Here is a 144179-nt window from a genome sequence, read left to right as displayed (position 1 = left end):
TACAATGAGAGTGGTGTATAACTAACGGGTGGGGACCCGTGTTTATAATGAGAGTGGTGTATAGCTAAGAGGTTGGGACCCGTATTTATAATGAGGGTGGCGTATAACTAACGGGTGGGAACCCGAGACGATTTTTTTCATAAAGCAGCCGTAAAAGACTACGTAGTTATAAACAACAGTGGTATGATGTAGACACCAGGAGTGGAATCCAACTTAAGAAGGAATTGGATTAACTTTCTACGGTAGACGTTTTCTATTGATTGATTTTTTTTTTTTTTTTTTTGTAATTACCTTGTAGAACTGTGTGCTGATAAGTTAGCATGCATGGCGGAGATGGATTTCTGCAAAGGATGTTGATCCATAAACCACAACTCCATAATAGCGAATTCTTACAGTGTCGTTGCATTTCATTTGTATATATTTACATTTTCACTTCGCTCCGCCTCAATGAACATAGTAAACTCAGATCACTTCATTTCCCGTTGAAGATTTTGGGTCGCGTGCTTCTGTTCTGAGAGACGAATCCCTTTCTTGCCGGCGTGTGAATACATTCACTGAGTTTACAATGGCGATCGAGTTCTGTACCGCCTCAGACTTGAATGCACTTTCATTTTGTGAATTGTGTAACATTGTCATAAACGTATATAAACACAAGTGGAATAGCCGCTTGATGTGCTAATAAAAATGCCAGTATAATGCAGACAGTTTAGAAAACAGGATCTGACAGAACACTGACACTCTCGATTGCACCGAGCTCATGACCTACGTAGCGCAGTAGGTCTAACGTTAGCTGTATCTCGAATGCCATGCTTAATACCATTTCAGTGGTCACAGAAAATAAACCTAAATTTAAACACTATTTAACAACACAAAACAGACTGGTAGCAGAAGTATGCTATATCGAGAACAAGGACAGGACACACATTATTATCGTAATTTGACTCAATCTAAACATATGGAGGACACAAGTTTCCGGCCGTCGAATACCGCCAATTTTCAAATCAATGTTTCTTTACTTACTATTATCAGAATTTACATCCCAAAACGCCAGTGCGACAATGAAATCCAATATTTCAAGAACACCATGTACATCACCAGCTAACCTGCGACTAAAATCCACATTGTTACACTTTTTCTCGAGCTCTGAATATCCCGGCTAGACTGCATCACATCATTTTTTTAACGAGTCCCTGTGTCTCGAGTGACCAAATCACACACATACTATACTGTCAACACTGCACTTAATATGGCACTATATTTTGTGTTGCCTTGGCGACGAGAATAGTTGACTGTCTACTGTTCCACTACTGTGCACACATGTACGATAAGTATAACAATGTTACAAAGTGACGCACTTACGTCACACTGTTGCGACCGAATTTTGCAATCTGGTGGCGAAGTTTTAAATTTGGTTAACGTAAATATAAGGATTGATTGTCAATTTTGTTGCTTGCATGGACTGATGAAGGGAAGTGAACCTCGTGCAAATGGTACATGAACTGCTTCGCAGTTCACTTCATTTGCACGAGGTTCACTTCCCTTCTTCACTTCATTTGCACGAGGTTCACTTCCCTTCATCAGTCCATGCAAGCAACAAAATTGACAATCAATCCTTAAATAATATCATATCCTTTCCCGTGTGTGATCTTTTTGCTGAATTATTATATTTTAACCGCTTGGATTATATTATCTAATGTTACTCATTGATTGATTATCAATTTACCACTTATTCTCTTTATAATATTTTAATTAATTTCTAGATATCAGAGATGTAAATCTTATTTTATTTTATTCCGATATGTAGCATGTCGTTAATAATTGAATGTACCACAAATAGATTTGTTATGTTTACTTATATACAACCGACATCCCATCTCACTAGGAAAGCATAATAAACTTTAAAACAACCAATTAGCATGTTTTTGTAGCGTTATAGACCCAGCTCTGTCGGAGTTGTATCCCTTCATACATGCTGTTTATGTTTTATCATAGACCCCTATACATGACTGTTATAACTGTTTACAATAGTGCATTAAGAGCATCATACATTATAGGTACTCGCCAGAACCCAGTTTTATAAATAAAATTAATATAATTAACTTTTAAGCAGAAAATGCTACTTGAGTAAAAATATAAACGGCAATTTGAGTAATGGATAGTAACGTGATATCAATTTATATTTACACATGTAATTTGTTATCAATTTATATTTACAATTGTAACTTGGTATCAATTTATATTTACACACGTAATTTGTTATCAATTTATAGTTACACATGTAATTTGCTATCAATTTATATTTACAATTGTAACTTGGTATCACTCTGAAGAGGTATAGTCGTTTTCCGACTATCTTGACCTAGGCCACGTACAACGATAGTCTGGGCTGAAAATACAGGTTAAAAATGTGACCACAGCAGGGACGTATAATAAGATATCCCTGGACCACAGTGATTCCCACAGTACCAAAATAGATCGTCATGGTCCATTGGCGCGCTGTGTGTTGTGAACGGATAACATGTATATAGTCAATCAATACAATATGAAATAAAATTAAATTGACATGTCAAATATGAATTTTACGAATATTACTTAGTATCAATTAATTAATAATTAAGTGTCAATTCATATTTACAGATGTAACTTTACAATTCATATTTACACATTGTATTACTTATTATCAATTTATAGTTACAAATGTAACTTGGTATCTGTTCCTATTTGTGAATGTGCATCAATTCATTTTAACACATGTAACTTGAAATATTTTGTTGTACATAGATAACTTGATATTAGTTCCTATTTACATATGTAACTTGGTGTAAATGGATATTATTTTCACAATGGCTTCACGTGTGTGTCTTAATTCCAAATAATACTTTCAACATTTAAGTCATGCAATTAAGTTATGTTATTGTTATATAACAGATCCTTGTGGTTTTGGCCGGTGAAAGTATTTTATATTTTTATTATATTTTATATCAATGATCTTTCAAATAGACTTAGTCTTATTCTTGTAATTATACAATGGTTTTGATTTCTTAAACTATAATTGCTAACAGTGTTACGTGATGATAACGGAAAGATAAAGACCAGTAGCTATGTTCAAAATACAATTTAATGAAATATACAAAACTGAGCAAGCTACAGAGATTATTTACAGTTACAATTAAGTGGTGTAATATTTTGTCAAATCTTCCAAGTACATTTCCCAACCATCTCCTTTCTGGAATTATCCAACACCATTCTTGTAAACAACCACTTGTCAATTAACACTTGTAAACACAACATAATACAATAATATATCTTCCAAAAGGTTCTAAATATGTCTCGGCTCTTCTATTTACATAAAAGATCGTAAGAGTTATTTCCCTTGCGTAAACCACACACACACACACACACACACACACACACACATTCATACATACATACATACATACATACATACATGTACAATTTTAACAACTTATCTCTGTTTAATGTATAAAATTCTAAATTCTAAATTCTGTAATAATGATATGTGTTTTGAAGCTGGTTTGACTATGTTGTTCACATGTTTTGTCCATTTCCAGTTTTCATTTACGGTAACAGCTTTTGTAAAGATACAATATAGAATTTTAAGTTGATGTTGAACCGAGTGTCAGAACAATGAAAACGCATTACATATGTTTTAGTGGGATTCAAATTTGCATTCCATTTATCGGCCTTGTCTTCGATTACAGCTAAATCATGATTTATTACAAGCTCTTTTCGATTTCATTGTCAGAAGAAAATAACTCTTGCTTTCAAATAAGCAATGGAGGAATAACATAACATAACCTGTTATCTGAAGAAATAATGTTAACTTTTATACCATATGCATATAATTTTCAATAGACCCATGTGCCAAACTCTTATCAAAAGCTCTCGATATATCAAAAACGTCATACAGGTTTGATGTATATTGTCTAATGCTGAATATATGATAGATTTCAATTAACAGATAAAAGGCCGAAACCCTTAAACAAACCCAGATTGAAATCTGTATAGTAAGTTATTATCTATTAAATAATAATGGAGGTTATACACGAAATAAAAACAAGGAACGTAAGAGGAGATGTTCCACACTGGTAAAGCGTCTTCCGCATCCTCGACGACACGCGCCATGCAAAGGTAAAATCGGGAAAATGTCACATTCTTAAAATGAGAGCATGGTCGGTGAAAACGGAACCACTAGGCATCAAGAAATAGAATATTTCTGAATAAGGTTCCATTTTATATCGATCATAAAACATCCTTTTGGTCTTCATCAACTTTCATCCCTCGAAACCTTGTGTAGCTTTTTTTTTTGTTTTGTTTTTTTAGTTAATTTCTCGGTCATTAGTATCTATCTGTCACAGAAATTGTAATAAAGGAAACAAGCTCTTGAGAGTCGAAACACCTGTGACATGTTAACGCTGTATGAGCAGCAGTAATGTTACTATCCAAAATGGAAAATTACAAAACGGGCAATTGAAATCAAAATGCTTACTTGTAAGCTGTCCCTTGTGTTGTAAGTAAAGATCGAGTTTAGCAGCTCATGTTAAAAAGTCAGTACTGACTTTAAATGTTCTACAGGATAAATCCGATCGACTTGGTCAATAAATGCTTTGATATTGAAATCAGCACATCGTCAATATGCATATAGGTGAAACTGAACGAGTTTCCAAGGTCTCTATTGCCAGATTTCGATCAGATATTCAATCACACAATTCCATCTTGTGTTTTCAATGGCTATTGTAATGTCTAACGGACAAGGTCACCATATAGTTCACAACATTCTTGAAAATGACAATGTAGTCGTCATATCTTAAGTTTGTTAATGGGAGTGGTAGTGTGAAGGGCGGAATATCAAACGTTTTAATACTGGAAATGGTTTGAGGACAAGATGAAGAAGATTCATGTCGGAACTTTAAAGAAATACTCTCGTAGCTTACCATTTGCTATAATGCGAAATCCGCCCGTAACGATGTGTCTATCTATATGACTATAGATGTAATGATAAGAACAACGGGGACGTTTTATGAAACCACGTTGCACCATGTGAATACGTATATGTATTATACATAGAATAATAGTTAAATGTTCTACTATCTTTAAAATTGCTGAATTCTTTTGGTAAATTCCATTATTATGACAAAGCCATTGAAGATCCTTGCGTTTCATCATTTGATCCATATAACACTTAAACGTACTGAATTAAATATATTGTTACATGTTGAGGGACATATTTAGTTGTCTGCGTCGATTTATTATTCTGTATTTCGCTCCCTTCTTATGTCTAGAGACTGTCTCGTAACTTTTTTCATTGAGTCAATCCTACCTCTGTTGAGGATTGTATAGGTTAAGTCTTTAATATTCTTGTTTTTGACATTTCAGAGCAAAATACCATTTACAGCATTTTACAGGGAAATTAGTTTTGTTAAGTCTGCGCCCTAAAATAATCGACCAAATAACGAATTCGAACTGACCAGGATTTTCATCGGTACACACGCTCTGTAACCCCGGGACATGTTATTGCAAAACTGAAGGCACTAAACAATATATTTGGTTGATGTCAGGAGGAAGATAAGTTGATGTATACCGTTTGAAAATCAGAGTGGAATGATAGCCAAGTATAAAGGCAAAGGCGGTAATGTGGCTGAGAGACTCGTTTGGTAGTCACCAACGGAACAAACTAGCGGTATCTACAGGATGGCTGGGCCTTTACCTTTACCATGACATATTCCAGGGGTGCAGAAAGTGAACGTGTGAACGTCATCCCTGTAATATCGAGGATGGACAAATCCCAGGGGTGCAGAGAGCGAAAGTGTGAACGTCATTTCTGTAGTACCGAGAATGGACATAGTAAACGTAATTCATGTGGTATCTAGGATGATAATTGGTATTGTAAAAACAATAACAACATGTGTGAATTTGATTTCTATTGTGTGGGCTAAAACGCATCACTTTTCTTCGAAAACGCAACACCAATCGTCTGTAAAGATTCTTTATATACAAGTAGCAAAATACATAAATTCACATTCAAATACGATTTTGTCTTCAACTCATCATCGCGTTGATTTCCATAGTTCAATAGCTTCCCGCCTGAAAATAAATCATATGTAGGAATGAATTTCAAATAACAGTTACACGGGTTGATTTTTTTAAACAAATCTAACACTGATACGTCCTCATTAGATCATTTGCATACTATTTTAAAGAAATGCATTAATATAAACGAATGTTTTAGTTATCGCCAAAGCTGTACTCTCGAACATATTGTCACGTAGTTCTGCGTCATTCGGTTTGGATTCTGTGCATCCGTAAATATTTAAGAAAACATTTAGAATTGGTTGAATTGAAGACTTTTGTAAAAATGTGGTAAAACCTTAAAATTAAGAAAAGAGTAATATGCATGGAGAGGTTTATATATCTATCAAGGTATTGGTACACGTGCACTACCTTTTTAGACGTTGGGAATCTGCGGCCTGGACTGTTGAGCGAAATGCCGGGATTATTTAGTAAATAGGTCGCTCCAATTGACCCAGCGGTATCGTATGCTGCAGAGTTTCCGATTCCAATGTTAAAGGTTGACGCAGCATTAGTAGCGAAATGGGTCGGACTGATGATCGCTCCCAGTGTGTTTGGCGCTACTAATGCCGGTGCTGGATTGCCGAATATGGCTTGGTTACTAAACAGTCCTCTTGTGGCGTCGCTATGGAGAATGTTGGAAGCCCCAATCGCAGAATTAGACACCACCTTTGGAGCAGGAATGAGGCCTTTGAATGGAACCTAGATGCCTTACCCCTTGGCTTTGAAAAGTATTCCCTGCTATCATCGCTGGATGTCCTAACGAGATACTAGGCTGGATATTCAACCCGTGTGCCTTAGAGGCAGCGCTCCCAGCCACTGCACATGCTACCAGCAGTATCGTGTATGCAAACATAGTGATACTTCTCCAACACGTACAAAAGACACCTGTCAACAGAAATCGAGAGTTAGGTACAGTGAAAGTTAGATAAAGTGGAGAGTTAGAAACGGTGGAGAGTTAGATACAGTAAGAGTTAGATACAGTTGAGAGTTAGATATAGTAGAGAGTTAGATACAGTAGAGAGAGTTAGATACAGTAGAGAGTTAGATACAGTAGAGAGAGTTAGATACAGTAAGAGTTAGATACAGTTGAGAGTTAGATACAGTAGAGAGTTAGATACAGTAGAGAGAGTTAGATACAGTAGAGAGTTAGATACAGTAGAGAGAGTTAGATACAGTAGAGAGTTAGATACAGTAGAGAGAGTTAGATACAGTAGAGAGTTAGATACAGTAGAGTTAGATACAGTAGAGTTAGATACAGTAGAGTTAGATACAGTAGAGAGTTAGATACAGTAGAGAGTGAAATACAGCAGAGAGTTAGATACAGTAGAGAGTTAGATACAGTAAGAGTTAGATACAGTAGAGATATATACAGTAGATAGTTAGATACAGCAGAGAGAGTTAGATACAGTAGAGAGAGTTAGATACAGTAGAGAGTTAGATACAGTAGAGAGAGTTAGATACAGTAGAGAGTTAGATACAGTAGAGAGTTAGATACAGTAGAGAGTTAGATACAGTAGAGTTAGATACAGTAGAGATATATACAGTAGATAGTTAGATACAGCAGAGAGAGTTAGATACAGTAGAGAGAGTTAGATACAGCAGAGAGAGAGTTAGATACAGCAGAGAGAGAGTTAGATACAGTAGAGAGAGTTAGATACAGCAGAGAGAGTTAGATACAGCAGAGAGAGTTAGATACAGCAGAGAGAGTTAGATACAGTAGAGTTAGATACAGTAGATAGTTAGATACAGTAGATAGTTAGATACAGTAGAGAGAGTTAGAAACAATAACGTTAAACTCTGTCTTATCATGTTTGGTATGTAAATATTGTGATATTCTATCAGTTGTAAGACGCGTGCCCTAGTCAATTTTCGTTGATGAACGAGTTTATGTGCCGTTTTGTATATTTGAATCAACAGTTAAAATTTATCTTCAAATAAATTTGTGATTTCATAAGTCATGTTACCTTCCTATCAGATCATTTAATGATATATGTTATAGTACAACTACATAACTACAACCAACATCACAGTAATTGTGAAAATCAAACAACTATAAACACATGTATTCAAAACTTAGTAAAATGTGATGTTGACATCTAACTTTTTCATAAATGTATAATTTCATTCTGAAGAAAAATTAACACATGAATCAACGTTCATTTATCGTATCAATCTTGTAACACATTTTTTTTTTCATCCTATCAGACAGTATGTGTAATGATGCTAATATATTAATACAAATGACAGCACCGTTTTCCAGAAAATATTTCAAACGCATATTCATTAGCAATATCATTATCAAGTGGATGTTCAAATTAGTGTATGTATAATTAATTTAAAAGCATCTAAGTCTAAAAGTATCAGTTAAAGAAAAACAACCCCAATCACACTATATTCAAACGCACAAATACGTACACATTCTCACATACATTATCACATACATTATCAAAAATAGATAAGAATATTAATCTATTATATGATATCAATTAATAATAAGATGCAATATTAAGATATGAAAACAATTATGTACACGATCTAAATATTGCTATACTAAATAATTAACATTTTAAGATATAATACACTATTTTACGTACAGTTATTCCTAGACTGTTATTAACAAACGATAGCGAACTCCATAATTGTAAGTTTGTGAAGCGATATCCTACATGTTATATATTTCCAAATAGTCCAAATCGTTACCTGTTATCCGGCACAAGTCTGGTGATGGTGGTTGATGACAACTCGGTGTATAGAGGCCTGCTATTTATACGAACCTGACAGTTATTCTTGACTGATCTGCTGTCAAATTAGTTCCATTTTAAATAAGAATAAAACAAATGAGTCTAAGGAGAAAAGTGATCATCCGTGTGACAAAACAATGCATCAGAAAATAGTTCAATCAGGAAAACAATTAAAGAGATATTACACACCCACTTAATGACGTCATTGGTCAGGAACCGAATCTACTTAATTAAAATAAACTATGTCTTCAATGTGTAGGTCTGTATTTCCTTGAATAAACGTTTATCTTTCAAAATACCTTATAATCAATATATTTTCAAATCAATATGTAAGTGTGTATGAAAGTTAACTTTGTTTCTTTCCGTGTCATGTGATAACCTTATGTGGAAAATCTGAATAAAAATGTCAAAAGTGAAAAAAATAGATATTTTCAAAACCTTTTCTCCTGGAACTTCATCATACATGTATGTTGATCATAAATGCCAAATTATTCTAACGGCGTGTATTCTTTTGAAAACAAATACATTTAATAGAGCTAAATGGGCCATCCATTGTATATAAACAAGTCCCTGAATAAGGCTATGAATATTTATAAGCTTACTGCATCGGAAAACATAAAACTTTAAATTATTTTGCATTAGCATCGTATTTTTCTCTTTGTCAAAGCAGTAAAACAAACGTACAATCTGATGTCGTTAGGCTTTTAAGTTGTTGTAAACACTGATCTTTACCACTTTGTAGACATCAACATCGATCAAGATCAGTAGACAGTGAATTTTTTTATACATATATAATTTACAATCAACATGCACGTGAATTCCCGCAGCCCATTAAGATAACTTATCTGTTTCGATCTAGAAATATTGACGGTTTTTCGATGGTCGCCTGAAGTCATAAACTGTTTCCTCTGTTAAATATAAAGCAATTATTTTTTTCATAACTTATGGTGACAGGTTGACAAAATTGACAAAATCTACATAACTCATTAATTTTAGCGAGTGTAATGTTCCGATCCTGTTCTCTGATATATAATGGCTGTTTCCTGCTCACTCAGCCATTGTGATTGTCCTAAGCGCATTCGGTAGAAGGCGAGAGGTCCTGGGTTTGCCCCCTTGAGGACGTTACATATACATTTACACCTTGTCAAGCCATTTGCAATATGTGTTATACTCAGGGTATGATAATTCAAATTCCTGTTTAATCCTTCCAAACGAGTTATGTATAATTTTTATTATGGTTGTGTGTTCTTTCATTATGTCACTAGCCACGTGCATGCTATTTTGTTTTCGAGTTTGACGTACATGTACAATAATCACATAACTCAGAAGTATATGCTCAAAATCACATTTTTCAATTTTAACTGAACAAAATATATTTCTGTTTTTATATCATGATCCAAATATGGCTTTTGGTTTCAAAACATCGTACAAATTTTAGGACCATCCTCCAGCGTTTAACAATATAATGAAGATTAGATTTCTTCATGATTAGTCCGGCAAGTCAGAATGTTTCTCCCTAATCTCATGTTATCACTCTGGTACGTCCCGTTACGGAACAGAACATGCTTCCGAAACTTTTATAAAACATACTTGTTGTAAACAAGTAAACAATGAGATAAAACAAATAAGTCATCTACATATGTATCATTGGGATATTAATGTAGTAACATATACGCCCAATACATCGATTAGAAAAAAGTTCCTTACTAGTCAGAGATATCCAATGATATTGAAGCAAAACAAGTAAACTGATCTTCAATCTATTTCATTATTCGAAGCATGTGACGTAGTCGTTAACTTAATCATGCGACGTCGCAATTAATTTAATCGTGTGACTAAGCCATTAATTTTAGCATGCGACGTCATCATTATTTGAAGCATGTGACGTAGTCATTAATTTCAGCGTGTGACGTAGTCATTAATTGATGCACATGACGTCATCATTAATTTGAGCATGTGACGTAGTCATTAACTTAATTCATGCGACGTTGTCATTGATTTAAACGTGTGACGTAGTCATCAATTTAAGCATGTGACGTAGTTATTGATTTCAAAGTGTAACGTAGTCATACATTTAAGCATGTGACGTCATAATTAATTTTAGCGTGTAACATAGTCATTAATTTAAGCATTTAATGTAGCAATTTATTCAAATATGTGACATGTTCATTAATTGAAGCGTGTTACGTCGTCATTAATCTAATCATGTGACGTCCTCATCAATTTGAACATGTGATGTAGGCATTCATATTATCATGCTAGCATGCGTCGTCGTCATTAATCTAAGCACGTAACGTCGTATTCAATTGAAGTACGTGACGCCGTTATCAGTTTAAGCATGTGACGTAGTCATTTACTTAATCATGCGACGTCGTCATTGATTTAATCGTGTGACGAAGTCACCCATTCAAGCATTGACGTCATCATTAATTTTAGCCTGTGACGCAGACATTAACTTGAGCATGCGACAAAGTAATTAATTTGAGCGTGTGACGTTATTCATTAATTTAAGCGTGCGACAAAGTCATCAATTTTAGCGTGTGACGTTACTCATTAATTTAAGCGTGCGACAAAGTCATTAATTTTAGCATGTGACGTAGTCATTTATTTAAGAATGTGACCTAGGCATTAATTAAAGCATGCGATGGCGTCATTTATTGAAGTATGTGACGTTATCATCAATTTATTCATGTGACGCGGTCATTAATTTACGCATGTTAATTTCACACATGTCTGTATTTTATCGAAATTAAAGAAATAGAATTATGCACAAGATAAAAAATAAATTTTGACTTGTTAACAAAATTATTAGCTATAGATCATTCAAACGAAGGCAGACAACAAAACAACAGACAACAGGCGTTCTGGTTGATTAAACATCTCTTGTTTCATCAATGACGACGGTTTTATGATTTGTCTCATCTGGGTAGTTTTATATTCAAGTTCTTTATTGACTTTGAGTCTTCCGACTCATCAGTATCCTTTTCATGCATAATATACAAATTTTACATAACATTGACAACATAAAAAAAACACACAAAACATAAATTCGTGCCAGAGACAATATACTCGGAGAGCATAACTATGTTAAAGAAACTCTTTTGACATTTGCCGCTTTGGTATTTTATCCGTTAAATAATTATATCAATTTAAACATACAAAAAATGTATTTGGTTTTTTAAGATAGTTATTTTTCAAATATTTCTATTTCTTAATATCAGAATAACATGGACATTTTTAAAATGAAATTCATCCTCGACATCATTTAAATTACATACAGAACAAATTCTCAAGTGTCGCTGGATACTTTGATAACGACCTTTTTCTACATTTAAATCATGAGCTGGCAGTCGTAAATTCGCAAATAAGACAGATGATGTAAAGTCGTAAAAAACAACGAATATATCTAAATTCACATAGCAGATAGATATGATACCAACGAGATCACTATATCCGCCATATAATTAATGACGAAAATCGTGATAACGAATACACTGGGATGACATCTATACACCAAAAGTCTGAGAAGCAAGGATGTTACTTTTCAGTAATTGAAAATGCGCAAACTGAAAAATGAAATCTCAGAAGCACAGTCGCAGACAACAACTATCATGTGACGCACAGTCTTGTTGTACGCCGAGAAAATAGTGTCGTTTGCTGTATCAACCTACTACGTGCAAGTATGCAGGAAAGTGACAGCTTTATTAATATATTAACATATATAAAATACTTCCACTATGTCTATTATCATGTTAGGATATCGGACTGACCACCACTGTGCCAATGAAATGTTCGTTTTAAGAACGCCGATGTGGCGCAGTGGTATAAGCTGCGGGTATTTCTTACTAGAAGATTGGGTGCCGTATATAGACCAAATGTCTGTGCAGCAAGAATGCTGCTCTTCAGAAATTGAGAACGCGGTTGAACATATAGAATAACCGACAAAAATAAACAATTTAATACCAATATTTAATACACATAAGGATAATACATATAGCACTTATTTAATTCATTTTTTTACGAATTTATGTGTTGTAGTGCTATCCTTGAGGGCTTATGATACGAAGAATTATTTTCCATTACCTTATTTTGCAACGGGAGGTATCCTCCATCGATTAACTGTTATATTCCAGCGCCAGTTGACTGTTATGAGTTGGTAACGCCTACAAATGGTTAGGTCATAAAGTGGTTATGTCATTTAAGAAATAATTGTTATTTTTTGTTGTCCACTGGTGTATGAACGGCATTTTTTGACAGATATTTTAAATGACGCGCGTCAGCGTCATGTTGAAATATCTGTAAAAAAAAAAATGCCGTAACAGATAGTTCCAATTTGGCGGGGAAGGTAATCAAGTACACAAGTACACAAAATATAGTTCAACACAAATTCATTATTTTAATCATCATGAAAGAAAAATATTGAAATGTTGTCTTCAATTTTACAATTATTAACAAGTTTTAAAGTTGATAAAACATTATTTCATGTGTAATCAAATGCGATTTTTGTTCACACTTCTGCATTCTACGCGTATGTAAAGCGGTATGTATTCATACGCGGCAGGTTAATTTGACACAGGAAGTATTGTGAACGCTAATTTTGTTAGTACCTTCATATAGAGAACACACAGTGGAAATGTAAATATAGAGTGGCAAGTATTAATGACGTCACAAAAGTGCCATTACAAACCATGTTTATTTCATATGGATTGAATGTTTTTTAGCGCACCACGAGATATGATACATGTTGGACGCAGGTTTTATATCCATATCAGTACACAAAAACAAAATTTACATTATAACATACTTCCTGTGTCAAATGAACAGCATTTAAACTAAAGTTTAAAAGTTCTATCATCAAGTTTATCGTACTCACATAGAGCAATTTCAAACTTCATAAGGGATATGTAGGTAGTTCTTGCTATTCATAGCTGCAATGAAAATGAAAAAAAAAAATACATTTCCTTCATACATTTACATTAGGGTAATTTGGAAAAGAAAAAAGAAGAGTCATTTTTAAATTTATAACTTTTGATAGCTGTATACGAAAAGATGCAAAATAATTGGAACAGCCGGTGATCTTCAATCATTCACTGTGTCCTTCCGCAGTTTCGAGTCGTTTTTGTTTTGATTTTGCTTTTTATTCATAACAAAAAGAAATAAAATAACATCAAATACAATAATTCGTGTTGAATTAGTTTTACTTTATGTGATTAGATGGCAAAGAAAACAAAGCTTAGGGAAATGAAACGGGGACTATTGTTCTGACGTATTAATATTTGACTGATGTATTGTGCGGGAATTAAGCACCTGAAACCATGTTTTCATACTGTATTCATAATGCTTTCATGGTCAAATGTGTGCTGTTTTTAATTGGTATGTTCATATACGGAATCAACACTCAGAATGTAGTTATACTATCTATGACATAGTCGTACTGTATTAAAGAACGGGTCAGTTATGTTATAAATGTATCGTGGTATTATCAGTTTCTTTTCAATGTGATGTCTATCATTTCTTTCGTTCATTCATTAATAAAATATTTCAAGATTAAACTCACACAGATGATCAATATCTCAATGTCGATAAAACCAGCAACAGAAAAACAACCATGAAGACATGCCCTCTGACTGTCATTCCACCTAATTGAGTGTATATACTATAACCTGATCACACCAGGAGAATATAGATCGGCTGTTAGCCTGTACCGAGCATGTCTTTAATCACGACAGATAATATAAATCACATGGCAAAAAGCAACGTAAATAAAATACAAGCCACAGATATAATTTGCCATTTTTTATAACCTACTCACTTATGCTTCTATTTGAAATCCTATCGTTTAATTAAAGTAATCGTCGATCATTTTTTTTTAGATCGCATACATATAACATCTGTACCATTTTACATATATTATCTTTATGAACATACGAAATCGCGTACTTCTGACAAAGTTGTCTTTTTAGTTTTTAGCAAAACGACATTTGACGAAAAATTTGGTATTTTGTAAAATGTGGATATTTATTAAAATATTATTATCATATGACAGTTAGCACCGACTGACCATTGAAGTGACCAACATAAATCGCGGGTATTGTAAGCTCATCCTGATGTTCATGTTGATATATTTACCATTGTATGGCACTGCCACTATATAACCCTACCAATTCAGTTGCGAGTTCACCAGCTTATGAACTGCCAACTGCAATTTGAATTTGAAAATTTCAAAAAAAAAATCGCACGACAAATCAAAAATCGCAGATGGTAAATATAAGCATTGAACGGCTTTCAGTTGGCATTCATAGTCAATATGAATGCCAACTGAAAGCCGTTCAATGCTTAAATGGTACATGTTTAATTATATAGTAACACATCCATATCGTAGGGATACAATGATTAATTCCACAAATAATTAAGGAACTTTTCTGTGAAAATTTGTGTATGTAACAAATCATTTATTTGGGCGGACATGTTTGATCATCAGCCAAACACTGTCGTCCTTACATGCTCTAGCAGATAAAGTTTATTTCTTATATCTAGGTAACACCTTAGTCTAGACATTTTTATCTAGGGTACTATCAATATACGTCATTTTCTCTACTTCATAAATCTATGTAACATTTATCGAACCAGCGAAAAGGTCACAATTATCAACAGACATATTAAATATTCTGTAAAATTCATGACTGAAAAATAATAAGAAACACACAAACGATGTTCGCTCATGCTAGTTATCAGTTCTATTGTCACTTTCTTTATATCAGGGTAAATATGTGTGAACAAGTATGTGATCATGTTACTGCGTTATTAGTGTATTGGTCGATTTAAGATTGACTGCTGAAATATACATACTGAATTATTAACATATCAATGATTTCCTAGTCACACTAATCGGTGTCATTTATATTTGAACACATCTGTCTCTGACACCGCCTTTAATTGAACGTTATACATGTTTCACGTCAAAAAAGCTTTAAAATATTGCACATAAAGCCGTGTTTCGTAAAGATGACAATTTTTGTTGTTCTCTTTTATCAGTCTTCTTACATGTAGCAGTGTATTAATCGTGACACAAAAATAACTATTAGGAGCAGCTTAAATGAATACTAATTTAGCCGTTATAAATCACGTGTCCTTTTTGTAATGTTTGTTTCTAGGACGAAGTTTAGAACAGCCAGAAAGAGCAAGCAATTCGTTTCCATAAATTAGAAACAGCTTTTTATTTTAGAATATTTCAGCTTTCGCTAACAAGTGTCAAATGTCGCAGGAATTTGTCATATATGTGCCAAAATGAGAATAAAAACATACCACCGTTATATATATACAGACAGCAGATAGCATAGACAAAAGCAACGGTAATACACATTACATAGCTAAAACAGGAATGACTTAGTATATTTTTTTCATGTGTGTTTTTAATATTGATCAAGACGCCATGAATGCACGAATTGAACAATTGCCTTAACACATAGGTCATGTTGATGTACATCGAGGTTTAGGTTGATTTCAAATGTGCGATATCTCATGATTCTGCGCCAACGGCAGTATCTTAGGAACGACAGAACCAGTGGTTTAAACGTAGATATGATATCAAATTTCCATTGATCACAATATACATTGTTTGGTTCCCGCTACAAATACTTTCCCAGTTTGGGAAACACTCCCTCATGTTGATACATGTAAGGCAGGCTAGTTTTGTGTAGCTTGGAATTCAAGTTTACCTAGTTTATAATAAGACAACGTTCAAAACAAAGTCCGCTGTGAACACGTTTGGTAAAGCTGCTGATAGATCTGGGCCTTCAATAATGACCAAACGACGAAATAGCAAGTTTTAAGTTTTGAAATGTGAAATTTAAATCAATAATTGAAAGACTCAAGAAGTGTTTGTCTACACCACCAGTACTTGTATGTACAACCCAAAAACCTTTTGAGCTTCACATAGACGCATGTGGACAAGGTTTAGGAGCTGTTTTGTACCAACACCAGAGTGACAGTCTACGAGTAATCAGTTTTGCCAGCAGAGGACTCTCCAAGGCGGAGCGGAACTACCCTGCCCACAAGTTGGAGTTTCTGGCACTTAAATGGGCCGTTACTGAGAAATTTAACGATTACTTGTATGGACAGCGGTTTACAGTTTTCACGGATAATAATCCCTTGACATACATTTTGACGTCCGCTAAGTTAGATGCCACCGGACATAGATGGGTTTCTGCGTTAGCTGCATATGATTTTGACATACTGTATCGATCAGGAAAAGCCAACATGGACGCAGACGCACTATCAAGACTGCCAATTACCATGGATTCCATATATGCGGTAACCAAGTCCATCACCACACCACAGACTTATGTGGAAAGTCTGTGTTCACCTGCACAAGTTGTTGATGTTCTGAGGAACCCCGGTGTTAGTGAATTAGAGGATATGACTTCACAGGATTGGAGAAGAGCTCAGCGTCAGGATAATTTCCTACAACCATGGATGTAGTTGGTATCAATTATAGGCAGCCGAATCATCGGGATTTTCCAATGAACAGAGAGCATTCCCTTAGATTGCCGACAACTTGACACTACGTCGTGGAGTTCTCTTTAAGGAGGTAAATAGAGATGGAGTATGCCATTACCAGTTGGTTTTACCCTCAGCATATACCCAGAAAGCCTTGAAGGGACCTCATAACGACATTGGACACCCTGGTCGGGATAGAGTATTATCTCTAATTCGAGACAGATTCTACTGGCCTCACATGACAAGAGATGTAGAGGAGTGGATTGACAAGTGCCCACGTTGCATCAGAGCAAAATCTTCAAGGAATAAGCGTGCACTCCTAGTTGGAATCCATACTTCACACCCACTTGAATTAGTGTGCATAGATTTTCTTTCCTTGGAGCCATGCAAAGGAGGTGTTGATAATGTACTTGTGGTGACTGATCACTTCACCAAGTATGCACAAGCATTCCCAACTCGTGATCAAGCAGCAAAGACAACAGCCGCAACGTTATACAACAACTTCATTGTACATTACGGCATACCCAGGCGACTTCATTTCGATCAAGGACCAAACTTTGAGAGCGAAGTGATACGTGAACTGTGTGATTTACTTCGGATGGAGAAGTCTCACACTACGCCATACCATCCTATGGGAAATGAAATCACAGAACGGTTTAACCGTACACTTATTAGCATGCTTCGAACTTTGGAACCTGACGATAAGAAGGATTGGAAGGCTTATATTCCATCTCTTGTTCACGCCTACAATTGCACCCGTCATGAGTCCACCAAAGTTTTACCATTTTACCTGATGTTCGGAAGAGAGCCTCGTCTACCATTAGACATCGTATTCGGTTTGGGAGGGCTCATCATGCAAGAACAAACTCTCTCTGACTACACACAGAATCTTCGGGACCGGCTCACCTTTAGCTATGACTTAGCATCAAAGATGTTATCAAAAGCGAAGAGGCGCCAGAAGGCACATTATGACCTCAAGGTCCGAGGGACACCTGTAAAGGTTGGAGATAGAGTTCTGGTAAGGAGGTTGGCTTTTGATGGAAAACATAAGCTAGAAGATCTTTGGGAGGAAGATGATTATACTGTGATCAAGCAGCCTAACCCTAACATTCCTGTATTTGTAGTGGAGTTGGAGTCAGGAGAAGGGAGAACAAGAACCCTGCATAGGAACAACTTATTGCCTATTGGATATATTCCAAGAGAACCGATGCCCTTGGAGGGGACACCCGGGAATGAAGATGGCGAAGATCAGCCTATAAAGAAACCATAATCAACTCTTGCATATTCCAGTGACTCTGACGTTGATGATGGAGATGTTTTATTGGTGCCTTGTACAGCTGACAGCTTGGAGTCAGGTGATGAAGGAGGCGATAGAGCAGCACAGGAACCGGATGACGATCCTGACTCTCTTGTGTCTGCCACTGATCCGTCTGGTGACGACCAGTTCTCTACTGAGTAGTGGCATCTACTGATGGTAATAGTCAAGACACAGCTGTCATCCCGGCTGATAATGTCATGGACAATGCAGGAGCTTCTGCAGATAAGGAACAAATTTCGTCAGAACACCCGTTACCAGTACCCAGACGGTCATTGCGAAAAACACGACCACCTGAATGGCAAACCTCGGGAGACTTTGTGATGGGAAAAGTCAAGAGTACACATACGGATGTGGATTAATGGAGGACTAAATCTGGACTGCTTGAAAGTTTGGCCAAGCAAGGTGTGTTTTCTGGAATTCCCCCGGATGTTTCTGTCGCAGTAATCAAGACCATTTGTGACTTGTAGTGTATTGCATTCATCAAGACTATTTGTGATATATAGTGCATTATCTTACTCTAGTTCTTGGCTGAACTGTGTGATATTTTATCTATTTTTCAGGTTTTGCCTATCTCAGTTATTTTTCATTTCATAATATTTCTTGTATGTGATAAGATGAGCCATTACATTGTTACATTCCCTCAAATATGTATTTCGTATTGTGATTATGCTATAATAACAACTGTCGTCGCAATAGCTGTGATGTTCTGAATCTTAATAGCACTTAAGGCGACGAGGACGTCTTTTGTTAGCAGGGGGAGGATGTAATAGGGTCATTTTCATTGTCATTTTATACCGCATTGTTATACCGCGTTGCGCGAAATTGGCCGTCGCGTCGGTTACAGTGATCCACTCATTATCGCCCGTATACGTATATACATGTACATTGTATGTAATGTCCAGTAATACCTATGTGACGTCATCATTATATGTGTCCGTGTGTTGTCTTTTGTGGTCACTTTTGTTTGTACTTGGCGGGAGGTAAAAAGGTAGCCATTGTCTACGGACGGACCAAATATGTAGTCGCCGTCAAGACAGATTTTAGTATTTAGATTCATCATTGTCCTGGATATTCCAGATGATAGTTATTTGACCCTTGACCCATTGTTAGGGGACGTTAACTTTGTTAACGTTTGCTAGTACAATAATAACAACTGGAACTAAAGATGATGTGTTGACCCTCATTTTTACACTTATGAGTGGGATGTTGTAATGAAGAATAAATATGTGACACTGAATGTCTCTGTTTCATCGAATTTCAAGTTCAATAATTTGAAGTAAAGTTTTCATTTTGAGCAATATTAATACATGCTTACATTCGAGTCTATGTACAAATGTAATATGAGATTGACTTGTAGTCGTTGTAGGAGAAATATTTTAGGGTCGTGTAGAGAGACATGTGTTTAGTGAAAGCATAATTATTGTGTTGAGTTGACACTTAAATTTTTTCACTAGAATGATTTTAAATAGGGATTTATTTAATGATTAAACTGTCTCGTTTTGGTGTCTATGGTCGATATAGATGCCAGAGCTTTGCAAACAAACGTCATATTTTGCGCTAGCGATTTCTTCAATAATATTTTTCAGTCTGGCTTTTTTCCAGAATCTTGGTCAAAAGGTTGTATAGTTCCATTTTATTCAAAAAAGGTGATATCGATAATCCGAATAATTACAGAGGTTTGACAATAATAAGTTGTATGAGCAAATTATTTACATCTATTCTTAATAAGAGACTGATGAAATGGGATAAACAGTATAATGTAATAACGGAGGCTCAGTTTGGATTTAAACCTGGTTTTTCTACAGTTGATGCTATTTTTGTTCTGCAAACTTTAGTTAACAAAACATTGAAAAATAGAAAAAGATTATACTGCTGCTTTATAGATTATAAAAAAGCTTTTGATTTAATTGATAGAAGCCGTTTATGGTCAAAACTTATAAAACAGATAATTGATGGAAAGATGTTAAAAATAATACAATCTTTATATGATAATGTAAAGTCTTGCATCAAACATAATGGAGTATTGTCAGAATAGTATAAAAACACGATTGGTTTATTCCAAGGAAAAATTTTGTCACCGATTTTGTACAGTTTATATGTAAATGATTGTGAAATGTGTTTTATTAGAGAGAACTGCCAATCAGTTGAAATTGGTTTGATCAATCTATTTTTAATTATGTATGCGGATGATACCGTTCTGATAGCAGAGTCACCTCAGTCACCCCAAGAAATGTTAGATGCATTGTATTTATATAATAATGAATGGAAATTGACTCTTAATGTTGATAAAACTAAAATCATGATATTTAGGAACGGAGGTAGACTGCGGGACAATGAAAAATGGTTTTATAATAATGTAGATATAGAAGTAGTTAAAGAATTTAATTATCTTGGAATGTTGTTCAATAATAATGGAAAGTTCAAAAAAACTCAAAATCATGGTGCTAACCAAGGTAGGAAAGCTTACTTTGCCATAAATAGTAAGTTGAGAAGTCATTCATTTAATATTAAGACACAAATCTGTGTTTGATACATATATAAATAGTATATTAGGATATGCAAGTGAAATATGGTGGCATCATAAAGCACCAGACGTAGAAAAAGTACATACTATCTTCTGTAAAAGTTTACTTGGAGTTACTAAATCTACATATAATGATTTCTGTATTTGGAGTTGGGCAGATTCCCATTATATGTTATCACGAAACTAAAAAAAAATAAGTATTGGCTAAAACTGAAAAGTACTTCAAATTGTATATTAAAAGGATGTTTGGAACAGAGAATTGAGTCGAATGATGAATGGATAATTGACATTGAAAATTAACTTGATAAAGTAGGACTTTCTTATCTCTGGCATGACACTGCAATTGATTGTTATACTTATAGTGTTATAAAAAATAGAATTAAGGATGTGTATCAGCAAGAAATCATTAATAGAATTAATGATAAATCACGAGGAGCAGTATATAAGCATTTAGTCGATAATTTGTGTTTACAATTTTATCTAAGTAAGCCCATTGATAGTATTTATAAAAAGTGTCTAGCTAAATTAAGACTTTCGTCGCATAACCTAAATATAGAGTATGGCAGAAAACAAAATGTTCCTAGCGCTAACAGATTGTGCGCTTGTTGTAATTTAGAGGAAATTGAAAACGAGTATCATTTTTTATTACAATGTCCATTTTACTCTGATCAAAAATATATTAAAAATTGTTATTACAGAAAGCCAAGTGATTTTCAAATAAGTCAAATTATTAAGTGTGAATAATGTAAAAGAACTAAATAAAACTGGTAAATTTATCCATTTATCTTTTAGAAAAAGGGCAGAAAAAGTTAAAAGTTAAATATTATTTTGTTAATGTAATGAGATGCATAAGCTTACAATATCATGTTGAACACTCTCCGACCATGTCACTGTTTTATTGTATACCTATGCATTACCATGTTGTTATTTTCATTTATGGGCCGATAGGTCCTTGGAATAAATTGAACTTCATGCTAGACCTATTGTTATTACCGATTCATACAGATAGCTGTGATGTGCTATAGGACTCTTGGTTGATATAGAAGCGATGCTAGACCTATTGTTATTACCGATTCATATACATGTAGGTAGCTGTGCTGTGCTGTGCTATAGGACTCTTGGTTGATATAGAAGCGATGCTAGGCCTATTTGAATTGACCTAAATACTGATGTATTGTTATTACCTATTCAGGCTAGTAATGTGTTGTTTATTAAGACAAACTACAGATTTACACGAAAACGTGTATATACCCTGAACCGATTCCACTATCAAGATAATTTCAAATGTTACAGAAATGTGCAATTATAATATATAAATTATATCTTAGTTTACTTTATTGTTCCATTTATAATGCTGTTAAGGTACATATATCGCTGGTTGAAATCATCATTTGTCATAAAAAATAGACAACCATCAATTTCAAATGACATGAAAAATATACCTTGTCGAAAATGACTTATGTTCATTTGTCATTAATTGTCACTCAAATATCAATCTTCGTATGTATTATGACCGAGGGAAACGCAAGTCACTGACAAGTGACAGATGAGGTCATTAGTGATAAATGTATTTTCTCCATTATTATTATGATGTAGGTTAAATATCCACACATTCTAATTTTGCTATATAATCTTAACATTTAAACATTTTTTCAACGAATTTTCCTGGATTTGTTGATGGGCTGATTTTAGCAAAAGTTTGTATACTGAAAGAGTTTTTAAATTTGGAAATATTTGCATTATTTTCGTTGTCATTTATTTGAGAAATTAATTTTGTTTTAATCAATATGAATGTTTGTAACATCATTTTGATGATAATTTTGTTGGTTATTGAATGAAGACGGTGTCAGGGGAAAATTAGTGTTGTTGTTACTTTTAATATCTACCTACATAGGAGGTATTATGCATAAAAATACATTAAATACAACCAGGAATGAAAGACAGGGCAAGTGATTGAAAGAAGAATCAAATATAAAAAGTAATTGAAGCAGAATAAAGTTTGGCGGAAGACTTTTGACCCGAAAGTATACATGTTTACCTACATTGTATATATACATATACTGTTTATATATTTTGCTTAAGCTGATATATATTATCACTTACATGGCTTTAGTGTTACATTGTTGTTAAAATCATTCCAATGTTTATTTATATACTTATACTTTAAAGACATAATTTTGATGTCTTATCTCTGAATTATCGAAATCGCTATTTAGAATTAATCTTATTTATATATGGTAATAATTCAATATTCAAAACACCCAACAGACAATTACCTTAATATTCAACAATTTGTGGTATTAAACCGTGCACAATATGATAATTATTTTACATAGATGTTTACATTGTAGAAATATCCTTTTACGGCAAGCTGTAATTGCCATTTTTATACAGATTTTATTTATCCAAAGAAAAGAGTCGGAGGTTGTTTTCGTAAATACAATTTTCCCGGTATCAATTAATGTGTTGAATCTTGTTTCTCCATTAATTTAATGATATTATTTTGTGTTTAGGTATACATATATAGACAACGGTATATAATATAAACAATACATCATCAGTGTGGCGAAGGTAATCAGCATCCTACCGTTGACATTTAAAACAACATTCATAAATCATTCATATCATCACCTTCATGCACAAAGATGTATCGAGACAAAAAGAAAAAAACGCTGACATGAATATAAAACGGTAAACATAGCTCAATATCCACAAAGAGGGGGGAAATAGGAGTAATAAATACGATAGCATTTAATCTCCTGAGAAAAAAGATCAGGTGTTCCGAAAAGGCAGCCGGCATGTCAATCTATTAATGTAAGTTAAATCCATGTTAGGTTGCAAGGGTAATTACAACGAATCACCAGGCATATCAATGAGCACCAAGATGGGATTGAATATCCTATCAACTGAAAAATGCAAATATCTTACTTTATGGACCAAGGAATGATGTACCCCAATATGTTTTTTTAAATAGATTGAAACGTTAGTCCAAACTGTTTAAAGAGCAGTGTATTGAATTCACTATCACATGTTATTGCTTCACAGAGGCAGGCTGACGGTCATACAGTCGGAGAGGGAAACACAGAGACAAAGTGACGGTCAGACAGTTGACGAGGGAAACAAAGAGACAAAGTAACGGTCAGACAGTCGGAGAGGGAAATACAAAGACAGGCTGACGGTCATACAGTCGGAGAGGAAAACACAGAGACAGAGTGAAGGTCAGACAGTCGGAGAGAAAAACACAGAGACAGAGTGAAGGTCAGACAGTCAGAGAGAGAAACACAGAGACAGGCTGACGGTCAGACAGTTGGAGAGGGAAACACAAAGACAAAGTGACGGTCAGACAGTCGGAGAGAGAAACACAGAGACAGAGTGACGGTCAGACAGTCGGAGAGGGAAACACAGAGACAGAGTTTCTCATTTTGTCATGCGAATATAAAACAAAGTTAATTGAAATTGAATAAGATGTCAACTTACCAAAGATCAAGGACGCTAGTTAAATGAAAACGTAGAAAAATATATGGTACTGTAAGACAGATTGCAAAATAGAAAAAAAAGTGTTATCTAACCTAAGATTGCCTTCACACAACTACTAAAATACCCAGGTTAGCGATACAGGCCCTATGAGGCTCTTGTTGTAATATTGGTTAATGACAATTCAGTCAATATGTGTGATTACACAGATCGTCTATTTCCTAATGTGTAAACTTGCTGAATATGTAAAGTACTATTACTCTTAATTGATTTTGTTTCCCCCTTCTAAGCTCACGATTTGATTTTGCTGTTGTGTTGTGTTGTATGTGAATGCAGAGGATGTCAACCCTTTTGAAACACTTTGTTACCCAATGGTAGTCTTTGATGTGCTCTGACCTTGCTGTAAATGGTTATTGATTCTGAGGACCAATCTGAAACATATGACTGTGTTTAATCTTTGTTCCTATTTTGGACTTTAACTGTACAATATTCTGTTTGCCTTTTCTCCGGGCCAAAAAGGTAGACGTGGCCACCAATGCAGTCAATCTTCTTTTGTTTGTTTATTCTGTGTTTAACGTTCCAAATCACTACCATGGTGTGTTGTTCAGAACGAATAAGGCACACAGTCATTTGGATTTTTATAATTTCTTTCAACACTCCTACGTACCGTTTTATCATCCAAAACCAACCTAACTAGATTAAAGGGTGTAGACCATCACTCCTACGACAGAAGCATGTCGTATATACAACAGCGTAATTATCATCCGCATGGTAAACCACATGTCCTCAGATGACGGCAATACCTGTAGGAAACATGATAACTTTTTATCGTATCCATCAATACTGTTTAAACGGATGTTATTAGAGTTGTAGTAAATATAAGGTAATCCGGAAATAGTTAACATATATTGTATTGCGAAGTTTGTGGGAGGACAGAAAAAGTTTGTAGGTGTACGAGATGTTACATCTTATACATGGATGGTCATAAATACAAAAAGGTGATGATTGATATTAACGATGCATTGCAGTCACAAATCATGTTCCCGGCGAGTGATTAATACTTATGCATCTTATATATGTATATTTATATATCAATGCACTTTAAGGGGGTGGTACACAACAGCTGCTAAAGCACCGTCATACTATCTCGAGAGTTGGTTGTGATATAATGGTGCACTTTTGTGTTTAATGATCGTAACTTATGTTACGTTAGGTGGAAGAGGATGATAAGTGTACTAAAAGTAGCCTGGTTAAGTATATCAGCCTTTACATTGAAAAACGAGGATTCGTCTTAGTTACAATACAATGTTTATCAGCCAAGTCGTTTAAAACAGTTCATAGAAATTGAATCATTCAAAACACATTTCAATATTAATAAAGCAATCGGCTGTATCCACCAAAGCTCGTGATATTCACGTTTTTTACGCTTTTGCATCATGTGAACTTTACATCAACTCGATAGTCCTTAATTCTAAAATAAGATAATGTCAGGGAATTGCTAATATGAAAACCTAGACACACCTTCTCAAACGGATTTCGTACGTGCCGTTTTACCTTTTTGATGCATTATTACTTAGAACATAAAACATTTAAAGAAGATTCTTTGTAAATATCCACGAACGAGGATTCTCTCAGACATATATTTATTATATAATTAATTTGACTTCAGGAAATGTAATGCAATAAGAAGCAGGTGACGTCAAAAATGAGTTAAAACCATAACGTGTGTCTCTAATAGTCTTTTTGTGGGTGTTTTGACATATACATATAGGTAGCGGGAATCGCAAAGATATTGTAGAATGACAGTGTAACTACTAAGCCAAGCCTATGTATATATTCTCCTCAAATTTATATTTCGAGTAACTTTTGATATTTAAAATGCCAAAGTTGACCAAAAACAAGTGTGTCTTTCCGCATGTAACTGTTTTTCTCAATGAAGGTTTCACTGTGCCAATGTTTTGGGAACACAATAACGTTACCTTAATTCTACCATTAAAGCATGAATAAAGGTATGGTGTGTTACAATGTAACAAGATAAGTATGAGAAATGGCGAATACCACTGTACCAAAACAGCCCCTGCCAAAACAATACTTAGAGTATTATTCCTAAATGCTAATTGGGATATTTGATATGCTTCCTTGTTACAAGTGATGGTATACACCAGGCAGGCAGATAATTTATAATAATGTAGAAATTTAACACTGATATTATCATTGAGACCTACACGAGTTACGGTAAAACTTATATAATAGTCTTAATTGTAGAGCTTCATGGAGTTGGTTTATTAAATTGTTATATATTGTACGGGATATTTATTACAAACGAAACAAGATACACTAAGGTTACAAGGTGGGGGAGTACAGGCAAATAGTCGACAGGTACCAATCGTAACCTGTACTTCACGTTACCTAAATGAATGCTACTCTCTGGTTTGGGTAACGATATCTGACTTGATCAGGTGATGTTTACACCATTTCATCATTTGAGGACGTTGTTATAATGTTAATACTCTGGAGTGCTGCATTTAGAGTATCCTGATAACCCGAAGTGTCATAAAGGTCGAACAGCTGTTATCGGAAGCAAAACAGTGAACATTTTACCTTTTGACCAAGGTGACCACTCTAAGAAAGGTTGCAGTATTAAAGAAGGCAATATAAAGTTGTTTGGAAAGAGAAGGAATATCCCAAAATAAGTCGCATCTTCGGATAAGGCGAGTACGATTCTTACACCCAATGTTAAGTGTTCGTAATAATATTTTTCCCAGTAAACAAAAATGTTACGCTAGTAACTGTTATATACAAAGAGGCAGGTAGATTTGTAGGGAAGGGGGAGGGGGGCAACTGATGAAGAATTTGATGGTATTAGTGTCGTGGAGACAGATATGGTACACTTTCGCTGGTTCTTTTAAGGAAATAGGTTGATGGAGGTTACGAGAATGTTATTATGATAATATTTTATGAAAGAGAATTCGTTTCTCTCTGTAACATGAACTTTGATAATGTCCAATGCTAATTGACACATTTGACTGTTTTGTATGTATATATGCTCCCTCTTCTAGATCATATATTCTTTAAAAGACATCTATGTAAATGATGGAGCTTTGAACATCGCTGTCAATTTAAGCTAGTATTGGAAAAGCGGCCATTAAAACTAAGGTTTACAATGTATTAATACTAATAATAACTAATAATATTGCTGGACCACATCAAAATACTGGACCTAATTAAAATGCTTGACCCAATTAAATACTGGACCTAATTAAAATTCTTGACCCAATTAAATATTGGACCTAATTACAAAATACTAGACCATTTGTGATTCTACTGCGGGGCAATAGATTGGATTGGATTGTTAAGACAAACATGATTAGTAAGAAGCAAGATCACCAAAGTAGACAAACATTGATAATCTCCTTTATAATGTCAATAGTGCATAGTTTGAAAAACATATAAAATAGAAAAATAATACATAATATACTACCGAGTACACCTTTTCAAATAAATTAACATCGATTGTATAGCTATACAGCGTTTCATGAGAGCTGTTTGTCTTCTACTATATTGGTCTGTCTCACTGTCTGTCTGTCTGGCTGGCTGGCTGGCTGGCTGGCTCAATAAGGCTCCTCATACTCATAAACAAAAATGGCCGAACAAAACTTGATTGAAAAATAATGGAAATAATGGTAACAGCAAACAAAGGGGGGAGGGATATGACAAAGACAGTATCAAAGATATCTTTAGACTATAGATTGTTCAGTCAAGTCAATGAATGAAAGAACGGAGGCAAAATGTACGTATGTGTGAAATTTGATGTTTTCCTAATATTTTATTACGTTTGTAGAATTTAAACCGGAAAAAACCAATGCATATCACTGGTAAAACAATATCTTATTAATAATAAATTATTATCGTTTTGCAAAATCGGGAGGATATTGTTGGTTTCATGTTGGACTGACATGTTTATATAACCAAGAACAGTTAACGAGGATAGCATGTGAGCATGTCTGTGGCTACCGCTATCGAACTCGAGTCAGACCCTTACAGATTTACACAACCTTAATAAAACATAGAGACAACATGCACAGTAACGATGCTTATTTTTGATTCTTAAGATTGTTTACGTTTGGTCGTGCAAACAAAATATCAGTGCAACATGCAAAGGTGCTCTATAAATAGACCTGAATCTCTCTCTACCATATGGCATTTAACGAGAATGCATGGGCTGTTAAAGGCATGGATGTTGAGGACGAGGAATCGTCTAGCTGTAGGATAAGTTGGACTGATGGGTTGCCGCTATCTTCCTTACTAAAACCTTTCAATTCTTAGTGTTGCAGTGTGAAAAGCAAATTTATTGTTGCTATGAGGACTTGTTATACTTTGGTAAAATGATATCCGTATACACATCGCTATACATGACATTCATTGCTTACTGTAAAAGTCAAGTGCTTTTAGTTTACTGGATTTTTAAAGTTTAGTAAATGTCATGAAAGGAACATAAAATAGTAAATAATACAGAATGTTGAAGGAACGAACGAAAGTTAAAATGCAAAAATCCAGTCATGGTTATTTTAGGAATGGTTCTCGTCTGTACTTTAGTTGATCCACCTGTTGTCGCACTGCACACATGCACGCATCGTTATGTAATTCAGTGTTATAATCATTTTCTCTCCACATTTCGTCGATTTGAGTTTTAGGTAAAAATAACAACAAATCAATATACAGATTCCTTAAAGTAGTCAACAACAACGATGCTCAGAAACAGCTCTGCAAAATCAATCAGAGCGGTTCAGTAGTGATGTAAACTAACGGTTCAGTAGTGATGTGAACAAACGGTTCAGTAGTAATGCAAATTCACTGTTCAGTAGTAATGTTAACAAACAGTTCAGCAGGGATGTAAAAAAATGGTTCAATAGTGATGTAAACTAAAGGTTCAGTAGTGATGTAAACTAAAGGTTCAGTAGTGATGTAAACTAACGGTTAAGTAGTGATGTAAACAAACGGTTCAGTAGTGATGTAAACTAACGGTTCGGTAGTAATGTAAACTAACGGTTCAGTAGTGATGTAAACAAACGGTTCAGTAGTGATGTAAACTAACGGTTCAGTAGTGATGTAAACTAACGGTTCAGTAGTGATGTAAACTAACGGTTCAGTAGTAATGTAAACTAACGGTTCAGTAGTGACGTAGACTAACGGTTCAGTAGTGATGTTAACTAACGGTTCAATAGTGATGTAAACTAACGGTTCAGTAGTGATGTAAACTAACGGTTCAGTAGTGATGTAAACTAACGGATCAGTAGTGATGTAAACTAACAGTTCAGTAGTGATGTAAACTAACGGTTAAGTAGTGATGTAAACTAACGGTTCAGTAGGGATGTAAACTAACGATTAAGTAGTGATGTAAACTAACGGTTCAATAGTGATGTAAACTAACGGTTCAGTAGTGATGTAAACTAAAGGTTCAGTAGAAATGTAAACTAACGGTTCAGTAGTGATGTAAACTAACGGTTCAGTAGTGATGTAGACTAACGGTTCAGTAGTGATGTAAACTAACGGTTCAGTAGTGATGTAAACAAACAGTTCAGTAGTGATGTAAACAAACAGTTCAGTAGTGATGTAAACTAACGGTTCAGTAGTGATGTAAACTAACAGTTCAGTAGTAATGTAAACTAACGGTTCAGTAGTAATGTAAACTAACGGTTCAGTAGTGATGTAAACTAAAGGTTCAGTAGAAATGTAAACTAACGGTTCAGTAGTAATGTAAACTAACGGTTCAGTAGTGATGTAAACTAACGGTTCAGTAGTGATGTAAACTAAAGGTTCAGTAGTGATGTAAACAAACAGTTCAGTAGTGATGTAAGCAAACGGTTCAGTAGTGAGGTAAACTAACGGTTCAGTAGTGATGTAAACTAACGGTTCAGTAGTAATGTAAACTAACGGTTCAGTAGTGATGTAAACTAACAGTTCAGTAGTAATGTAAACTAACGGTTCAGTAGTGATGTAAACTAACGGTTCAATAGTGATGTGAACTAACGGCTCGGTAGTGATGTATACAAACGGTTCAGTAGTGATGTAAACTAACGGTTCAGTAGTGATGTAAACTAACGGTTCAGTAGTAATGTAAACTAACGGTTCAGTAGTGATGTAAACTAACGGTTCAATAGTGATGTGAACTAACGGTTCGGTAGAAATGTAAACTAACGGTTCAGTAGTGATGTAAACTAACGGTTAAGTAGTGATGTAAACTAACGGTTCAATAGTGATGTGAACTAACGGTTCGGTAGTAATGTAAACTAACGGTTTAGTAGTGATGTAAACTAACAGTTCAGTTGTGATGTAAACTAACAGTTCAGTTGTGATGTAAACTAACGGTTCAGTAGTGATGTAAACTAACGGTTAAGTAGTGATGTAAACTAACGGTTCAATAGTGATGTAAACTAACGGTTTAGTAGTGACATAAACTAACGGTTCAGTAGTGATGTAAACTAACAGTTCAGTTGTGATGCAAACTAACAGTTCAGTTGTGATGTAAACTAACGGTTCAGTAGTGATGTAAACTAACGGTTAAGTAGTGATGTAAACTAACGGTTCAGTAGTGATGTAAACTAACGGTTCAGTAATGATGTAAACTTACGGTTCAGTAGTGATGTAAACTAACGGATCAGTAGTGATGTAAACTGACGGTTCAGTAGTGATGTAAACTAACGGTTCAGTAGTGATGTAAACTAACAGTTCAGTTGTGATGCAAACTAACAGTTCAGTTGTGATGTAAACTAACGGTTCAGTAGTGATGTAAACTAACGGTTAAGTAGTGATGTAAACTAACGGTTCAGTAGTGATGTAAACTAACGGTTCAGTAATGATGTAAACTAACGGTTCAGTAGTGATGTAAACTAACGATTCAGTAGTGATGTAAACTAACGGTTCAGTAGTAATGTAAACTAACGGTTCAGTAGTGATGTAAACTAACGGTTCAGTAGTGATGTAAACTAAAGGTTCAGTAGTGATGTAAACAAACAGTTCAGTAGTGATGTAAACTAACGGTTCAGTAGTGATGTAAACTAACGGTTCAGTAGTGATGTAAACTAACGGTTCAGTAGTAATGTAAACTAACGGTTCAGTAGTGATGTAAACTAACAGTTCAGTAGTAATGTAAACTAACGGTTCAGTAGTGATGTAAACTAACGGTTCAATAGTGATGTGAACTAACGGCTCGGTGGTGATGTAAACAAACGGTTCAGTAGTGATGTAAACTAACGGTTCAGTAGTGATGTAAACTAACGGTTCAGTAGTAATGTAAACTAACGGTTCAGTAGTGATGTAAACTAACGGTTCAATAGTGATGTGAACTAACGGTTCGGTAGTAATGTAAACTAACGGTTCAGTAGTGATGTAAACTAACGGTTAAGTAGTGATGTAAACTAACGGTTCAATAGTGATGTGAACTAACGGTTCGGTAGTAATGTAAACTAACGGTTTAGTAGTGATGTAAACTAACAGTTCAGTTGTGATGTAAACTAACAGTTCAGTTGTGATGTAAACTAACGGTTCAGTAGTGATGTAAACTAACGGTTAAGTAGTGATGTAAACTAACGGTTCAATAGTGATGTAAACTAACGGTTTAGTAGTGACATAAACTAACGGTTCAGTAGTGATGTAAACTAACAGTTCAGTTGTGATGCAAACTAACAGTTCAGTTGTGATGTAAACTAACGGTTCAGTAGTGATGTAAACTAACGGTTAAGTAGTGATGTAAACTAACGGTTCAGTAGTGATGTAAACTAACGGTTCAGTAATGATGTAAACTAACGGTTCAGTAGTAATGTAAACTAACAATTCAGTTGTGATGTAAACTAACGGATCAGTAGTGATGTAAACTGACGGTTCAGTAGTGATGTAAACTAACGGTTCAGTAGTGATGTAAACTAACAGTTCAGTTGTGATGCAAACTAACAGTTCAGTTGTGATGTAAACTAACGGTTCAGTAGTGACGTAAACTAACGGTTCAGTAGTGATGTAAACTAACAGTTCAGTAGTGGTGTAAACTAACGGTTCAGTAGTGACGTAAACTAACGGTTCAGTAGTGATGTAAACTAACGGTTCAGTAGTGATGTAAACTAACGGTTCAGTAGTGATGTAAACTAATGGTTCAATAGTGACATAGACTAGCGGTTCAGTAGTGATGTAAACTAACGGTTCAGTAGTAATGTAAACTAACGGTTCAGTAGTGATGTAAACTAACGGTTCAGTAATGATGTAAACTAACGGTTCAGTAGTGATGTAAACTAACGGTTCAGTAGTGATGTAAACTAACGGTTCAGTAGTATTGTAAACTAATGGTTCAATAGTGACATAGACTAGCGGTTCAGTAGTGATGTAAACTAACGGTTCAGTAGTGATGTAAACTAACGGTTCAGTAGTGATGTAAACTAACAATTCAGTAGTGATGTAAACTAACGATTCAGTAGTGATGTAAACTAAAGGTTCAGTAGTGATGTAAACTAAAGGTTCAGTAGTGATGTAAACTAACGGTTCAGTAGTAATGTAAACTAACGGTTCAGTAGTGATGTAAACTAACGGTTCAATAGTGATGTAAACTAACGGTTCAGTAGTAATGTAAACTAACGGTTCAGTAGTGACGTAGACTAACGGTTCAGTAGTGATGTAAACTAACGGTTCAATAGTGATGTAAACTAACGGTTCAGTAGTGATGTAAACTAACGGTTCAGTAGTGATGTAAACTAACGGTTCAGTAGTAATGTAAACTAACGGTTCAGTAGTAATGTAAACTAACGGTTCAATAGTGATGTGAACTAACGGTTCAGTAGTGATGTAAACTAACGGTTCAGTAGTGATGTAGACTAACAGTTCAGTAGTGATGTAAACTAACGGTTCAGTAGTGATGTAAACTAAAGGTTCAGTAGAAATGTAAACTAACGATTCAGTAGTGATGTAGACTAGCGGTTCAGTAGTGATGTAAACTAACGGTTCAGTAGTGATGTAAGCTAACGGTTCAGTAGTGATGTAAACTAACAGTTCAGTAGTGATGTAAACTAACGGTTCAGTAGTGATGTAAACTAACGGTTCAGTAGTGATGTAAACAAACGGTTCAGTAGTGATGTAAACTAACGGTTCAGTAGTGATGTAAACTAACGGTTCAGTAGTGATGTAAACTAACGGTTCAGTAGTGATGTAAACAAACGGTTCAGTAGTGATGTAAACAAACGGTTCAGTAGTGATGTAAACTAACGGTTCAGTAGTGATGTAAACTAACGGTTCAGTAGTGATGTAAACTAAAGGTTCAGTAGTGATGTAAACTAACGGTTCAGTAGTGATGTAAACTAATGGTTCAGTAGTGATGTAAACTAAAGGTTCAGTAGTGATGTAAACTAAAGGTTCAGTAGTGATGTAAACTAACGGTTCAGTAGTGATGTAAACAAACGGTTCAGTAGTGATGTAAACTAACGGTTCAGTAGTAATGTAAACTAACGGTTCGGTAGTGATGTAAACTAACGGTTCAGTTGTGATGTAAACTAAAGGTTCAGTAGTGATGTAAACTAACGGTTCGGTAGTGATGTAAACTAACGGTTCAGTTGTGATGTAAACTAAAGGTTCAGTAGTAATGTAAACTAACGGTTCAGTAGTAATGTAAACTAACGGTTCGGTAGTGATGTAAGCAAACGGTTAAGTAGTGATGTAAACAAACGGTTCAGTAGTGATGTAAGCAAACGGTTAAGTAGTGAGGTATACTAACGATTCAGTAGTGATGTAAACAAACCTCTAATGTACCACTGAAACACTTGTTTACGATTGTTCTGTGGTCACATTCGTTAACATATTGATTATATGAAACTCAATCAGACCATATTGCATGTAAAATTCATCGAAAGTCATGGTTTTATATGGGTCCAGCTGGAAAACTGGACTTCTTAGTAATACTGTGCATATAAATACATATGTAGGCCTAGATTTTGACACAAGCTGTCTAAAACAATGATTGTTTGCGTACTTTGTGTGACGTACCTTTAGTACCGTACCTTTTGCACCGTACCTTATGTACCATAACTTCTATATCGTACCTTGAGTAACTACCTTGTGTATCATACCTTGAGTACCGTACCTTGAGTACCGTACCTTGAGTACCGTACCTTGTGTACCATGCCTTGTGTACCGTACCTTGTGTACCATGCCTTGTGTACCGTACCTTGTGTACCGTACCTTGTGTACCGTACTTTGTGTACCGTACCTTGTGTACCGTACCTTGTGTACCGTACCTTGTGTACCGTACCTCATACACCTTGTGTATCATACCTTTTGTATCATACCTTGTGTATCATACTTTTGTACCGTACCTTGAGTTTCGTACCTTGTGTACCGTACCTCGTACACATTGTGTATCATACCTTTTGTATCATACCTTGTGTATCATACTTTTGTATCATGCATTGTGTATCATACCTTGTGTACCGTACCTTGTGTACCATGCCTTGTGTACCGTACCTTGTGTACCGTATCTCGTACACCTTGTGTACCGTACCTTGTGTTCCGTGTCATTTTGTACCTTTGTATAACTTGTGTATCTACCTTTTGTACCTTACCTGGTGAACTTTACCTTGTGTCCCTAATCCTGTGCACCGAACCTTATGTGTATCTTGTGAACCTTACCTTGAGTACCGTACCTTGTGTACCTTTTGAACCTTACCTTGTGTACCGTACCTTGTGTACCGTACCTTGTGTACCGTACCTCGTACACCTTGTGTATCATACATTTTGTATCATACCTTTTGTATCATACCTTGTGTTCCGTGTCTTTTGTACCTTTGTATAACTTGTGTATCTACCTTTTGTATCATACCTTGTGTATCATATCTTTTGTATCATACCTTGTGTATCATACCTTTTGTACCGTACATTGAGTACCGTACCTTGTGTACCGTACCTTGTGTACCGTACCTTGTGTACCGTATCTCGTACACCTTGTGTATCATATCTTTTGTATCATACCTTGTGTATCATACCTTTTGTACCGTACATTGAGTACCGTACCTTGTGTACCGTACCTCATGTACCGTACCTTGTGTACCGTATCTCATACGCCTTGTGTATCATACCTTTTGTATCATACCTTGTGTTCCGTGTCTTTTGTACCTTTGTATAACTTGTGTATCTACCTTTTGTACCTTACCTGGTGAACTTTACCTTGTGTCCCTAATCCTGTGTACCGAACCTTATGTGTATCTTGCGAACTTTACTTTGAGTACCGTACCTTGTGTACCTTGTGAACCTTTCCTTGTGTACCGTACCTTGTGCTCCGTGTCTTTTGTACCTTTGTATACCTTGTGTACCTACCTTGTGTACCTTACTTTGTGTACCTTGTGTACCGAACCTTATGTGTACTTTGTGAACCTTACCTTGTATACCTTGTAAACCTTGTGAACCTTACCTTGTGTAGTGTACCTTGTTTACCGTGTGTATCGTGCTCTGTGTACCGTTGTATGTGTACCGTTCCATGTGTACCATACATTGTTTACCTTTTGTATCGTGCTTGTATAAGCATCTTGGGTACCTTGTTTAACTTTTGTATCAATCTTTTGAACCGTACCTTGTGTAACTTACCTTATATACCTTGTGTACCTTGTGTACCTTACCTTGTGTACCGTGTATAACAAACCTTGTGTACCTAATGTACCTTGCGAAGCTTATGCACAATGACTTGTGTATCGTACCTTTTGTACAGTATCTTGTGTACTGTTTATTGTGAACCTTGAGTAACATACCGTGTGTATCGTACCTTGTGTACATTGTGCTAAATGTACCTTCAGTACCTTCAGGTAGGAGTCTGTTATACTTTACGCTACTATGTATTACCGCATACTCTCACAACATCGTCAAGTTATCGAAAATTCGTACTGGTCAAGTCATTTTAAACTGTGATGTCAAATCATTTGCACAACTCTCAAAATATAAGAAGTGAATGAATTATTTGACTCATAAAATTGTATATAAGTATATATGTACATACTCTGCAAGATTTATAGTAGTGTATGTGTAGTCTTTCATCAAATCATTGATAAAAATTATCTCACAAGTTTGGAGGTGATAAATTGCCTAGCTCTGTCATAGGCCAAAAAAAAACACGAGGTTATCGACAATCAATCTATTGAATGCGGCTGCCTTTTCTTCACCACGAAGCATGCACATTTGAATCGCAAGTATAACAATTTGTTATCTTAGAATGATTTCATTTTTAATCAATAAAAACACAGGAAGCTTATCTTTTAAAATTCAAATGTAGCTATTTATTGCATCAATAACACTGCTTTGTTTTTTGTTACTACATTTTTTTTATAGTTTTGACATTAATAGAGCCTTGTTGTCAAAAAAACTATCATATTCCTTGTTAAGCTGTCAATGCAGTTTCGAGAGGTCTTATCCGTGCATGCGCGCTATCTGTCATCGGGCGTCTGATCTTAAGATAGCAATGTCTGTAACATGTACATACTGTTTCTTCTCGAACATAAATTTACTTCTAATAAAGAACTTTGACATGTGTGGTCTAGTTTTTGTTGTTATGTTGTCGTTTTAATCGTCTTTATCAGCATCTCACAGGACCTGTACTTTTTACGGTGTATTCTGATGTACGGAACAGATTAGTTTTCATTGGCAAATGAAATGGCTAGTAATACCATATACGTTATTTCCCTTTCAATATCAGCGAGACCTCTTATTTTATTTAATAAGACAGCCCAAATCCTCAAGTTTATAGCACGCTAACCAGACAACAGAATGATGAAAACTCACTTCCTATGTATGTACTGAGCGTGCCTCGTTGAGGTAGTAAGAAGGATATGTTGCAGTCTTGCGACACATACATCAGCCGTCGGCAGCAAAGCACATTTGCGTCCTTTGCGTTTCTTGGAAATAGTTGAGTTTCTTGGGAATGTTAAACATCCATCGTACGTGTTTTCGGGCAGTTTGTGTCCTCAAATTTTTGCAAAAGCCTTTAAGTTCCTTGGTGTTTCTATCGTACCGTGGAGTGGACGTACGGCCGGTTGTGAACATTATATGGAATTAATCGTACTTTATTTGTGGTCAGAATCGAATATACAAAAGTATTCTTGAATTTTATTAGACGATGTCCCTGGTATTGTCAATAATAAGTGATCTAGGGATCAAGCTATAGGGTTTGTTTTTTTTTTGTTTTTTTTTCTTGTTTTTTTTTTTTCATTCTGGGTCAAAGGAACGTGCCTAGCCCCTGTGATTGTGACCGAGGTTTACAGGAAAAAACAAATAATATCACAAGCAACATTCAAAAATTGTTTAACCAGTTTTGTTTGGTAGCTAATTCGGGTCTTATTTTATTTGGGCATTTCATGAATGATTGACACATTTTGATGTATGCAAATAGAAGACGCATACTCTTTAGAACCCCTGGTCGTAATTTCCTTGTTATCTTAATGTATCTCGATGTTAATGTTTTTTGTGTTGCTATATTCCCGCTGCCTTTCCTTTTCAAATAGTGGAAATTAAAACAAATTGAGTTTAAAAACAATTCATTTACGAAATACCATTTACCATTACCCTCATTTTTAAATAATGATAAAAAAATCACAAAGGGACTTAAATACCCTTGTTTCTTTATTCAAAATATAAGGAGAGCACTTATTGGAGATTACAGTGGGGTTTTCATATGAAAAAAGTTAACTTTCTCAATCAATATAATAGCTTTCCATCATTAGAAATGAAGAGCTTTTATATTGATTGAGGAAATTAACTATTTTAATGTAAAATAATGTTAATAGACTGATTTTAATGGTTTTTCATCAGATTGATTATAGACTGTAAATAAAATTGGTTTTTCATCAGATTTATTACAGACTGCGAGTTTAACGGTGTTTCATCAGATTGATTATAGACTGTGATTTGTTTCCATGGAGATCCATTTCCTTTGCACCTGAAGGGGAAAGCTCTGGTTTTCGCGAATAGTACCATTTGTTTTCTAAATTCTGAATTCGATAAATCATTCTACCGTTCATTCTTTCCCAGCGTCTGTCAGTCATTATTATGGCTGCAGCCACTGTATCCAAGAGAGCAATAAACGCGGGAATGTGTTCCGGATCTTACCGACCCGTGCCGACCCAGTGGTTACACAATGGCGTTTGTAAGAGAGGATTTACGCCCGATCGGCGCTTCTTATATTGGTCATTACACAAGTAATATTCTGGCATATACCGACCATGTGTTAACACTTTGGTAATGATCGAATCTCTATCATTAGTAGCCGAGGTGGATGAGCCGTCATACCTTCGTTTATTGTTTCGACACTATGCGGACTATTATTATATCGAGGTGGCAGCGGTTGGTTTATGAACCATTATTATAATTTTGGTGGCAGCGGTGGGAGCGATTTAGCTCGCGCGCCCGACTATGACTGGGTCATCAAGCTTTGTGTTGTGGGCGGTATTAGACAAGCGTTTCCTTGATCCAGAGTGGAAACTGATGAGATACTTCTCTAAGATGTAAGTGGTTGTATGGTTAAGGTGATATGAAGGTTGTAACTCTCGCCAAATAGCGCTTGACGAAACCAATTCGGAGGGAGACATGTGGTACATGTGGGTCACAACACACGTACATGATAAACAACTGTCATCGTTACACAAACTATCCAATGGCTATCTTTTTATTGTTACTGATATTGTAACCATTTGTGAACGGGTGGGATGTCTTTGGCAGTATACTTCATTTAGGTAGCACTATAAAGTCGATATCAGTTCTCTATACATTTTGAAAAAAAATTACCCCATGTATGTGCTTCTTGACTTTCGATATACCCTTTAATTGAACAATGGATTTGTGTTATGAGCATTTCACCGTCATTGTTTTTTGGGGTTTTTTTTAACAACAGTAACCCATGGAAATCATATTCCTCCAAATACTAAATAATAAAAAAAGAAAGTGAAAAGTTTAAGTGGTTAAGTTGATAATTAAATACGTTAAAAGAAACGCAGAATTTAGCGTAGATTTCTTGCTGTCAGTTAATTGTTAACAGATGCGCCTAATCCCTTTCTGAATTCTATTCCGCATACAACGATTAATATGTTTTAATCTCCAGGCAATTGCTTACCACGAGGCCGCGATATGATAGTACTTGAGAACAGTATTGATGTTATGAACATGTACGTGCACAATTGCAGATGTGTTAAAAAACGTACTTTAATACAGCCAACCACCATTCCTCCACAATTTAGACAATTAAGTGCCGTGCTGACCCTAACTTAGGTTATGTCATGTCCTTGTTTTGGATCTTTAAACCTGATTGCAAAATAACTGAAAATATATAAAATCCATTTAATATGGTTTTGTTTACGTCTTTTTTTTATAAAGAATTATTCTATCTTAATCATATCTGAAATTCCTTACGCTCTTTTCCTGACAATGCTCAAGTAGTATAACTAAAATTTTAACAAACACTGAAAATATCGTACATCGATGCTCTGCAGCATTTGGGGCATTAATCTTTTAAAGGCAACTAGAATTGTGCGCGCACAAGGTGCTTGATTATTTGATCAGGGCACATTGCATTCCAAATTATTTGACGTCATAGAAAATTTTACCTTCAAACATTCTGCAATAAAGATAACTATTCTCTTTTCGTCCACAATAAGATAATGTTAGTGTTATCAAAAGAGAGTAATGATGTTTAAATATATATATATATATTACAATATTACGATTTTTTTTGTTGTTTATGCCTACTATATTTGTGTAACTGTTCCATGTTCTATGTCTATATGTGTCGTATGTAATTTACCTGTGTCTTGATAAAGGGGCAGATTGCCTCGAAAATTCGACAAGTAACTTGTCTGTACTGTCGTTATTACTACTTGACATATATATATATATATTATCAGAATGGCCTCTGTAGCTTCTAAAATTTAAATGTTTGATATTGTATATACCAATGCGATGAATCAGAATAGATAAGGTTGGTAAACATCTTACTGGTTAGGATGGGGAGGACTAATGTCGATGGTTGTCATGTCTCCTCCGCTGACACACCACGAAATGTCTGTTCGTGGTCTTAGAATTTTTTTTTTTTTCAACTGTATACTAAATTTCAAAGGAGGTATTTATTCAATACTGGCACTGCTAAACTGCTGCTACCTGCACTTTTACGTGAAATTATACAGAAAAAGAAGATATTTTCAATGAATATTAGTTTATCGTGTGGTCTGTGTCTGAGAGAGGTACTTTACACTGTAACATTGTTAGAAGTAAGTAAGCCCGATTTTATTCCCGGAGAAGTGGTAGTGAATCAGACGTAGACTATTGGCACGGATTGTAAAAAATAACAATGGTATTTCTAGCAATGTGCTTCTTTAAAATGCATTGTATGCTCTGCTTTCAGGGGTTTTATGTGAACACTACAGACACATCTGGAAAGAAAATAAATAATTACCTGAACACATTGAAAAAAAAAATATATTCAACATGTGGAAAAGGAATCTGAACACGGCCCATTCTTGTTTTAGGATCACCGACCGAGAGGGGTGTCAATCAATGGACTTGCGACATATTTTCGTAATGGCTCTTGAGGTTGCTTAAAAAGGCATTCGGAAACGGTTTGGATTTTTTAGGTCTCACAGCAAACTAAAGCATTCATCTTTATATACAAAATAATTTAATTTCTACCTCTAGTTTATGATATTTTTTCCTAACCTTTGCCTTTTTAATAACGATGCAGTAAGCACACCAGTGAGTCTATAGCCAGAAATTAAGTGACAATTTAAAGGAATAAAGAAAACTAAAAAAAGGTCTAAATAAATGTTAAGATGTCGGAGTGAGGTGCAACAACCCAACTTGATTATTTTCATAAATTATATTGTATTATTTTACCAATCATATAATTCATGTCTATACTCTGATAATGGTATCACTGTTCATAGACTCGTGCATGAATTATTATACTGTATTTATCTGAATATTATTTAATTGTATGACACTACAGGAGTGAGAAGATTAAGAATGCTTTTACTACATTGCTGTCTTACTGGTAATACTGCTCTGCGATAGCACCTGTGTTCGAGCTAACGAACACATTATCACGTGTGTACATGTTTGAAGCAGCGAGAATCTTTGATGTTGTAAATCCCGAAACAATCTAGACGTAACGTGCGTCATAGATCGTACAGTCACGTGGTAAAGCTTACAAGTGATAGGAGTGTACTCAGAACTGGAATACAAAAGGTCGCGTAGGTCACTTCATCATTTAAGTGGTCAATTAACCATTGGGTAAATGTCACTGTGCACGTGCGTCTGTGTATATATGAACAATGCAAGCGAATGGTTTATGTCACAAAGAATAGCTGATAAAGACTGTATTTTCTATACTATTCTGTAAGCGTTAATGCCTTTTCCTTTTACTATACAAGTGTTCTGTTGTTGCTTTAAACACACACATGCATGTGCAAGGAATACGAATAGAACATTGCTTTGACAGTTATTACTTGCGTGTTAGATAATATAAATCACATTATTTCCAGAGAACCAATTAATTATTCGTGGAATATTAAATTTGTTAACGTATGGACGTAAGATATCAATCATTCTAGAAAGCGATGTTGATTTCCAAGCTTTTGCCTGTGTTATCATCATTCCGGGAAATTGAAGTGTATGATAGACTTAAATCAGCGTGTTCTGTCTTTTACTAAATTCGTATTGAAAGTGTTAATGACCCTTTGGTATTGTTACATGTAGATGGTAAATTTTGCTTGTGGATCTTTTTATTGTTGTTATTCTATAAACTCGACTTTTCAACTACAGTATTAGTTTCTCGAATGTGTTCCGATTCGAACTTCGGCATCGGCATCATTAAAAAGAGTTTTAACCGTCGATCCGTATGAATCAATCACTTGATCGTTTCATGACATAAGATTTCGATTCTAAAACAATCATTACTATTCTATTTAAATTTACGTCACTTAAGCTTGTATTGATGCATTTCCTGTGCTTATTAAGGTAGTAATTCTGATTGATCAGAGTTGCTTCCCTTCGTTTCACACTAGCGATATATTCACAGCCAATGGGACCGATAGGTATCAGTGACGTCATTGTATAGTTTTTGTTGACGTCAAAGTACTGTTATTTGTTATTACAGTGCACACGAGCTGTCATGCTGGTGTTTTAGTTACTTCGTTAGTTTTTGAGACGACCCCTCTACTGTCCCAGACAACACCTATTGTGAAGCCTCGCCATTAGTCTGAACTAACCAATTATCTCACAAGTGTACTAATTACTAATTGCCACATTATTTTCTTGTGCCATACCTGTGTACGACTGTGTCCATCTGGTAGAGATTTTCTCTTAAATCCTGAATGTGAATGCCAACTGCACTAACTGTCTGACAATAAGTAATACTCCATTATCCATGGTAAATGTTTTTGGCTTATCATTATCTGCTGTGTCCAAGAATCACATGCACAGGATGCGTGTAAGTAATCCGCATCGACGTACAACACTGTTGTGTAAAGAGTAAGCTGTTGTTTACTGCTTGAATGATCGATACGAGCTTTTTTAAATTGTCAACACAATAAATGATATGTTTGTATTGCTTTTTTTTTTGTCTTGAAAGACGTGTTGACATCAATCTCCATTTTCTAATTTTGTACCATAGTCTACAAGGTATTTGCATTAAATTATGACGATAACGTTTAATGATGATTCGCTGCCTTATAACTTGAAAAATGTTTAAATATTTAAGTGGGTTTTTTTGTTGGTCTGTTAATTAATTAGATTAATGATTTTCTTTTCTTTCAAAAAGCTTTTTCATTTATTATTGCTGATTGAATGTGGCTTTGTTATGAAATAATAAATGTCCAATGATGCACATTACTATTGATATAAATATCACCCATTACCAGTACAGTCCTATACCAGTATAGGGTACAGCTGTATTATAGAACAGTCCTATACCAGTATAGGAGACAGCTGTATTATAGGACAGTACCATCACCCATCACCAGTACAGTCCTATACCAGTATAGGGTACAGCTGTATTATAGGACAGTCCTATACCAGTATAGGAGACAGCTGTATCATAGGACAGTAACATCACCCATCACCAGTACAGTCCTATACCAGTATAGGAGACAGCTTTATTATAGGACAGTACCATCACCCATCACCAGTACAGTCCTATACCAGTATAGGGTACAGCTGTATTATAGAACAGTCCTATACCAGTATAGGGTACAGCTGTATTATAGGACATGTCAAAACGCCCATGTCGTTATGCATACTGCATAAATCCAAATATATCGTTAAATCTTCTGTAACAGGACTTTCACAACAATCCAAAAACACCGCTTCGTCAACATACAGATCGAACTCTCGCCAGTATGGGCGTGGCCAATGACCGACTTTGAAAGCTTCTCTCTGATTGGTCAATCCGCCACAGTATGACACGTAACTAGCGGAGGTCACAGAGTACTTAACAGCGTACTTGTAGCGATGTAAAACAATGTATCTAAATATATGCGATAGTAAACGTGTTAGAATGGGGATAGTACGTTGTTTTTCGTGGCTATACTGGCGATTAGAACATGAAATTTGGTTTAAACTCTCGACCTATCGGTCTCGAGTTCAAACCAAATTTCATGTTCTAATCGCCAGTATAGCCACTCAAAACAACATACTATCCCCTAAGTAACATCACCCATCACCAGTACAGTCCTTTACCAGTATAGGGTACAGCTGTATTATAGAACAGTCCTATACCAGTATAGGAGACAGCTGTATTATAGGACAGTAACATCACCCATCACCAGTACAGTCCTATACCAGTATAGGAGACAGCTGTATTATAGGACAGTCCTATACCAGTATAGGGTACAGCTGTATTATAGGACAGTCCTATACCAGTATAGGGTACAGCTGTATTATAGGACAGTCCTATACCAGTATAGGAGACAGCTGTATTATAGGACAGTAACATCACCCATCACCAGTACAGTCCTATACCAGTATAGGGTACAACTGTATTATAGGACAGTCCTATACCAGTATAGGAGACAGCTGTATTATAGAACAGTCCTATACCAGTATAGGAGACAGCTGTATTATAGGACAGTAACATCACCCATCACCAGGACAGTCCTATACCAGTATAGGGTACAGCTGTATTATAGGACAGTCCTATACCAGTATAGGGTACAGCTGTATTATAGAACAGTCCTATACCAGTATAGGAACAGCTGTATTATAGGACAGTATCGTCACCCATCACCAGTACAGTCCTATACCAGTATAGGAGACAGTTGTATTATAGAACAGTACCATCACCTATTACCAGTACAGTCCTATACCAGTATAGGGTACAGCTGTATTATAGGACAGTAACATCACCCATCACCAGTACAGTCCTATACCAGTATAGGGTACAGCTGTATTATAGGACAGTCCTATACCAGTATAGGAGACAGCTGTATTATAGGACAGTAACATCACCCATCACCAGTACAGTCCTATACCAGTATAGGGTACAGTTGTATTATAGAACAGTACCATCACCCATTACCAGTGCAGTCCTATGCCAGTATAGGGTACAGCTGTATTATAGGACAGTAACATCACCCATCACCAGTACAGTCCTATACCAGTATAGGGTACAACTGTATTATAGGACAGTAACATCACCCATCACCAGTACAGTCCTATACACGTATAGGGTACAGCTGTATTATAGGACAGTCCTATACTAGTATAGGAGACAGCTGTATTATAGAACAGTCCTATACCAGTATAGGGTACAGCTGTATTATAGGACAGTAACATCACCCATCACCAGTACAGTCCTATACCAGTATAGGAGACAGCTATATTATAGGACAGTAACATCACCCATCACCAGTACAGTCCTATACCAGTATAGGGTACAGCTGTATTATAGGATAATAACATCACCCATCACCAGTACAGTCCTATACCAGTATAGGAGACAACTGTATTATAGAACAGTCCTATACCAGTATAGGAGACAGCTGTATTATAGGACAGTACCATCACCCATTACCAGTACAGTCCTATACCAGTATAGGGTACAGCTGTATTATAGGACAGTCCTATACCAGTATAGGGTACAGCTGTATTATAGAACAGTCCTATACCAGTATAGGGTACAGCTGTATTATAGGACAGTATCGTCACCCATCACCAGTACAGTCCTATACCAGTATAGGGTACAGCTGTATTATAGAACAGTCCTATACCAGTATAGGGTACAGCTGTATTATAGGACATTCCTACACCAGTATAGGGTACAGCTGTATTATAGGACAGTCCTTTACCAGTATAGGGTACAGCTGTATTATAAAACAGTCCTATACCAGTATAGGGTACAGCTGTATTATAGGACAGTAACATCACCCATCACAAGTACAGTCCTATACCAGTATAGGGTACAGCTGTATTATAGGACAGTCCTATACCAGTATAGGAGACAGCTGTATTATAGGACAGTACCATCACCCATCACCAGTACAGTCCTATACCAGTATAGGAGACAGCTGTATTATATAACAGTCCTATACCAGTATAGGGTACAGCTGTATTATAGGACAGTAACATCACCCATAACCAGTACAGTCCTATACCAGTATAGGAGACAGCTGTATTATAGGACAGTACCATCACCCATTACCAGTACAGTCCTATACCAGTATAGGGTACAGCTGTATTATAGGACAGTCCTATACCAGTATAGGAGACAGCTGTATTATAGGACAGTACCATCACCCATCACCAGTACAGTCCTATACCAGTATAGAGTACAGCTGTATTATAGGACAGTAACATCACCCATCACCAGTACAGTCCTATACCAGTATAGGAGACAGCTGTATTATAGAACAGTCCTATACCAGTATAGGAGACAGCTGTATTATAGGACAGTAACATCACCCATCACCAGTACAATCCTATACCAGTATAGGAGACAGCTGTATTATAGAACAGTCCTATACCAGTATAGGGTACAGCTTTATTATAGAACAGTACCATCACCCATTACCAGTACAGTCCTATGCCAGTATAGGGTACAGCTGTATTATAGGACAGTAACATCACCCATCACCAGTACAGTCCTATACCAGTATAGGGTACAACTGTATTATAGGACAGTACCATCACCCATTACCAGTACAGTCCTATGCCAGTATAGGGTACAGCTGTATTATAGGACAGTAACATCACCCATCACCAGTACAGTCCTATACCAGTATAGGGTACAACTGTATTATAGGACAGTAACATCACCCATCACCAGTACAGTCCTATACCAGTATAGGGTACAGCTGTATTATAGGACAGTCCTATACCAGTATAGGGTACAGCTGTATTATAAAACAGTCTTATACCAGTATAGGAGACAGCTGTATTATAGGACAGTGCCATCACCCATCACCAGTACAGTCCTATACCAGTATAGGAGACAGCTGTATTATAGGACAGTAACATCACCCATCACCAGTACAGTCCTATACCAGTATAGGAGACAGCTGTATTATAGGACAGTCCTATACCAGTATAGGGTACAGCTGTATTATAGGACAGTAACATCACCCATCACCAGTACAGTCCTATACCAGTATAGAGTACAGCTGTATTATAGGACAGTAACATCACCCATCACCAGTACAGTCCTATACCAGTATAGGAGACAGCTGTATTATAGAACAGTCCTATACCAGTATAGGGTACAGCTGTATTATAGGACAGTACCATCACCCATCACCAGTACAGTCCTATACCAGTATAGGAGACAGCTGTATTATAGAACAGTCCTATACCAGTATAGGAGACAGCTGTATTATAGGACAGTACCATCACCCATCACCAGTACAGTCCTATACCAGTATAGGAGACAGCTGTATTATAGGACAGTCCTATACCAGTATAGGGTACAGCTCTATTAAAGAACAGTCCTATACCAGTATAGGGTACAGCTGTATTATAAAACAGTCCTATACCAGTATAGGAGACAGCTGTATTATAGGACAGTGCCATCACCCATCACCAGTACAGTCCTATACCAGTATAGGAGACAGCTGTATTATAGGACAGTATCATCACCCTTCAAATGCTACTTTTGAAATTAATGTTTGAAATTTTCGCAGCCTTAAAATAGCAGTTACTTTGATATTTGCATTGGACTGGGAAACCCTATCGTAATGATCTTCGCCTTTACAATGGACTAGAGAATCCCCCATTATTGTAAAATTCCCGCCTTATTCACCTGTAGCGTTACGTCATTCTATTATTAGAAGTAGTGTGTATAGATATCATTTTGGTGTATGAAGATAGTTTGCCTGATGCCCTATCCTTTTGCATGCATTTCAGATTTGAGAGGAACGACATAACAAATTGCAATAACAAAGAAAACAAATTCAAAAAATGACTTTATGTATTTAAACTGAAACATTAACATGAAAACCATTGCACAAACAATCGCTATTTAATTCCTCTTCTCACTCACTTTATTTGCATTTTCACACCTTTTTTACTTGGTTGATACATATTTTTCTATGTTTATATATACATGGACAAACCGTCGGAAGCTGAAAGACACTGTTTCAAACTCAGGTCCCACAGGGATTTAAATGGATAGAGATTTCTTCACATTTATTTCAAAAATTGAACTTTCAAATGAAGAAGTGTTAACGTTTTTTTTTTTTACTTTAATAAACATTTTAATATTGTCAAGAAATTCACATCATTTTAAGTCCCTGGGTGGGTTGCTCACACTTGTTAGCAGTTAAATATACACAATGTTCATATGAATAAAAAAAACATATTCATCTGTAAATATGTACTCACATCTTCCAATCAGGTTAGAATGTATAGTGTGACCAGCCGAAATTTGTAGTCATTGTCTATACGGTTAATCAAAAGGCAATACTAGGAACATTATGGAACCCGTTTTGGCATTAAGGAGAAGAACCTAGAATAGACCTGCCCCGAATACCATGTTATTTACAATGATACAAATGGGTACTATGTACATACAAAATACAAAACGTACGCTGTGTCATTGCCTGATATCTTAATCAGAGGTTTGTCATGTGAAATTTTGAATAGATTATTTGAACATTTCAGGCTTTTGTTAAACAATTTGTCATATGATATACCATGATCTCAGTCGCAACAACAATGTAGGTTTGTTCAAACAAAACAGCACGTTCGCTTTGACAGCAACTCTGGTTTGTTATATTGTATTTCAATACACATATTGTTTGATTTTATATAAAACATAACATGCATTTAATGACTCTGTTAACTGAGTAGATACAAATGTCGTCTTATTGATGTAGAACCTACAGCATCTTAACATATGACACAAGAGAAGACTAAACGTCGTACTTACTGTTAACATGACGCATACAAAACCTTATGAAATCAAATTAATATTGACCATGTAGACTGTTCCCGATGGATAAAAGAACACTACAAATCACATTTTTCTCAGATAAAAGAAAGCACCTTCACTTTCTTGATTCCCTTGTAAGTTTGGCAATAAGTGGTGCTCGTTTGAAATAAAGCAGACGCACTCCGCTTGAACCCTTAATTCTCGCCTGTTTTATGTTTGAGAAAATGCTGGTTTTTATTCGAACTAAAGTACCTTACATCCTTGTCAAATTTGATCGGTGTTAACTGTTTCCACAGAATAGTGTTCCATTTTGTATCGCAGCCAATGTTTTGTGCTACTCCAAAGACAGGCATGTGTAATCTGACTGTTCACGCCCAGAAGTTTAAACGTGTAAATAATTAAGTTCGATTAAATGTTATTTGTAGATGATGAAGACCACGAAATTTGAAATGGCGATAACCAGCTATATAGGACATTCATCGGTCAGTTTTGTTTTCAAATATTGAATTCACGTCTTCAAACAGGAAAAGACATCGATTGACATATTCCACTGAACAGCATTAACGTATCGGAATATAGTGAATGTTGCAGTCTGCTTATGACTGGTATTTTATTCAAGGAAATAAGATACCTATACATTGTTTCTTGTTTTATCTTAACAATAACTCTCACAATTCATCACACATCATTCACAAACGATATTAGCTGTGTAATGCCCATACACACCTATTTCAGGCATTCTACATGCACATCATAAGTTATAATGTACAGATGTATTTCCATTAAATTTGAACTCAGATAAACACATTCTTGGAAAGGTGAAGGAAACCAGAACAAATAATTTATGGTGTTAACATGTAATATGGATATAACTAATGATAACTTTTAACATAAATGAAAGAAGAAATGCATTCATATTCCTGACAGTATCCATGTTATTTAGTGAAGTTTATCCATAGCTAAACTGCTTCCTCCGGATCACTTCCGGTCGAAAATTAAAGCAAGGAAATGCTGAAATGTAATCCTATGGTGTAACTGCCTTATTTGGTCTGGAATCGCATATTGTAGAAGTTGCGAGTTCTATCTTTACAACCTACGTAAAAAACAGATGATGGCACAAAAATAGTACTATAACTCGGTATTTTGATAAGATTCGATGTATTTGCAGTAAAAATCGTAGGGAAAATATCTTTAACGTCAACGTTACTGCGATGCTTGAGACGTCATCAAATATCACTTATAGATCGACCAGCATGTTGCAAACTTTTTAACACACAAACTATCTTCCTACATTCATGAATTAATGAAAACACATCTATAATCATCATGATTAATGCATGTTATTAGACGTAATTAGAATTTGAACATTGTTTTTTACGAAATATGCACTATCGCGTATTACATTGATATTATTATGGCATCTCAATGTGTCTCTAAGATTCCTATATTATTATGGCATCTCAATGTGTCTCTAAGATTCCTATATTATTATGGCGTCTCAATGTGTCTCTAATACCAAGATTCCTATATTATTATGGCGTCTCAATGTGTCTCTAATACCAAGATTCCTATATTATTATGGCGTCTCAATGTGTCTCTAATACCAAGATTCCTATATTATTATGGCGTCTCAATGTGTCTCTACTACCAAGATTCCTATATTATTAAGGCGTCTCAATGTGTCTCTAATACCAAGATTCCTATATTATTATGGCGTCTTAATGTGTCTCTACTACCAAGATTCCTATATTATTATGGCGTCTTAATGTGTCTCTACTACCAAGATTCCTATATTATTATGGCGTCTTAATGTGTCTCTACTACCAAGATTCCTATATTATTATGGCGTCTCAATGTGTCTCTAATACCAAGATTCCTATATTATTATGGCGTCTTAATGTGTCTCTACTACCAAGATTCCTATATTATTATGGCGTCTCAATGTGTCTCTAATACCAAGATTCCTATATTATTATGGCGTCTTAATGTGTCTCTAATACCAAGATTCCTATATTATTATGGCGTCTCAATGTGTCTCTACTACCAAGATTCCTATATTATTATGGCGTCTCAATGTGTCTCTACTACCAAGATTCCTATATTATTATGGCGTCTCAATGTGTCTCTAATACCAAGATTCCTATATTATTATGGCGTCTCAATGTGTCTCTAATACCAAGATTCCTATATTATTATGGCGTCTCAATGTGTCTCTAATACCAAGATTCCTATATTATTATGGCGTCTCAATGTGTCTCTACTACCAAGATTCCTATATTATTAAGGCGTCTCAATGTGTCTCTAATACCAAGATTCCTATATTATTATGGCGTCTCAATGTGTCTCTACTACCAAGATTCCTATATTATTATGGCGTCTCAATGTGTCTCTAATACCAAGATTCCTATATTATTAAGGCGTCTTAATGTGTCTCTAATACCAAGATTCCTATATTATTATGGCGTCTCAATGTGTCTCTAATACTAAGATTCCTATATTATTAAGGCGTCTCAATGTGTCTCTAATACCAAGATTCCTATATTATTAAGGTGTCTCAATGTGTCTCTAATACCAAGATTCCTATATTATTAAGGCGTCTCAATGTGTCTCTAATACCAAGATTCCTATATTATTAAGGCGTCTCAATGTGTCTCTACTACCAAGATTCCTATATTTCTATGGCGTCTTAATGTGTCTCTACTACCAAGATTCCTATATTATTATGGCGTCTCAATGTGTCTCTAATACCAAGATTCCTATATTATTATGGCGTCTTAATGTGTCTCTAATACCAAGATTCCTATATTATTATGGCGTCTCAATGTGTCTCTAATACCAAGATTTCTATATTATTAAGGCGTCTCAATGTGTCTCTAATACCAAGATTCCTATATTATTATGGCGTCTCAATGTGTCTCTAATACCAAGATTCCTATATTATTAAGGCGTCTCAATGTGTCTCTACTACCAAGATTCCTATATTATTATGACGTCTCAATGTGTCTCTAATACCAAGATTCCTATATTATTAAGGCGTCTCAATGTGTCTCTACTACCAAGATTCCTATATTATTATGGCGTCTCAATGTGTCTCTAATACCAAGATTTCTATATTATTAAGGCGTCTCAATGTGTCTCTACTACCAAGATTCCTATATTATTAAGGCGTCTCAATGTGTCTCTACTACCAAGATTCCTATATTATTAAGGCGTCTCAATGTGTCTCTAATACCAAGATTCCTATATTATTATGGCGTCTCAATGTGTCTCTACTACCAAGATTCCTATATTTATTTCCTTGTGAACAAGTGTCAAATTAACACTATGAGCTACATACACATCAGTCATATATACATTAGCAACCTCCTTTTTACAAGATGAAAAATAATATCTGACAGTTACACCACTTAACATAATATATTGCCAATGCAAAAACATTTAATTTCCAGTGCATATGTATATCCTTTGCTTTTTATCCAGAAAGAAATTTACAATCAGCGGATAATATAGGATAAAGTAGAAAAAAGAAAAATGATTTGATAACTTCAGAAATAGGTATCTTATTTACCTTTGGAATGAAATAGGAAATGGGAAATTATCGGGTGCATGCTTCTGTAACGATTAAGACGGGTTGAAACAGAAACAGCCATTTCCCAAGGCTAATTACGAACATAAAGATACATCTAACGGATAGTTAAAATGAATATTAATGCTGATGAATAATATAGATAACACTAATCGGTACATGCAATGATTATAATTATGTTATTGATGACCTCGAATGACCTTTGTACAAGTATGTACTTGAACGCTCTATATATAACCAAATATTCACAGCATTCTCACATATAGCATAGGCCAGATACACATATTAAATCAAATGAGTCAAGGACAACAAGATATACACACATTAAATCCCATCATCAAAAATTCATCCTTGGAGCAAAGTGCTAAGTTATAGACGGAACATTTATATAGCAAAGCATAGTTAGTTTTCTGACAGAAAAAAAAAGGAATTTTAGACAATAAGCACTGAGAGCCTTATCGCTCACCTGGATATGTTTTGTGAGTATGGCAAAAGGCTGTCATTTATGTCGTATTACAAATACTTTTTTCCAGTTTGGGATCTTCCACTTATAACAATGCATTTCAGTCATCCGTCCTCTTTAGCTAACATTTAAATATCTTGTTTCAAGTAAGATTTTAAATACACAGTTAAATTGAACATCAGTCAACTTGTTTGTGTTTCCTTTATTTGGCCACACCCTCTACCTTGTGGGAATAGGGTTTTCTCAAGTTTAGCCATCTTCAGTTCATGTTGCCCAAGAACGCTGCAGACCAAATTTGAACACATTCTTCTATTCCCACAGAAGAATGATTTTGAAAAATCACATCCTTTTCACTATGGGCCCCGTCTTTCCAACTGCTGGTAATATGTTATACAAAACTGGTTCTACTGATCAATCGTTTATACAAAAATTACTTTTATCTAATGATGATTCAAACAAATTTTAGACAAAATTGTGTAATTTCTACAAAAGAAGAAGGATTTCAAATCATTTGATATCTTCCCACTTTTAGACACCGCCCCAGAGGCCCCTCGACTTGTTAGAACCACCGTTTCTACAAAATTCTTCTTTACCAAACGATGCTTCATGCCAAATTCAGGCAATATAATTTAATTTCTACAAAGAAGGATTTCAAATTATTTGCTTAACTGTTTCATACGAAATTTAGACAATATAATCTTTTTCCTTTAAAAGAAGATGGATTTTAAAGAATTTGCTCTACTTCCCATATTGGGTTCGAGGGGGGGGGAGGCAAACCTACCATTTTATATTCTATTACTATTTTATATTCTTTTCCCTATATTCCCTATATACGACAGAAGAACTATTTCAAAGAATTTATTTCTAATATTCCCTACTAGACCTTTCCCTACAGGGTCGTGGGGGCAGACCCGGCGGTATAAAAATTGGTGTCCCTTCACCCAAGGATGTTTCAGATCAAATATATACAAAAGCCCTTCATTCCAACAGAAAAATAATGACTTTATTTATTTTATTGGCCGAATTTGACCCTGCAGGCTCCTAAGGGCAAGACCCTCTTTTATATGAAATTCGTTTACCTTCACTAAAGGACGCTTCGGGCAAACTTTGGTAAAAATCCTTAATGAGAAGCAGAGCTTGTTTTGAAATTTTGACAGATCAAATAACAACTAAAGCAAACAGCAGATAATAAAATACACATGGATCTCTATAAGTGTTTATATCTTCACTTGTTTGATAGACTAGTTGCCGGGTTTCTATCAACAATACTGGATTCGGCGAACACATCAGGAGGAATGAGGTGTCCAGAAATCAAAACAAATATAATTACTGAACCAAACTATAGAAATACATGTATTTGTTTATGATGTTATGACAACTGTGAATATATAGAAATGAAATGCATAATTAATCAGTTCTACATTTGTTTTTTGGCGTTCAACATCCACGTCAACATTTTTTTTTTCATGTTTTGGTGAAATTTTGCTAGCTTGAAATAAAAAAAGTCATAAATTGCTTGTTTAAAATATTACTGAAAAGATTCAATATGACCCCATTTTTTTGGCTGTAAGAATCATCCTTAATTAACAGTTTTAAAGTATCACCAATTTATATCATTAGGAGTTAATTCACCGTTCTTGTCTAATATTATAATTGACTATTGTACACTCATCTGCAGGAGTTGCACTCCTGATCTGAACATCAAATCTCGCGTTTTGCCATCGTCCTATAAACTTTTGTTATTTGTACCACGTGACAATCGACACGTAATTTATTTGGTATATGTGACAAATTATGTCTTTTTCACTATTTTGCCACAATTAATCACTTCATTGTAATGTTTTACATGGGCAGCAGTTTATCACATGAATTACAATGACTGCTTTCTTTCTTATCGGTATTTAAGCCATTCCAACATTTCATAACGTAGCTACGTAAGGGGACACCATTTCCGTAATGAATACAGGATTTCTGTTTTCCAAGTCATACTCTTATACTATATTGTCTATGTAAATCTATTAAATGATGCCAATTTTCGCACCAAGCCATCGACACTTAGCTTTTACGTCCTCTTGAACTAAGTTGAAACACATAGCAATAAGAGAAAGTCCAAACACCAGGTACATAGCACACAGGACTAGTTTCTGTTCATTCGCCCACTGATCCATAGCCGTACCCGGAACTACATCACCGAAGCCAATGGTACTGAGAGTGATAAAAGAGAAGTACGTTCCGGTTATAACATCCCATCCCTCCCAGAATGAGAAGAGTAACGTTCCTAGTAATATGTACGCTGTCATTACTAGTATACACAATGACGTAGGTACATGGATGGTTTCCCCTGGTGATTTTGTCTCTCCTTGGACAACCATTTCCTCTTCGATGCCTTTTTCTGGATCTGGTAGACGACGTTTCGTCGGACTGAACAACACACAACACACACCACAGCAAACTTTAGCATATAGCATTCGGAACCCTGTGGCCATAAGGTCACCTATATTTGTAAGACACAGTAATGTCAGAGGTATTCCAAGCACAGCGTAACCAATGGTGACGATCCTACCATAATCGGTCTTAGGAGCCACGTGACCATAACCTGAAAAAGAAAAAAGAACTTATCAGCATTGTTATCACTCATGAAATACGTTTTCTGACTTCTTCATGAATGCCACTGTTACAAATAAATCATGGGTCGCTAATTCCGAGTAAACAAGCAACTGACATTCGTCTATAGATTATTACTCGCTAAAATCACTTCTCTGAGGTATCGACGACCAAGCTATAAATGTACGAGGTTAAAACGAAAATAATCATAATTGATAAAAATATATTAAAATAAAATATGTCAGATGAATTAATAATTTTGAACGACAAAGTACATTGAAAATGTCGAGAAATTACTCATATCCGGTGCTTATGGTTTTAATGGAAATAATTTGCATTGGTGGTCAATGTTGATAGTCTAAGTACATTTGAATGTTACCCAAATTTATGTCTTATAAATATGCTATTTGTATTAAACTTGAGCCGAATCTAAATCATTAACATTAGGTCCACATCCTGTTCTACTGAGTTTAATTTTGCCGACAAAGTAGTTTTTGTTTGTAATTTAAAGAATAATAAAATGTGCTGTTAGAACAAATCTCATTTGTGGGTATTCGCATTTTAGCAGCCATTTAGTCTGAATAATAATGTTTAGTGATGGTGGAAATACGTTTTATTTAGCTGTTTACAAGAAAAAGCTTCTAAATTGACTAGATTAATGCATGTTGTATGGCAAAGGTATTCTAACCCCTTTACCATATACATGTATAACATGTAAGTTCATTTAATGTTCAGTTTGACCACGTGGTTGCAGCATTTGAGTACATTTATATTGCTGTGGTTATTTCTTCAATGAAGATTAGACGACAACCGCTAAGTCTATTCGTAAAGTTCAGGTTTGAGAACCCCATGCAATGTTTTTCTTACAAACTCAGCGAGCATGACCTTTGTGATTTCTATGTCTCATTGAACAACAAAGGTACATATTATTGCATTGTGTAATATATCAAAAGAATCATCTTTTTATCTTAGGAAATAAAAATGCATATATTAAGTCAGCTTGATATTTTAAGTTCGTTATCAGCTGTAAAATACTGTGCTCAGGGTTTTCACATACAAAAACAAAACATTCATTTCTCATTAAAAGTTAAATTATACTTAACGAAATTTCAAATATATTTTTGTTTTTTATATTTCTTTTATTTTTTAAACATTTTGCATGATAAACATCAAACAGGTTACATTTCACAAGTACAATTATATAATTACTCGCTCACAAATTTTCTTCATTTTCTCATCTGAACAGTTTAACTGATCACACTAATATTTATGTTACATCCAACCCACCTTACATTCACACTCGCATACAACATGAAGACATATAGAATCGGACAAAAATCAAAGAAACAGCAGAACAAAAACATAACACATATAAAAGATCTATAATAAAGAAAGAGACAGAAAAGAGGGGGGGGGGTGATGGTGATGGAAAAGATAGGGAAGAGAGGGGGATATTAGGGTGAGAGGTGGTCAGACTTTCGGTTTATATATAAAAAAAATATTAAATTTAACGTTTTTGATCAGGCAAGTTCAACAAGTTTTAACCATTTTTTCCATTCATTATTTAAAACATTGATATCAAATATATTTTTGATATTTACCTGAAAAGGATCATCTATTTGAAACAATAATTCTGTTTGAAATTTGAATGTTAGTCATGAATTAGAAATATTTATCACAAAAAGAGTAGTAATAGTAAACTGTAAGATACTCTGACCATACAAGTTACTATCAACAAAAATACGGAGGTCATGGTTGACAAATCAATTCAGCATTGCTAAATAACACTCATCAATCTTACTTCTTGGGTGATGTAAAATTATAGAAGTCGATGATTTGCTGTATACCCAGTTATACTACCACAGTCGTTACCATAAACCCAAAATCTACAGCCTCACTCGTCTAGTCCTTCATCTGACAGTTGGCTCCAGACAAGAATTCTTTTGAACATGATCTGCTATGATAGGACCTAATTCAATCCAGGTCTAGGTAAAAGCAAACTACACCTTGTTTTATTCTCAGGAATAATTCGAAAAGCTCATTAATTCACAAAGGAAATTAGGCACATCTACACTAAAACACGTGTTCGTTAGAAACAAACGTGCATTACTCTATGCCATAAGCACGGGTGTATTGAGACAAGAAGGGGTGTGATGTATGTATATTACTGATAACCGGTAAACCAAGGTACTCACTGTCTAAACCACTGGGAATTAGACTGTACAGATAAATGATGCCGTCTTGATTGATTTATGTCTACATTACTGACTATTCTGTCAAACAAAAGCATAGATCGTGCTAATGATTGGTGACAAATGGAAACCGCCGAGTTTTGCGAAGGGCGGATATTTGTTCTAAATGCTTATTGGGAGGGATTTCATAAAGGGATACACTGTGGAAAACTTCATTTAGTTTATCTGACACTAATAAGTCGACCTATATCAGTGCATATTCATAAAGACCAATATAGAGGCATCAGGAATATACACGTGTAATTTATATTCAAAACAAAATGCGATCTAAACATATATACATTCGCGTTTGAATTGAAACCCGTAAAGCATATTGCAAACAGAATAAGACGAGATGTTTCGAGAGTAAACGCGTCTTCTGCTTACGTTTCTTGCACACGTCACTCACAAATCGAATTCGGGTCAAATCAGTTGCAGCTCGCCATAAGTTGGAGCTCGACATATCAGTTTTAGTTCGCCATATGTGATGGTGCTCGTCATATCAGTTAGAACTCGTTATATTACTTGGAGCTCGTCATATCAGAGCCCACCTTATTAGTTGAATTTCGTAGGTGAAGATCGTCCTTTCAGTCCGAGCTCTTGATATCAGCTTTTTTTATACATTAATTAATGTATACTCATAAGAAATCAACAAAAAGTCAATGTTCTAATAAGAAGTATCAGGATTCACAAGACTCTTGATAAGTAATTTATTATTTGGCCTATTATTTTGACGCCTTTTATAATGACGATCGCATTTTCTGTGAAAACAAGGAAACCTCACGAACATTAACATATAGTCGTATGGTGGTATAAGGTTTCCCCATATCCTATAATAGTTCGTCAAAGGCAAGCACATGACACTGTTTATCTGAATGTCTAGGGCTGGGCAAATGTGATATAACTTTCAATGTCCTTTAACACATTATGGGACTACACAATTAGTTCATTGGCTTTACCGCAAAGAACCCATTAGGGTACGTGTATAGGCTGTGATGTCGACTAATCTCGCAGCTTATGAACCCTGTGACATGTGTGCCTTCCCTTTATATTCCTCTATCATTAGGTGTGTTGGCGCGGTTACAAAGACAAAAAACAGGTGACAAAGGGTTGTAGGAGGTGCAAACTACCAATGATTGTATTTATGTGACATTAGATCTGGAAATCAAATGGATATCGTCTCATATGATATGTCATACGTGAGGTTCCCTTCAGTGTTTTGACGTCTTTGTTTCAGACTTTCTGGTCAGTCTACCGTCCGTATAGATATAATAAGAAATATAACAATCATAATTGTAGCAAAGTTTTAAAATCAGAATTCTTAATTTTTTGTTTTATTTATGTATTGTTTTAGATATGTTGGAAGATGTTGGATCTGGTGGACTAATCGTTAACAAACTCTTAAACTAATTGATGTTTTTCTTAGCCGCAAATGACGTTGTTGTATTCTCCTCTGCAGAAGATGATCAGAAAAAAGTTATTTCAGATAAGTGATCTTACTATGATTAAACATGTATTGACTAGTCGCTTTTGATGTGAAGATTTACCTGCATTCCTTATTGATAGATATCTAACGAAGCGCATGATTAATTAATTAATAGGTTAATTGTAGAATGGGACGTTATTCGTTTACAAGTTTTATACAGTTCTACATAGACATTTTTTCTGAAAATGGCTTCAGTATTTAATAGCGTGTTAGTGTCAGTGATAGCATTCGATAACACTATGTACCTTTCAACGAAGTACAATGTATACAATACATCTTCCAAGAAATCAGCATACAGAAACAATACTGTTTCCATCGAGACACTTAAAAATGGACCGAAATGAACTCAAGTCAACAAGTCAGGTACTTCAGTAACAGAGTGCTGTAAGATTAAAGAATATTCCGGGAATGTGATATATTAATATCGTTATATCAACACGCTCAAAGCACAGGTAGTATTTGTAACAATCGGTTCACCTCTTGACTTTTCATTCGCTTGAATTTAAATATTAGAATACAATGTGACGGTAAGTGATATATAAACGGAGAAGCAATTATATTCCGAGTATCTAAACATTTCACCATTTATTGAATATCAGTATTGTATATGTTCACGACCTTTGTACAAAAATAGTTCGTTATCCTTTTCTAATCACTAATTTCTTCCAAGTACATATCGAGTTTTACTGTCTCTGCGCTTGTTGTTAGAGCTGTTATAGCAGACCTGATAGAAATACCACGCATGCTGATGGACCTTGGTATTAGTAAGAACCCACGTGTCAGCGCGTGCACTACTGGTACGGAGCTATGACTACAAAGATTACACGCAATCAGGTGTGTGTATTGCGCGGTGTTGATGACATGGGTCGCCAATGGAATCGTGGTGTAAGTGTCGCTGTTGATGAGTATACGCACAAACCAATAAAGGCCGGTCACTTTTAAACTTAAACCTGTACCGGTCAGTCATTTGTAGATAAACCTGTACCGGTCAGTCTTTTGTAGATAAACCTGTATCCGTCAGTCATTTGTAGATAAACCTGTACCGGTCAGTATTTTGTAGATAAACCTGTACTGGTCAGTCTTTTGTAGATAAACCTGTACCGGTCAGTCATTTGTAGATAAACCTGTACCGGTCAATCTTTTGTAGATAAACCTGTACCGGTCAGTCATTTGCAGATAAACATGTACCGGTCAGTCATTTGTAGATAAACCTGTACCGGTCAGCAGTCTTTTGTAGATAAACCTGTACAGGTCATGTTACCTTGGTAAGTTGGTGATCATGTTACCCTGATAAATAGGGAATCATGTTACCCTGGTAAAAAGGGGATCATGCTACCCTGGTAAAAAGGGGATCATATGTTACTCTGGTAAAAAGGGGGTCATGTCACCCTGGTAAAAAGGGGGTCATTTTACAGTGATAAAATGGGATCATGTTGCCTTGGTAAATAGGGGATCATGTTAAGAAACATGTACTATTTCCAGCCCCTTTAGTATATCGGCCGCCCCTCTAACGTCTCGGATTCCCTGAACATATGTTGAGCAATGTTTGCCATTCGTCATGTAGAGTCAGGTCGGCACTTACACGATACATCTGTACTCCTACGTTGTCTTAGTAAACAACATTGTGTTTTGACAACATCACTACAATACATATATACATTTGATAGAAGGTCAACACCTTGCTTTCATTAGCGGTGATAGCGGCCTGCGTATGTTCGGCGAGGGATTGAAGTCAAAGGTATACCTTCTATCTATATCGTTATTCATTAATCATAAGAAGGTGAGGTTCCTCAGAATTAAAATGGCCATTTGTCCATACGTTTTTAGTTAATTCACATTATCACAATTTCCGTTCCATGCTAATTATATAGATTCTATGTGTTGTCCAAATACATATCATTTATCATATATAAGAAATGACCTGAAGGATTGTAAATAGTTAAATATAGTTTTCAGCAACAATACAGGATAAGGAATGATTCATACTTCATGTAAAATGTCTATTCTGGAATCTAGGTTGATTTGATGTAGCATGTATACTTAATTACTGTTGTGAGGTGTGGGGGTATCACCCAGCACCACAAATAGAATCTGTGCATCTTTTATTCCTTAAAGATGAGATAAAAATGAGTTATGTAGACATGGGTTTAACTATGTTTGGATTGTTCAAAAGGTACATAATAAAAAACAGTTTTTGAAAACATATGCAACGCCTGCATGATATATTTATTCAGGAATTACATAGTGCATTCGATAATTCTTCAAAATGTCAAATTTATAAATACCTTGCTGTTAGCTTTGAAATTCAATATTATTTATAAAAAGCTCTTTACTCAAAAATCAAACAAATATTAAGTTAATTTCGTATGCATGCACACTCTCTTTATATTGAGTCCGGACGCTATAATGATGTTCTGTAACAAAAATGATGTAGAAGATGAAATGCATTTTATTCTACTATGTCCAGCTTATGCAGAGTTAAGAGTTAAGTTAAAAAAAACAATATTATTATTGACATCCGAGTGTTTTTAAGCTTATAGAACTTTTTTCATGCAAAAATGTTAAAACTTTAAGTAAATTTGGTAAATTTTTGACGCAAGCAACAGATAAAAGAAAATGTCTTATGAATCTGTAGTTAGTGATTATATAAAATACGTTCATTTAATTTAATTGTATTTAGTAATAATGTAAGTAATTATCCTCCGACATCTTGATAAGCATGTTCAGTATAATTATTGTATTATATATTTCTATAACCTATATGCTGTATTGCATTTGGTGAATAAACAAACTTGAAACTGATACCAGGAATCGTACAAATACCAAAACAGCACCACAACGACCCCACCACTACTACTACCAGGGAAGTGAAGTCGAAGGCCCGGAAGTCATTCCCACTCAACCTCCCACAGTAAAACATCGGCTACCACCGATAACGGTAAACAAGTCTCTCAAACTGGATAATATTATGTTTGTCATTTGTCTATGTTGGCATCTATATCTCAACATGTTGCTCTTGTTTTCTTCGCCACTGCATCCCTAATCAATACTGGCAGTAGAGGAAGTCGTTTGTCTTCACATGTAACAGATGGAGAATGGAAGGTTTCTCACTGTTCTTTGTTGTTTGATGTCGAATTGATTAGGGTAAAGAATTTACATATTGACATTGACATGATGACGCACCATTATCAAACAGTTTTATTTATATAAATATATTTTCTTCAGCTATTGTCTAAATTCGTAATTATCGAGAACATTACAATAGACTCCAATACCAAGATACACCATCCTACACACGTGAGATGATCAAACAAGTATCCATAAATCTTATATCATTATGACTGTCCATTGTATTGACCTCATTGTTACGATCTTATATCATTATGACTGTCCATTGTATTGACCTCATTGTTACGATCTTATATCATTATGACTGTCCATTGTATTGACCTCATTGTTACGATCTTATATCATTTCGAATGTCCATTGTATTGACCTCATTGTTACGATCCTTAGATAGTTTATAACTACTGTTAGTTTATAACTACTGTTATTTAGTTTATAACTGTTAGTTTATAACTACGATAAGTTAGTTAACTTCTGTAAGTTAGCTAATAACTTTTGTTAGTTAGTTGGTAACCACTGTTAATTACTGATGTATCATAACTGACATTTAGGGAATCAACGAGCCTTGTGATAAATGCTACTATCAAACTATGAGACACCAGTATTCGTTAAAAGTTACAGAATATTTTGGTGCTTTGTGTTACTCTGTTATCACAGTATCTTGGATCATTGCTGAACTAAACACATTTAAGAGTCGTCCTACAAAGGTGTCCGACTTATTCTTATAAATGTACTTTCCATACGGGGCAACAATTTGTTGTTCTCAATTTTGAGGAGCTGCATTCTCATACTATATCACAAAACTTATTTGTATCTATATATGTGATTTAATTATAATAACAGTATAAGATAAACTGAACTTTTTTTATAAGCGTTTCGCCTTATCATAACTTTTTGGATATCACATATTTTTCTACCTTAAAGTTATGATGCGTTATCTGATAACATTATTAGAAAAGATACCGGGACAACCCCAAGTTTATATCAATGGTGATGCATTAATATTGTCTTCACTGCGTATTACATTGAAGATAACAGAGAGCAGGTTTCATTTGGTATCTTGCGGCAATCTGTTTAAGTTGCCTTTACATTGGAAAAGTATATTGAAAATGTAACATCATACCTAGTACACGTTATTTTAATAGTTCGATGTATCTTAACTGTTTCAATTTTGTTTATCAAAGTGCTGATGCGAGTGATGCCCTTGCCGTTTGTAGTTTTACCTTATCGACGGTTTTATATCAAACTCGGGGTGAATGTACCTGGCGCCTGCAACGGTCCATGGAGTTCTTTTGAAAGAGTACATAGCGAATTAGTAGGTCAAATACAGACTTACTAGAACGAAGAGCTCCTTGGGTATTAGGCATTTTAATTATGAAAGAATGTCCTTTTTAATTTATGTTCTCTATTTGAATTTAGTTTTAATTATGAAAAACAATCTTGGACCGATCCACAGCTTGCGTCATTTCAGATATACACGTTTTATCTGATAACTGAATATTGAGTAAGTAAAGTAAACAAGTACATTATATTACCTGACGATACCTGTTTAGTAAACAAGTATTACCTGACGATACCTGTTTAGTAAACAAGTATTACCTGACGATACCTGTTTAGTAAACACGTATTACCTGACGATACATGCTTAGTGCAGTGATCTATCCTCATGTTTTTTTAACCTGATTCCAGTGTAAGTAATAGTCTATACCGAAGCAGTTAAAAACCAATTTCGAAATACACTAGTATTTATTTATCAGATACCCGTAATTATTAATGTAAATGATACGAATTTCGAAGCCTTTGCCGTAACTATTCGTATACAAAAAAACTATCATGAAAAGATTTTGATAATCACCGCTTTTCAGATACAAATGTAGCATTCTATTCCGCAATAATAGGCGAGAGTTATGTGACATAAAGAATGTGCAAAACAAGATCGTAATTGTAACTTAAAATCGACAAAACAAAAAAAATTATGTATTTGCATTGACATCCTTGAAAAAGTACCTGGAGATTAATACCATTTAAGACATGTATCTCAGAGAAGTACTCGACTTCTATTTTATACATGACACTGGTCATCCAAACCTTAATCATATCACATCCTCAAAATAAGAACTAGACATATCAGAAAGAATCAAATATATCTGACTTCACATATCGCACAAGGAAATACTAATAAGATCAAAATGTCTGACATAAAACTGTACCATTGTCGTCATCAACCAGTATCTCTAACTTTTAAGATGTTTGTCGGAATCAACACAAAATAAACATGAAGAGGCACCATCTTACTATCTAAAAGAAATATTATTAAAAGATGATATTTTTTTGTTACTGGAAAATTCAAGTATTCTAGAGCTACGGGGGGCACCTCCCACAATAACGTCTGTTAAAATCCAGCAGAACAATACGGCCATTGATTACTGTGTCGGACCTACCTGTTTTATTACTATATTTATCTATGTAATGTATGTTACAAAAGTCCCCGGCTCATTTCTGTATTACGAATGGCTGTATGGAAAGATATTGCCAGCTGTGCAATACTTGAGAGACAGTCTGAAACCGTTATTCGAATATAACAGTACAAGTTATTCAATAAATTGATTGGCACCTGATAGAAAATGCATGGTGAAACAAATCTGATGTCCCCGTGCGTGTTAAAAGGGCCAACGTCTCTAGAAAAGAATTATGTCAGCTGGGACGTACTTCAATAAGACAGATGGTTTTATGAGGAAGAAGGAAAGCTTTAGATATAGGCAGTTTGTATTGAGGATGAGAGGTGTCAGATAAATTGTATGGAAGGAATAATTTGAATTAATAGATAGGATGGATGTGCATTTCGTTTTTTACACTTTATTTATAAGATATCAATGCGAATGATCCAGCAAGTTTTGAGTTGAGAGTGATGCAGTGTGATGAATACCGCGTTTTACGGTCGACATAATGATCTCATGCGATATGAAGTCTAACGTGTTTCGAGCCTGTTGGTATTCCTGATGTTTTCGTTATCATCACCCTTACTCTCATTTGAGATTGTGACGTTACCCGGATGTTACCTGTGACGTTACCCGGATGTTACCTAAGTTTGTATGGCGGATGAAGCAGAAGACGCTTACTGTGTCGGATCATCTGGTCTTACTACCCTAGTACTCGCCGGAATGTTATCTCCCCAAATTAATAGGTTTTGAATTATGGTTTTGTAAAATGTCAATATTCTGTGTGAAGCATATCGCTTATAAGTGAAGTATTTTATCCTGTCTATTAAGAGCTATATATTCTCATGGATATAATGATAATTTTGTATATTTACACTCCATCGAAATTCATCTAAAAGGACAGTCAATTCAAATGTTGGATACATGTGATTTACCAGAAAGGTATTTTAATATATTAATGTCTGAATTGAATGTAACCAAAGATTACTTGCTGTGATAAATTCTTTGATCTAGCAAACAATTCAAATGCTGGCACTAAACATGTGTTGTGTTGTTTTTTTTTTTGTTTTTTTTTTGTATTTTTATTTTTATCCTTAGTTAAACCTGAGATATACATTATAACCGTATGTGTGCTGAATCTGTTTATAAAGAAAGTGATTTTATATTTCATCCAACAGAATTTCATTGCGAACACATTGGCCTGCTTTCAACAGGATGGAATCCCTAATCTAAGTTATGGGCTGCGATATTAAATCATAAAAGCTCTGTACACAGAATCATGTAAGTTACACTTTTAAAACATTTTTTTTGTTTACCGAAACGTGGGATAAGATAACTATCTTACTGATTCCATGGACACATAAAATAGTGACCATACAGAATACCACTGCGTGTTTGTACAACGCGCATTACGACAGACCGCCTTAGAAGTGCCCTATGTAAAATATTCCTGGTTTTCAAAAGGAAAGCACAGATGGAAGATACACACTTTGGAAGGTTTATATATAGAAAGTTGTATTATTAATTCGGAAACATGTTATTATATCTTGTGTTTATTAATACGTATTCGTCGTCAGGCAGTTGTCTATTGTTATAGTTTACAATAGCAGATTATATGACAGTTATGTACATCGCTCTTGGTCGCCTGCCACAACTTTTGTTGAGGAAAATCGCCTTGTTTACAGCATTACATAAATATGTAACACCTGTATACTGATGTATAAATAACAGAGTCTGTGGAGAACCCTTCAGAGCAGTACGCCTTCACCGTCAGTCCCTAACCCTTCAGAGCAGCACGCTTTCACTATCATTCCTTAAAACAGGGCATCAAGTAAACTCAGATATCAAAATATAGCCGGTAACATTTTCTTTAAACGCTCACAATATTCAGATAATAGTAGTAATTTTGAAGCAGAGGTTCCCTTCCGGAATATGATCACCTATACCCTCTATAGTCTGTAGTAGGGTCATAGTTTGTCCTCGTTGATTTTACGTCGAATAAAGAGAGAAACAGAAATCTTCATAATCTCGATATCAAATCAGGGTGAAATATCTATCACGAATCAGTGTATGGAAAACGGGAAGTAGACAAATGGAATGTTTATCATAAGTAAGTTTAAGAGTTTGGTGTATGGAAAACGGGATGTAAGAAAAAGGAATATTTTAATCGTAAGTTAGTTAAGAGCCAGATTTAGTAATTCTTAAATAAAACGATATACTATTGATCATCTTTTGTGTATATTTCAATATGTATTAGTGATAACAAATAACCATTATAACATTTATAAATGTGTGTACAACAATAAATGCCGTCATCGGGATATTGTAAATCACTTTGATTTGCAAATACTTTATTTCGAGAGCTTACCTCTTCAGACAAATTCACGAATACATGATTTAACGAATATTGATCTAGAAAATACTTTAAATTCGCGAATGATGTTATATTAGTCATGGACATTTTTATCAGTAGCCTATAGCTTCTGGCCGCCACCCGAAAGTGCTATTTTCGAAAATAATCAGGAAGGATTTAAAATTGTCATTGATTCCCCTTGCGTATGAACACGCAAAATTTGAATGGTTTACAGTAGTTCTGAATGCGTTTTCATGTTGACTTAAAAAGTTGTATTAATAACATAAAGTTCAATATTTAGCATTAAAAACATCTCTGCTATGAAACTAAAACACACTCTTACATATATTAGACAGCACCCAAAAAAGGCAGGAAGATAAAAATATGTTTATTTTCCTTCAGTAAATGTCTCTCGGTCGCCCCATTGTCTCCAGTAAACGTGGTAACACTCTGAACCAACACCTCACGTCTCTTGTGATAAAAGTGCCTCTCGTAATATGCCGTTATGTCGCTGCTTTCTTCCGCATTAGTGCCACTTCACGGCGACGAATGGACATTTTGATGACGTCGTAGGTAGACTTTTTACATTGTTGTCTATAGATAATAATAGACACTTCAGTCTGTCACAATAAATGACATAATATACACAGCTGTTTAATTGATACATTAGCTCTCCATTGTCACTATACACACTCACAAGGGTAAATTAGTTATAACATCCTAGCATCACTAACGAAACCTAGGAGACGGAATTAAATCATGATAAATTGTACACTCATTTCCTTACAATTTTCTGTAAAATTATACAAACAGACTGAATATATGTTTTTATGTGCTATCTGCTCTTAAGTCTTTCGTTAATTTTTTTAAACGTTGTGACAAAATGAAATCTTCGAGTTTCCATTATAATCCGATTATTTATGTGACATAGGCCGACATTTTGACAGATATAATAATACATCCATTAAAGAGACCTTTTACGAACTGAGATTATGTCATTTGTCTGTCATTCTCTTAAAATTTGTCAAATCGTTTAACATTGTTGGCATTCGAATTAGAAAATGCGAATTATCAAATATTCGAGAAAAGCAGTTTTTTTTAATAATAAATAACTATAGTGTGTATCTAACACATTTTGCTAAATCATATAGCTTAATCACTGCAACATCTATATATACATTTTATATGGCGTCCATAACAAAAGTCCTGAATCACCCAATACAAAAACACGCCAGGGAAAGTCGTGATAAGTAGGGGTTTTTTTTGGGTTTTTTTTTTGCTTTTTTTTCAACAGTCAAAATCATCAATTATTAATAGTCCTTGCTATGCCGTTGATGTCGTGGACTACTGTGCGGTTTCGAACACATGTATGTGTACGGAATTAATTAAAGAAGCTTATTATACGTGTCCAAACTGTAGCTGCAATAGCTTGTTCAGATTTGCTAGGTTTGTATACCTTAATGCAACAAAAATGAATTTTCGTATCAAATTTATAAATATAAATTGTATACTACAATTGGTGTCCAGAACACCCACTGTGTTAACTAGCCATTATTTGTAACATTTGGAAATTTTTGTTCGATATTTGATGTACCTGCCACCTGTATAATGTTTTCCAATTTTCCACATTCATGTTGTACATATTAGAATTAATGATAGCAGTTTTTATCTTACAGCAAATGTGACGCCCCCATGAAAAGGTCGATTAGTGGGAGGATAAAAGAAACAATGCGAGCAGCATAATGGAACGCACGTGTTACCAAAAATCAGATATTTATATACATGTCTATCTATATACTGAGAATAGAATACGTTATGTTTGATGGCAACATTCGCATGTTGCTGTGAACACGTATCAAATTTATCGCCGGTTCTTATCTGATGACAATCAATCTATATATAAATGCCGGTGTCTTTTGTTTCCGGGAAGATCTAGCCTATTCCTGTAACAGCTCTCCGTTCATGACTTTAAATGAATTTGCACCGTTGGCAACCATAAACTAAATACCTTCACACCATAACAATGGTATATTTTGGACAATTTTTTTTCTTAATTTGGTTTTTCTATAAATCCTGATTTTTTGTTTCAAATTCTTTTGGAACGTTGTAGAAAAGAAGGCCCAACTTCAACTTACTAAAAACTTAATATTTGAAATAAGCCCATGATATTGCTGTAAAATGAACTGAGGTTCCGAATAACCATCACACTTATCTTATATCAAGTACATCACAGGGGTTTTCCTTTTATATTTGTATAAATAGCAATTGCCTCTTTAAGATCGCCTGAGCAACAACCCAAAATATTTGTAGATACATATACATATATTTAATGAGTATAATACATGTAATTATTGAGTGTAATAATAAAATTATTAAATGCGAAGTGTTATAAAAGTATATTATGCGTATAATAATATATGTATAAAATAAGTATAATATGACTGTATAATAATATATGTATTAAATAAGTATAATATACCTGTATACTAATATATGTATTAAATAAGTATAATATGCCTGTATAATAATATATGTATTAAATAATAATAATATGCCTGTTTCAATTCATCATTGGTATTGTGTTAAAAATCAGTGCTAACTATTTTATCCTCTGTATATAGATACGTCACATGACACAACAAAAACAGGATACGGTTAGAATGCATTCATTGCATGTTGTTGAATAATGTGAAAGTCTTAAGTGAACAACGCTTGGCATGAAAATAACAGGTTTACAAAACAGATAAATAATAACTAATGAAGGTTATACAGGTCACACACAAAAGTAAAATGCGAATCGTGTATTACTTTGCGACTCCAAAGACAAAGAAGGTGCCTCAATAAAAAGAACGTATATCTACATATATATATGATAATATTGACAACATGTCAAATGTTAAGTTCCTCAGGAATGCTGAAAATGCCAAGGTCAGAAGAACAGACATCGCCAATTACTAGACCATAGTGCATATATATGTGCTCGGGACCATATGCTTAGCGTAAAATTAGCTCAGAATCATGTGGTTGTGATTATTGTTAAAATATGTCCATTCCTCGCTGGAATATCCCTCTGTAAACTCTGTGGTTGATAGCTTGGTAGGAGAGACTAGGGAGCAGAATGATACGTATTTACAAATTAAACATTTGAATTAGATTGGTAATTGTGTTTGTACGGATATACGAACTAAATTAAAGTCGCTAAAATTGTTTGTTCTATAGAGATCAAACGACACTTAATTACTACAAAAAGAAAGAATGCAAAATGTAGATATGAGAAATGCTTAGAAATATCAAAAATTTACAAGCATCTTTGATCACCAACACAAACAGCACTGAACAGATAAAAAAAACCGATAATTTCCGGCAGACTTCAATATGCCCCATTTGTAAACAAGGCCAAAGTGATGTTCTTCCATATTCCTGAATCGTCCGTTTAACCGACATTTTATCGCGTCCTTGTATTCTCTTGATTAAGTTCCATTAAATACACATGGACGAGCAGTATTGTTCTATCAAACCTCTGTTCCACAGTGACATCCAAATACATGGACGGGCGGTATTGTTCTATCAAACCTTTATACTACAGTGGAGACCAAATACATGGACGGACAGTATTGTTCTATCAAACCTCTATACTACAGTGACGTCCAAATACATGGACGGACAGTATTGTTCTATCAAACCTCTATACTACAGTGACATCCAAATACATGGACGGGCAGCATTGTTCTATCAAATCACTGTTCTACAGTGACGTCCAAATACATGGACGGGCAGCATTGTTCTACCAAACCTCTGTTCTACGTACAGTGACGTCCAAATACATGGACGGACAGTATTGTTCTATTAAACCTCTGTTCTACAGTGGAGACCAAATACATGGACGGGCAGCATTGTTCTATCAAACCTCTGTTCTACAGTGACGTCCAAATACATGGACGGACAGTATTGTTCTATTAAACCTCTGTTCTACAGTGGAGACCAAATACATGGACGGACAGTATTGTTCTATCAAACCTCTGTTCTATAGTGACGTCCAAATACATGGACGGACAGTATTGTTCTATCAAACCTCTGTTCTACAGTGCTTTTTTTTATCTGTTCAGTACTGTTTGTGTCGGTGATCAAAGATGTTTGTAAATTTTGATATTTCTGAGTATTTCTCATATCTACATTTTGCATTCTTTCTTTCTTGTTCACCCTACCCATGCTCTTGTTGTAACAAACGGTGTTTCGTGTGATATTTAGTTTTCCATTGCCATATCATTGTGTACCTGTAAGTTAATCACCACGGTGTTTTCAAAATTCGGGTGTTTGGTACAGGTCTTGTTGACATATGGATCGACACAGAGTCATGAGTGTGTCGTTAATCGCCGTCCATGCCATATGCATAACAAAGCTCACAAACTAGACCTTTGTACATTTAATATCTTTTCTATAAATATATTTGCCCGTCGAAATTTCTGCTGATTATAATGGCATGGCACGTGCATGGACCAGAATTGGTACTTCCGTTATATATAAACTATACAAAATATAACTATACAAATCTATGTTTTTGGATCGCACATCCTTATGTGTTAAAAAGAATCGAAATACATTAATTCATCTTTGTTTTATTTGCAGATCGAGTTTTCGTTCTACATATCCCTCCTATCGTTATCCTTATAAAGGCAAGCAAATCGTTCTCAAAATAATAAAATCCGTTTCATAATTCGATAAATTGAGTACCAAAATTGATATTTTTATATTCTGATAAAAGTGTGCTCGATCTTTTTACGAACATTCTTATGGGACCTTATCCTACATTTCCTTCCCATTCTATATAAAATTCATGACCGAACTGATAATTACCTGTACCACGCCAGAGCCTCAGTAAAATGAAAACTACCAAAATTTGGAAATATCACCTTAATCTTAAATAATACATTACCTTTTCTCTGTACCTGTCCCAATTTCCAGCTATGTACATTATTCCAACCCTGCAGACCGTCATAGACTAGAGGAATATGACCCCTGTTACCCATTACATCTCGAGAGAGACCAACGTGTCATAGTTGGGGCTTCGTTTTGTGTCTTTTGGACACGAGGACAGCTAAAGTAAACCCACTGCCAGCGATGTAACATTTGGCTTATGCATGCTCCTTCCGCTTGTTTAATACTTTCTCCCTTCCCGAAAGCTTTCCCTTTCAATTTTTTTTTTCAATTTATTGAGAAAGGTAATTGCTTCAGGTGATCTACTTGGGATGAAACAAACCCTGTGTTGACGTTGGTGTTAAGGACTAGGTTGGTACTAGTCTATGTTTGTACTAGTCTATGTTTGTACTAGTCTAGGTTGGTACTAGTCTAGGTTGGTACTAGTCTATGTTTGTACTAGTCTATGTTTGTACTAGTCTAGGTTGGTACTAGTCTAGGTTGGTACTAGTCTATGTTGGTACTAGTCTAGGTTGGTACTAGTCTATGTTTGTACTAGTCTAGGTTTGTACTAGTCAGTATAGTGTGACAAGCTTGGTTGATTGGTGTTAAGGATTACTTGGTGGATTAGTACCGTATCCTCACACTTCAGCAAAGCTTCTGTAAATACTTAGTGCTAGTAAGATAAACAAACTCGTCCTAATTAATGTTCACCTGTATACATGTCTATATTGTGTACAATGTACACCAAATACTTATATCTGGTCCTGATTTTTCCTCGTGCTAGTCTTGGTTTTATTTCCGGTTACCTGCATCGGTCCTGATTGTACACCATGCCCATTTATAATACTGTGTATATGCATAACACCTCACCAGTGTTACCTTCTTTCAAAGGGGACCGATAAATTAATTAATCAAACGTGGCCACGCCTTCCCGTGTATGTCTGCCACAGCAGCTGTCTCTAACAACGTCTAGTCTCGGTTATATACCCATCAAGTCATATGTAAGGAATGTTTGATCCAGGCAATCGGATACGTCTAGTTATAACAGTATATCGACATAGCCAACGTGTACATTGAGAACGTATAGGCGGGGAATGGGGGATATAACATTGGGAACGTATAGGCGGGGAATGGGGGATATTACATTGGGAACGTATAGGCGGGGAATGGGGGATATAACATTGGGAACGTATAGGCGGGGAATGGGGGATATAACATTGGGAACGTATAGGCGGGGAATGGGGGATATAACATTGGGAACGTATAGGCGGGGAATGGGGGATATTACATTGGGAACGTATAGGCGGGGAATGGGGGATATAACATTGGGAACGTATAGGCGGGGAATGGGGGATATAACATTGGGAACGTATAGGCGGGGAATGGGGGATATAACATTGGGAACGTATAGGCGGGGAATGGGGGATATAACATTGGGAACGTATAGGCGGGGAATGGGGGATATTACATTGGGAACGTATAGGCGGGGAATGGGGGATATAACATTGGGAACGTATAGGCGGGGAATGGGGGATATAACATTGGGAACGTATAGGCGGGGAATGGGGGATATAACATTGGGAACGTATAGGCGGGGAATGGGGATATAACATTGGGAACGTATAGGCGGGGAATGGGGGATATAACATTGGGAACGTATAGGCGGGGAATGGGGGATATAACATTGGGAACGTATAGGCGGGGAATGGGGGATATAACATTGGGAACGTATAGGCGGGGAATGGGGGATATAACATTGGGAACGTATAGGCGGGGAATGGGGGATATAACATTGGGAACGTATAGGCGGGGAATGGGGGATATAACATTGGGAACGTATAGGCGGGGAATGGGGGATATTACATTGGGAACGTATAGGCGGGGAATGGGGGATATAACATTGGGAACGTATAGGCGGGGAATGGGGGATATAACATTGGGAACGTATAGGCGGGGAATGGGGGATATAACATTGGGAACGTATAGGCGGGGAATGGGGGATATAACATTGGGAACGTATAGGCGGGGAATGGGGGATATAACATTGGGAACGTATAGGCGGGGAATGGGGGATATAACATTGGGAACGTATAGGCGGGGAAAGGGGGATATAACATTGGGAACGTATAGACGGGGAAAGGGGGATATAACATTGGGAACGTATAGGCGGGGAATGGGGGATATAACATTGGGAACGTATAGGCGGGGAATGGGGATATAACATTGGGAACGTATAGGCGGGGAATGGGGGATATAACATTGGGAACGTATAGGCGGGGAATGGGGGATATACATTGGGAACGTATAGGCGGGGAATGGGGGATATAACATTGGGAACGTATAGGCGGGGAATGGGGGATATAACATTGGGAACGTATAGGCGGGGAATGGGGGATATAACATTGGGAACGTATAGGCGGGGAATGGGGGATATAACATTGGGAACGTATAGGCGGGGAATGGGGGATATAACATTGGGAACGTATAGGCGGGAATGGGGGATATAACATTGGGAACGTATAGGCGGGGAATGGGGGATATAACATTGGGAACGTATAGGCGGGGAATGGGGGATTAACATTGGGAACGTATAGGCGGGGAATGGGGGATATACATTGGGAACGTATAGGCGGGGAATGGGGGATATAACATTGGGAACGTATAGGCGGGGAATGGGGGATATAACATTGGGAACGTATAGGCGGGGAATGGGGGATATAACATTGGGAACGTATAGGCGGGGAATGGGGGATATAACATTGGGAACGTATAGGCGGGGAAAGGGGGATATAACATTGGGAACGTATAGGCGGGGAATGGGGGATATACATTGGGAACGTATAGGCGGGGAATGGGGGATATAACATTGGGAACGTATAGGCGGGGAATGGGGGATATAACATTGGGAACGTATAGGCGGGGAATGGGGGATATAACATTGGGAACGTATAGGCGGGGAATGGGGGATATAACATTGGGAACTGGAAAATGTCTACAAAGACATTACAATTTGTAAAGATGACCCTGGTAATCAGTACGATATTTCTATGTCATGGTCCCTTATTTATCATTTTTGTTTTCTTCTCGATTTTTCATTAAAATTTTACCACGGCTATAAATATATACCAATAACCCGGATATGTATATCTATACTTGTATATGGTTTGGAATATATGATAGGTTCAACAAGCTTAAAATTTGTTAGCTACAAAAAAAATTGTAGGTACATATATAAAGTCATATGTCATGTATTCTTTCTTATTTTTAAATATATATTTTATGATAAGTTACTGCCACTTTATATGGCATACTTCTCTTGATTTTTAGGTCACCTGAGACGAAGTCTCGGTCGACACATTACGATCGCCTTTTGTCCGGCGTCGATCGTCGTCCGTCATCCAACCGTCGTGCGTCGTAAACAATCTACATTTTCCACTTCTCCTGTAAAAGTGCTGAACCAAATTCGATGAAATATGGCAGGATGCTTTCATGGGTAAAACTCAGCCAAAATTGTGAATTCTATGGACCTCACCCCCCAGGGGCCTGAAGGGCAGGACCAAAAAAAAGGTCATATTGACTAAAATTTCAAAAATCTTCTTCTCAACTCCCAGAAATGGTATAATCAAATGCTCTGAACAGATAGAATGTTCATCTTTATATCATATATCCTTCCGTCTCGTGCCGTCCCAATGCAATGTAATTAGCTTATAGTTAGATATATATTTTTCATGAACCTGTCACTTTATATGCAACATGTGCTGCCCTATGTACTATAGGTGGTTCTGGTGTTGTCCAGCTTTAGGGGACATGTTTTAGCGCGAATTTATAATATTGCAGAATTGATGATATGGTTTTTAACGTTATTTCTATTATAAGTGACAACGTCCAGCTTACTACCTACCGCTTGTTATATTCTAACTTCATTTACTGCTTACTTCTTAGAGGAAATGTTGACAAAAAGCAATTAAGATTATCTGCTGCAAACATTACCTCTATCGTTATGTTAGAAACATTATATTGACAAAACGTCATACTTAGATTTGAGCTTGGTTTTAATTAATGACAATTAAAGCTAATGGTCTCTCAACTTACACCTTCATATATCGGTCAGCCTATTAGGTCCGACACGTGTCACGTGAAACCTACACGTGTGGGTGGATACATCGGTAATGAAACATGCAGATGGGTATTAGACGAACTGCAACCTGTATGGCAGACAGGGGGTCGTAAACTTAATTAGGACCTCAAGACCTAACGACGTTTAGCCCAACTGACGATGGCTAGTACGCATGGCAGACATACTAAGTGTCGTGTGTTACTGGGGCGAAACTTGGGTTTCGTAATTCCAATAGAATTATACTACATACCCGAAAGTCATTTTGAGGATTTCGTCAGACCTTTTTTTCTATTTTGTTTTAAGCATGTAAAATTCTTAATTCAAGTCGGACGTTTGTCGGTGCGTGAAGTGATCTAATTCCGTAGATATTCCGCCCGTCGATGGGCCCCTTTTCCTCATATCTATTGCTGTCAATACCTGGCATATTTCGGACCTGGTTATGATGGGTGGCATTTTCTACACGTGCGCAAACTCTAATGCGCCTTTAGGAAATGACGAGCGTGTATCTTTTGTGTGTACTCAAAGAAATGTTGGTCAACGCTTGACCCTTTCTTGACCAGCACGTGTTTTGTATTAGAAAATAACTCGGTTCGTTAGAGGTTTCTATGAAGACATCACCAGGCGACATTAATAAAACCAATGTCATATACGAGCCATATACAAGTACATACAGTAGCTACAGCAGCTGGGATACCTAATCACAATAGAGATATGTACTTTATTCATAGAAAGATGACCACATAAGGAAGTCAAACTGAAAGACACAGAACAAAGAAGGTAGGAAGGAAAAAAATGGAGAAGTGACGGTTGCAAGTCTTAAAATAGAGGCAATTTTTTTTCATTGAGTTACTATATTTATTTATCTATTTACTTAAAACCCTTAATCCGAAGATTTGTCCCCGATTTCACCATCCTGTATCGGGATAGTTATTCCCTACCTTTCTCCTGTATCGGGATAGTTATTTCCCCCGACCTTTCTCCTGTATCGAGATAGTTATTTCTCTCACCCTGGACTGGGATATCCGAAGTTTTACCGATGTGAGATTTTCTTATCTCACCCTAGGGAAAAGACAAGCTACACGTGCTCTTTAAACGTTCTCTTGTTCTCGATAGGGTGACATCACTATGACCTGACCCGGAACGTTTGAATGGTAAATATCAATATTATTCACAAAAGAAATTAAGAGTTAACTGAGTGTTTGGTGTTGTTTTTGACAAGCTAATCGGAACTATATTTTGTATGAAATCAACATCGTAAGGTGTAAAGCGTCTGCTGCAGCCTTATCACAAATTGCGCCGTCCACGTATTGTTGTTTACATACGTTCGGATTTGGTTCACAATTCGATTGGAAAACAGGGTAAGAGAAAAATAATCATTCGCCCCTTTTTGGGATGAAATAGGGAGATTTCAACCCTTGGAGGGAGATCCTTAAGTTCCCAAACACTCGGCAAGCCTCGTGTTTGAGAATTTAACAATCTCCCGCAACCCCAAAAGGGGTGAAAGATTCTATTATTCCCTACCTTTCTCGACCGAACCGACAGCTGTCTGCCTACTTACATATTAATCAGTTTACGTTAGAAGTCTGTCGTGGATATAAATATAACACGTCACATACATGTGGACCTTAATCAGCTCAACTCCGATCATTACAACCCCATCCTTCAGGTTCAAAAGCATGGTCATTTAAAGTCCTTTCATACAATAATACAAACGTATAGATCATCATATATCAGTAGATTCGTTGGAATCTAAAGTTTCCATCATTGATATTTAATTCTGTAAATGGTATTTTAAATTTGTATTGTTTCTTAATTTTTTTAACATGTAACCTATTCTCCAATTAACTGGTATGATGGGGGAAAGGACTAATATTATCCCTAACATGCATATTCGATATGTAAATTTAGTTGTTTTTTTTTCGTAGATATATTGTTAGTTATTACTGAATGTATGACACCCCATTTCATTTTCGTAGGGGGCTCGTTGAACCTTTAGAATATCACCCCTACCAAACTCCCATCCTTCAACCTACCATCCTATTCCGCCCCATTATTACCCCTACCACCCCTACCCCACCCCTATCATTACCCCCACCACCCTACCCCTCCCCTATCATTACCCCAACCACCCCTACCCCACCCATATCATTACCCCTACCACCCCTATCCCTACCCCACCCCTATCATTACCCCTACCACCCCTACTACCCCTACCCCACCCATATCATTACCCCACCACCCCTACCACGCCTACTCGCCCCTATCAAAACCCCTACCACCCCAACCCCACCCTTATCCTTACGCGCACAAGTACCGCCCTTTCCTAGTCCTCACTTAAATTATTGAAAAGTTAAAACATACTCATCACCCCATTATTAAAAGGTAACAGTACGTAAAATGCGTTTTTCTGTTGAACATCCGCTGTGGGGGAAAAACAGAAACTAAAAACTGTGTTTCCATCCTCAAGTTATTTAATCGTGTTATGTACAAATTTACGACAGACATGAGCTCTACTGAATTGCACACAATCAAATTCAACTTTGTTGATTTTGTAAAGATATAAACCCGAAGCGTATACAAGGTATCCGATGGATATCGTGTGCTCACTGTTTAACGTTTATGGCTTGATGTAAGTGTGGAAACGTTAAAATTACAGATGTTTAAGTCGTATTACTGCACGTGAAATACACGAGCGGAGATAGGGAGTTTACTGCTGACGTACATAGGGAGTTCTACAAAGTTTTTAACTCATTGTTAGCTTGATGATAGTGTTATAAGTCGGTACCAATGTCGTTTTCAGACACAAATAACAAATACATCCTGTCCATCAAACACCTGTGATTTAATGGGATACACATTATGCTTGAAAATCCTCTTCATCTGAATACTGACCCTCCCTATCATTTACAGTCAGCCCTTGAATACACAACTGCTAATGTGCACCAATTGGAGCAAATTCAAGATAATGACCCGCCCAGATTTCCGGTTGCTTTCAAAGATTATTCTACTATTCCTACTTAATTAAATGAAACTGAAAATTAAGAATATCGTCAGTTGTCCACAGCAAATTGTGGTTCAAAAATGAACGTGACTCAGTTTGAATAAAAGTACTTGACCAATTAGAGGGTATCCATACAAAAATATAAATAAAACTTTATAATAAAAGTATTGAAGACCGTTTCCTGACAAATTCAAAGAAAACGGTCAAGATGAATGGAAACTTATTTGTTAAAGCAACCAGGAAACAGGAAGTGATCAGTTCACTGTAACAGACAAAACCAGAGGCAGCCTATTACTCTCCGGGATTTTAACACTAACCTATATTCAGTGCCTGGCTTGTGTACTACAAGAAGTGCCGACTTACAACCTGTTGAATGCATTCTTTGTCATGTGAAAGAATGCAACACAGGAAAAGGTTAGCGTTCCATTTTTTTTTTTTTTTTTTAACAATTAGAGTGGGTACATAATGTATTATACTATGATTTTCAGACAAAGCTTTCTTTCTCGGATGTTTAACATATTGTTTGTCACACTCGTCTGTTTGGCAGTAAAATAAACGCTGATAATGATACTGCTGCATTAATTCGATAGAGACCAGCTTGTTTATAAAATCAATGTTGTTGGGTTTTTTGGGGTTTTTTGGGGTTTTTTTTATTATGGTTTTTTGTTATTTTTTTTTTATCACATACCTATCTTCAAAATTACACACAACGAAGAAATGACTTCGCACGCAGTGATATACTTTTGAAATCCAAAGAGGACACTATGTACACAATGTAAAACAGATTTCTGAGCTACTGTGTGCGACAAATTATTGAAATCATCATACGCATTAGTGCATACAAAATATGTTCAGGTCCGCTAAAACTCAAAATGGGTTTAATGAGTTCAACTTAGATATAATGTAGGAAACATTGTGTTTAAATGGTTGACATCACGTGTGTATGATGTCAAACGTTGGTTTAGAGTTGAAATTATAGCCTTCAGGGAAGATGCAATTTTTTCTCCGCAACATTCACTAAAAGTCTTAATTATATGATGCTACTTTCGTCGAAGTGAAAGAATTGCAGTAGCAGTGGAATTTAAAATGCTTGCAAAAGATCTGATTTTATCGCCAAAAAGATGGTTTACGTTGAGGGCTCTAGTTTATATGGTGCACCAATGCAATCAGTCAGTGATCTTGAAGAAGCTAGCTACATTTAGAACCACAAAAACTTTGAGTGACGAGGACCACCCTCCTGAGAATACTTAACTGAAAATTTCAAAATAAACATGCGCTTTAAAAATATTGAGAAATAAAACACGCGCGTTTTTTTAATACAAGAGTGCGAGTTGATTAAAAAGAGTAGATTGTGAATTCAAAACCGTAGATTTCGAAAAGGGTAAGAAATAGGTGTGTACAACCTTTAGATATAGTGGAATAGTTTGGCTCGCATTGTAGAAGGCTAGAATGTCTTCCAAGATGTGCGGATGGAAAGATGTGTGGGTTTTTTTGTTTGTGCGCATTCTCCATGAAGTAGAACATTAAGCGAAGGCCTGGGATGGTGCTCGTTTACAAAGTCATCAATTTTCGAAAAGAATGTAGCTGATATCGTATTTTTTCAAATGGTGCAATCATTTAGATTAATAGTACAAGCGTATTTCACAGCATTCTAGACGGTATCAAATAAGAAGCTCCTATTATGCAAAGGGTAATGCATAATAGATATATAATTCTGAAGTATTTAAGAAATGCAGATTTTTTTTTTTGCAAGCGGATAATAACTGTAATTCTCTCTTGTGTTGGTACCTTGACCTTGACCTTCCTGCTGGCAATCAGATTCGTGTCCTCAAAGCTTTCATTTGTCATCATTTTTCATGCTTTTGTTACATTAGAATATCTTTAAAAGACGTCTTGTCAGGGGAGAACAAATATATCTTGAATAAAATCGTACGCGCAATCTTTTTTTTCTGAAAACTGAATCACCTCCCAAAATACATTATTTTTACGTCATTTTTTGGACCCAGCTGAGGAAAATCATCCATTTGAGATCTAACGCACCTATCATACCTACAGCTCTCATTGATAATTTAGTTTCAATCTTAAAATTATTTTACGAATGTCGAGTTTAACCTATACAAACCGATTAGGTGTCTTATAAAAGGAGTGTGCATCCACTGATGACGTCAGACATTCTGTGGTGTAATAAGTACGTCGTCATCAAGCAGACCCCATGCGGCCATGACGGGGTACCGTAAAGATTTATCCATCATCGCTGCCCCATGAAATACACTGGCATAGCTCACTCGAGCTGTCGATACGGTGGAACACGACCATTGGGAATCCTGGGATGACAAATACGTAACCTATAACAGCATCAGTATGAGATTGATAGGAAAATTACGTGTGAATTCCCCCTGGAATATCAACATATGGTCTGATTTACGAAATCATGGCTACTGTTATGGATATACTTCTGCATTAGAACCAATGGCACGTGCGATTTTATGCACTCTCTGTTGGACTTAGATAAAGTATAAGCAATGTTGCTATGTGGTATCTTGTAGCAGGTACTACATTCATTACGATTGCCCTGGATTATAACTCTAAGATCAACTCTCTCAACACTAGTGTGTTCGTTCACCACTGTATATGGAGGTGCATACAGTGCTCTGACCCATTATATATTATATTATATTATATTATATTATGTTATATTATATTATATTATGTTATGTTATTTTATGTTATATTATATTATATTATATTATATTATATCATGTTATATTATATTATATTATATCATGTTATATTATATTATATTATATTATATCATGTTATATTATATTATATTATATCATGTTATATTATATTATATTATATTATATCATGTTATATTATATTATATTATATCATGTTATATTATATTATATTATATCATGTTATATTATATTATATTATATTATATTATGGAATTTTTCGATTGCATTAACCTATGCATTAAGATATTTTCGTGAATTGCCGTTTGATCGTTGACCATTTATTTTGATAACATCCGACAAAATGTGTTCAAAACCAAAGGTTTGCTAATTCGACGCAAGTTCTAAGATTACGTGAACGAAGAAAATGTGGCCTGGTTTTGACACTAAGTGTCATATGAAATAATGCTGAGTTGTAACAGTTCCACATATTTGGCACACAATTTATGTATGAACGAGATATGACAGCAATGTTCATTGACGACAGCGGTATAAGAAATGTTAGTTATCTAAAAGATGACTCTAAATATGATGACGTATCACACAGTTCTAAAACAATGTAAGATGGTATGTCGTAAATTATCGGTTACCTGCAAAAGTCGTGGATGCTGATACACTTGTCCCCTCCACTGACAAACGTTTCTGCGACCATGACAGGAAGCAGGCCTATCTATCATACTATTATTTATAATTACATGCAGACGTGTGTTGTGTATATAATTATTTTTCACTCGACAGAGCATATGCATATTTCTTGTTCAGTGCATACGTATTTTGTGATATTTTCGCAATGCTTTTCAACTTTTAACTACATTTATTTCACAGCAATTACGAAACAATTCATGTTATATCGATAACTTGCAGTGTCCCTGATAGGAGTGCGCGTGGAGGAAACCAGAGTACCCGTAGAAGAGCCAAGTGATCGGGCAGGTAACACCAATTATATTTCTCGTCCGACTCGGGAATCGAACACCGGCCGCCTAGATGAAAGTTGAGCATTACGCCACTCGACCACCGAGCTCTGGGTTAGCCGACCACCCCGGCCGCTTATGTGAAAGGCGAGCACTGAGTTAGCCGACCACCCGGCCACTTATCCGAAAGACGAGCACTGAGTTAGCCGACCACTCCGGCCACTTATCCGAAAGACGAGCACTGAGTTAGCCGACCATCCCGGCCACTTATCCGAAAGACGAGCACTGAGTTAGCCGACCATCCCGGCCGGTTATGTGAAAGACGAGCACTGAGTTAGCCGACCACTCCGGCCACTTATCTGAAAGGCGAGCACTGAGTTAGCCAACCACCCCGGCCACTTATCTGAAAGACGAGCACTGAGTTAGCCGACCACCCCTGCCACTTATCTGAAAGACGAGCACTGAGTTAGCCAACCACCCCGGCCACTTATCTGAAAGGCGAGCACTGAGTTAGCCAACCACCCCGGCCACTTATCTGAAAGACGAGCACTGAGTTAGCCGACCACCCCTGCCACTTATCTGAAAGACGAGCACTGAGTTAGCCGACCACCCCGGCCACTTAACTGAAAGGCGAGCACTGAGTTAGCCAACCACCCCGGCCACTTATCTGAAAGGCGAGCACTGAGTTAGCCAACCACCCCGGCCGGTTATCTGAAAGACGAGCACTGAGTTAGCCGACCACCCCGGCCACTTAACTGAAAGACGAGCACTGAGTTAGCCGACCACCCCGGCCACTTAACTGAAAGACGAGCACTGAGTTAGCCGACCACCCCGGCCACTTAACTGAAAGGCGAGCACTGAGTTAGCCAACCACCCCGGCCACTTATCTGAAAGGCGAGCACTGAGTTAGCCGACCACCCCGGCCACTTATCTGAAAGGCGAGCACTGAGTTAGCCGACCACCCCGGCCGGTTATGTGAAAAGCGAGCACTGAGTTAGCCGACCACCCCGGCCGGTTATGTGAAAGGCGAGCATTGAGTTAGCCGACCACCCATTGTTATGTTTATATATCTTTATCAAGTAGGTTTTACAAATTATATTTAAATGGATCCAGCATTAATATATGCTTCAATCTATTATAAAATAGCCATTTCTTAATCTGATATTACAGACAAAACACGTCCAACCGATCGGAGGTTTGAATAAATCTAATGGATCTAATACAACACTGATTTAACGTTGAGGCCTCAGTATCTAATGTATTGTACATACTGTTTGATATTATTTGATTATGGCTGTTGTCGTTCATTCTACATCAGAATGATATACTCTCTAGACACGACACGCCCACATTTGTGTACTTTTTGTATTCTATTTGGCAACGTTTGACATATTTTTTGTGAACATTGATGTAACTTCATAAAAGTCTGAATAATGTTTTTTGTGATATCAATATTACATCTCGATATCTATTATCCTATACGTAGTTTGCTCGTGTAAGAATGGGAAGTTACGTCGCAGACATGTTGTCTAGAACATTCCCAAAAACTGGAAGACCTTCAATTGTTTGTTTGTCAGGTGCGGTGAACCTGCGTCTCTCTGTGACACCTAGTGTGTACATATAACTATCCATTTTATCTTACAAGACACTGACAAATCTCAATGCCAGATTTTTTTATTTACTCTATTACCGTATATTATTTATCATTAAGAACATGGCTTTGTTAATCAGGTCTTTTCCCTCTGTTTGATAAATGTGCACTGTAAATCTGTGGAACAAATCTAGTTACTCATTCTCTGTATATTATACAAATATGTACGGTGTGTATTATCTATACATGAGCGTCTGGTTGTTTGTCCTGTGGTAAATTTATTCTCACATCCTAGCATTCCACACGACACTTCGATTTGTAGCATGGAGTGAAAGTTTTAATACAGTTTAGATTTATGTATATACAATGCAGTTTGGAATTATAATGAACAATTAGAAATCAGGAAACAAAACAAGGATATTAAATCGATATATACATTTTTTTTGTGACAACACTTTGATAGATTGCTCAAACAGAAATTTAGCAATTTGCAATGATATCAATGATATTTATAGATCAAATAAATGGTAGGATGAAAGCCCAAAAATATGAACAAAACATGACGGGGATAAATTAACTAGATCGTAGAGAAAATGTATGTACGATTGTGTGTACCCGTTAAGGTAGGCGTCCTCTAGAACTGCTTTAACGATGAAACCAGCCATGAAAGTCTTGGTAAAATCCGGGTAACATCATATTCTCTAACGGATAATTGGGTTAGTAAATAATTATCTTACCATGAAGCGCAGTAACGAGAATCGCAACTCATCATCACACCGCTCGAAAGAGTATCAAAGATATTTTAATGGTGGCCCTCTAAAATGTACATTGTCTTCATCAACTTTCACATATCCAATGGTAGGGATTACACAGACTTTACACCAGCGTATGTCAACTTTATATAGGAAATACAGGTAATCCAAAGTATGTTAGACATATGTACCCGATATGCGAGAACCATGCACTTCCGGCATAACACTGAAAAAACACAATAATAGTATTTGGGAAAGGTAGACATAAGAACGTCAAAACCAAATGGACACTTATGGATGAGAGGATCAATATCATGTAAACACGTAGGTATGATACTATCGGAAGATCTGAGAAACTCTCATGCGATACATAAACGAACCCCGTATTAACAGTGAATTTATACAAAAAAACAGTGTTACCAAGTGTCTTATATCGATCAGAAGTCTGGTCTATTTCGAACAAAAAGGACATACAAGAACTCCGTGTATTTCAACATCAAATCGCCAAGAGGATTCAGTGCCTCCCATCATAAACTCGGTCAGATATACCAGGTCAGACATACCAGGTCAGATATAGCAGAATCTTTACTAGGTCTGCGAAGGATAGAGTATGAAATTGAGAAACGAAAACTAAACTTTCAACTTTCAACTTTAAACTGTTCAATCGCCAATCTACCATCGTACACTATATCAAAAGATATATTCATACGTAGACTATACCACATTCGAAGAAACCATTCGAGTTCACACATCTACTACAAAAGTATGACATTTCTGACGGTTTAGATACATAAATAGACTGCAACATTCCCAAAAACCTTATGGAAACAAAAGATTTGAAAAGCAATATATCGTTCTGGAAATAGACTTCTCGCATTTAGAATGCACCAGGATAATGACTTTTTACGATTCCAGGAAGAACAGGACAGTTATCATCCATGGACAATGTGGACAAAGCCATTAAAAATCAGTATGAGAGATCCGCCATTAGATATATCAGCAAAGTCCTGTCAGCCATACCAAGTTGGACAGAAGGTCTGTGTCTTAAATGTTGATTCTTATACATTGACTTAATTTTACACATTGTGACTACTTGTGACATCACACATAATATCAGATGTGGATATATGAAATCAATTCTAGACAAATATGGCGAAGAGTTTTGTAAGCACTTAAACAATCTGTCTCTCCAGGACTCCTTGAGGTGCCTCTAAGATAAAAAGACTGTGTAGTCATCATCCATCAAATACACAAATGCATTTTTCCTAGAAAGTGCGAAATATGTTTTCAAGGCAGCCAAATTCTACTTTGAAAATAAGTAAATATCAGTGTTATATCTATATAATATTCATCTATCTGAATATTATATGTGTTACATGTAAATATGACGTGTTTATCGATATTAAATCGAGACAGAAAACTAATGTTTTACAAATTGACAATCTAATGGAATTAAAACAATATATATTGGAACTGGCGAGGTTAAGGAAAACAAAACACTTTTGAAATATAACACAATGTTGCAGCTGTATAATAGAATATCTATAACTCCGTAAGGTACTACAGACACACGTGGCTGTTAAATTGGAGTTCGTCTATTGTTTTTTATGAATTTTGACGTATTAAGACCGTTGGTGAGGAATCGAACGGGTGTCGTCTGCTATTTTCTGGCGTCTGCTATTTACGTTATGGGGTAAGGGAGCACGTGCTTTGCCAATCAGGCCTAGTGATTATCGGTTTACGCCATAGATCAAAAGCCATCGTTATATTTCTCACTATAAACACGTCTTGAATGTTTTAACAATGTCAACAAATAATAATTCATCTCTGGAAGCGGAAGCGTACCTGTGTTACTCAAGGTAACGACGACGCTTGGCAAAAACATGAATGGAATGTACGAGAAAGCAATGCAGCAGTTGGAACGTCAAGCTTTGCCGGTATTGTATTGTTGGTTAACAGCAAACCTATTTATGACTGATTATCTATCTATTTGTGGCAAATAACAAATATATTTATACTACTGAGAAATATTATTGTATAGTTGGTAAACTGAAACATTTAAATGACTGATAAATGTCGTATCACTGCGCCATTGAAACGTTCTTTTTAAGAACGCCGATGTGGCGCAGCGGTATAGGCTGCGGATATTTCTGGCTAGGCGATTGGGTGCCGTAGATCGTGAGTTCGAGGCCCGGTCAGGGCACGAGTCAAAAAGTTGTCTTCCTTCGTCATTTGTGTTTCTAAGCTATATATCTATTTATTAGCACAATGTATCATATACACTCTGTGTTGGTGATCCGAAGATAAATATTTGAATTTCCTGTCGTAGTTGTACTGAGAGAAATATATATATATAGATGTAAGATTGTGATAATCTACCAGATATGAAAAGAGTCAATAACCATATATATATATAGAGAGAGAGAGAAAATAATAGTAGTCCTTGTGGAAGAAAATATATGGAAAAATTACAAAAATGACTCCGACAACATCTAACGTTTTCGTCCCGTCTAGGGGACTCGTCGACAACATCTAACGTTTTCGTCCCGTCTAGGGGACTCTTCAGTCTGAAGAGTCCCCTAGACGGGACGAAAACGTTAGATGTTGTCGGAGTCATTTTTTTAATTTTTCCATATATATATATATATATATATATATAAATATGACTGAATATATTCTGGATAAAATGGTCCAATAACAGATACATGTATATATTTGACTCTGATAAATATCGTGAGTATAAATCAAATACTTTTGATTTACGGGATCTGGAATGTTACCCTTTAATCAAATTATGTTGTATGATGCTGCTTCGTGATTATTTTGTCACATCTAATATACATATTCTGTGACCATTAAATATTTTTTTACGGACTGAATGTCTAGTTTTCTAGATCGTACGAAAAAAAAATTATAATGCATGTTTTTTACAACCAGAAATATGTGGCACAGTGTTTGCATACATAATTATATAACTCCTTCCCAGACAAGACATTTATCTATATACATATAATATTTATGTAAACAGAAGTAAAGTCTATCTCACAGTCTACCGCAGTGCCCCTACTTATTCTTGGTTACATATCTCCAAACAAACGACCAACCTGAAGTGACGGAAAACAAGTGTTGTGAGGGTCTGGTTTGTATCATAATCTAGTGCTGTCCGAATCACTCCTACCAAAGCGCGCCAAACCACATTCCCTTGCTCATACAGTACACTAAACATTTGGCAAAAGCATCATGAATCTTCATGTTATCATTAATAGGCATGGTTCTCATCACGTCGATGATCAATCTCGACCTATATTTCACTTTTCTTAAGATTTCAATAAAGAATTGATGAATTGTTATTCGTGAGTAATAAGGATTCTACAACCAACAACAGGCTCCTGTTTTATTAAGTCGAGTTTCGGAGATAATCGGGCCACAGTATGATCGGTTTTACTCAGTATTATCTGCTTGGCTAAAATAAGCGAATGTTGGTCATATCTTTACCACACTGATCTAACCAGTCTGGCCAGACAAAACCTACAATACAAGGCAGAGATTATCTAGGAAGACATTACAATAATCAGATGTGCCTACTGAGACCACATGCTACTCAAGGTGTTAGGGAAACACAGACCTCGGAGGTCTAGAGGCAAAACGGCAATACCTGTGTGGCTAGAGAGATCTATTAAGATACCGGACTAACCGGGGTGTCTAGAGAAACAAGAGGCTAACTGGGTGTCTAAAGAGATAACAGAATAAACGGGGTGTCTAGAGAAACAACAGGCTAACTGGGTGTCTAACGAGATAACAGAATAAACGGGGTGTCTAGAGAAACAACAGGCTAACTGGGTGTCTAGAGAAACAACAGGCTAACTGGGTGTCTAACGAGATAACAGAATAAACGGGGTGTCTAGAGAAACAACAGGCTAACTGGGTGTCTAAAGACATAACAGAATAAACGGGATGTCTAGAGAAACAAGAGGCTAACTGGGTGTCTAGAAAAACAAGAGGCTAACTGGGTGTCTAACGAGATAACAGAATAAACGGGGTGTCTAGAGAAACAAGAGGCTAACTGGGTGTCTAAAGAGATAACAGAATAAACGGGGTGTCTAGAGAAACAAGAGGCTAACTGGGTGTCTAACGAGATAACAGAATAAACGGGGTGTCTAGAGAAACAAGAGGCTAACTGGGTGTCTAAAGAGATAACAGAATAAACGGGGTGTCTAGAGAAACAAGAGGCTAACTGGGTGTCTAAAGAGAATACAGAATAAACGGGGTGTCTAGAGAAACAAGAGGCTAACTGTGTGTCTAAAGAGATAACAGAATAAACGGGGTGTCTAGAGAAACAAGAGGCTAACTGGGTGTCTAGAGAAACAAGAGGCTAACTGGGTGTCTAAAGAGATAACAGAATAAACGGGGTGTCTAGAGAAACAAGAGGCTAACTGGGTGTCTAGAGAAACAAGAGGCTAACTGGGTGTCTAAAGAGATAACAGAATAAACGGGGTGTCTAGAGAAACAAGAGGCTAACTGGGTGTCTAAAGAGATAACAGAATAAACGGGGTGTCTAGAGAAACAAGAGGCTAACTGGGTGTCTAAAGAGATAACAGAATAAACGGGGTGTCTAGAGAAACAAGAGGCTAACTGGGTGTCTAGAGAAACAAGAGGCTAACGCTAATTGACTTACAAGGGTGTTCAGAAGGACAAGTCGCTAGCGAATTCTTCTATAAAGACAACTAGGTAGATAAATAGTGAGTCTAGAGAGACAACGAGATTAATCAGTAAGTCTAGAGACACAACGGGATAATCAGTAAGTCTAGAGACACAACGAGATAATCAGTAAGCCTAGAGACACAACGAGATAATCAGTAAGCCTAGAGACACAACGGGATAATCAGTAAGTCTAGAGAGACAACGAGATAATCAGTAAGCCTAGAGACACAACGAGATAATCAGTAAGTCTAGAGACACAACGAGATAATCAGTAAGTCTAGAGAGACACAACGAGATAATCAGTAAGTCTAGAGACACAACGAGATAATCATGTAAGTCTAGAGAGACAACGGGATAATCAGTAAGTCTAGAGACACAACGGGATAATCAGTAAGTCTAGAGAGACTACTGGATAATCAGTAAGTCTAGGGTACATCGTGACAATCAGTGAGTCTAGAGAAACATTTCATAATATTAAGCTGTTATTGTGATTGAATAATTCATAAACACCTGTCAAATAATCGTGGACATCTGTATTTACCGCATGGAAATGACTTGATATACATGGATATGGTATGAGAGACGCACTCAAGTATTTAGCATTTCGTTTAACGCTGAAGAACCAAAAAACGTGCTATTTTAAAATTGGATGCATATCATTGATAGAATCATTATTACTTGCTACATTTCTATTGATTTATATGTGTCAACATCGACATAATAAAGATAAACGATTTCTATATAGAATGTAAAGGTCGACCCATCACGACTTTATGCAGTAGATTATCTTATATAAATATAGTGTACATCCGCAAAAAAATGTAATTTCCCTTTCTTGATTCTGGCAATGTGTCCTTGTAAATAAATCATCCCAATTTTCAAAACGTTCAATATTCTTAACGGTACATTTTGGTATGTGCAACATTGTATTGTCTAAAACATACACGTGGCTATAACAGGTATTTTCACTGATACAAAGTTGATGAAATACAATCTTGGCATATTTATATATATATATCAAAAAACATAAACGATCATTAAATATAAAAGAGTGTCATTTCTAAATTTAGCTTATTAGTTTTCATATGATTGCAGTTAAATTAGACAGTGTGCTTTCATAAAGGAAGGACGTTTGGGATGTTTGAAGACAGTATATTGTAGAATTATGAAACCTAGCTGAGCCAGTTTTTTTGTTTCAACGACCTAAATTATACAATGTAGTATCATTAAACTAGGACATTTCCATACACATACTATATATATAGTATATATGTACCTACATTGTGGAATATTGATAAAAAGATTTGATATTGTATTTTGATAGACAGTTTGGAGTACAGTTCAGTATGATAGTGTATAATATACTACTAAAACTGATATTGTATTTTGATAGACAGTGTACAGTATGATAGTGTATAATATACTACTAAAACTGATATTGTATTTTGATAGACAGTGTACAGTTCAGTATGATAGTGTATGATATACAACTAAAACTGATATTGTATTTTGATAGACAGTGTACAGTATGATAGTGTATAATATACTACTAAACGAACACGTTGTAGGTGTGAGAGGACGTTACAATAAGTCCGTGTGCCAACTCGTCACTTACACAACAGTATGTCAAACAGAACCAGCTTGGTTAGTAATTCATCAACAACTTTTAACTTGACATAATTCCTATATGTATATGTTGGATAGGCTATGTTAAGGTATTGCCAGCGTCATTTATTCTAATGCATAAAAACATATGAAGCAATGTATCGTGTTGTCAGAAGGTGATCCATCATGTTTTACATATTAGATTACCAAAATGTTCCCATTGCCAAAATTGTAAATCATGATAAATATACAAAATATCATATACCTGTTACATCTTCTGGTGATTCATCAACAAAATTTGTAACTTGACAAATTGTTTACACATTAGTCAACATTACAAAAGATGCCATCAGTGACAAGATAAATCTCTACGGGATATACATGTAACAGCTGTATGATGCAGTTTAATTCATATCTGACTCTACTGTATGTCTCCCTTAATTTGTATTGTAAGGTGCTTCTTCTCACAGAACACTTTGCCTTTGCATATTTCAACCTCTGAGTGTCTATGTTCAGCTTTTGATTATAAAAGAGTTGGGTTTCAATCAGCGCCAGGAAGCGTCATTGGGCGATTTCAAGATTGCAGTCATAGAACGGTGAAATAAAGTCCCTTTCAAAACCTCCACATATTTCAATACATGTATAAAGACAGCTCAAATCATATCATATTTACCAAAATAGACAACGCCTATTTATCTTTTCAAAAACAAATACATATTCAATTTACCATTGAATATTTTTCAGGGTATAAGTCTAAATGTTGATAAATACACTGAATGACGGACGGTCTACATATTGAATTCTTGAAATTATTTTTAAAACATTTGCTTTTAATGTATCCTAACGAGAATCGTTATCACGTTTTAAAAGTCATGAGTTTCTGAATAATGAGGGCATAGTAAGTACTCATATACAACGATCAAGGTCATCGAGAAGGTTGGACAACATTCTCTCAAGATTTACTGATATATGATAAAGATGGTGTTGGTTATACATCAGGTATCTTTGTGTACAATGAACTCTCGGACTCCAAACGTCTGCTGAAGTAATCAAATACTCTCCTCTTGTTCATGGGTAATAAACGTTTTCTAATATCCCTTTTTGTGTTCTTTTCCCATCCCATTTCATACCTTGGATACATAATACTTGTACGTTTGACAAAACTCCTAGATACTATAGACAGTATGTACGTTAAAGTAGGGCCAAGATAGATCTTAAACGAACATTACCCAAGTCCATTAAGGCAAAAATGTAAATAATCTTGTAGTGTATAATAGAAATGTCAGTCTGAACTCTCTATACTATCTCGTATGGTATGACGGAGGGCTGTGTCAATCGTCACTGAACAAAGGAAATACAACAGTTATGTGCTTGGCCTGAAGTAAGCGAGGGGCGGAATATTTTCTCTGGAAAAAATAACGGTATGTACATGAAAAAAATTCTCGGCATCAACCCGTTTCGATATGTATGAATGCCCCTTAACAAAATTTTATAATGCCAACCATGTGTTGCCCTTTGTAGGGATGACATGTTTAGAATGTCATTAAAATTGGTTCTGTATTAGAGTTAGCTACGACACGATACACTGGTTCTGTATTAGAGTTAGCTACGTCACGGTACACTGGTTCTGTATTAGAGTTAGCTATGACACGGTACACTGGTTCTGTATTAGAGTTAGCTATGTCACGGTACACTGGTTCTGTATTAGAGTTAGCTATGTCACGGTACACTGGTTCTGTATTAGAGTTAGCTATGTCACGGTACACTGGTTCTGTATTAGAGTTAGCTATGACACGGTACACTGGTTCTGTATTAGAGTTAGCTATGTCACGGTACACTGGATCTGTATTAGAGTTAGCTATGACACGGTACACTGGTTCTGTATTAGAGTTAGCTATGTCACGGTACACTGGTTCTGTATTAGAGTTAGCTATGTCACGGTACGCTGGTTCTGTATTAGAGTTAGCTATGACACGGTACACTGGTTCCGTGTTAGAGTTAGCTATGACACGGTACACTGGTTACGTGTTAGAGTTAGCTATGTCACGGTACACTGGTTACGTGTTAGAGTTAGCTATGTCACGGTACACTTGTTCTGTATTAGAGTAAGCTATGTCACGGTACACTTGTTCTGTATTAGAGTTAGCTATGTCACGGTACACTTGTTCTGTATTAGAGTAAGCTATGTCACGGTACACTTGTTCTGTATTAGAGTAAGCTATGTCACGGTACAATGGTTCTGTATTATTAGAGTTAGCTATGACACGGTACATTGTTGTGTAGAGTTAGCTATGTCCCGGTACACTGGTTGTGTTAGAGTTTTCCTATGTTCACGTTACATTGTTATGTATTAGAGTAAGCTATTTCACGGTCCACTTGTTCTGTATTAGAGTTAGCTATGTCACGGTACACTGTTCTGTATTAGATTAAGCTATGCCACGGTTACACTGTTCGTATTAGAGAAGCTATGTCACGGTCAACTGTTCTGTATTGAGAAGTAAGCTATGTCACGGTACATTGTTCTGATTAGAGTAGCTATGCACGGTACATGGTTCTTTATTAGAGAAGCTATGTCACGGTACCACTTGTTCTGTATTAGACGTTAAGCTCTGTCCACGGTACACTGGTTCTGTGTTAGAGTTAGCTATGTCACGGTACACTGGTTACGTGTTAGAGTTAACTATGTCACGGTTCACTGGTTACGTGTTAGAGTTAGCTACGACACGGTACACTTGTTCTGTATTAGAGTTAGCTATGTCACGGTACACTGGTTCTGTATTAGAGTTAGCTATGTCACGGTACACTGGTTCTGTATTAGAGTTAGCTATGTCACGGTACACTGGTTCTGTTTTAGAGTTAGCTATGACACGGTACACTGGTTCTGTACTAGAGTTAGCTATGTCACGGTACACTGGTTACGTGTCAGAGTTAGCTATGACACGGTACACTGGTTCTGTATTAGAGTTAGCTATGTCACGGTGCACTGGTTCTGTATTAGAGTTAGCTATGACACGGTACACTGGTTCTGTACTAGAGTTAGCTATGTCACGGTACACTGGTTACGTGTCAGAGTTAGCTATGTCACGGTACACTGGTTCTCTGTTAGAGTTAAGGGCAAATATTATAAATAGGTTTCACGTAATGTGTCACTCCATACGTATCTTAGCCATATTGTCGAATCCCAGCTCTTCTTATTTCCCGTCCTAAGTTATTACTGTCGCTAATTTGACAAATGCACATATATATCATGAAAAGAAGTCAGATTAGAAACAATGGCACTAACTATGCTTATAACGACCAACAGAACCTGTTTATATTATCGACACACTAAAGGAAATCAAACCTTGTGACAGTGTAAGACTGACATTAAATATTATGTAGAGGTAATCTTTGTGAGCATGGCAATATTAAAGCAAAACGTCACCTCCGCAGATGTGACGTATGTGTCACATGATGAGCATAATTGTGTTACGAGGTTGATATGACATTTACTGATTTAACTGGCTGCCAAAGGAATTATGGAACAAGATTGTGTTACATATTAACCGATACTTAAACGTCTTTCAGATAGATAAACACGCTTTTTTTTTTTTTTTTTTTTTTGCGGTTTTCAAAGCAAAGAATTTGGGAAGCAAAAGAGCAAATATGGAGGTAAATGTCTAAGTAACACAAGAATGATAATTTACGAAAGGAAATATTTTCAATTGGTGTAAAATCCAATTAATCATATATGACATTATCTGACGTTTAACATTCATTACTATCCTACCAAATCTTAACAAAAGTTAGATTATTCAACCTATTACATATATATATATGTACACTTATATGTATATTGCTCGGTACAACTCAGTCCGCGCTTTCGAAAACGGGGTCCCATGGAATATATCCTAGATAAGTTGGCGAACGTTATTTAGGAAAATACATGCAAGTACCGCGTAATGTGGTTTCAATATTGTTGTTATGGTTTCATATTATTATTTTTTTTTAATTTGCATATTTGCAAAAACTAAAATAAATCAATAAATGAATATCCCTTTACCATTCCTGAGCTACACCGTGTGGTAAATGACGTCTTTAAAACATCTATGCATAAATACAAACAATTATTCTGCCAATTATGACACTAGTTTGCATCAAAGTGTTTTACACTGGAGTGGGTATTGTGTGCATTATTGATAAATTGTAGCTATAAAAACCGCTAAATTGATATATAGCAAGGATCTAAAAGAGTAAAATTGTTGCACATCTCTTCAAAGATGTCTAGACTTGAGATATCCTTTCACAACACATCTTCGCAATTATGGCAACAATTGCACATCAGACAATCACCTTATTCTGTAAATTTTAACGGGTTTACTACAATAATGTTTAGCAGAGGAAATGAATAGCTGGTTTGTAACAGGTAAGTTGGTATTCTTAAATCGACCAAAAGATCAACCTGGAAACCTGTCAGCTTGAAATGGTGAGTCAGATGGTGATGTAACAGGTACAGTCTGTAAGTGAACCATTTTATCGTAATAATGACACGCACTAACCGATTAGTATGATTAACGTGTTGATGTATCGGTATTTATCTCTGTTATATAGTTAAGGTGTTTGATAATGACGCACACAAAGTTGGTAATATGATATGGATTCTCGTATTGAAATGTAGGGCGTATTTGCATTACCAAATGTCTGGGTTTTGTAAACCAAATTTTCGACACACTCCAAACTAATGGTGTTCTTTCTGCTTGGTGATTTACGTCTCTTTTTATATGGAGAATTAACATCGTGTATTAGTTATAATCTATATATCTTGTACATAATGGGTGTGTTCGGAGGAATATTTCAACCATGGCATAATTTCTTGCAAGAAGATTTAATATTCTGAAATAATCCTTAACGACTCGTCCTAGTTTAGGCCGATGGATTTGTCAGACACAACCATATTGATTTGTAATGAAGAGATATACCGGTGTTGACTTATTTTCACGTACCCTTAATCATTTGTAGCATCAAGGGTTTCAAGACAATTATAGAACCTTAATGTCTGTTACAAACAAATCCAAAATGAAAATATAATATTTCCAATTTTGCTTTACATAATTTTGTGCACAAATAACAAGACCACAAATTGTTGAAAGTATGCTACAATGTAACCATTCATGCAGAATAGGAAAAGGGAAAATGCTTAAAAATAGAAAAATAGCATATGAATAGATATTATATATCTAATGATATGCCATCACTATAACTACACGTAATACTATATATGTGAAGGCGTGCAGCAGAAATACAAATATCAACTTCTATATATAAAATAGTGTGTACAAATCACTTCCGATAGCATATATGCTTCATTGGTTTAGCATGCAACAACACTTGTCCTCTAGATAGATAGTACAACATCTGTGTGATTAAAATTGTTGTCCTGTTAGTTAGACAGTACATCATCTGTTTTATAGACAGTACATCATCTGTTATATAGACAGTACATCATCTGTTAGATAGACAGTACATCATCTGTTAGATATACAGTACATCATCTGTTATATAGACAGTACATCATCTGTTTGATATACAGTACATCATCTGTTAGATAGAGAGTACATCATCTGTTAGATAGACAGTACATCATCTGTTAGATAGACAGTACATCATCTGTTATATAGACAGTACATCATCTGTTATATAGACAGTACATCATCTGTTAGATAGACAGTACATCATCTGTTAGTTAGACATTACATCATCTGTTAGATAGAGAGTACATCATCTGTTATATAGATAGTACATCATATGTTATATAGACAGTACATCATCTGTAATATAGATAGTACATCATCTGTTATATAGACAGTACATCATCTGTTATATAGATAGTACATCATCTGTTATATAGACAGTACATCATCTGTTAGATAGATAGTACATCATCTGTTATATAGACAGTACATCATCTGTTAGTTAGACAGTACATCATCTGTTTTATAGACAGTACATCATCTGTTAGATAGACAGTACATCATCTGTTATATAGACAGTACATCATCTGTTATATAGACAGTACATCATCTGTTATATAGACAGTACATCATCTGTTAGATAGACAGTACATCATCTGTTAGATAGACAGTACATCATCTGTTAGTTATACAGTACATCATCTGTTAGATAGACAGTACATCATCTGTTAGTTATACAGTACATCATCTGTTAGATATACAGTACATCATCTGTTAGATATACAGTACATCATCTGTTATATAGATAGTACATCATCTGTTAGATAGACAGTACATCATCTGTTAGATAGACAGTACATCATCTGTTAGATAGACAGTACATCATCTGTTATATAGATAGTACATCATCTGTTAGTTATACAGTACATCATCTGTTAGATAGACAGTACATCATCTGTTAGATAGACAGTACATTAGCTGTTATATAGACAGTACATCATCTGTTAGATAGACAGTACATCATCTGTTAGATAGACAGTACATCATCTGTTATATAGATAGTACATCATCTGTTAGTTATACAGTACATCATCTGTTAGATAGACAGTACATCATCTGTTAGATAGACAGTACATTAGCTGTTATATAGACAGTACATCATCTGTTAGATAGAGAGTACATCATCTGTTAGATAGACAGTACATCATCTGTTAGATAGACAGTACATCATCTGTTAGATAGACAGTACATCATCTGTTAGATAGACAGTACATCATCTGTTATATAGACAGTACATCATCTGTTAGATAGACAGTACATCATCTGTTAGATAGACAGTACATCATCTGTTAGATAGACAGTACATCATCTGTTAGATATACAGTACATCATCTGTTATATAGACAGTACATCATCTGTTATATAGATAGTACATCATCTGTTAGATAGACAGTACATCATCTGTTAGATAGACAGTACATCATCTGTTAGATAGACAATACATCATCTGTTATATAGACAGTACATCATCTGTTAGATAGATAGTACATCATCTGTTATATAGACAGTACATCATCTGTTAGATATACAGTACATCATCTGTTAGATATACAGTACATCATCTGTTAGATAGACAATACATCATCTGTTATATAGACAGTACATCATCTGTTATATAGACAGTACATCATCTGTTATATAGACAGTACATCATCTGTTATATAGACAGTACATCATCTGTTAGATAGACAGTACATCATCTGTTAGATATACAGTACATCATCTGTTATATAGACAGTACATCATCTGTTATATAGACAGTACATCATCTGTTAGATAGACAGTACATCATCTGTTAGATAGACAGTACATCATCTGTTATATAGATAGTACATCATCTGTTATATAGACAGTACATCATCTGTTAGATAGACAGTACATCATCTGTTAGATATACAGTACATCATCTGTTAGATATACAGTACATCATCTGTTATATAGACAGTACATCATCTGTTAGATAGACAGTACATCATCTGTTAGATAGACAGTACATCATCTGTTATATAGACAGTACATCATCTGTTATATAGATAGTACATCATCTGTTATATAGACAGTACATCATCTGTTATATAGACAGTACATCATCTGTTAGATAGACAGTACATCATCTGTTAGACAGTACATCATCTGTTAGATAGACAGTATATCATCTGTTATATAGACAGTACATCATCTGTTATATAGACAGTACATCATCTGTTAGATAGACAGTACATCATCTGTTATATAGATAGTACATCATCTGTTAGATAGACAGTACATCATCTGTAATATAGACAGTACATCATCTGTTAGATAGACAGTACATCATCTGTTAGACAGTACATCATCTGTTATATAGACAGTACATCATCTGTTATATAGACAGTACATCATCTGTTAGATAGACAGTACATCATCTGTTAGATAGACAGTATATCATCTGTTATATAGACAGTACATCATCTGTTATATAGACAGTACATCATCTGTTATATAGACAGTACATCATCTGTTAGACAGTACATCATCTGTTAGATAGACAGTACATCATCTGTTATATAGACAGTACATCATCTGTTAGATAGACAGTACATCATCTGTTAGATAGATAGTACATCATCTGTTATATAGACAGTACATCATCTGTTATATAGATAGTACATCATCTGTTATATAGACAGTACATCATCTGTTATATAGACAGTACATCATCTGTTAGATAGACAGTACATCATCTGTTAGACAGTACATCATCTGTTAGATAGACAGTATATCATCTGTTATATAGACAGTACATCATCTGTTATATAGACAGTACATCATCTGTTAGATAGACAGTACATCATCTGTTATATAGATAGTACATCATCTGTTAGATAGACAGTACATCATCTGTTATATAGACAGTACATCATCTGTTAGATAGACAGTACATCATCTGTTAGACAGTACATCATCTGTTATATAGACAGTACATCATCTGTTATATAGACAGTACATCATCTGTTAGATAGACAGTACATCATCTGTTAGATAGACAGTATATCATCTGTTATATAGACAGTACATCATCTGTTATATAGACAGTACATCATCTGTTATATAGACAGTACATCATCTGTTAGACAGTACATCATCTGTTAGATAGACAGTACATCATCTGTTATATAGACAGTACATCATCTGTTAGATAGACAGTACATCATCTGTTAGATAGATAGTACATCATCTGTTATATAGACAGTACATCATCTGTTATATAGATAGTACATCATCTGTTAGATAGATAGTACATCACCTGTTATATAGACAGTACATCATCTGTTATATAGATAGTACATCATCTGTTAGATAGACAGTACATCATATGTTATATAGATAGTACATCATCTGTTAGATAGACAGTACATCATCTGTTAGATAGACAGTACATCATATGTTATATAGACAGTACATCATCTGTTATATAGATAGTACATCATCTGTTATATAGACAGTACATCATCTGTTAGATATACAGTACATCATCTGTTATATAGACAGTACATCATCTGTTAGTTAGATAGTACATCATCTGTTAGATAGACAGTACATCATCTGTTATATAGACAGTACATCATATGTTAGATAGACAGTACATCATCTGTAATATAGATAGTACATCATCTTTTAGATATACAGTACATCATCTGTTATATAGACAGTACATCATCTGTTAGATATACAGTACATCATCTGTTATATAGACAGTACATCATCTGTTTGATATACAGTACATCATCTGTTAGATAGACAGTACATCATCTGTTAGATAGACAGTACATCATCTGTTATATAGATAGTACATCATCTGTTAGATAGACAGTACATCATCTGTTAGTTAGACAGTACATCATCTGTTAGATAGACAGTACATCATGTTTGATATACAGTACATCATCTGTTTGATATACAGTACATCATCTGTTATATAAATAGTACATCATCTGTTATATAGACAGTACATCATCTGTTAGATAGACAGTACATCATCTGTTAGATAAATAGTACAGCATCTGTTATATAGACAGTACATCATCTGTTATATAGATAGTACATCATCTATGTGATTTTAATCAATGTACCTCCCGAAAAAAACTGATATAGCAAATACTATTCTGATTCGATCAGCCACCATTACACAATAAAATTTAAACTGATTATCAGTCTGCTTTGTTTATTTCATGGACTGAAATCTAAAATATTGTATATTTCTGTGGTATTGTAAGATGTTTATGCCTCATTTTGCACGCGCATATTAAGATATATACTTACTTGCAGCGTTTGAAAATTATTGATTTCAGTCCATATACCGCTAGTCAAGGATGTATGAAGTGTGTCTGACGTTTTTACGCAATCATTTCTCTGCAGTTCGCATTCACTTCAGTACGTGTAAACAGTCATACTATCAGATGAAAACTAGTTTATTTCATAACTTACAAATATTTGCATATAATCTTCATTGCTTGGAATAAATATTTTTCGATCATGTTGAGTAGATCGCTCAGCGGCACGTATGTATTACATATTACATAATATTGAAACTATCTCTAGGTCAAATAGCTGCGTGAAATGTGCCAGACTGTCGGCACACACAGCTGCCCAAGGTGCACTTAAACATGGCATTCAGTGCGTATTGCATCATAAATCAAGCATACAGTCTTTCTTGAAGAAAAAAATCATATTTAAATCTCACGTGCTATTAAATAACATCTTTAATATAACAGATATAGTAAGTACTGAATAATGAACGTTACTGAATACAACTTCCGTCCTCCCATGATTCTTCAGTGGCATATTACAACTTCCGTCCTCCCATGATTCTTCAGTGGCATATTACAACTTCCGTCCTCTCGTGACTCTTTAATAACATATTACAACTTCCACCTCCCATAACTATTCAGTGCCAAATTACAACTTACGTCCTCCCATGACCCTTCAGTGAAGGGCGTTTGTAAAAACCTCATTCCTTAATTAATTCGGTAGATTTGGTATTTTGATAACTTTAAAAGAACATACACGTGAAATATTTGTACATACTACTATCAAAAACAATGTGCGAGGAAACAATTGAATACATGCAATGCTGATATACCTGGCGGTTCCGACGTCACCACCCTAGTTATCATAAGACTGTGAGGTAACCCGAATTTGATCTGGATTTGCATGGCTGGTGTCGCCGTGATCTAGATTTGCATGGCTGGTGTCGTCGATGAGGCAGAAGACGAGTTCCCTTCTTGAACTCCTGGTTTTATTATCATTGGAATGTTTTCAAATGTCACAATTAAAATCTTCTTTTTTTTCTATTTTTTCGTCATCTATTAACTATATCAGAGTTGATTACCTTATCTTTAACAAAAACGTTATGACGAGCTTGTTTTCCCCATGGTCTCCTGATTACTTGTCTTTTGCTCTAAAGCCAAATTCCTTTATCATCAGCAGTAGTGATCATAGAGACAATTTAAATTATACAAAGTTTATTCTTCGAGATCTACTTTGTGTAAAACAAAATCACTTGTCAGCCAGATAAAGAGTAAAACATCTACAGCACAGAAGTGCTTAACAGACTAAAGATCCGCCGTCTGACGTCTTAGATTTCAGCAGGCAATGAAAATTAATAGTTGTATTTGATTATCAGTCATTTATGTATCATGCTCTTGAAGTTTAGATTGCTTGAAGTGGCAAACTCTGTTTCTTGAGACATGAAAACACAGTAGATCATTCAGCAGATAAAACGTTAGACGCTGACGTCTAATCAGGGAACATTAAAACATGATAGCAAAACAATCCACTGTTTTAAAAGCATCATTAGCATTAAACATGATAGACATTGTGTCCTTATTAAGTTTCCTTTAAATGTCATTAAATTTTTTAATCGTGTTATTTTTAAAAGTGAATGCAAAGCCTCTTTCGCCGGTTGTAGAAGAAATGCATGAACTATATTCCGAACGCAATAAGCCACACATGTGTATGAGGCGTAAAATACATACATACATAGAGTAAAGCGGGCAAACGTTAGTTATACAGATATATCAAGTTATATATTGGATATTAAACCAACATGTATATGTCCAAACGTTGAAGGTTGTCACAAACTTTTCCCCAAAACTCCTTGCATTTCTTTCTACTCTTTTCAATTTGTATTTAATGATATGTGGCAAATTTTACAATAAGATATATAACTAATTTGTACCAAACCATACACAAAATTTTCATTTCTGCATTAAAGTTTCGTACATGCATCCACTGCTACCTAACGAGTGGTTCAGAAGACATGCCTGCCCTCTTTTGTAAAAGTCCTAGAACATTCTAACTTTATATGACAACGTATCATACGAAATACAATATAATGGCATAAAAAAACGTGTTAAAGTCCACCACATGGTATCTTAATTCACGGATTCTGTCAGCTAAAATGGCTTTTTTCCTTGGCTGTTCCATGTTCAATACACTGTATCTTATCCGCGTTTGTATGTGAAACATTTTAGCCATTATACAGTGATATGTTCATATCAGTGGCAAGGCTATAACCCTACTGATATTCGCATCAGATAAAAGATCTTGCAGTGACTGTATCTGATTATAGATCACTCAGGTTGCGCATCAAAGAGTAATTATACAGGATATAAGCGGCATTGAGAATCCCGACAATGATACAAGCGACATAGCTTGTGCTTCAGAGTAGTATGCCATACGCAATGTTCCAGTTTAGGACTTTCTGTGTGGGGGACAATACAGATTGCCAGTAAAAAATTCGGCTTTCCGATTACATCTTTATCAGAACCAGATGGGGGGATAAAGAACAATAAGATGCTAGGGAGCCTACATTATGCAACGAGAATTACTTCATCTTCTAAGTTGGCGATCACTAAAGAGGAAACGATTACTGGAGAAGTGTGATTGAAAGACTGTCTACATGCCGTCGAGATACCGACACATAAAACACGACATGTCTTTTATGCTACAAAATTGTTCAACGAGTCTTCACAATATACAATGTATAGTATAAGCGGTGCTTAAGGGCCTACTTAGATGTACGTAGCATGTATTTGCCCCATGGAACCTCATCTCTATTTCTATCCGATCTCCGTGTAGAATGAAAGTATTTGGGAATTTGTGTACAATTTGTAAAGAAAGGTATGTTTCTAGTGAAACTTTTGTCCTGGCACGAAAACAGAAGTATTGCGTGTTTGGAAGATGTCCTTTTATAAACATCGATTGTCACATACTGTAGATAGATGCCCTTCATCTTTTTTAAGCAAACATGTATTACTCTAAAAATTGCTTGTAAAATCCTTTCCTGCAAGAACGCAAAATAGAGGAATAGTTCAATGTACGAATGTAATCCCAGAATCCATTTGAGTATTTTAGCATGATATATGAACACATACATATTTTGAAGAAACGATATAGAATTATTTCACATTTTAAAATCTAATCGAATTGTCTGATGGCATGAAATTATTCGTTTGGAAATATACTTGTCGGTCTGTTTTTGTAGTGCCGAAAATACAGTAATTTTGAGAAATCCATAAATGTTTTAAAGTAAAAACTATGATATGTTTAAATTGCATTAAAAAAATATGAATTTACTATATTTCCATTTGCTATACATTGTCACTTTATAACGTTACCAAACAAAATAGAAAGTTATCAGACCATAATTCCCTATTAATCCCTTTGGTTTAGTGATATGTAGAATAATGTTCGTGACGTCATCACTAAATAAAGTCGTTTTGTATGACGTCACTATATTATGTGTATCAAAAATGTATCCTTTTTTAATGAAAAATATTAAAACAACAAAAAACAATTGAACAATGTAATTTGCAATAATTTACGTAACGTGTTCTATAAAAGGTGAATATACGCGTGATGGATTGTAAAGTTTTCATGAACTATATTTTTACATCGACAGCGCGAAATTTGACTTCAGTTTGCAATAACGCTGTCACAGGTTTAATATAATAAAAACTTACATTTAAAACGGAAAGATAAGAAACGCACGGTATTCAATTTGTTTGCATTCGTGTGAGAATTATAACAATAACTTTCCAAAGAAGGCAGTTAAATGTTGAAGTATTTGATCTTACTATCTGGTGTATCTTAGTGATAATACATCGGTATATTTATATCAAGGTCAACATAGTACATAATGATGTAAGTAAAACGTGGTGCAATTGACATCCGGAAGAGAACAAAACAGACTAATTATTGTTTTCTCGTTGTGGCTCAAACGATTAAATAAAACGCAGATTCGGGTTTTAGATACATTTCAATTTATCGTAATGATCCTAAATACAAACCTAGAGGCTGATCAGTCATACTTTGTTTCGGATTTTCAAATCGATGTTCCTGGTAGTTGCCAATTATCCCTATTCTGTACAGCGAAATAATATAATAGATGGGGAACATATAAATGAACAAAACCTGAACAATTTGTTTACTGAAAACTTTGTTTCTATTGAAATTTACAGGTTTGTGGGAATCTGATTAACAAAAAAAATCCAACGAGGTATAAATGATGACCAAATTAAATTCCTACCGCTAGGGATTTCAGTGAAAAGGTACCATAGCCGAAAATTAGTAAAGTGAATTACAACAACGAAACCTAGAACAAGTAGGAAACGGGAATAACAATGTCGAGTAAACTTAGCAGGAAGCATATATAAACAAATCTTTTGGCAGAATCTCAATTGGAGTAAAGAGGAACTAGACAATTGGTGCTACAGGAATTTCAATTAGGTAAGGAAGCAGACAATACCGATAACACAGTAGTATGTTCACGAGGGGCGCCTACCTGTTGGTTATAGATATTCGTGATAATACTGTTATATCTAAAAATTTATATTTGATGTATTTTGTTCAGAAGAAACCTTTGCGTTCGTTTTGTTCGCTATTCCTTACGTATATATAGACCTTTTGAGTACATTTGTAAATTAATTAATGATATACAAACGTCTAAAATTAATATCCATCCTGTTGAAAAATGCTTAAAACATTGGGGTATGTTTAAAGATATTTAAAAATACATTTGAAAAAAAATACGTAAAATTACTCAAAAAATACAGTTCATATCAAGTTACATTCGAGCTATGTAAAAGGATATTTAGAACCTGCAAAACACATGTACATGTGTCTGTAACATTTTGCAATCTTTGGTTAACCAACACTACGAAAAAGAAACGTTGTGCAAGTTTTGCAATTACGTGTATTATTATCATTTAGGTTTTGCCAATTGCCGCTAATCCTAGGTTCTCAGATATTATCCTACCTGGTCTCAAATACCTTTTTATTCTACACTTTTTGTATATTCTATCGTATTCTACAATAAATATGTCAATAAACCAATTCCTAGGCGAGATCTTACTTTAATGTTTTGAAATACCATTTAGAATGACCTTTTCTCTTGAAAACTATTTTCTGTAATGAATTATTTGAAATGTTTACATTTTGTTTAATGCCATTTGATGTGATTTCAAAATGAAATCGTTGATATGATGCATTACATTACAAATCAGATAAGGCCAGTTTGCAGCTACTGATCATAAAGGTTTTGTTTATTATATATTTACTTTCATAAATGTTATATGATTTTATATTCTAAAACTAACACAGTGCCAAACTTCACGAAGTGCTGTATATGTACCTCGGCCTACATGGGAATATGTGAGGTGTTAATGTTGGCATGGAAAAGGTATAAAGGAGATGTCGACAACACATTATAGAACCCTGACAGCTACTGGAGGACACGAAACGCCTCATCCGTTAGATAGACCTGACAAAGCCGTTGTAATGAAAGCATAAATAGTTATTGGAATCGGCTAACAACGCCCTTGAAAAATACAATAGAAAAACAAGCATTGCAACAACAGAATTAAAAGTGAAAATAAACCGATAAAGATCTGCGTTAGTGTACGGACAAGAAAAAGTAAAACAATGTCTGCGAAAGTGTACGGACAGGAAAAAATTAAACGATATCTCCGTAAGTGTACGGACAGGAAAAAAGAAAATATTCCTTTACGGCGACAATGCAACATTCTTCGTAAAAAAACACTTCGGATGTCATGCAGATTACTATGGCAATACTTATCATGTCGTACAGGTACATTTAAGAACAATACACATCCGGGTCAGCTTATGTTCGTGACCTTTATCGTAGAAACCTTATTTTGAGATATTTATACGTGTACTTTCAATGAAAATAGAGTAAATATGTTATATAATGGATAATTTTGGTAACCATAAAGCTAATACACGTTATGCAGGAAGTCTTTCACAATAGCAGTATCAACGATAAAACTGATGTAATCCTAATTTATATATTAATCAATTGTTTCTGTCCTGTTAGCATTCCGAAATGTCATACGAAGACAGCAGAAACACGTATATGTGTCATAAAGAGGTCACACAAAGACAGTTGACACACGTATAAGTGTCATAGAGAGGTCAAAGAAAGACAGTTGACACACGTATAGGTGTCAAATAGAGGTCACACAAAGACAGTTGACACACGTATAGGTGTCATATAGAGGTCACACAAAGACAGTTGACACACGTATAGGTGTCATATAGAGGTCATACAAAGACAGTATACACACGTATAGGTGTCATATAGAGGTCATACCAAGACAGTTGACACACGTATAGGTGTCATATAGAGGTCATACCAAGACAGTTGACACACGTATATGTGTCATTTAGAGGTCATGTAAAGACAGTTGACACACGTATAGGTGTCATATAGAGGTCATACAAAGACAGTAGACACGCGTATAGGTGTCATATAGAGGTCATACAAAGACAGTTGGCACACGTATAGGTGTCATATAGAGGTCATACCAAGACAGTAGACACACGTATATGTGTCATGTAGAGGTCATACAAAGACAGTTGACACACGTATAGGTGTCATATAGAGGTCATACCAAGACAATGACACACGTATAGGTGTCATTTAGAGGCATACGAATTATGAAGTGAAAGGTTTTTACCTAAAACCGGTAATAGACCACTTCAGATCATCGCATAACGCTAATAAGAGGTTACTTAGATGAATCAGGTAAACAAAGAAATATGCAAGTAAGGAGATATAATAAGGAGAGTATATGAATCTGAATTAACCACTAAGCATCATGTGGTCGTGACAAAATGGATACACGTGAGGTTTGAACACTAGGATATATCAAAGGAAATAGCTCCCCAAAATGACATGTATTCAGAAATAAAACAATGAGGATCGTAGATACACAAACATAAACATATCTATAAATATCATTTTATACTCTAATGATGAGTCATAGATAAATATGTTACCATTATCTATGTATTTGAGGAAACCTACGATTATCTATTACCAGATGTAATTTTCCATACATTTGTATATGACTTTCAGCACGAATATCGGCTACCTTCATCAGATCTGTACACTTATACAGCGGCTGAAAGTAGGTACACATATGCGCTATATTTCTTTATATTCTTTCCGATGATTATTCATGTTCCCTGTAAATTACCTAGGCGAATTAAAGCAACTTTCATTGCAAATAGTATTTCATCAAACATTTATCTATATATAAATATTTTAACAATCAGATACTATTTACGCTGTGTTGGTTATGTCCTAAGAAAAATAGCAAAAAATGACGGTTTAATTGTTTTTTCATGTATAATGTAACCTATACTTCTTTAACAAATACCAAAAAAGCATGTGCTGACGCAAAAATAGATTTCCTGGGGGTACTTTCACATACTTAAGTACGTCATTGAATCCCATCACTCTGAAGCTATTAGACGATGTGCTATATTTAGTTCTTCAGTGTGTGTTTTTGATTAAAGGAAAGAAAAAATAAACATAATTTGGGACTTGTAAACGTATGTTAACAGTAAATAGCTTTCTAAATTATAACCAAATTACTCTTAAAACGAGAACACAAGAATAACGTTTAATATGACGAGACACTTAAGCTAAGATATATATTATCACAGTAGCGACAGTGTATTAAAGTGTCTAATTTAAGTATGTTAATTTTATGCATTAAATCTGATGAAAATTTGAAAATATTTTACTACGAGCAAACATACTAGTCTCCAATAAGTAAATTGGCGATAATACACAAATCACCAGGAAGTTACAAAAAGCAATGTTGCGCTTGTATTTACATCGAAATATTTATATATGTATCCCTGTTTGCGAAAAAAATCAACAAATTAAGACATCTCTATAATCTTCATAAAACTTTTTTTTACGAATTCACATCTCGATATAAATTGCTTTAAGACTAATCACAGAATCAAATGTCTTTCAAATGAATCTTTTATCCACACGCAATAAAATTACTTTTTGTTACACACGAATACAATTGTTTCATATAAGCTGGTAGGACATAAAAGGGGAGGACATATTGTAATTAACATCATATAAGCTGAAAGGACATAAAAGGGGAGGACATATTGTCATTAACATTACATCTAGCCTTTCCTCTATACGCTTACATCTGCCCCTCGATTGCTGTCTAAACCTGACGTGTTCAGCACAGAAAAGTTCTAAAGAGGATTATGTTTTACACGTTTTGTTGGTGTTATAACGTTAACGAAGAAGGCGTTGATGGGAGTTTACAGCTACATCTGTATGTACCTCCGTATGTATTTGTTTTTCTCGTTGTTATTCTAACAAAAAAATCCTTTGTATCTCTAAGTCAAGTTATGATAGCAAACAAAGGGCTTATGGTATACCAACTTTCCTTAATGTCTGACACAGAGTTGACGTCTAGGAATAAAACAATGATGAGAAATATGACCGCGGTGTGGCATTGATTAAAAATGAGTTCAAGGGGAACACAGCAAAGGTAATACTGCAACAATGGGACAGATTACAGGATTTATAACTTTGTATAACAAAGAACTACATAGTTATGACAGTTTCTGCATATGACTGATGTAGGTTTATATATAACACACGTACATAACCTGATATAAATCCTTGTGTGTGTCCATACGTATAAAATGTCGGATTGTTTGTCGGTGTCAGCTCTATATCTAAATACTAACTGCATCTAAAAAAACATTATTGGGATTGTAAAATCACACAATGCATTATCCTATTACTTTGTTTTCATCAGATATTGCAATATTTCATATTTATGACTGCAAGTAGGTATAATATAGTATGGAAAAATATATTGGCGTAATACATATATTTTAATCTACTCACCAATAGTTGTCATCACAGTGATAGCGAACAGAAGAGAACTTGCAAAAGACCACTGCAATTCAGATTCGCTTTGTTCGTCTTTGTTGTTCCAACCATTCATTTCCGTGGCTTTATACACTTCCGATTGAAAATGCACAAGAAGTGTGTTCACCTCTGTGGTAAAATTATCCCGACTGCGCTTGTTCATTTCTAATTCAATTGCTAGTTGCATAATTTGGTTTATGGCGGTCTCCCTTTCCTTTTTCACGTGAATTCTTGTCTGTTGCTCAAATGGAGCTTCGAGAGCTTGGAAAATGAAGCCGCCGAGAATGGAATAAGCTACCACGAGAGAACACAATCCTATATGGGAAAATAGGAACGCTATAAACTGCTTACAACATGTTATTACTTTCCGACGTTTTTCTAGCATCCGACTTTCCCGCCTTGTCGCTAAATGACGAGGATTAGGTGGCAACGCAGGTTCATCGTCAAGAGGTTCATCCGAGGCCACTGGTTCATCACCTGGCTCAAACTTAATGTGCTTTTTAGGTAAATCATCGCTTAAATCAATGACATCATCAACAATATCTGTTTCCTGCAGCAAGGCCAGTTTACTAAGACTAATGTTAGTCTCATTTTCTATGATAACCTTGGTGTCAACTTTAACATCTGGTTCGTCGTTTTTATCCGATGTATCTGATTTTTTCTCCGGAGATTTTGTCTTGTCTTTCAAGTCTGCTTTATCCAATGACTTGATTGAACGCTTACTTGGACGTCTCTTAGATAACTCTGATTGCTTTCGGTGCTTTGAAAGTCGTCTTTTCATAGTTATAATGTCCATAAGAGAAAGCTTTTTTGGAGGTTTTTGTGTGGCCTCTTCTTTTTCGTCTCCTTTAGCATAATCTGCTTTTATGTTTGGGTCTTCCGTTGTATTTTTAAGTATACCAGACAGTCTAGGGGCACTATCAGGTGTGTCACAGTCCTTTTGAACCTCTGCTTGTAGCGTTTGAATTTCACTTAGAGGTGGTAGTCTTTTCCGCTTTAAAGCCGGAGTTGATTCGGGAGTTTTAAAAACTGAGTAATCATCGATTTCAGAAATATCAATTGCCATATCACTATCGGAACTAGAGTTTCGAGATGACTTTCGTTTAGTTTTATCTTGGACATCTTTTGATGTAGTATGTTTGTCATCTTTTTTACCTTGTTCATCTGCAAACCCCACATTCGGTTGGTACGTTTTCTTCATAATACCCTCAGCGGTGTCACGAAGACTCACTTTTACCGCTTTGCCTATTAACGGTTCCTCTTTTTTATCAAACTTCAAACTTTCCAGAGATGTTTGAACACTTCTAGATATAGGCGTGTTGCCTTTTTGTTTCTCATTGTCCCCCATTTCGGATTGAGTTCCCGTAGTGTACACTAAAGGTTTAGCAACATTTCCTTTGTTTATTTTTCCCCACAAATTGTTGGTATTATTTACACTCTTTGGTGATTCGGATGGTAGCGCAAGGCCTTTGGGAATGTCTGGAGTAGAAGCAATACCAGATTTTCTCTTAAATTCTTTTTGTAATTCTTGTTCTTCCTCTTTTGGTTTCTGTTCTTTTTCTGAGTCAGGTCTCCCTTTGTCATATTCTTTGTCTACGTATATTTCTCCTTGTTTTTCCATATCTTTGGATTCTTTTTCTCTCAATTCCTTAGCTTTGCTCCTTGGTAAACTCCGGCCACTAAATCGTCGAGGTGATTTATATGTGCCCCTTGAGAGCTTCTTACTTTCTTTCTGATCACAAACATTTCTACCTCTCTCACCTGACACAGTTTTACTGAAATCAGAGTCTGTGTCTTTCTTTTCATCGATATGAGCAGCACTGTCGCTTAGTTTTAATCCTCTTTTCTCCCTTTTTATCGTGTCCTGAGAACTAGTCAGCCATGCTGTTACATTATCACTGCCCTGTGAGGCTGGTAGAGATTTAATGTTTTGTTTGGAAATAGGTTTTGTTCTCTTTTCCTCTGCATTGTCTTTATCATTGTCAACTTTATCATTATTTATGATTTTAGGCGTTTTCACAGTTTCGACAATAACGTCTTCCTCATTTTTAGATTTTGCAAGAATCAAAGGCGCTGGAATCTTACCTTTTGGATTCAGTTCCGCTTCCGGTATAGGAACTGTCCCAGTATCACTTTTTGCATCACATTCCTCGGCGCTATTTTGTTTAAATAATCTAACTCCTGATGAACCGGAATGGAGAGGTAGAGTCTGACTAAGATTCATGAAATTCGAGAACGATTCTTTGCGATTCTTTTCAAGTTGTTTTGCATCAATGGGGTCAGAGCAAGGAGAGGTACTTGGATTAGTATCACGGTTACCGGTAGTACGGACAGAATAAGGGGATGACTCGTTTGATATAGACGAGTGTGGTGTAGATAATGCTTTCGGGCTTTTCACTTCATCATTCCTTTCATCGATAGATGCACTGTTGTTAACCATGTTTAATAACGGAACAGTACTGGGAACTGCCTGAGATGTATCAGAAGGATCGTTTTTGTTTTCAAGTTGTTTTTCATTTTTTACTTTTTCATCAGAATCTACTGCTGTATGATTCACTTTCTTCCGACGTCCCATATCTGCACTCACTGACCTTTTATACACTTTTTTATCTTCGTCCGTTTTCGAAAATGATATTGAACTCTCAATATTAGTGAGATCTGGTAGAGAGGATGAATGTGATTCCATGGACTCTGATTTCCCTAAACTTTCCAATGTAGGTTTTAAATTGAATTTATCCATGGGCGATAACTCACTAACCGGAGACTTACTCGTACTTTTTACTTTCTTTGCCTCTCCAACAGTCATACGTTTCAGCTTATTCCTCGGATCAGCTACAGAATCTGATTTGTCGGACAATCCAAATTCTCCAATTGTTTTTTTATCCGGCGGGGAGGCATTGTCCCCGCTTAATGTTGTCACTAAATTCCCGTCACTTTCTGCATTGTCTTGTAATCCACCTGTACTCTGGGATCGTTGTTTTTGGAGTTTTGGTTTACGAAAAAGATTTTTAAAACTCCGGCGTTCTGACGAACTTCTTGAACGCGTTGTCCTTGGCAACGTGTTAACGCCCTCATTTTTAGGCCTGTTTTCAACACCATTATCACTACTGTCTTCTAATCGCGTCGTTTGCTCCTTGGTAGACACGCTTTCGTTGTTTTCGCAATTGCTTGCGACAAAGACTTCGTCTGTGTCATTTCCTTTCCCAGGTTTAGATTCATTTTCCTTTCCAGCGTCTTTCTTTTTCTTTTCTTTCTTCTTTGAACCTTTCCTCCGTTTTGATTTGGTCGCTTGTTCAGTTTCATCATCGTCGTTCTTCATTCTGTTAGAGGGGACTACATTTAGGTTAGTCGGAATCAATCACTGTAAGTCAGTACTAGCTTGATAACATATAGTGTAGCACACCATTACTTACAGTCTCCAGGTAGGAAAGGTTCCTAATACTATTGGAAATGTGTCCATGAAGCACTTATAGGTTCCGTTTCCACAATTTCAGAAAATCCTTTTTTATCGTTGGCAAAAATACATCACATTTTAGAACCGTTATAAACAAATGTGTGACGTTGTTAATTGTTATTTATTGCCAATTTTATCCATAAATAACTTCAGAAAGTCTGTCCACAACACACATCTTCATATTTATGTATTCACAACTGTTGTACCAAAGCATGGTTTCCCATCGCGACTGTAGCGGAGAAGGTAGCCTCGTGCGATAGAATTGTGTCCTGATGTATTCTCCACGCACGCCATCTGTAAATATACACACTAACTCTCTCCTGCAGCAGACCGGCCGTGCAAGCATGTAGAGTTAGTTATATCGACTGTCGGTGCTAATTCCGCGCGCGTGTATTACCTAGTAGACTATGAACGCCTGCGTTTTATACCCCATTGTAGTATCCCTGTAACCAGCACTGATAGAAAGTGTCGTGGACAAAAATCGTTTTATATGTATCATCTGTACATATCCCCTATCTTTTGGTCGCAGAGTTATCAATTAATTAACCAAAGTTAATCAGTAACAACACATGCAGTAGCTTACAGTTGGCGATGGGTCTTAGTAATAGTATAATACTTTTGACGTGGGTCCCGTAACACCTTATAGATTATCATGTCTGATATGTTATCTGAGTTCTGATTGGTTTATTGTTATAAGCACGTGCTCCGCGTGATTGATATATCGTACCCTTTTCTGTTTCTTTAGTAATTAACACGCCATGTTCATTAAATGACCTGAAGGACCCATATCCTGACTGATTTTACACACAGCCTCAGACTGTTGAGTCACTATCCTCAAAATGAATGAAATTGTTAGAGGAACCATCTTAGGCTGAAAGAGACGCCACCTGTTAGCTTATTCAAAACCCGTATATGCAAGTATAATTTGATTGTATGTTGCATAAACCTTCTCCTGGTATATTTTATTATCTAAATGTGTGGATAAAACATTCCGTATCAGAACAGATTTGTTGAAATTCTATACGATTTCCGTTAGTTTTATAAAAACTTGAGCGCGCTGTCTTCATTAAAAATAAAAAGTTAAAAAAACCAAAACGAATCATTGCTTTTTTTCTCTCAAATCTTTACTTTTGATAGAATATTCAAGGCGTCCCAGTAACAGACACACGAGTAAACATTTTCGAGTCTGATGGTAAAGTCGAACTCATTTCGCAATACTATAACCACAAGCTATAACTGGCTTAGTGCTGGTGTTTTTATGGATGATGCAGTCGAATTTCCTTTAGGTATTTTAACAAGCTATGGTTGGTGATACCGTAATTAAAACATTGTTTAAATGGATAGAAAAATATAAATGAATTATACAAAACTTTGGGGAAAAAAGCATATCCGTACATACCTAACAGATCAGTTGAGTACATTGTAGGATTTTACTGTTATTGACATTTTAAGTTTAAGGTGATGATTGGGCAGCAGGAGTAAAAAAAATACGTTTTTGTTTGCTAGATTTATCGCCCCGTTAGTGACTAAGATATCCGTGTAGTAGCTGATAGCTGCCACATTGAACTACTCACGGCCTGTCGAATGCTAACCTGTGTTATTTTAACTGGCTAGCCCAAGGATATACCTGTGACAGCACTGCGCGGTCAAGGACAAACATGTGACAGCACTGCGCGGTCAAGGACAAACATGTGACAGCACTGCGCGGTCAAGGACAAACATGTGACAGTACTGCACGGTCAAGGACAAACATGTGGCAGTACTGCGCGGTCAAGGACAAACATGTGGCAGTACTGCACGGTCAAGGACAAACATGTGGCAGTACTGCACGGTCAAGGACAAACATGTGGCAGTACTGCGCGGTCAAGGACAAACATGTGACAGCACTGCGCGGTCAGGGACATACCATATCTGTTACATCGCAGTGTGGTCAAGGTAACCGAGCTTGAGTTCTGAGCAATGTGTGTATTTCACGTTTTTAAGTGTATCCGCGACTGTTTCATTCAAATGACTACCATTACGGACAACGATTTTGATGATTCATTCAAAGCTTTCAGAGTCCAATACGGGGGAGGTGAGAGTTTCCGTTCTGGTTCGAGAGGATCACTGCAATATATCGCTTCCGTTTGCAGCCCATTTTATCATCATCAAATTCTATCTCATACGACTCAAACCCCAGATAAATCGACCTTTCCATGAGGACACCCCTCTCACCAGGTTATGCCAATGTTGATCCCGGCAAATCCACAAAACATGTCCACGTTGGTCTCTTGAATGACAAAAGACAAAAATAATAAGATTTGTAAAAGTAGTCCGTGGTCAAAGGCCAGAGGTGTGTCAATCAGATTTGTTGGGGGTCACAAATGACCAATGGGAGGCCTAGGAAGGAAGTCGTTACACACTACGGTGTGAAAACAGACCAAAAACTTACTGGAACGAATTTTATTACGTGCCATATCAGTTGCGAAACAAACGTAGTTTTGGAACTAACCGATATACATGTATACTGTTTCCTTCGAACCAAAGTGTAGGTAGACATACGTATGTAGATATATAGAGGATATCTAACAGTGTTTTCAGTAATACCAAATATATTTCACGAGTGGGGCTAATATTTTGGGGCTATATCTAAATATTAGCCACACGAGTGAAACATATTTGGTATTACTGAAGACACTGTTAGATATTCTGTTTATTACATTTTTTATCAACGAAAAACCTACCCAGTATGCTAACTAGGCCTACAGCGATAATTTGTAAACAAACAATGTAGTTCCCCCTGTCCAGGTGCTGAGATATATGTCGGGCTTTCTGATTGGTCAATTATTTTGGTATTTTCTCATCATTAATTTGATTGGTCAAATCAGCAAAAGTGATATTTTTCACTAGTGAAAAATATCACTTTTATAGAATGAATAATTTTTGATATTTCACTGGTAAAAATGTAATAAATAGATCTTTCTCTGGATATGGTACACAAGGTAACTACATGTACGTAAGGATTGTTTTGTGTGGTGAATTGTCCTAACACAACCACGCGAGATTTAACATTGCTTTATAAACTCATGAAAACAATTCTAGTGTCCAATATTCCTTAGGTTCATAAATCCGTAAATCAGTTTCAGTATAGGTAATATATAAAGTAATCACAGTGCTGTTTCATTGCGCCTGTTGCGACATAGAACATTGGAACTGGACCAAAACAAAAGGTCGGGGATCAAATTTAATGTAGATGCGATCTACACGGCCTGACAGCAGTTATGACAGACATGGACAGATTGGTAAATACACAGGGGTCTATGCGCCGAGGATTTCTAAGGCTTACTGGTAAATGTCAGAAGCACAAAATTCCCAAACGATTATGAAAAATGTTCATAGCAAGTCTACACCAGCTTGGCCTTATGTCAGAATAAGGTTTATATTTCTATAACACAAAATAAGTAAGAATTCCATGATGATAAGTTCATCGTATAACGTTTTGGTGTAACCAAACCTCCTTTTATATCGGTGAGAAAAACTCCGTTACGAGTATATAGAATCTCTGCTGCCGTATTACTCATATTAAAACTTAACGATTTTATAAACTGTACATGTTATGAAACATGGACTGGAGGCAAAGGAAGGCGAAATAAAATCTCTCGGTTCTCATGACAAATTGTAAACGTTTATGAGAATCATACGTTGTACGGACCGCGGTGTATGGTTGTTTATCTACAAGGAACAGGCATAGCACGGTCCAGATTGTGTATACCAACTATATCCAAGACCAGGTGTTTATAGCATAATTTTCGTCAACCCATTGATGGTTATATCTCTGATAGTTCTGAATGATTCAATTCCTCTGTCTACGATGTATTATGACGTCACAATTCAATGCGCTAAAAATGTATCAAATCAGTTTTTCCTATAATCTTTATTGATTTTCTGTTTAAATTTAATTATACTGTTAAATATCCCTTTCAGCATTTGAAATATATTGGCTTTTCCTTCATGTTTCTCACCCCTGAGAGTGAACCATAGTATTACAGCTCTCTATGAGAACGCTTACACAATGTAGGTATTAAATATATGATTACCAATTATAAGTAATCCGTACCAGATTTAAACAAGGCGATCTAAAACCAAGTAAGCTCTTCTTTCTGACGGTCATAATAAATTAGGTTTGTGTATCTTTTATATCAGTAATTTCATTATTTCTTTGGTGTACTTTCATTGTTTTCTGCTTTGTTTTCATACACATTATTCCAATCTCATAGGTCCAACTCTTACTTGGGTCTTTGAAGAAAACAAAATAAACCGCGCCCGCCGGAAGTGTTTTTATTCTGAAAATCAATCAAGTGGCTAAAAGCATTTTAACAACCATCTGCCATTGTCAATTTTTATGTAGCTTACGTTAAATTATCATAAGATGTTTAGATAGAGACAAATGTTTTTAGTTCCGCTAATTCATAAAAAATGTTCTCACATAATAAGCAATTCATTTGTACGGAATTTGTTATACAAAAATAGTGTCTGAAATTCAAATCACACCAACATATGCAAATTGAAACAATTTTGTTTCTTTTGCGTTTTTATGAAATAATCATATTTAGCAAAAAAACTGCTTGGGTCTTGTAAACTGTGTTACAATTGCAAAGATTTTCCACTGTCAATGTTCCCGTGTTCGCAATTATCACGTACACGACTGTTATCGATACGCTTACCAGAGTCCTAAGCCGGCAACAGGTTGACAAGAGTTTGAGAGATACAGATTGATGACAACGTAACAGAGTATGATAAATTGCTGGAAAATTTTCATTAACAGTCATTGATTAAACCGGTATAAAATTCCCAATAAATCTGGGGTAGAATCACTATAAACTCTCAAATAAACATGATGAAATCGATACCCCTGTCTGAGCCCTCTTCATTTGTGTCATAATTTGTCAAAGCGCTTTCCCAGTTTCCTGAAAGTTATTGGCTTTTGGGCCTGTAGATCTCTAGGTGGTGACGTCATCCTTAGTGTGCCGAAATAATTTGTTTATACGTTAACGTACGTATGAACCTTATTAAAATCTAAAAATAGACAAACAAGAGAAACGTTTACAGCCGTAAATCGAGATTAAACTTGTCTCTGTGACATGGTATTAACACGGAGAGTTGATGACCGCCATGACTAGCATTTTTTTTCGTGAAGTACATTAAGCGAAATGTAAAGAATAATTCGCATTACCATTTTCTCCGGGTACTCCGGCTTTCCTCCACCTCCAAAACCTGGCACGTCCTGAAATGACCCTGGCTGTTAATAGGACGTTAAACAAAAACAAAAAAAACATACAAATTCCGAAAACGCTTATAGGTTTTGATGTCATACAAAACAATCACAAAAGGATGTATAATACGCCCGTCTCACCCTACCAATGATTTTTGTTTGGTATTCTTTGACTTGGGAATAATTTTCCAAAGTTGATGAGAAATATCTAAAAGATAAAACAAAAATCAGTTGCAGAAATTAAATCCATATTGTCAAAAACATGTCCAACATATCAAGAAGTAGAATAATTTTCCCCAAATTAAATCAAGATTTTCCTTGCAAGACTTCAAATGAACATCCATTCGAAAAAAAATATTATTTTCGAAATTGACCCCGCATCCATGCTAAAAAGTCAAGACGGACAGACACAGAAGCTATACCATAATAGGCACGTCGAAAATTCGGCAGGCGTAAATAATTATATGTCTATTATGTACCTGATATTAGTTGAATTAACGCTGTGAATATACTGTAATTCAGATCATTGAGTTATACAATTTGTTTAGCTATCTAATTCATACTGTAGTTTGTTATAATAAAAAATTCCTATGCTGTTTACTTTTGCCACAAATGTTGACATATTTTCTTGCGCTCGGTCTTTTATGCAATCCTTTCAAAAATACCTCTAATCGTTTGGATGTGTCATGATTATGCTGATATGTCTGGTAATAATAAGTCAACTGTGGATTAATAAGGACTCGACATGGCGGTACCATACGTATTACCACGAATGTCGTGGTGATAAGATTAGTATACTTTATTACTACTGCCGGTTGTGGACGAGAAAACCACAACACAGACATTAGTACTTCTCGGAGACATGGAATTTGATGCAGCACCCAATAACAAATTTTTCTGACACCTTTTGGCGACCATTGGTGCCAAGTGATGTAACGATAAAGATAACACTATATTGGATATCATTCTGACGTAAAACTTACATTGAGATACATCAGTCGAGACCTAACACACTGATCGAGGAAAACAATAATTAACATGTGAGTTCAAGTAAAACAATAATTAACATGTGTGTTCAAGGAAAACAATCATTACCCTGTATGTTCAAGGAAAATGATAATTATCAGGTGTGTGCAAGGAAAATAATGATTACTCTGTGTGCTCAAGGAAAATAATGATTACCGTGTGTTCAAGGAAAATAATGATTACTCTGTGTGTTCAAGGAAAATAATGATTACTCTGTGTGTTCAAGGAAAATAATGATTACTGTGTGTTCAAGGAAAATAATGATTACTCTGTGTGTTCAAGGAAAATAATGATTACTCTGTGTGTTCAAGGAAAATGATGATTACTCTGTGTGTTCAAGGAAAATAATGATTACTCTGTGTGTTCAAGGAAAATAATGATTACTCTGTGTTCAAGGAAAATAATGATTACTCTGTGTGTTCAAGGAAAATAATGATTACTCTGTGTTCAACGAAAATAATGATTACTCTGTGTGTTCAAGGAAAATAATGATTACTCTGTGTGTTCAAGGAAAATCATGATTACTCTGTGTGTTCAAGATAGATTTATCTCTATCCCAGACTGAGATTCTCAACCTCGAGTTGAATGAAATTTTGTTGCAGAATGTCAACCCTCGACTGACATAAATCGATCTCCAGCACGTGCATGTATGATTTATTAGTCGCATGCAGTGACGTTGTTATAATGGAATCCACGTTCCAGATACGTCTCCCTACATAATGAAAGTGACGATAACTCATTTCTATATATATGTCATTTTGCAAACATTAACAAGAATTAGAATTACATATCATAAAGTGAAAATATGCTAATGAAGATGAAGAATGACTTGTCATAGCCGTAGAATATTATTACATGCCAGATCATTGTGGACGCATGGTACATTACATTTCTACTAGCCCTGAACTGTTTGTAAATAAAAGATAAATACTCGAATAAATGTTGAACAATGCGTTGTTATGCAATATTGGTCGTTTAATTGTTTATTACATAGATATTTTGTATATGCATTTTTCATTGTTTCTTGCCTTTTGGCAGTGTTGTATTTGTGTAGGTAAGCTAGACACAGTTCCTATAGCTACTGATAATGAAGAAGCGTAGTTGTTGGCAATAGCGGATGATTTGATATGTGTATTAGTTAATTCGAATTGATGAATTGTAAATCAACAGCCTCATTTAAATGGTGCATGATTCTGCTGAAAGTGACAGCTAGTCCATGGAGTTTATTCAAAGTGGGTAAGCAGAGGAGGAAATCTTAGAATTAGAAGGAGCTTGGATAGGAAAAAGGGAAGGAAACATTCAAGGAGAAAGAAGGGTAATTTTAAGAATAGTATGTAGAAGATATTATATAGTTCTATAGTGTCTAGATAGGGATTGAACGTCATTTTAACTACATAAACGCATTTTGGCCATGAACTTATTCTAGGTGTGCGTAAACGCCCTGCGATTAATTTAAGCATTGCACCGCTTTCAGTTGGCAGTTAAGGACTGATAATGCCAACTGGACAAAGGCAAATTTAATGTAGCGTGACCATATGCCTTGTCCAGTTGGCATTATTACGCCATATCTGCCCAATGAAAGCAGTTCAGTGTTTATATTTACCACTTGCGATATTTATTGTTATTTGTTTTTAATCACAACTGCGGTTTGCTTCACTTGGTAAGTTATCAATGCGCCCGTTGGCAGTTTATGGGATTGTAATGGCAATCTACTTTTGGTAAGGTAATATAGTGACAATGTCACAGAGTGGTCAATATTCATTGATAACTACGTTCGCTACCCGTCACACTCACAGGGCACTATAACCATGCATTGCGTATTACAATGAATTATAAATCGCTACATATTATACAAACAATATCTTTAACAATATAATTATACAAACAGCTGCGTGAGTTCAAAATCCTTGTTACGCATGTTACGCGGGATAAGCGCGTTTCTACTTTCGGGCTTCGATATTACTGATGTAAAATGTTTTAACCGAAGTGTATTGCATATCATTAGCCAAATTGAAAAAAAATGCATCCCATACCTAAATGAAAAGATATGACCGCAATTCAAGGCAATGATTTCAATAGCTTTCAATATTACGTTTTCCTAAATCGTCTCTTTGTTTGAGGTACTGCTCCATTAATCAGGAGTGAACGTGTATTACTGTTTAAGGTAGAGGTTAGGCAAAGACACAATATTTTACTCAACAGATCAATTTAGGAATAAACATAAAACGAAATATTTTCTTTGATGAGACACATCGAGACAGAAAAACCGTTTAAAATATGTCAGGCTCTATAATATTCCCGTGAGTTCATCTGGTGCAAATTGACGTTTATTTTCTCCTTACTTAAAACGTGAATGCTCTCTTCCTCCTTACACTATACTACGCTTTAGTTATGGTGAGGTATTCCCGTCACCACTTATATCTGTTGAGGAAAAGTTAAACAACTCACTGTAATTTGTAATTTGAAAAATGAGATTTTTTAAAGTATAGAACATTATGAGAGTGAGTTTGATACCTGAGTTCTAAGGAGTTTACGGACGATAATTTAGTCATTTGTTTACATCTACAATACCATAGGATGTTCAGCATATTGAGTATGTTAAGTAGATGGGATAGGGCCATAAAAACCGACTCATAATGGTGCAAAGATTTTTGGGTTCACGCGCTCATTGTTAAGTGGAATTTAATCAAATGTGAAAACAAACATCTTGTGTGTTATATGCGCTTTCTAACTTTCGAACTAGGAACCTTATATAGGTATGCGATCCACCGTCACCGGAAGTTTGGAGTATCGTTTGAACGTTTGCACTTCCGCTTTGATGCCATGTACCAATGACTAAGAATGAATATTACAACCACTTTCGTCTTTTACTCTTTGTTGGCATTTTTAAAGCTAGGATTTAACATGGCTAAAAACATGTATGAATGCGTTTTGAGAATCATTCAGTGCAAATACAAATCAAATACCAGTTACTGCTTGGCTTAAAGTTTAATACGGCAGCAGGAGTCTATTTGAACACTAATAAATCACCTTAAATCTTTCTACCTGGCATTAACTTTTAATCCGAGACTGTAACAGTAGATTTAGTAGTCAGGAAACGGAGATTACTTCCTATACATAGTGTAATAGGCTGATGATACAGCGATACACGAGTAAATCCTGTTCGTTTTGTCTGTTTATGTTCACCGGAAGTTAAACAGTGCTTATATCGTTTGTTGTGTCTGTTTATGTTCACCGGAAGTTAAACAGTGCTTATATCGTTTGTTGTGTCTGTTTATATTCACCGGAAGTTAAACAGTGCTTATATCGTTTGTTGTGTCTGTTTATGTTCACCGGAAGTTAAACAGTGCTTATATCGTTTGTTGAGTCTGTTTATGTTCACCGGAAGTTAAACACTGTTTACATCGTTTGTTGTGTCTGTTTATGTTCACCGGAAGTTAAAAACTGTTTACATCGTTTGTTGTGTCTGTTTATATTCACCGGAAGTTAAACAGTGCTTATATCGTTTGTTGTGTCTGTTTATGTTCACCGGAAGTTAAACAGTGCTTATATCGTTTGTTGTGTCTGTTTATGTTCACCGGAAGTTAAACACTGTTTACATCGTTTCTCTTTGTACCCATACCAACGTAATTGACACTTTGATAAACTTTAGTCTGGCGCGTTGGAACACATTGTTGACAGTCAGGTGAGGGCGACACATTGTTGACAGTCAGGTGAGGGCGGCACATTGTTGACAGTTAGGTGAGGGCGGCACATTGTTGACAGTCAGGTGAGGACGGCACATTGTTGAAAGTTAGGTGAGGGGCGCACATTGTTGACAGTTAGGTGAGGACGGCACATTGTTGACAGTCAGGTGAAGGCGGCACATTGTTGACAGTTAGGTGAGGTCGGCACATTGTTGACAGTCAGGTGAGGGTGACACATTGTTGACAGTTAGGTGAGGGCGACACATTGTTGACAGTTAGGTGAGGACGGCACATTGTTGACAGTCAGGTGAGGGTGACACATTGTTGACAGTCAGGTGAGGGCGACACATTGTTGACAGTCAGGTGAGGGTGACACATTGTTGACAGTTAGGTGAGGGCGGCACATTGCTGACAGTCAGGTGCGGGCGGCACATTGTTGACAGTTAGGTGAGGGCGGCACATTGTTGACAGTTAGGTGAGGGCGGCACATTGCTGACAGTCAGGTGAGGGTGACACATTGTTGACAGTTAGGTGAGGGCGGCACATTGCTGACAGTCAGGTGAGGGCGGCACATTGTTGACAGTTAAGTGAGGACGGCACATTGTTGACAGTTATGTGAGGGCGACACATTGTTGACAGTTAGGTGAGGGCGGCACATTGTTGACAGTCAGGTGCGGGCGGCACATTGTTGACAGTTAGGTGAGGGTGACACATTGTTGACAGTCAGGTGAGAGTGACACATTATTGACAGTCAGGTGAGGGTGACACATTGTTAACAGTTAGGTGAGGGCGACACATTGTTGACAGTCAGGTGAGGGTGACACATTGTTGACAGTCAGGTGAGGTTGACACATTGTTGACAGGCAGGTGAGGGCGGCACATTGTTGACAGTCAGGTGAGGGCGACACATTATTGACAGTTAGGTGAAGGCGGCACATTGTTGACAGTTAGGTGAGGGCGGCACATTGCTGACAGTCAGGTGAGGGTGACACATTGTTGACAGTTAGGTGAGGGTGACACAGTGTTGACAGTCAGGTGAGGGCGGCACATTGTTGACAGTCAGGTGAGGGTGACACAGTGTTGACAGTTAGGTGATGGTGACACATTGTTGACAGTTAGGTGAGTTCGGCACATTTTTGACAGTTAGGTGAGGGTGACACATTGTTGACAGTCAGGTGAGGGTGACACAGTGTTGACAGTTAGGTGAGGGCGGCACATTGTTGACAGACAGGTGAGGGCGGCACATTGTTGACAGTCAGGTGAGGGCGGCACATTGTTGACAGTCAGGTGAGGGTGACACATTGTTGACAGTCAGGTGAGAGTGACACATTGTTGACAGTCAGGTGAGGGCGACACATTGTTGACAGTTAGGTGAGGGCGGCACATTGTTGACAGTTAGGTGAGGGCGGCGATTCGGCACACGCTTTTTTCTGATTTTTAAATATTATGAATATTATAAACTATGAAGCAAATGGAAACAATATGTGATTTGAAGTTACAAGTTTTTTTAATTTTCGACGAAAACAGAATAAAAGATGGTGATACTTTTGAGCTATATTCTGTTTACTTCCTATAGTCGATAGCCATTCCCGCCAAACTGGGATCAGCTGTTTTTCCCTCCCATCAAGTGTCGCGCTGTTCCGTCAGTGCGTATTATATCCAACGAATGACGATTACAGATTTTTTATAGAAGCGTAAATGAAAATGCTTTCAAAATGTAAATATAAGAAACACATTTCTTTTATATTGTTTATGTTAAAAAATACCTGCCGAACTATTTCAATAAATGTTTGTATTGATTGAGGGATTTAGTAAGCATGGTAGTGGACACTTTTAATGTTCGTAATTAGGGAAGCATTAAGTAACAGTACATTTATTCACGTGCAGAAGTATTGACGGAACGTATATCAAAATGGCATCAAAATGGCGTCATATTTTTTGCATGTGACCTAGAAAGTCCAACAAAGATTTAATGGCGGACCTCAACACAAAACATAAGTATATGTAGCGTACAGGCATAATTCATTTATGAATATGTTCTTAACTTAAGTCTAAGAAACACGGCCACCTCAGGTGTAGTCAAGTCACTTTTGTCCGTAATAACGATAGGTGTTAGAGGTTCAAACTTGTGCATAATGTGATAGGGAATACTTTTGTATATAAAAAAGCTCTTATTTCTTCTCCTTTTCTTATATTTGCTACAAAAGTGACATTTAGCATTCCTGGTATAAATCCTTTAATATCTCTGTACTATTGTATAACCACATCAAACGTTTCCGAGTAGTGAGTGCTTACACTTAATTAACACCAGCTCCTCAATGGTTCTGACAACATTAGAAGCACCACATTGAAGATTGACGTGTTTGGCATATTTCGCGTCCTTCGTGGTGTCTTATTGTTTTAATTGCTGAATGAAATTAGTGTGTAATCTTTAAGATCTCTTTAACAAATAAAACAACACGAGTTTATGTATTTCTTAATTAATGAGCTATAAGGAGATATTGGAGCAATTTGTCGAGCTGTGCATCTGCTGAATAGACTGCCTCAAGTTACCGGAAAGGAAAGTGTGTTTCTAATTTCCGGAAAATCTTAACAAGCCGGGAAAAAATTCTGGAATTACTAAATGTTACGTTTCTTCAAAATAACACCTCGAATGGAAAACAAAGCTCATAAAGTAAAAAATAGTTTTATAACACAAGCATTATAACATTATCTTGTTTGATAAATAGGTAAGTTTGGATTTATAAACAGGTTGTACTTCTTAATATATCACATATCAAAGCCAGATAATGGTTTTGTTTTACCACGAATGAAACAAAATATCCACTATTGTTGCATTAAACAGACGTCAAGATTGTGATAATCACTTTATATATACCGCGTCTCATGGGTACATGCAAAAAATGGATGACGCGATCGAGGATAGATATCTGTAATAAATTGATAAGATGGAACAGTTAATGTTGGCCTCGCAGGTGTTAATACCCATGTCTGGGGAGTTAATTTGACAATAAGATGTTTGCAAGACAACATCAATCTCCATTTGATCGACTCTAGTAGCATCTTACAAATGTTGTAAATATCTAAGTACTCACCTGTTAGCTTCACACCGTCTGAATCTATACGTACATGTATATTTTTGTCGCAAACATTCAACACAGCACACATGTTTTTGATAATATTACATTTGATATATTTATTATGTGTCATTAAGATAATCCATCGGCGAATGTCTCCGACAGATAACAAAAAAAAATGTCTAACAAACAAACATATTAAGTACTAAATTTAATGTATTTCTATGTTTGGTTCGCGACTGGAGAGGATGGTGGGTAGATGTGAATTAATCTCCGCTTTTTTTGTCATGATCACGTAACATCAATGTCACTTTTGATTGGGTTATTGTTTTATTGGTTTCATTGGTCAAAAAAGAGCGAACACAAATACATTTTATTTTGGTAAATTATTAAACATTATATCAAGATGAAACAATAAATTATACATGTGAAAAATTAATTCATCAGAGTGAAAAACATATCAAGGTTAATGTTCAACCTTTCTATTTATCTGCGATATATACAAATATATGTACAGGTGGTTGGCTCGACATTCAATAAACCCCTCCCTCATGTCAACACATTTAAATCCTCTCTCCAGTCAACATATATCTCTCCTCCCTCCAGTCAACATTACTAACTCCTCCCTCCAGTCAACATATCTAACTCCTCCCTCCAGTCAACATATCTAAATCCTCCCTCCAGTCAACATATCTATCTCCTCCCTCCAGTCAACATATCTAAATCCTCCCTCCAGTCAGCATATCTAACTCCTCCTTACAGTCAACATATCTATCTCCTCTCCTTACAGTCAACATATCTATCTCCTCCCTCCAGTCAACATATCTAACTCCTCCCTCCAGTCAACATATCTATCTCCTCCCTCCAGTCAACATATCTAACTCCTCCCTCCAGTCAACATATCTATCTCCTCCCTCCAGTCAACATAACTAACTCCTCCCTCCAGTCAACATATCTATCTCCTCCCTCCAGTCAACATATCTATCTCCTCCCTCCAGTCAACATAACTAACTCCTCCCTCCAGTCAACATATCTATCTCCTCCCTCCAGTCAACATATCTATCTCCTCCCTCCAGTCAACATATCTATCTCCTCCCTCCAGTCAACATATCTATCTCCTCCCTCCAGTCAACATATCTATCTCCTTCCTCCAGTCAACATATATATCTCCTCCTTACAGTCAACATATCTCTCTCCTCCCTCCAGTCAACATATCTAACTCCTCCCTCCAGTCAACATAACTAACTCCTCCCTCCAGTCAACAAATCTAACTCCTCCTTCCAGTCAACATATCTATCTCCTCCCTCCAGTCAACATATTTATCTCCTCCCTCCAGTCAACATATCTATCTCCTCCCTCCAGTCAACATATTTATCTCCTCCCTCCAGTCGACATATCTATCTCCTCCCTCCAGACAACATATCTATCTCCTCCCTCCAGTCAACATATCTATCACATCCCTCCAGTCAACATAACTAACTCCTCCATACAGTCAACATATCTATCTCCTCCCTCCAGTCAACATATCTATCTCCTCCCTCCAGTCAACATATCTATCTCCTCCCTCCAGTCAACATATCTAACTCCTCCCTCCAGTCAACATATCTATCTCCTCCCTCCAGTCAACATATCTATCACATCCCTCCAGTCAACATAACTAACTCCTCCCTCCAGTCAACATATCTAACTCCTCCATACAGTCAACATATCTAACTCCTCCCTCCAGTCAACATATCTATCTCCTCCCTCCAGTCAACATATCTAAATCCTCCCTCCAGTCAACATATCTAACTCCTCCCTCCAGTCAACATATCTAACTCCTCCCTCCAGTCAACATATCTATCTCCTCCCTCCAGTCAACATATCTATCTCCTCCCTCCAGTCAACATATCTATCTCCTCCCTCCAGTCAACATATCTATCTCCTCCCTCCTGTCAACATATCTATCTCCTCCCTCCAGTCAACATATCTATCTCCTCCCTCCAGTCAACATATCTATCTCCTCCCTCCAGTCAACATATCTATCTCCTCCCTCCAGTCAACATATCTATCTCCTCCCTCCAGTCAACATATCTAACTCCTCCATACAGTCAACATATCTATCTCCTCCCTCCAGTCAACATATCTATCTCCTCCCTCCAGTCAACATATCTAACTCCTCCATACAGTCAACATAGCTAACTCCTCCCTCCAGTCAACATATCTATCTCCTCCCTCCAGTCAACATATCTATCTCCTCCCTCCAGTCAACATATCTATCACATCCCTCCAGTCAACATATCTATCTCCTCCCTCCAGTCAACATATCTATCTCCTCCCTCCAGTCAACATATCTATCTCCTCCTTCCAGTCGACATATCTAACTCCTCCATCCAGTCGACATATCTATCTCCTCCCTCCAGTCAACATATCTAACTCCTCCCTCCAGTCAACAAATCTAACTCCTCCCTCCAGTCAACATATCTAACTCCTCCCTCCAGTCAACATATCTATCTCCTCCCTCCAGTCAACATATCTATCTCCTCCCTCCAGTCAACATATCTAACTCCTCCCTCCAATCAACATATCTAACTCCTCCCTCCAGTCAACATATCTAACTCCTCCATACAGTCAACATATCTAACTCCTCCCTCCAGTCAACATATCTATCTCCTCCCTCCAGTCAACATATCTAACTCCTCCCTCCAAACAACATATCTATCTCCTCCCTCCAATCAACATATCTAACTCCTCCCTCCAGTCAACATATCTAACTCCTCCATACAGTCAACATAACTAACTCCTCCCTCCAGTCAACATATCTAACTCCTCCCTCCAATCAACATATCTAACTCCTCCCTCCAGTCAACATATCTAACTCCTCCATACAGTCAACATATCTAACTCCTCCCTCCAGTCAACATATCTAACTCCTCCCTCCAATCAACATATCTATCTCCTCCCTCCAATCAACATATCTAACTCCTCCCTCCAGTCAACATAACTAACTCCTCCCTCCAGTCAACATATCTATCTCCTCCCTCCAGTCAACATATCTAACTCCTCCCTCCAGTCAACATATCTATCTCCTCCATACAGTCAACATATCTAACTCCTCCCTCCAGTCAACATATCTATCTCCTCCCTCCAGTCAACATATCTAAATCCTCCCTCCAGTCAACATATCTAACTCCTCCCTCCAGTCAACATATCTAACTCCTCCCTCCAGTCAACATATCTATCTCCTCCCTCCAGTCAACATATCTATCTCCTCCCTCCAGTCAACATATCTATCTCCTCCCTCCAGTCAACATATCTAACTCCTCCCTCCAATCAACATATCTAACTCCTCCCTCCAGTCAACATATCTAACTCCTCCCTCCAGTCAACATATCTATCTCCTCCCTCCAGTCAACATATCTAACTCCTCCATACAGTCAACATAACTAACTCCTCCCTCCAGTCAACATATCTATCTCCTCCCTCCAGTCAACATATCTATCTCCTCCCTCCAGTCAACATATCTATCACATCCCTCCAGTCAACATATCTATCTCCTCCCTCCAGTCAACATATCTATCTCCTCCCTCCAGTCAACATATCTATCTCCTCCCTCCAGTCGACATATCTAACTCCTCCATCCAGTCAACATATCTATCTCCTCCCTCCAGTCAACATATCTAACTCCTCCCTCCAGTCAACAAATCTAACTCCTCCCTCCAGTCAACATATCTATCTCCTCCCTCCAGTCAACATATCTATCTCCTCCCTCCAGTCAACATATCTATCTCCTCCCTCCAGTCAACATATCTATCTCCTCCCTCCAGTCAACATATCTATCTCCTCCCTCCAGTCAACATATCTAACTCCTCCCTCCAATCAACATATCTAACTCCTCCCTCCAGTCAACATATCTAACTCCTCCATACAGTCAACATATCTAACTCCTCCCTCCAGTCAACATATCTATCTCCTCCCTCCAGTCAACATATCTAACTCCTCCCTCCAATCAACATATCTAACTCCTCCCTCCAGTCAACATATCTAACTCCTCCATACAGTCAACATATCTATCTCCTCCCTCCAGTCAACATATCTAACTCCTCCCTCCAGTCAACATATCTAACTCCTCCATACAGTCAACATATCTATCTCCTCCCTCCAGTCAACATATCTAACTCCTCCCTCCAGTCAACATATCTATCTCCTCCCTCCAGTCAACATATCTATCTCCTCCTTCCAGTCAACACATCTATCTCCTCCCTCCAGTCAACATATCTATCTCCTCCCTCCAGTCAACATATCTAACTCCTCCCTCCAATCAACATATCTAACTCCTCCCTCCAGTCAACATATCTATCTCCTTCCTCCAGTCAACATATCTAACTCCTCCATACAGTCAACATATCTAACTCCTCCCTCCAGTCAACATATCTAACTCCTCCCTCCAATCAACATATCTAACTCCTCCCTCCAGTCAACATATCTAACTCCTCCATACAGTCAACATATCTAACTCCTCCCTCCAGTCAACATATCTAACTCCTCCCTCCAGTCAACATATCTATCTCCTCCCTCCAATCAACATATCTAACTCCTCCCTCCAGTCAACATATCTAACTCCTCCATACAGTCAACATATCTAACTCCTCCCTCCAGTCAACATATCTTTCTCCTCCCTCCAGTCAACATAACTAACTCCTCCCTCCAGTCAACATATCTAACTCCTCCCTCCAATCAACATATCTAACTCCTCCCTCCAGTCAACATATCTAACTCCTCCATACAGCCAACATATCTAACTCCTCCCTCCAGTCAACATATCTAACTCCTCCCTCCAATCAACATATCTATCTCCTCCCTCCAATCAACATATCTAACACCTCCCTCCAGTCAACATATCTATCTCCTCCCTCCAGTCAACATATCTATCTCCTCCTTACAGTCAACATATCTATCTCCTCCCTCCAGTCAACATATCTAACTCCTCCCTCCAGTCAACATATCTAACTCCTCCCTCCAGTCAACACTTAAACTCCTCCCTCCAGTCAACATATCTAACTCCTCCCTCCAATTAACACATTCCAACCATGTTTCCAGTCAACATAATCACACGATGCGTCCGGTTCAACACATACACACACACACACCCACACACACACACACACACACACACACACACACACACCCGCCCCCTCCCTCCTTCCAATCAATATATTCAACCAACCTCCCCCCTTTTTCTAATCAACACATTCAAACCCTGTCTCCAGTCAACAGATTCCAACCCTTCTTTCAGCGAACATATTCACTCATTGCTTCAAACGTTTGCATGAATTCTTGAAATCAAATACATGTAATAATCGAAAATTTATCTGCAACATGTCATGTCACTATGTGGTGAAGGTGAGAACGATAAGAAAGAAGGAATATTAGTTCATTACTTCACTCAGATCTGCCGAATCTCCACCTACGAGTGTGAACTGATATATCTACTTATTACATGGACTTTTATAGGCTGTTTTTTCATGATGTTTTCATGATAAATTGTCATCATATGATGGTTCAACAAAATTACCTGTTTTATGTGAAGCGTTCATATATTTCTCTTTGTAGAAATGTATGTTTGTCCTTCGCAGTTATGGCGCAATAAGTGTTTGTAACGTAATAGGTATAAAAGTCTGTCTGCTTATGTAATGTGTTTCGTCAGCTAGGTATTCTGGGTGTTGGATAGACAGAGAGGTGAGTTGTAATCTGCCATGTTGAGTGAACATGCTACACGACTTCACTGTCATACGTGTTACACTGTAGACCATGTATACCAGGGACCTCGGCATGCATAATGCTCAGCAGATGGCACGGGAATGTCGGCCCTCTCCTCATAGCTGTTAACATGCTCCCAGTAAGCAAGATGGTGGTTTACCTGCTCAGTAAATAAGTCAATTACTGGCATATGTACGAGTAGTGCGCAGTAGTAAGAAAAAAAAACCCGTCCTAAATGGTATTCCGTCTCTTACATAATAACATGTATCTTAATTAAAACAATCTCGTGTCGGTTTTATAACCTTGAGTTCAATATACAAATGTTTTCTTCTTCACGAGCAGTTTTTCTTTTTGTGCAAAATTTCGTATATTTGATACTTGTCATCAATCTGTACCTTTGAACTATGTCATGAATCTAGGTCACTTTACCATTGTTCTATAAACATATAACTAAAAATCATCACTTGTTACAGAAAAGTGGCCGCCTGTCAATTCGGGTAAAATAACGGGTGATGCGGTCCTGATCTATAAGATGGACTGTGTGTTAACCAAAGCCATATTAAAAATATATATATATATATATATGTTCTATATTTCAATTCCTTTACATATTAACACGATGAAATAATTACAAGTATAATGAGTATTGTGAAAAGGTACACCATCTTAAAGTTACTAGAACAGAAGCAGGCGTAATCAAATACAAAAACATATTCGTAAAATGCATTTTTTTTTTTTTAGATTTTATTCCGAAGGCCTCACGGTCTTTAGGTTTACACGAATACATTTCATACATATTATATATAGTGATACATATTTGGAGAAAGATTCTATATGGCATGCATTCAAAACACCCAGAGAAGCAGTTTTTTGTTGTTTTTTTAATCAAAATTTACGGTATCTAAATATTTATATTATGACTGGAAGCTTTGCGTGTAAAATATTTGAATCACTCAACGTTTATGTTTAAAAAAGAGATATTCCTAAGTTATTTGTTTGAACTCATCAGTTACTCTGTGATTATAACGATGGTACATTGTAATATAGTTTCTGGGACAAACAATGTCACATAGGTGACCCCAAACTCGTGAAAGGGAACGACAAATTCATCCCCCATCGAATGTGAAGTAATATGCCAAGAATGCAAAGATGATTATTTACGGATAACTGGTACCGTTTTACCAGGAAAAATTTGATCTGGCGACACCAAATCATAATAATATTGCATTTGATGGTGTGAATTTTAGTAATATTTCTATATTAAAATCCGGTTTCAGATGTTAAAACGAAAAAAAATCTAAGAGGCAATTCGACTTATTTTATCAATGTTCGTATTTGAAGTGATAATAAAACTTATTTCAATTTGGTATTTTACCAATTTAACGTATAATGTTGATACTACTTTCTGAATTGGAAATATTTAATACCCGAATCCGGTAAATTTTATTTTAAAGAAAATGTTACACTTTTGAATATGCATACAGATATTAAAGTGACCGACATTTGATACGCGAACACCACCTCAGTCATTAAAGTGACCGACATTTGATACGCGAACACCACCTCAGTCATTAAAGTGACCGACATTTGATACGTGAACACCACCTCAGTCATTAAAGTGACCGACATTTGATACGCGAACACCACCTCATTCATTAAAGTGACCGACATTTGATACGCGAACACCACCTCAGTCATTAAAGTGACCGACATTTGATACGCGAACACCACCTCAGTCATTAAAGTGACCGACATTTGATACGCGAACACCACCTCAGTCATTAAAGTAACCGACATTTGATACGCGAACACCACCTCAGTCATTAAAGTGACCGACATTTGATACGCGACACACCACCTCAGTCATTAAAGTGACCGACATTTGATACGCGAACACCACCTCAGTCATTAAAGTAACCGACATTTGATACGCGAACACCACCTCAGTCATTAAAGTGACCGACATTTTATACGCGAACACCACCTCAGTCATTAAAGTGACCGACATTTGATACGCGAACACCACCTCATTCATTAAGGTGACAGACATTTGATACGCGAACACCACCTCAGTCATTAAAGTGACCGACATTTGATACGCGAACACCACCTCAGTCATTAAAGTGACCGACATTTGATACGCGAACACCACCTCAGTCATTAAAGTGACCGACATTTGATACGCGAACACCACCTCAGTCATTAAGTGACCGACATTTGATACGCGAACACCACCTCAGTCATTAAAGTGACCGACATTTGATACGCGAACACCACCTCAGTCATTAAAGTGACCGACATTTGATACGCGAACACCACCTCAGTCATTAAAGTGACCGACATTTGATACGCGAACACCACCTCAGTCATTAAAGTGACCGACATTTGATACGCGAACACCACCTCAGTCATTAAAGTGACCGACATTTGATACGCGAACACCACCTCAGTCATTAAAGTGACCGACATTTGATACGCGAACACCACCTCAGTCATTAAAGTGACCGACATTTGATACGCGAACACCACCTCAGTCATTAAAGTGACCGACATTTGATACGCGACACACCACCTCAGTCATTAAAGTGAACGACATTTGATACGCGAACACCACCTCAGTCATTAAAGTGACCGACATTTGATACGCGACACACCACCTCAGCCATTAAAGTGACCGACATTTGATATGCGACACACTACCTCAGCCATTAAAGTGACCGACATTTGATACGCGACACACCACCTCAGCCATTAAAGTGACCGACATTTGATATGCGACACACCACCTCAGCCATTAAAGTGACCGACATTTGATATGCGACACACCACCTCAGCCATTAAAGTGACCGACATTTGATATGCGACACACTACCTCAGTCATTAAAGTGACCGACATTTGATATGCGACACACCACCTCAGTCATTAAAGTGACCGACATTTGATATGCGACACACCACCTCAGCCATTAAAGTGACCGACATTTGATATGCGACACACTACCTCAGTCATTAAAGTGACCGACATTTGATATGCGACACACCACCTCAGTCATTAAAGTGACCGACATTTGATATGCGACACACCACCTCAGTCATTAAAGTGACCGACATTTGATATGCGACACACCACCTCATACCAATACTCCTGTTATGAAGTGCCAATCTTGAAAGGAGATAGAGCCTCGACAAGATAATGAGCGGAAGGACGCATGGACACAATGCAAAATTATAGTCTCATCTCACCTTCGACGGAGAATGAGTAGACAGATCGGAACCCTTGGCTAAGATGTTTGATTAAGGAGAAGAGGGACTGTAAGGAGTAAGTATGGGACACTTTCCTACCTAAATATGTAAAAATGTTTAGTCATAAATAGTTGATATCGAAGTAATGTTTGTAATGCCATACTCTACTTATATACACTCTTTTATCAAAATTAGACAAAATATACATCTGTACATTGTTTAACATGAGGTCGTGATCCAGCTGACCAGTCGGATGAGCAATCAAAAAATGAAAATGCTCTTGCGCACCACCGGTCATACATACACGAACACACATTTGCGTTGTATTCCGCGCGTCCTACGAAATTTGGGGACATAATTATAAGATTGGTACAAACTTGCATCATGAGGAAGACGGTCAGACACACTCCATAGTTATCCTGAAGTAAGCCTGGTGTCATCCCGAACTATCTATATCAACACTGTGACCACTGACGTCAGGGTATATAGAAAAGTGTTAATTTTCTGTTGAAGTCCCCTGTTCCCATTAGATGGGTTGATGGAGAGACTATTTAGAGGACACTTAGAGGACACACATGTAAATGGCGGTACAGGTCCGCGTACTTCTAATGACTCAAGTATCCTTATGCATGTGTTCTACACATTCAAGTGTTTTTTATGCTTTACCGGGAAATTATCTTTAGCTGTTACATCTTACCTGCAAACAAGAAAATCCCCGTCATCAGGTTTGTTAGGTAAGTGCATTTGCAACAGGTCTACTTAAAACTGACCTTGACCTAATCTGTTTGCTAGTGTAGTACCATTTTAGGACCTTGGTAACTTTTCACTTTCATATAGAATCATAGAACGTATTTAAAATGTAAATTCAAAAGAAATGTTCTAGAGGGAAGTATCCGCCTGCAGTCCTCGGAGTGTCTTAGTGTCTCTGTCACGATCAAACCACAAACTAGAGCCACGGATCAAGCTAAAACTTATGTGGTCTGAGAGTGTCATACCAAAGTATTTATCAGATTTAAAATAAACTCTTAGTGTTCATTCTAAATATTTTACAGCCGATGATTTCAACATTTACAATCTATTTTAAGGATGGATTTTCCTTCTTTCTAAAAATATTCGTTAATTTGATATTATGAATAATACATGTATACTATAGATAATGGTGGTGAGATGGTTCAGGAACATCGTATAAAGATTAAAGTTTTGTTTCTTATAGATCACTACAATAAATTCCGGGGAGAGCGAGAGGATGTATACTGGGACAAGTGAGGTAGTCAAAATCAGGAGGAAGGCTATAATCGTAACTGAACGTTTGATTAATCCTGATTTTAATGATCATATTGATACTGGACGTTTTGGATAAGAATGTTATCAAAATGATTCAGACATGGCTAGAAGACCGTAGCAGTAATGTATCCTGATCAATGTATTCCTCAACACTTGGTTCACAAAACAATCCTGTTCTTCGAGAGGCTTACTGTCGCCATGGCTATGTCCACTAAGAGATAGGTCAGCTAAACACCCATTAAACAAACTCTTTTTTTAATACAATTTATAGTTTATTTCCAGTTATACATATATGGGTCAGTTTCTATGCTACCATCCCTGGTGTATAATGTGAATCAAATATAACAAGTAGTTTATTTGTAGCTAGTGTGCATGATAGCGATATAATTTGTTGTTTTCCGTGTAACAATTGGTCAAAGAAGGCAAATGCATGTATTACACGCACACGTCTGTATGGATAGCCACATCAAACATTGATTGACAAAGTTGTAAGCAGTGGATGTCATCTTGTTGCAATTTGAGATAATGTCCAACAGATCATTTTTACAATGGGGAATCTCATTTGCAGCAGCAGAAAGATCTTTAGTTTACTCCTTCTGTCATATCGAAGTCAAAGTGTACGCAATGCTGAAATATTTCTTAAAACAAATAAGGATACACTGAAAGAATCCATTGGCGATGACGACAGCTTGTGTTCCTACTTCCTGATAACAATCCAATTTCATGCCATAGAGAATTCCAGCCAAGTGTTCTGGCAAGACAAGAGCCTTTTTGGTTGTTTTACTTTTGCTTCAACATTCTGATTGCATGAGTCATCGTAGAATGATGCCCCAATAACTTTGTCCCAGCCAACAATTTTTTCCTGAGTAAAGTACTTGGACAGAATCAACAAATACTTCTGGACATTTTGGACAACTGCTATCAGATGAAATGGATGTGCCTCGCAAGAGGAGACTCCATCAAACCTTTAATTTGGGATTATTTGTGTGAAACCTCTATGCAGGGCTTATCTTGTATACCAAACGGCTTTACAACAAAATATCCTGTATCACGACAGGGTGACTCTTGCTGTCTATCAATAACACCTCATCTCTAACAAGAGGATGTCACCAAGGCATTTCACTTATTGTCTACATCAAAGTCAACCTTTGAAGAAAACACATGTTTCAGTTATATATCAGATACATTGCACCAGAACTTATCTCGAAAGATCTGTGTGAAGCTCCAGGCAACAAGACAAGGTTCTGGAGGCGGAGGAAATATAAATGGTTACGATTAAGTATCACGAGACACAAGGATGACAGAAATCTTGGTTAGATCACACACTTATGGGGATCTATTATCAAACACTTGGTGAATACAAAAGGGACTTCAGAGCTTACTCGGAGTCAGCAGACAATCAAAGGCGGATTTCCATGATTGGAATCCTGTCATTGTCAGGATAGCAATAGCGTTTCTAGGTATGCACGTCTCACAGAGGTCTGACAAAGGATAATTAATAAGCCATAGTGTATATATTTATGTACACCAAGCAGAGGTATGACAGAAGATAGCCGTGGTGTACCTGTGTGTATGTCTCCCAGAGGGCTGGCAAAGGATAGCTATGGAGTATATAGGTATGTCTCACAAAGGTCTGACAGAGGATACATGTAGCTATGGAGTATATATGTATGTCTCACAAAAATCTGGCAGAGGATAGCCGTGATGTATGTAGATATGTATGTCTCACAGAGGTCTGACAAAGGATAGCCGTGGTATATCCATTGATGTCTTGCAGAGGTCTGACTGAGGATAGCCGTGGTATATCCATTGATATCTTACAGAGGTCTGACTGAGGATAGCAATTGTTTATCTGTGTATGCATGTCTCACAGAAGAGGGAATAGTTTGGTGAATATATGTATTTCTGTCTGAAAGAGGTCTGATAGAGAATAGATATGGTATAACGTGTATGTATGTCTCACAGAGGTCTGATAAAGGGTAGCTGTGATGTATGTAAAATATTAAATTATACAATTGCTTTTTACTTGAACAAATTGGACAGTCAACTTTATTGTACTCAATAGCAGACTATAAATCTGTTTATTTTATTAATGCATTTTCTTTAAACCAAGAAAACATATAACAATGTATAAAATCCAACAGATAGCCTACTTTGGCAGACAGCCCACAAAAATATTAAGATTTTAATGATTGAATGGAGAACTACGGTACTTTGACTGAAGGCGACATCATAACAGCTGTATGGAACAGAGAAAAGGGATGTTCCTTTCCCGAATCCAAGTTCTAAAAGCATCAGCCTGATTCAAGCATATATATAAGCTAGGCATCTCAAGTAAAAAATCTCCCTAGATAGGCGTGCATGAGGATCTGGTTGTGTACCGATACAGGACTTGCTGTCACAGTAAGACTCAGACTCGTCGAAGGTAAACGAAAGGTCGCGAAGGAACATGGAAACAATGGACATGGAAACTGAACAAAAAAGGACAATCCTTTAACTTTTTACAAGGAGCTCTAACTGCAGGGCAAGAAAAGTTGCTGACAGGCTTTCAAGCATTCCTGTTTTGGAGTACGCAGCTTTTAATTGATGAGACGTGGATTGTCGCATTTGATGAACTGATAAACAATTGAGCTGTTACGAGATGTCAAATATTCATCAACCTCATGTTAGTTGATGAATGGCATGTATTTATGAATGATTGATTCTGCATCACCACAAGAAATTTTGTATGTGTTATATTTAACAGCTTATACTTGTTTTAGTTCATTTAAACGACTGGTTAGGGTGACCTATTGTCATCACGTCTTGTCCATCGTCCGTAAAGTGTTCTTATTTCAAACTTCTCAAGTTTCACCAATAGGATTTCGCTCAAGCTTACCTTGAATGACCTTGAAATACTCCTGATCATAAGGGTATAAGGGTTGTTTTTTTAAGTTTTGGATATGATGTTCGACTGGTGACATTTAGAATCAGAGAGGAAAAAACTCATAGATTTTTTTTATCAAAAAATGATTCTTTTCATTCAAATCATATGATAAATTTCATAAAATCTAAAAGAATAATTTGTTGATGGTAAAATTATACAGTGTCCAATGTGTTATTTAAACATTTTCTTCTCTTCCCATCTATTCTATTGGTACTTTGATAAAGAATTATTGTACTTTTAATTACAATACCCAACTAGGGACAAAGAAAAACATACAACATTTTATTTCGAAGAGATTCATGGAGAATAGCGAAAAGTAACAATTTCAGTCGTCAAAATCCACGAAGACTAAGATCATCTTCCAATTTTATTCTTTGATTTTTATTAAAACTGACCATTCATATGAACCAGTTTTGCGAGTATGCCAAGATGGCAGTTTTTTTTTTTTTTTTTTTTTTTTTTTTTTCTTATTTGTATCAAGATTGGACATAGCAATATAGGGACCAACGGGAACCATTCGACCTACAAAATACCCCCCAATAATTTCCATGAAATAGTAATAACAAGAATTGTTCAAGACAGATGAAGGGAAATTACATTCCTCTGAATAACAAGCAAAGAATGGATTCATAGCCATCGACTGGTGATAATGGTGGACTAAAAATATAATTATTGGAGTCACTTCCCCGTTTAAGTTAATTGTATTATCTACGGAACAGTTGCTTGCGCTTAGTTCACGAATTTCTTTGAGATTTGAAATGAGAGCGAGTGTTATTTGTTTCTTTATTATACATCTGTATAAGAAAATTTTAGTGTACCGTTTTGGGGCGAAAAATTAATTAGAAAATGACATTTTGAGTGTTTGTATCATAATAATATATTATCCAGCATTTAATTGAAGGCAAACAAATCATTCAATCATGAGGTTTATCCTACCTCCTAAGTTTCTCGTTTGACCTCTCCCACTGTAGCCTCATTGGATGCATGCCCTTCTTACAACATAAAATTATTATTTCTCAAGATTGATTAATGCTAAATCAGACCAAAATCTCATATGAAAGATGTTCTGTCCTTTTAGGTGTAAACTTGTTTTCGTTTCCCCTGAATTGTTCCTCCTCTGGGGGACCAAATCGTGTTGTCCGTGTAACCTACCAATATCACAATATAATACAAAGACGAATGCATGCATGTGAGTTTAGTAAACATATCTTTCTAGGACACATTGTCATTTACTGCCTAGTTCTTCAGTCTTATATAACAACAGGCCTATTCACCCACCTAACGGTAAACAACTTGTTCGATGTTCAAACTAGTATGTACAAAACAAGGGCAAATCGTCGAGATGGAGTCGTCATCTCTCGTTTGCACATATCACCCACATCTATATTCGACGAAAAGGAAGCTCCTCCCTGTCGTCAAGCCTGTGATAAACCTTTCACTGTCAAGCATTTTATGTTTGTATGCTTCGATTTTGAACAGATGCCCGAGTCCTGTTTTAACGTTGCTTTTTGAACTGTTTATCTGATACAATTTCTGCGTCGCATACATTTGATTAAATTCATGCAATAGAACTTTACAATAAGATTTAAAATATTACGATGGATATTTAATGATAACTGGTGTCATTTTACCATGATATTGAATCTAATGACATCTATTTATTATTCTATGCATTTGGTTGTGTGAATTTTAGCAATACCACTAATTTTGTATTAGGATTTAGATGTGAAAAAAACGTATTATGTTGATACTGCTTCCTGAATTAAAAAAAATGGTACCCAAATCCAGTAAATTGTATTTTAAAGAAACATTATTACACCTTATATTTGCAAACAAATGTATCAGGATTATACTGAATTTCTAAAGTATTATTTAGGTGAGCCCATGCACCAAGTATGAAGTCCAAGTGTAAAAAAGTGTAGGACGTAAAGCCCGCAAAATATTTCTCATTGATGTAGGTCAAAGGTCACAATGTAGGTCATAACGACTTACATTTGACACGTACATATGGCACATTTGACCTACATATGCCTCCTCTTGGTGAATCCATGTCTCAAGTATGACATGCCCGTATGGAAAAGTGTGGGAGATAGCGCCCCGACAGGATAATGTGCGGAAGGACGGACGGACAAATCGCAAAACTATAGTCCCCCCGGTTCCTGGTGAGGGACAAAAAATAAGAATGCAGACCATGATAGACATCGGGAATGTTTGTTTTGTAGTTAAGATCACAGAATAGGAATGGTCGTTTCAATAGGTTTAATTACCCCCTGGTTATTGTAACCACCTCAACCCACTCAAGTGAACTGTTAGACCCCTATATTAATTACTGACCCAGTAGGGGACATCGCGTGCGGTACTTATGAGGTACGGCAAAACTAATATACGGTGAAATGTACTCCATGTACATGTACCTTTACTACTGTTGTTTAAAAGTCGGTATCATCCTGCTCGTGGTTAAAACAAGTAATCAACATCAAAGGCTTCTTGTTTATTTATATATAACAATGTTATTCTATGTTGATGTTTCAATATCATTCATTGCAATGTAGAGATAAAAACGACGCAGTGATGCATAAGAGAATTATTCTTGGATTACATAAGGGAAATATGAGCGTTTGTTCCTCAGATATTTTTACCAAAATTGATTTAAACATTTTTTTTGATATATGCCAATGAATACTTATTACATTTGTGCAGCTTGGAAGTTTTCCGACAGTTCTAGCCAAAAAAGAATATTTATCCTACATGTACGATCATACGAAAATACAGACATAACATACAAAAATGTACTTTTAAATCAATGACGTCACCAGAGAAATTATAACAAGAAGGGGGTTTAACACAGTCAAACCTTATGTTCCGAAGATGAATAACACGGTTTATGTTTCTATATAAACAGTATATTGCATTTTTATTTATTTACATTTCTCATTAAACGAGTTACGGTTCCACTGTGTGGCCTGTATCTGTTGGGGGATAAATTCAATATCACCAAATATTTATGCTTAACAGTATACTTATATGAATATTAATATTTTATTGCTTTCTATTTTTCATTGATAATATAATTATTTTTTCTTTGTTTTCATGGTAAATACTCAAATGTGATTGGTCGAAAAATTCTTTTCATTCTTCTATGAAAGAAATTCCAGTATTTAAAAATTAAGTACCCTTAGCCAAAGAATTACTCTCCTAAACAGCATTGGACAAGTCTATCTACCTCAAGGAGATACTTCCCCTTAAGTCAATTTGTAATATACAATGTGTACATATACATTATATTTGCCTGTATTTCTTACCACCTGTTGTTTCTAAGGAGAAGACTTAGATAGGACTTTCCATCCATATCAATAAAATTTGTTGAAATTGAACACGAGGAAACTGTTGTCACAATACAATATTCACTCGGAATTCTTCCAATTAACCTCGCATATACCACTATATACGAGGTTATAGTGTGAGCCTCATATTGAAGGATTCGAATTTAGCCGGACATATTGTATTGTTTTTCAACATAATCCTCTTCAGTATTAGGGCCTCAGTGCCACTTATATATAACTCCTGGTTGTTAGAAAGTCATCCACTGGATGTATGACGTCGTCATCGGACTGAAAGTGGGTACCTTAAATAGCTGTTTTCAGTTTTGGAAAAAGATGGAAGTCAGGTGAATAAGGTGGATGTTCAATCAATTTTAAGCCAAAATCGTGTGAAAGGCAGCCATGACAATGACAGACTTGTGAACAGGAGCATTGTCCTGATGGAAAAACACACCTTTAATATAATATTTCCCGTAACTACCTCAGAAGTGCAGCATAGTATGTGTCATTGATTGTTTGTCCCTTTTGGAGATAATCTATCAGCAGAATACCATCTGCATCCCAGAAAACTGAGGCAATAACCTTCCTATCTGATGGAACAGTCATTGCCTTCTTTGGCGAGGGAGAGCCAGGTTTTTCCCATGTTTCAATTGTTGTTTGGCCTCTGGGGTAAAATGATAGACCCATGTTTCATATATAGTGACAAATCTCT

The 144179-nt window shown here is 36.2% G+C and overlaps 1 protein-coding gene and 1 long non-coding RNA gene across 2 annotated transcripts; both read right to left on the bottom strand.

Moving 5' to 3' along the window:
- Positions 1–5993: 5993 nt before the first annotated feature.
- On the bottom strand, positions 5994–8919 carry LOC117333742. Its single transcript, XR_004533995.1, has 3 exons — positions 8794–8919; positions 6463–6978; positions 5994–6105 (listed from the first exon to the last, which is right to left on the bottom strand). It is a non-coding gene; the product is annotated as an uncharacterized LOC117333742 (long non-coding RNA).
- A 39163-nt stretch (positions 8920–48082) lies between these two features.
- Positions 48083–114313, bottom strand: LOC117333533. Its single transcript, XM_033892867.1, has 2 exons — positions 110438–114313; positions 48083–55712 (listed from the first exon to the last, which is right to left on the bottom strand). Exons 1-2 carry the CDS (start codon positions 113778–113780, stop codon positions 55135–55137), a joined length of 3921 nt encoding a protein of 1306 aa, XP_033748758.1. The 5' UTR covers positions 113781–114313; the 3' UTR covers positions 48083–55134.
- Between the last annotated feature and the right edge of the window lie 29866 nt (positions 114314–144179).

The sequence above is a fragment of the Pecten maximus genome, chromosome 8, assembly GCF_902652985.1.
Source record: "Pecten maximus chromosome 8, xPecMax1.1, whole genome shotgun sequence".
Classification (NCBI taxonomy): Eukaryota; Metazoa; Mollusca; class Bivalvia; order Pectinida; family Pectinidae; genus Pecten; species Pecten maximus.
Note: the sequence above shows the minus strand (reverse complement) of the source record. Positions and strands in the feature narration are given on the sequence as shown.

Coding starts and splice junctions, on each gene's coding strand:
- LOC117333533 (XM_033892867.1), bottom strand. CDS start 113,780: ATGAAGAACGACGATGATGAAACTGAACAAGCGACCAAATCAAAACGG. Junction 55,713..110,437: donor CACTGTGATGACAACTATTG/GTGAGTAGATTA, acceptor TTTCTTTTTCAG/GTTATGGTCACGTGGCTCCT.